The following is a 144,179-nucleotide window of genomic DNA, read 5'->3' as shown; positions in this document are numbered from 1 at the left end:
ATCATTGCCTTCTTCAGTGGGTAAAAACTGTCTGCAGTCTCCACCATTGCATACGGACACTGAGATAGAAGCCACTAGACATCTATTGAGCCCCATAAAGGCAATGAGATTCAGGCTCAAATTGCACAACTGTTATTAAGATGAGGAAGGAAAGATGAAGGAGGAAGGTCCCAGGTGTCCTTCCCCGCATTTCCCTGCCCCAGTTCAGGAGATGCATATACTATGAAACACTAGTTCCCATTCCCTCCCCATTCAGCCTGGTTACTTGTCACCTCCAAATATCTGTCATATGAGTCCCAGCTTAAAAGACTTCAGTGTCTCCCTAATAGCTCCCAAAGGAAGTTCAAATCCCAAACATAAAGTGTAGGTCTTCTAGAACTTTCCACTGCTTATCATGACCAGAACTTTTGGTATCATAGAGGTGGAGGGCATTACACTAATAGTCACATGAGCCTTGATAAAGTCACCTTGTATATGCAAACCATTGTAGTAGGTAGTGCATTTGCATTGCATACAGTCAGCCTAGATTCCATCTCTTGCATCCCGTAATGTCCCCAAACCTGGCAGGATTAATTTCTGAGCACAGAGCCAGGAATAACCCTTGAGCACCACTGTGTGTGGTCCAAAAAAACAAACAAACAAAAAAAGGAAGGACAGCTACAGTTTGGGGATGCAGAGAATGACATTTTTATCCCATACTTCCCTCCTTTCCAAGCTATTCCTTCATGCCTAGCCCCCTATAGTATTGAATATCACCTCGTCTAAATTCACCGGAATAGGAGGTGGTGGTATAATGAACAGTTCAAAAGATGTTGAGGCCTACACACACCTCCCAAATCGGGTGTATTCAACATACTTCTCTCTCACCCTCATGCCCCCCACTTCCTCATTTCTTCACAATGAATCCCACTGCTTCATAAACTGTGGGACTCATCATACCAATGTCTAGTCAATGTTTATGTGGGACCAAACACTTTCTTCAGAACCACAAAGTATGGAAGCTGCCAACAGTTCACCACTTCTGCCCTCAGAAGTAATGGCTTCCTGGTCTTCACTGGAAACCATGGGCAAATTTAATTGGCACTTCAGCACCATCTCACAGGTAGACGGTGATGCCAAATTTATAACAATCTAGGGGCCTCAGAGGCATTATGCAAGCTGCTGAAAGCACTGAGGGGTCTTACACTCACTTCTGCTCCTCCTCTTAGTCCCAGTACCCCCTGAGCCTCCGGGACCACTGATAGCCCAGACAGACCGACGCTGACCCAGCCACAGTGTCCCTGCTTAGTGTCCCTTTTGGCTCAGCCCTAGACCTGTGAGCTTGTCCCTCGAGGCTTGGGCCATGTGCGCAAGTTTTCAGAAAGCTTTGTTCCTTGTCAGAAATGAAACTGATGTTTTTCCTGGAATGGCTTTTGGAAGGGAGCATGATTGCTGATTAAATATGAAGTGGTTTGAAACCCAAGTGTCTCTCTCAATAACGTCATGTTTTCTCCTGACCAGGAAGGAGTGCCAAGGGGCTGTCTCATTGGCTTATTTACATGTCCAGACCTCCAACACTCCCTTGGGAAGCTTTAGCAGTGACCCTCTTTGGGTTGAATGTCACTTCCAACTCCCACCCCACTTCAGAATCTGTGTCCTGAAATGGCCGAGAGCTGGGAGGTAGTACCTCTCCTCAGTGCCATCAGCTAACTGACTGACCCCAGACTGCCACGATGCTGGCTGCCTGCTTCTGCACGGGAGAGGAGGAAATCAGGTACCAAGACCATGGACAATGCTCTGTGTCTTCAGGGGCCAATAACTGGGTGGGTGGAGGAATAAAAGAAATTCCCATGAATTCTTCAAGACCCTTGCATACAGTTATTTATGTTGTCATTTTATAACTAAAAAATTAAAAAAAAAATCCCCAAAGGTAAGATGACTGTCCCAGAGAGCTCAGTATTTGATCCCTTGAGTTTCTGATTCCTAAGTCTCAGTTTATTTTGAAGAGGAAAGTGGAGGCAAGCAGGAACAGGGTCTTATTTTATGGCAAAGCTCCATACAGGTGTTCATGATTTTCCTCATGATTTTCTTGATTTCTTCTCCCATTTCTTGGGGGAAGGAAGTGATCAGGCCCATTTTACAGGTAAGGAGACTAAGGTTCAGGCTATCAGCATGTTTGCCCAAGGTCCTGAGGCAGTTCAGTGTAGAACCAGGCTACAGTCAAGTTGATTCGTACCTCCTCTTCCAGATCTTTTTTCTGATGGTGTCTCTAATAAGTATATAATGTGGGACCACAGGGTGACTTCCATGTATCATGATAAGGCTTTCGGTGACTCCCAGGTTTACCTAATAGAACACATCAGAATCCAATCAGAATTGTCTCTACCTGTTTGGCAGATAACCTGACTCCTGGCTGGATTACAGATAAATATTGGTTAAGTCGCTGGCCCTTGAGCTGTCTGTGGAGGAAAATATTTCAGAACACAGAGCCACTAGAAAGAGGTTGAAGACAGAACTGTGGAAGATTTGAGAGAACCCAGATGCTTTAAGAAGCCCTTGGGAATTCCCTGAAATTGCTTGCTCAGTCATCTCTTGCATTTAAGCAGACAAAGGGTGGGGGTGACCTTGGGGATTACTGAAGTGATTTTTTGACCTTGCTCAGAAATAGTCATCGTTCCTGCCCACCTGTCCTGGCACATATGCCCAATTTTTCTCACTGCTTCAACACTGGCCACCTAACCCCCAGGGCCCACCCCACCTCCCCAGCCAAAAATAGAAGCTGAAGAGTGTTGAGCCTCAGGAAGGAGTGAAATTTATGTATTGAGTCCCCCTATGTACCAAGCACACTGGCAATGGGACAAATGGCTAATGCTGCAGGAAATTTGTTAATATTGCAATAAGAAATAAAAAAATAAATAAAAAGTCAAGAGGACAATAAAACAGTGACAATTGTACCCCAATTCAAGATTGACTATTTGGCCTAGAGTTCCAGTGCCTTTGCAAGTACTTCTAAAATTATTCCTCATAACTATAAGAACATGTCTCACCAGCACAGGTCTTTGGGGCTCACAGAGGTTGAACAATTTATTAATCACACAGCAGTTGACAGGGAGTTGGAACACCTTGGTTTGTTAGTTGGTTTGGGGTTTTGGAAATACTCAGGGCTTCCTCCTGGCTCTGTGCTTAGGGATAACTCCTGGCTCTGTGTCAGGGATCACACCTTGTGGTACTCAAAGGACTATAAGAAGTGCTGGGGAGCAAACCTAGAATGACAACATGCAAGGCAAATGCTGTACTTGCTATACCAATTCTCAGGCTTCAAGGCATTTCAAAATTTGGCATTTCAAAATTCTGCTCTTCAGTTGCTTTATCTTAAATGGGAGTTTTATGGGGATCTGGAGGACCAAGACATTCACATATGCAGCTGGCCAGGCCCCTGAGGGTTGGGAAGGTAAGAGCTGGATTCTGAGGTTTAGGATCTGACTGAGTTTCTGTACAGGCAAAAACAACAGACCAGAAGCCATTATACACAAGCTGGGTTGGTGCTGGGCATCCGCAGAAAATGGCACTTGCACTTAGAAGCTCTTAAAAGGCCTTCCGGTGAGTATGGTGACTCTTTGCTCAAACTGGCTTGGCATTTCTCTTCTCCCTTCAGGTTTCTCCTTTTAGAGAAGAAAACTTTCAGGTTTCTCCCTTGTTCCTCAGACAATGCCTGGACCAGCAGGACTTATCTGCTGCCAGTTGCAGAACTTGCGACACAGTGGACTTTTTTTTAAACTGTCCTGGAGTTCATAGGAAAATCCCAGAGGTGACTCAGAGATTTTCAGGAAAAGTGGCCTGAGTAGCAGCCTCAGCAGCCCCTGAATCTTCACAGCTGTGGTCAGGCTTGCACCAAAGGGGCACAGGCTGGAACTCATTTGCTCACTTAGGGGTAGGGAGGATGTAGGGAGTGGGGGGAGGCAGTGGAAGATCAGAGCATTCATTCACCCAGGGGGTTCACTTCAGGCTCCAAAAGCCAATTCATGCTATACCCTCTATGGCTGTAGAGCAAGGCCTCCTGGCTCTGTGTCCTCCTCCTCCCACCCTCTCTTACAGAATACACCCTGTACAGAAATCCCATTCTCTCTACATGGAACCCCACCCTCTCTTTATTGAATCCCACCCTCTCTACATGAAATCTAGAGCTCTCTACATAAAATCCCATCCTCTTCATATGGAATCCCACCCACTCTACATGGAATCTCATGCTCTCTACATGGAATTCCACTCTCTCTACATGAAATCTCGTGATCTCTCTACATGGAATCACACCCTCTCTTTATGGAATCACACTCTCTCAACATGAAAACCAAAGCTCTCTACATAGAATTCCACCCTAGCTACATGGAATCCCATTCTCTCTACATGGAATCCTATATAGGAATCTCATCCTCTTTACACCCTTTCTAAATGGAATCTTACCCTCTATATGAATCCCACTTTCTCTATATGGAATCTCACCCTCTTTACACAAAACCCATCCTCTCTATGTGAAATCTTTCCCTGTCTACATGAATTCCACCCCCTCTGTTAAAAGCCCTCCTCTACATGGAATCCCACTCTCTTATACATGGAATCTCACTCTCTCTACATGGGCTCTTACCCTCTCTACATGGGATACCACCCTCTCTACATGGAACCCCATCTTCTCTACATGGAATCCCATCCTCTCTACATGGAATCCCACCCTCTACGTGGAATCCCACCATCTCTACAGAGAATTCCACCTCTCTACATGAATCTCACCCTCTCTACATGGAACTCACACTCTATATGGAATCCCACCCTCTCTAAATAAAACCCACCCTTCTCTATGTAGAATCCTACCTCTCTACATGAATCCCACCTCCTCTACATGAATTCCACACTCTTTGATAGAATTACATGAAATTCAACTCAGTCTGATGAAATTCTACCTTCTCTGCCTCCCTAGATCATATGCAGGTGGCTTGGGTCAGTGTGGTCTCCCTGGAAGATGACTTCTGCCTCAAAGCAAAAGCTGTTCCATCTCTTCTTGTGGAGAATCCCTTTGAGTTACTAACACCTGACCACAGCTCCTAACTTTGACTGGATACTCAATTCATGTGTTACATTTATTGAATAATACTCTGAAGTTAGTCTATCAAAGCCCTTCCTTTGGCATTGACTAATAAATTTAAGCCCCACAACCACCCTGCCAGTTGATGGTTTATTGGGTTCCAAAGGGGGGAACTGCCATTCAATAGAGAGAAAGGGAATTGCTTCCAGCTGAGCAGACTCAGCTGATATGTGAAGAGCTGGAATATGAACCCATACAGTTTAGCTCGATTTATGTCCTTAACCTCTCACCATATCCCCACTGTCCAAACTGTCCAAAGACAAGATGCAGGTCCTATCTTCAGGAAAGAAGAGAAATGAACAGATGGAGTAAAAGTGGACTCATGCTGAGATATAGCCTGTACAAAGATGCCTGGAACCAGAGAAAGGGCTTGACCAAGGCCGATTAGCCAAGAAGGCTTCCTGGGTGAAGGGAAAACTGAGTAAATCAGTAGTCTTGGCCATAACAGCAAAGCTTTAGAATGAGAGAGGAGGTGGCACTAGGGAAGAGGATGGGAATATAGGGTCCCAGAAGAGGGAAGAGCTGGGCAGAAGGTACAGGCCCTTGACCGCTGCATTAAACAGGGAGGGCAGAGAGGTGGAACACACAACACACACACACACATCCTATGAGATTTTAGATATATTTAAGACTGAAACATCACATCTTATGTGGGACAAGTACAGGAAGAGTTATGAGAGATGTTCACAGGCTGGAGGGCAGAAGGCAGACTGGGATAACCAAGCCCTCCAGAGACCAACTGTGAGGAGGAAGGAAGGAAGCCTTTGCCACTGCCTCCCATTTCCACTTCCTTGCTGGGCTTCATTGGCCTGTCCTGCTGAACCTTCTATCACATTGATCTCAGATCAGGGACTAGAGACCGGGCCAGTGGAAAGGGAGGGATGGCATTTTCAGCAAGACCTGCAAAAGCCCAGGGTGAAAGCCCACGGTGATATCCAGCTCCATGAGAAAATGTGGTGCTGGGTAGAGTGTGATGAGAAGTCATAGAGGCAGGGACCTGGAGCAGGAAGTAGCAGGAGGTAGCCTGGGGCCAATACCATGGATGATGATGTCTGGCTCTATCAGGCTTTGCTTAGTGAAAGATTTGCTTCCCAGGGGCATGAAAAGCTCTTCCCTCTGACTCTGGGGTTTCAGAGTGTATCTGCCACCCCTGTTGTGAATGCTGGGCTCCTGCTCTCCTAACCCCAACCTAAACAGAAGATGCTGTCTTCTGAGAAGTGAGTTAGCAGCCCACTCACTCATGGGCCCCATTTGTGCTTTGCCACTTGAAGTGATTTTCTTTGGGGGGGGGCACACCTGGGGGCACTCAGGGATTACTCCTGGCTCTGCACTAAGAAATTACTCCTGGCAGGCTCAGGGGATCATATAGAATGCCCGGGATCAAACTTGTGTCGGTTCCAGGTCAGCCATGTGCAAAGCAAACATCCTACCCGCTGTGCTCTCACTCTGGCCCTTGAAGTGCTTTCTCAGTCATGGCAACCCCCACAGTGTATCCTGAGAGTGTTCCCGTTTCATAAATACAAGACAATAAAGACAATACAAGACAATAAAGCAGGATTTAGGAAGAGTTCTGGTCTGTTTGCTTCACCGACTCGAATGCTTCCTAATTGCACTGGAAAGCACCTTAGGACACCTACCAATATCCATAACTTGAAAAATTAAGAGGCGATTCAGTGACCCAGGCTTCATCCTGACTCTTCATCCTTATCACACCCCCTGTAGCCTCATATACTTTCCTGACTCCCTCCAGACTCTGTGTGCCCCAAGCTGGGGGAGTTGAGTTTCTCCCCTCCAGGAAGCCCCTTTGCAGGACACTAAAGCCTTTTTATTAATGGCCTATATTCCTCACATCCAGACTGGAACCTGGCCAGGTGCCTCAAGTCAATCCTTGCTGGGGTCACTGAAGCTTTGAGCCAGGGACTAGCCAAAGCCAAGTTTGTGCAGAGGCAGGAAAGTCCCTAGGGTCCCATTTCTCAGCGTCTCCTCAGCCCACAGAAGTTTGCTCGGCAGCCAACAGAATATATTTCCTTTTCTTCCTGAGACTCACAGGGTTGACACCTGGTTAGCTTGAGGTTACCACCACCTCCTAATCATCCTCACCCCATAATTATTCAATGGGTGAAAACTCTAGGATGGGAGATGTCTTTATTCGAAACCTGACGTGAACCAATGAAGAAACTGAGGCTAGCAGTGAAACCAGGTCAGCTCTAAGTCACCTGGCAGAACCAGCCAGGATTAGAGACAATTTTGGAATCCCAGCCTGGCTATCCTAAAACCTTCACTCCTCCACACCTTATTGGCTCCTCCAGCACTTGGTCAGCCCTAAGTAAATATTGTTCAAAATGTTTTATATTATTCTTAAAATCCTAAACAGCTGTGCATGTCCTTTGGAAATCATTATTTGTCAAAATGAAGAAAAATAGTGGAGGGAGTAGTCTTTCCCCCCTCAGCCCTTACTTCATCTGTTTACCTCAGGATTGCTGAGCCAATGAACAAACTGTCCCCTTCCCTCCCAGAGGGGCTCAGAGGAGGGACAGATAAAACATAGAGATGGGTTCAGTGAACTCATATTTGCAGAGGGCTTCCGTTTACACAGAGTTTTCATGTTACATGGACTACAGCCCTGAGAAGTAAACATAGGCCTGTTGTGTGAGAGGCAGTGAAGCCTGGATATATCTCCCCTGATCACTGAGGGAGGTAAATCCATGGTCAGAACCTAGTTCGGTCTTCCCTAAGTTTCTATCTTCCTCAGATATACAATAGGCCTCAATCCTACCTTGCAGATGGCTTGGAGAGACTGAAGAGGTCAGAGGTCAAAGGCCAGAGGCCTACCCAACCTATTACAACTCTCAGTAAATGGTCATCTTGGTACTTCAGGAAACCACTTTATCTAGTCCTACCACAGGACATTTGAGGGGGCATGGAGACCACTCTTAGAGGTGATCAGAGAAGTTGTTTGGTGGTAGGGAGTAGAACCGGAGCCCTCCTACATGTGAGGTTTGTGCTCTGTCATATCTCTAACTCAGGATATGTAAACTTTATGAGTCAATATATTGTTTTCTCAGGCTGGGAGAGTGTTAACACTTGCAAGTGAAATAGATGTGCAGATTCACCCACTGACCTCAAAGGTTCACTAACCTCAAAGGCTCAGCATGTGAGGTCCAGAGACACTCACCTGCTGGCTGAGGAGGGCAGGAAAATATCACAGGAATGAGATGCACAGGGAACTCCAGGAAATCATGAGAATGTTCTATATCTTAACCTGGATGGTGGTTAATACAAATGTTTCATAGGTTATTCTTTTTTTTTCCTTTCTTGCATGTATGAAATATATAGAAAAAGTATAGCCTTTTTACTATAGCTTTTTTTTTTTTTATAAAATGTTCCATCTATTCAAGAGATAGTTTAACAGGGCATATCAGGGCCAGAGAGATAGTACAGAAGTAGGGTGTTTGCCTTGCAAGCAGTGGATTCAGGACAGACGGTGGTTCAAATCCCAGCATTCCCTATGGTCCTTCAAGCCTGCCAGGAGCAATTTCTGAGCGCAGAGCCAGGAGTAACTCCTGAGCGCTGCTGGGTGTGACCCAAAAACAAAAAACAAAAGCAAACAAAAAATAACCAGTGCAAATCAATTACTATGACAAGTTTGTGATAAATTTATTAGTATAATGACTTGATTCTCCATTACTATTACTACTAAAATGCACCAATCTTCTGGCCCCCTTTCACTTCTTATTCTATGAAACTATTAACAAGTGCACAGAGGGGCCGGAGAGATAGCATGGAGGTAAGACATTTGCCTTGTATGCAGAAGGACGGTGTTTCTAATCCTGGCATCCCATATGCTCCCCTGAGCCTGCCAGGAGTGATTTCTGAGCGTGGGGCCAGGAATAACCCCTGAGCGCTGCCGGATGTGACCCAAAAACAAAAACTAAAAAACAACAAAAAACAAAAAAAAAACCAACCAGAAAAAACCAAAACACATGTGCACAGAGATATATGCTTATAAACTTAAAACATAAAAGTACTTACAAGTTTTGGGCCTGAGAGGTAGCACAGTAGTAAGACATTTGCCCTTGCATGCGGCCAACCCAGGACGGACCCAGGTTCATTCCCTGGCATCCCATATGGTCTCCCAAGCCTGCCCAGAGCAATTTCTGAGCTCAGAGCCAGGAATAAATCCTGGGCACAGCTGGGGGGTGGCCCAAAAAACAAACACAAACAAACAGACATAAAAAGTACTTATAAGTTTAATCAACAAGAAATTGAGGGACCGGCGAGATGGCGCTAGAGGTAAGGTGTTTGCCTTGCAAGCGCTAGCCAAGGAAGGACAGCGGTTTGATCCCCCGGCATCCCATATGGTTCCCCCAAGCCAGGGGCAATTTCTGGGCGCTTAGCCAGGAGTAACCCCTGAGCATCAAACGGGTGTGGCCCGAAAAATCAAAAAAAAAAAAAAAAGAAAAGAAAAAAGAAATTGAATAAACTCTTTTAAATTGGTAAATATTTATGGTGGAATGCTAATGTCGCCATTAAAAGAGAATCTAGAGGAGCTGAAGTAATAGTACAGTGGGTAGGGCATTTATCTTGCAAATTTACCTGGGTTCAGTCCCCAGCACTCCACATGGTTTATGCAGCACTGCCATGAGTAACTCTTGAGTGCAGAGTCAGGAGTGAAGAACTTCTCTGAGGAATGAAGCCCAAAATCAATAACAAAAGAGAACCTAGTAGACATTTTAATGCATTGACCAGTAGAATTATCTTTAATTTAAAATTAAGTGGAAGGAATAAGTAAGAGCTATGTACTATTTAGAAATTGTATTCAAGTACCCAAAACAGAAAACCTCATTATAAAGTCTTCAAATCACCAGGAAATAACTCTCCAGCATCAAGAAATGTGGATTGGTGGATCTGTCCCTTTAAACCATCCATAACTGAGAAACTTTTCTTGTGTTTCTAACATGAGACTTCCATCCTCATAGAGTCCTTTATAGCCATTCCTGACTACAGAAGCAATAGTTTTACATCTGCTTTTTAGGCAAAAATGAAGACAGAAAAAGGGTTATAAAAGATAAACCTTCCTTCCTCTAAATTAGCCTTTCATAAGCCACGTTCCTGGTATCCTACAATCTGCCTGTTCACATATTATTCAGAACTTGGCCACATGCATATACATGCTTGGGAAATGCAGTCTGGGAAATGTGTAGTCTGCTTTCCAGGTGACACTGTGCTGAGCTGCAAATCAAGTTTCCACTCTAAATTATACATTTATGTCTACCAGCATCTGTGGAATGCAACATAGATGTGCATAGATTCATAGAATAAAGCTTGGAAGCATACCGTTATACTTAAATAGCTACATCAACCACAGTTTAGGTAGTGCTGCATTTAGATAGTGCTCGGGGGATCTGGAGACACTCCCTGAGATTGTCAGCCAATGAGGTCAAGTGGTTTAGTTCTGAGGTCTGAGGACATGGTGATACTTGTGCCCTGCAGTGCTAGGAACCAAGAGGACTGCACCAAGCATAGATCAGAGGACTTCAGAGTTGCACCTGGGGATGTTGGAGAGGGACATGTGGTGGTCCCAGGGCACCACCAATCTGGGTCAAACATATGCAGGGTATGACCCCTTACCCCATACCATCTTCCAAGAATTGAAAACTTCTTCTGATCTAAAGAAAATAGAATCTACTGATAATTGCTTATCATTATTCAGTGGATTCTTTTTCCAGACAGTTTATTCTCTCGTGAAATTCATTTAGTGAATGCCTAAATTCATTTAGAGTGTCTACCATATACCAGGCAATAAATAGAACCTTCCCATATCTTTCAATGAATCCTTAACCATAACAGCATAGCCTATCACCCCTATCATGTTAAGCCATGAGGAAATGAAGGGTTGGAGGGAATGAAAGGAGCAACTTGAGCAGGTGTAGCTTAACATGAGATCTCTCGGACTTCAAAATTCATTCTTGACCTCCTTTTCCAGGGGTGCCTCCAGACTGACTCATCCCCGCTCATCTCCCATGAAGGATGATAAATGGCAAATAATCCTTGCTCAAGTTCTCTGTCTCATACCTCAGGAGCCTCTGAGTCTGAGGCTTTCTAAAATTAGGCTGAAAGCTTCCTTCCTTACCTCCAGCCAATTTTAAACATAGACTCTCCTATCCATCTTCTATGCAGGCCAACGTTTCCTCTGTACTTCACGGACCATCAAACCCTGCAGTATTTTTCCTATTGCCCTTTCAACTTACTCTTATGCATGTGGGCCTAGTGTCTGGCCAACTTGTTATTGGTCCTCCTTCCCTAATCACGAAGGAGAAGCCCCTGGGTTAGTCAGTCTCTAGAGCAGGTCCCCAGACCTAGAAATTCTGGTGCCCCTTCAAGTAAACTTAGGTGAAGTTGTGGGTAGTTGCATGGAGTAGAGAGCTTGGGTTTTGTACCCACATAAGCCTGATTTAAATCTCGTCTGAACAATATTTCCCAAACAGATTTCTTTATTCTAAAATTTGGTTGAGGTTTCCTAGACTGCATGTGAAAGCTCACTTGGATATTGCAAGGTACTTGGGAATGATTGGATAACATTTATTATTTAATCTTTCTTTCCATTTTCTTGATTTTAAAAGCCCCAGGACTGGAGAGATAGTATAGCAGGTAGGTTATTTGCTTTGCATACAGTCAATAGGGGTTTAGTTCTCAGCAACACCCTGAGCATCTCCAGGTGTAATCCTGAGTGCATAGCCAGGAATAAGAGGAGAAGGAAGGAAAGAAGGAAGGAAGGGAAGGAAAACGGGAAGGAGGGAGGGAGGGAGGAAGGGAGAGAGGGAGGAAAAGAGGGAGAGATTAAAGGAGGGAGGGAAGAAAGAAATAGGGAGGGAGGGGGAGGGAGGGAGGAAAAGAGGAAGGAAGAGAGGGAGGAAGGAGGGAGGAAGAAGGGAGGAAAGAAGGAGGGAGGGAGGAGAGGGAGGGAAGAGAGGAAAGGAGAGAGGAAGGGAAGGAGGGAAGAAGGGTAGGAGGGAGAAAAGAAAGAAGGGAGGGAAAAGGAAGGAAAGAAGCTAGGAAGGGAAGGAAGGAAGGGAAGAAGGAAGGAAGGAGGAAGGAAGGAAGGAAGGAGGAAGGAAGAAAGGAAGGAAGGAAAAAAGGAAGGAAGGAAGGAGCTTCAAACTCTGGCTAAAGAATACCAATGCCAATTGCTATATAATTATACTTAGGCCAACAATTCTATAGTGTCATAGTTGAGAGCGCAAAATCTAGGATATTGTGCCTGTGTTAGAACTCAGCTTTGCAACCCAATTATAAGACCTTGTATTTTATGAACCTCTATTTCCTTGGTTAAAGAAAACCAGGTTAGATCTCTTAGATCTTAGACAAATTACTCATCTTTTTGCAATACTTGCTGTGTGTCACCTATTATCACTATTACCACACACTGAGTTCTGAGTTAAAGGCCCAAATCTATTCGACTAGTGATGCCTTCTCATTTATTTTCTCAGCAACCTGGATCAGACTATGCCCACCGTTATACAGGAGAAACCAAAATGAATGAGTTTTGGGGGTGAAGAGTGATACACATCAGATCGCACAGCCTAATAGGTGGCAGACTGGATTCATGTCAGGTGGTCGGTCAGCACTCAAGTCCCTTTTTCTTTAGTCTAACCCAACTGTTAGATTATCTAGCTCTAATTTCCAGCTCATTCTCCAAGGAGGCCCTTTGGCGCCATTGCAATTTCCTCTCCTGATAGCTCAGAGATGTTTTCCCATAAATCTTGGTGTTCCTTGCTATTTATATTCTGTTACCTTGCACATGTGGTATCAGAGGGTGGACTCGTCAGAAATTGTGTCTCAGTGGTCATGACCCTGAAGGAAATGCTCCAGAACCCCCACCAAATCATCTCTAGCCCCAGCTTATGACTAATGGTCTATAGATCAGAGGGCAAAAGGCAGCTTTCATTGGAAGATAAAGAAACGATGAGCAGATTAGAAGGTCTCCTACAATAAGTGCATCTCTGTGTCCTGCTGTGTAAGTGGGTGCACGTGTGTCCTTGGTAAACAGGATGATGCACCCAAACCTTGACTCTCATCTGCTCTGTGCTGTGAGCAGAGGCCCTAAGGAGCAGGGACAGATCACGAGAGAGAAAATATCATGAGTGTATCTGACAACAAGTGAAACTCAGATTACAACGTCTGAATCTCAACCACAGTACTTCCTGCTGAACTCAGGCTTCCCAGAGGCTGAGAAGGTAGTGAACACATTCTGCTGAGTCAATTCATAGCATTCCCTGTCCTGTTCTCAAAACTCAAAGAACCCCAATCTACCCAGAGGTCCCCAAGGCACTATGTTGATTCTTGTCTCATCCATTCATTCCTTTATTCAACAACTACTTTTTGACCACTACGATGTGTCAGAGGTCCCCCCACTCCAATTGTTAGATTTTTTTTTCAATTGTTAGATTTCTAAACCCACGTATCTCAGAATGTGACTTTATGGGAATTTAGATCATTGCAGATGTAGTTGATTAAGATAAGCTCATACTGGAGTAAGATGACTCTCTAATCCTCTATAAATTGTGTCTTTTAAAGGGGAAAATTTAGGCATGAACATACTTAATTATGTACATGCATGCGCACACACACAAACCCTACAGAATAATCTTATGAAGATAAAGGCAGAGAATAGGGGAACTATGAAGATAACATCAGAGATAGCCACCCAACCATGAGAAGCAAGAAGCAAACACAAAACTGATTCTCATTCACAGTCCTCAGAAGGAATCAACTCTATTGAAAGATTTACTTTAGACTTCTAGTTTCCAGAAACAGAAGAAAATTAATTCCAGTTGTTTCAGTCATTGAGTCTAGAATTCCTTGTTTTGTCAACCCTAGCAAAATAAGATGAAACCCAATCCTAAATAACAGGGATACCTCCTTGAACAAGATAGTTTTTCATCCTAGTAAGCCCCTATTCCAATAGGAAAGACAGACTGTGTGTGCATAAATATATATGATTTTAGGTGACAAGTGAAATAAGGGTATTAAAACAAGGTGAAGGAACAGGTGACCAAGACACTCTAGGAACACGCCAGAGATGAAAGAGTAGTTTGGGCAGAGCTATTTCCCCTTCCTCAAAAAAAGAGGATGCAAACTAGGTGAAGTTAAAGAGAAAGAATATTCCACAGCAGCGCCTTTGTCAAAATGATCTACTCAAGGTCTACCTCCTCCTGTCTCTCTTTATGCCCTGCCAGCTAATGGTTCATTCTTCAAGCATTGGTTCAGGATGACATCTCTCCCAAAGAGACTCAACTGCCCTCTGGGATCAGCTAAATGCCACTTTCCTCTGGGTTTTCAGATGCCTTGAGTAGAGGGTCTGCCCTGAATTTCCCCATGTTTTATCATTTCTGGCCCTAGTTTGTACTTCTATAGAAGACAGAAGCAACATGTCTTATTCACTTCTGCATCCCTAGCCACATAGAAACTGGTAAATGGTATGCAATAAAAGTTGGTTGTCTAGAGGAAGGTGGATAAATGGATGGATTGATGAATGGGTGGATGGTTGGAAGAAAAAAGGAAAGTGATTTTATTATTGAATAGTCATCAAACTCTTATCAAATGGTTAGTGCTATATTCACAGATAAGGAAACAAGGTGGGTCTCTATGGAGGAATCCGTGCTACTCACACAGACCATGTTTTAAGTTACAATTCACATGACCCAAATTGTTGCAATAACCAAATACTTCATTAGCTTCAAATATTGAAGTATGGTCTAATTCCCTGAAAGTACACAGCTTTGAACACTAGAGAAGAATGTGTATACCAGCAAGACTGATCCATGGTAGGAAGCTTGCCAAAAAGAGTAGGGGAATGGAATTAAGGCAGAAAAGATTGACTATGAAAATAATAGTTAGAAATGACTACTCTGAACAAGGACTGGGTACTGAAAGGACATAAAGTGATATATGTGGAACCTCTTCACTAACAATATTGCAAACTACAGAGTCTAACAGGGAAAAAAAGGAAGAGATAAAAGAAAAACTTCCATAGAGGCAGGCAGGGGGGACAGCAGAGGAAAGGATGGGCAATGGCAGGAGGAAAACTAGGGACATTGGTGGTGGAAATGTGTGCTCATGAAGGTGTTGGACATTGTATGACTGATACTCAATCAAGAGCAATTTTGTAGCTGTATTTTACAGTGATTCAATAAAGTTTTATTTTTAAAAGGGTAAGATTACCTTCTATATAGTTGTTTCTTAATAACTAAAAATTAGGGCATAGTTTTTGAGATGCTTTCATTGGACCCTCCCTAAGAGCTTTCAGAGCAAGTGATCAGGTCAAGGATCTTCATCTGACATTGAGGAAAATCTTGATTCCAAGAGGTAAATCTAATTCCAGGCAGATGATGGTGGCAAGTTGAGCAAAAGATTTTTTGCCTCCCCGTGTTCTGCCTTTCCATCCTCAGCACACTTTCCACAACCAATTGACTCCTTGGAACACACCTCAGACTCAACTTTTGAGGTTCTTCAGCTTCATCTAGTTCAACCTCCTGCAAAGAAGGCAAGCATGACTCAGGGGTACCAGCCCCACCCCCTGCCAGCCCCAATGTACTTGCTCTCTCACTCTAAACAAATGCCAGAGAGATGCCCTCAGTCCAAAGACAACAGGAAGCACCTGCCTTTCAAACAAACTAAACAAAAAGCTGCACAAAGAAAGATAAAAAAGAAACCATTATCTACTTATAGCTCTAAAATTCATTGCTCCCTGCATGTGGCATTTTTTCTTCAAAACTCCTTTCTTTCCCTTTAAAAGTATGTGCCTTTCTTGGAAGCTTAGTTGGAGGAGGACCAAGTGGTGACAAAGTCACCAATCATAGCACCTTCACTGATTTTTAATGGCCAAAACGTGGAAGTGGAGGGGGTTGGAGGAGATTGAGTTCAAGGATTTCTCCCCCTTCTGCAAAGTGGGGGTGGGTGTGTGGATCTCAAATGGTCAAGCATTCCTGGAGTCATAGCAGAGGACAAAAGTCCTATAAGAATGATTGGCTGGGATAACAAAAATGACACCCTCTTCTTGGATTTCTCTCAATGGGAAGGCAGACATGACTTAAGTCCTATCTGTTCACTTTGCATAAGAACCTGCTCTTCTGTCTGGGCACAAAACACAATTTCAGGATATGAACTGGATCCAGAGAGGACCAAGGTCAGATCTCAGAGCAACTGTCAATCCCAGTCCTCTGGTAAAAAAAAAAAATTATTCACACTTACAAAGCATTTGAAATCTATCTCAAACTGGTCTAAAATTGAAGGCTCTTACTCATCCTTTTTAGGCTTACTTCTTTCTATTTCTATTGTTTTCCATAAACAATGATATTCACCTACCAATTAGCTAGGAAAAAACCTTCAGTATCTTTCTTCTATCTCCTATCATCCCCAAATCCAAGGGATGAGCAAAGGCTGCTGAGTGAGCTTGAGAAATGAGTTTCCATTAATCATTACTCCTGTCTTGGACTACAATCCTATATCAGGTCTCTTTCCTGTCACATGACCTTCTCTCCACCTATGAGCAGCATTTTCCCCATCCACTGCAATTATCCCAATCAAGTCAGTCCTTTGCTCCAACTCTTGGTTTCCTATTTTCCTCGAGATAGATCCAACCACATCTCTCCCACCATCTTCTGCCCACCATTTTCCTTCACAACCATTCTAAACTGGCAGTTAAAACTCTCTTTCATCACCTGTCACATATATTTATTTTCTCATATTATTTTTCCCTGGAACACTTTTCTCTCCATACCATCTCCTACCTCCTGTGAAGTACCCATTCCTTCTCTGAAATACAGAATAGATATCATCTGCTTGAGGCAGCTCCTCAGACTCCCTTCAGCACACCCTGGCTGAAGGAACTGTTTTGTCCATGATACAGTAAGGGATCTTGAGGTCACTCCTATCCTCCCAAACATACACACAACCTGTCCTATGCCTTGCACACCCAGAGTTAGAGTCAACACTTGCCTTTCTCATCTGACCATTAGTTCCTGCAAGGCTACAGCACTGGTCTACTCATCTCTGCTTGACAAGTTGCTTAGTAAAAATCAATAAATGTCTAATGAATGAAAGGTTGATGGATAGGATGTGGCTGATGAGGAAAAGGATAGAATCTCGGACTACTCCATAGTTTAGTAGTTGAGAGTCATACCCCTAAGCTCAGAAAAGAAAGAATTAATGAAAGTTTATGAAGCGAATGACAGCCCCAGGAGGGAAAGAACTCACTGAAGCTCTCTCTCTCTCTCTCTCTCTCTCACACACACACACACACACACACACACACACACACACAACAACCTAATTTGCACAGGAGACATTATTTGGGGAATCACTACATTGAGAAAATCCACCGTGCTCATTTCAGCACACAAATACTAAAATTGGAATGATAAAGAGATTAGCATGGCCCCTGCACAAGGATGGAAAGAAAATTTGTGAATCATTCTATGTTAAAAAAAAAAAAAGGAAGAAAGAAGAAAATTCCTCAGGGAGGAGATACTATGAGAAATGTTGGAGAACAAGGCATTAACAAGTGAGCAGAGAATCATTTGTGCTAGTGAATGATGGGCAGAGAGCAGGACAGAGGAAGATTCTCCATCAATGTGACTTATGTGAACCAAGAGCATAATTTCCTCTGAGAAGAGACCAGGCTTTCCTAATGCAGCAGTCAGACCCACTCCTTTCAAACAATAAGCCAGGCCCTTTAGAATCAATCTGAACCTGCCACATCATTCCCACACTCTATAGATGACCATCTATCTGTCTTCTTACCTGAATTCCCTGAAGATATTATACCTTTCACCTCACAATACTTCTGTACAGTCATTCTCTCTAGCCCCCTGAAAGAGCTACAGCAGACAGATCTAGATAGATTTTCTCCTATAAAATCTTCCTAACCTGTGGCTCATGGAATCATCTACTTCCTTCTCGAGGCCTCTATTCTTGATGAGCTTTACTCTTAGCCATAACCTATAATACTGAGTTTATATTTCTATGTATATTTTCTTCACAAAGTTGAATTGCCACAGAGTAGAGTCTATCTGATTTATCTTTATTACACCCTAGGGGTCTGTCATCACAGGGTCTGTTATGAAATCAGAAGTTTATGTATTTTATTGAATGAATGAGAGAGAATTAAGCAATATATCTGCACAGCAACAGTGTTAAGCAAAACCTCAATAAAAGTACAAGTAGAAAAATTTCAATAACATTGAAACAGTAATTTAAGAGGGGTGGAGCAATAGCACAGCAGGTAGATCATTTGTCTTCATGCAGCCAACTTGGGTTTGAATCTCAGGTATCCAAGCCTGCCAGACATGATTTCTGAACACAGCCAGGAGTAATCCCTGAGCACAATCATGTGTGGTTCAAAACACACACACACACACACACACAAAGAAGAAACACTAATTTGAAATTATAAGTGTACTCCTATGTTCATTGTTGTACCATCACAATAGCCTAGATCTAGGAAACAACTAAGTGTCCAAAACAAGATAAGTGGGTTAAATATATGACATGTGTCCACAATGGAATACTGCCCAGATATAGGAAAAGATGGTTAAAAAAAATATGAAAGAGGAGCCAAAGCGCTATCATAGTGAGTTTGGTGTTTGCCTTGCACTCAGCCAGCCCAAATTTGATCCCTGGCATCCCATATGATCTTCCAAGCCTGCCAGGAGTGATTTCTGAGATCAGAGCAAGTTGTAACCCCTGAACGCCACCAGGTGTGGCCCAGAAACTAAAAAGAAAAAGAAAGAAAAGAAAGAAAGAAAGGAAGGAAGGAAGGAAGGAAGGAAGGAAGGAAGGAAGGAAGGAGGAAGGAGGAAGGAAGGAAGGAAGGAAGGAAGGAAGGAAGGAAGGAAGGAAGGAAGGAAGGAAGAAGGAAGGAAGGAAGGAAGGAAGGAAGGAAGAAGGAAGGAAGGAAGGAAGGAAGGAAGGAAGGAAGGAAGGAAGGAAGGAAGGAAGGAAGGAAGAAAGAGAGAGAGAAAGGAAGAAAGAAATAGAGAGAGAAAGGAAGAAAGAAAGAGAGAAAGAGAGAGAGAAAGAGAGAAAGAAAGAGAGAGAAAGAAAGAGAGAGAGAGAAAGAAAGAAAGAAAGAAAGAAAGAAAGAAGAAAGAAAGAAGAAAGAAAGAGAGAAAGAAAGAAAAAAGAGAGAGAAAGAAAGAAAAAAGAAAGAGAGAGAAAGAAAGAAAGAAAGAAAGAAAGAAAGAAGAAAGAAAGAAAGAAAGAAAGAAAGAAAGAAAGAAAGAAAGAAAGAAAGAGAGAAAGAGAGAGAAAGAAAGAAAAAGAAAGGAATCATGGGGAGTGGATCAATAGTATAGAAAGTAAGACACTTGCCTTACACATGACTAACAATGGTTCAATATCGCACCCCCATGTAATGTCTTGAGCCTGCCAGAAGTGATTTTGAGCACAGAGCCAGGAGTAAGCCCTGAGCAGCTGGGTATGGCAGGAAAAAAAAAAGCAAAATCTTGAATTTTGCTACAACATAATAGAACTGGATGGGTTGAGGGGTCTTGTTAAGCAAAGTCTGAAGGAGAAAGACAGATGCTGGAGGCTCTTGTGTGCATGTAGTAAACCCAGTGGCCAGTGAAAACAAAACTTTAAAATTTACAAAGGAATGGAGCAATAGCACAGCATGTAAGGCATTTGCCTTGCACATGGTCAATCTGGGTCTGATCCCTGGCATCCTATATGGTCCCCTGAGCCTTCCAGGAGAGATTTCTGAGCATAGAGCTAAAAGTAACCCCTGAGCACCACTGGATGTGGCCCCAAAATGAAAAACCAAACAAACAAACAAAACACTGTGAGGTCTCAACATATTACAAGGGAGTCACACATGAAAATAAAATCACAAATGGAGAGGCCATCTCATAAGAGAAGGAGGCCAATCAGTAGGGCAGGAGAGCCACAGACAAAAAAAATGTTAAGAAGCACTGCCTTGTGGCTGGAGAGATAGCATGGAGGTAAGGCATTTGCCTTTCATGCAGAAGGTCATTGGTTCGAATCCCAGTATCCCATATGGTCCCCTGAGCCTGCCAGGAGTGATTTCTGAGTGTGGAGCCAGGAGTAACCCCTGAGCTGCTGGATGTGAACCCCCCCCCCCAAAAAAAAAAAGAAGCACTGCCTTGTAAAAGAGAAACCAAGATTTTTAAGTGGGAAGTAGGAGGAGAAATATGGTAGGAAGGGAGGTAGAAGGTGAAAATGGACCTAGGAACGGTGATAGAAAGATATAGGGGCACTTTGGTGTGGGGTGGTAGAGAGACATTGTATGCATCAAGGATAATACACTACTATAAAATAAATATCATTTGAATATCAAAATCAAAAATCTTAACTGCAGATTTTCCTTTGGTGGCTTTTGGGCGGGGAGATTCTCCTGGAAATGCCTGGGTTAATATGACACAAGAAACATTTAGGAGAGTTTTGCCCTGACCTGGTAGTAGAAGCTCCTGGATATAGTTGCAAATGAACTCATATGGGTGGGCGGAACTTAGTAGGATTATATAGAAACATCCATCTGTGTTGATGCTGCCAAATTGCCTTTTGCTTGCCCCCACTGCACTGAGGGTGTCCCATAAATGTTAAATAATCATAATGACCAGGCTCAAGGGGGTGTCAGTGGTCATAAAAACTAACTTTTATGGATGCTTCCCTGCATCTCCTGGTGGGTGGTTAGAAGCTGAGCAGACCTCATGGCCAGAGGCCCACATACAGGCAACATCTAAGAGACCTGTATGTTTTGGAGGCCGGAAGGGGATCCAACCCCAAGCTGAGACACCCAGTCAGTGATTGATTGAAGAAGGCCACCCACACTGAGCCTTCTGGAATCCATTGGTGAGTCACGGGCCAAAGGATTATGTCTTCAATATGGGCCATCGGGTTTGATACTAAAGCATTTCCTGCTTACAGCTTAGTGGAGCCATCCTTAATGAGGGTGATGACCTATAGGTCTATGAAACGACCAGATGAGAGAGGAAACACTCTACTCCCATTTGCATCTCATGGGACATGGTTTCCTAAAGCCTTTCGTCTTTGATTCTGTATTCTTCAGCAGACCTCAGATCATACTCATTCCATCATCTCTGTTGTATCTATTCTGCCAATTGATGTAATTGAGCACCTGGTCTAGATGTTAAAATTAAGTGTGTGTGTGTGTGTGTGTATTTAACATTTATTAAGTTTTTTGCCACACCCATTGGCACTCAGGGGTTACTCCTGACTCTGTGCTCAGAAATTGCTCTTAGCAGGCTGAGGGGGACCATGTGAGATGCAGGCAATCACTGTATTGGCTCAACTATAGAGCAAGAAGAAACTATTTTCTATGTATTTTGTTAAGTATATGGTGATGAGTACAAAGGGAAGAGAGGGGACTATGGAGATGACAATTATATTGAGCTTTGAAAGACTACTAGAAATCTGGCATGCAAGTGAAAGGGAAGAAGAAAGCACACGCAGAAGAGTGGAAAAAGCCTTTTCCACCATGAGATACATTGAGTGAATGGAGTGCTAACACAGAGTCAAGGGAAAACTCCTTCTTGCCTTATTCTAGAGACCATTGACTGACATCAGAGCCTATCGACACATACGGTGTATCACCTAGCAGAGGTCTTAGTTGGGACAGTTGGTTCCAATCCTGGGTCTATCCTGGAACTAGCTGCATGCCCCTTAGTAATGTTCTTCCTCTTTCTCAATCTCGTCCAGAGTAGAGTGAAAAGGCAGACTTTACTGGTTTCCAAATATCCCCTCCTCTCTAAACTTTTTTTTTTTTTTTTTTTGGTTTTTGGGCCACACCCGGTAACGCTCAGGGGTTACTCCTGGCTATGTGCTGAGAAGTTGCTCCTGGCTTGGGGGACCATATGGGACACCGGGGGATCGAACCGAGGTCCGTCCAAGGCTAGCGCAGGCAAGGCAGGCACCTTACCTTTAGCGCCACCACCCGGCCCCTAAACTTAATGACCCAGACTAAGATGAAATTATTTGGAAATTAAAAAGCATCATGGCTTAGGTATTGTCTTTGGCAATGAGACTTTAATCTTCCCTGCCTCTTGGTTTCTTTTTCTTTTTGCTTAGGTTGATGGATAGCTAAACAGTGATATATAATATATGACTGCAAGAAAGAAAACTAAAGATCATTTAATGAGGAAGTTCATTTCTGAGAGGAGTCTGATCATCCGTATGATAGTAGATGATTCAAAGAATTGGGTCAGAATTCTTTGTTACAAACCAACTGGTTAATATGTATGATGATGGCTCCTTTCGAAATATTGTGAATATATGCCTTGATTCTTCCTCTCTCCCTCTGTATCTTTTTCAACACCACTATGATAAAAAATAATGCTACTAAGGAAGCCTGCCTTGCCGCTCAGGCACCTTCTTCTCTGTTGTCCCTAAAATCTCAAAGCAGGCCGTTAATAAGACCTGTAGCTCTAGGACTATAGGCCATCACATTCTAATATTACTGATCAAATATTAAAGTTTAAAAACTATTTCATCATAGATAAATTAAAGTTGTGAACATGTTTCAGTCATTTTAAAGAGGTGGTCAGACTCTCCTAAGTACCATCCAGCCAGTGGGCTAAACAAATGGAAAGCTTTGATTAAATTCCTCTCTTTAGATCTCTCTCTCCACCTTTCTCTCATTATTATCTCATTCCACATTCTAAACATGTCCCTTTCTCCAGCCCACTGACCTACTTCCAAGCCACACCCATTCTGAGCTGAGTGGTTGCACTAATTGTCTAACTAGTCCCCTCCCTCCCATCCCTCTTTCTCTACACTGCCAACATGATGGTTTTGTCTCTCCCTGCTCAAAGGCATGCCAAGGGCCCTCCCACAGTCATCAGATAAAACTCAGCTCTCCAGTATGGCTGGTGTACCCCACCATTGCTGATTTCCTCCACCCACCTGTAATTGCTTATCTCTGTCTTCTTCCACAGCACTGCAAGATGATCATTTAAGGTTCTACAAATAAGCCTTCACTTGGGCAATTTCCTGTGTGTGGAATACTCCCTCCATTTTCAAATCCATCAGTCTCATGGACTGTTCCATGTACCAAGCACAAGATGCCATAATCTCACACCACAGATTGGGTGGTGCAAGCAGCCACCATGTATTTTTCTCACACTTCTGGATGCCAGGTGTCCAAGGTGTGGCAGATTCAGTTTCTAGTGAAAGCTCCCTTCCTGGCTTGTACTCATCATTGGGTTGTCTTATAGCTTCTCTTTCTCTCCATGACACCTTAAGTGGCCTTCCTGTGCATGCTCAGTTAAGAAGCTCTGATACATTCCCATTATAAAGATGGCAAAAATCCTTTTGGGTAAGTGTCTCACCCATCAGACCTGTTTAACCCAAATGCCCCCTCTCCAAGCACAGTCCCATGGAGTACTGGAGATTCAACAACATGGAAGAAACAAAATCCATTTTATTTCTCAGGACTCCATTAGAGCTTTCATCTCTCCATTTTATCATGGTTTTCATGTTGAAAACTATGGCTTCTGAGTTTCCTTTGGTTTCTGAATTTTTAATTTTTTTTATTTTTGATCATACCCAGTGACACTCAGAGGTTACTCCTGGCTCTGTGCTCAGTAATAACTCCTGGCAAGCTCGAGGGACCATATAGGATGCAGGGGATAAACATGAGCTGGCCCAAATGCAAGGCAAATGCCCTATTTGCTATGCTATCATTCCAGCTCTGAATTACCTTTTTCATTTTAGGTCTCCCAAATAGTGCTCTGGGGAGTCTAAAGGGCACTTCCTACTACAATTAGTCAATAAGGCTTGATGGTTTAGTACCCACAATCCCAGTGATGTGACCATGCTCAAGCAGCAATGGTGACATGAGTGTGAGACATGCAGATGTTTGCTCACTAACCACATGTCAGGTCCATGAAGAAAGGGTATTTCTTGTGTCACTACTGAATCCCGAGTTTTCCACAATAATACACAGAAATGGTTAACACTCAATAAATATTTCTTGATTGAGAGAATGCAGTATATTAAAGTAGGCGTTCGTATGCTCTCCCAACTAGAACTCTTACTAATAGAAATTAATTTAGTTAAAGAAAAGGGAAAATCTGAAAATGTTCATCATCAGAACCTGTAATATCCTCTGTTATCTAGCTTCAAGAAAAACTTCTGGAAAGGCCCAGAAGTTTAATAACATTGTTCTGGAAATGCAGATAGTGTGTTTATTCATCTTTTGTTTTTGTTTTTTTTTTTGTTGTTGTTGTTGTTTTGGTTTTTGGGCCACACCCGGTGGTGCTCAGGGGTTACTCCTGGCTGTCTGCTCAGAAATAGCTCCTGGCAGGCACGGGGGACCATATGGGATCACCAAATGGTCACAACTACAGAACCTGAGAACTGAGCTTACCAAGTGCAGAGGAAAGGAATAGATGAGATAATGGTAGAGGTAAACAGATGCTTTGGCAAAGGATGAGGTGTTGAAACATTGTAGGTATGAAATCCTTGCATCAATTATATTGTCCATCTCAGTGCCTCAATATACATACATACATATACATATATATATATATATATATATTATAATATATTCTTAAAAACTAAAACTCTGGAGCCAGAGAAACAGCACCGCTATATGGTGTTTGCCTTGTACAAGGCTGACCCAGGACAAACCTGGGTTTGATTCCTGGCATCCCATATGGTCCCTAGAGCTTGCCAGGAGTGCTTTTCAAGTGCAGAGCCAGAAATAACCCCTGAACATCACCAAATGTGACACACACACACACACTCACACTCACAAATCCCATAATAATAATAATAATAATAATAATAATAATAACCCTAAAGAAGTTTGCTTGGCCTGGCCTTAACAGAGCTAATCAAAGAGGTATGATTACTCCTGTGAAGGGTCCATCTAGTATAAGTGGCTGCCCAGTGGATTTGGGACTTCAGGAAGAGAGAGACTGAATAGAGCACTAAAAATTGTAGGGAAATCAATCTTTACATAGGAGTTGGCTCACAGACAAGTGATGACATGAGTGTGAGACACTGATCAGGTCAACCTGTTCCCAACACCCAGTCACTTTTCACACTAGCTGTGTCAGTCATGCTGTCATGTGTTTAGTTAAGAGAGTCTGGATGCAGCTCCACAGGCCTGAACTTAGTTGTTTCTCCTTCTGGGTTTTTTTTTTTTTTTTTGGAAGGGGGGGGGTGTACATCTCTCCAGGCCTCCATCATATCCTCCACAGAAGGGGATAAGTATGCTTATCTTGGAGACCAAGGAGATTTTACAGAGGTGAAGACACTTTCCTTACAATGGCTGACCTGGTTTTGATTCCCTGAACAGAATATCGTCTCCTGATCACTACCAAGAACCATCCCTGAGCAGAGCCAGGAGTAAGCCTTGGGAATAGATTGAGTGTGGTCCCATAAACAAACAAAAACACAACAAAAAATATCTGCATGTAATTAATGAGTAAGATTGCTGCCTCTGAATCGGGGATAAATTCTTGATAACCTATTTTCTCCTCCCTCCCTCCCTCTCTTAATCTATCCTTCCTACCTTCCTTCCTACCTTCCTACCTTCCTTCTTTCCTTCCTTCCTTCCTTCCTTCCTTCCTTCCTTCCTTCCTTCCTTCCTTCCTTCCTTCCTTCCTACCTTCCTTCTTTCTTTTCTTCCTTCTTTTTCTCTCTTCTGTACTCCATTTCTTTCTTCCTTGGCTTTATTAGCTTTAAGATACATGTAGGCAAGAATAACACAGGAGCCCTGCTGAAAAGAGGTGTCATTGGTGGTGGGAAATGAGCAATGGTGAAGGTTGTTGTACACTGTATAACTGCAACTCAATAATGAACAACTTTATCTGTGGAGAAAAAAAATTGTATTATGAACAACCTTGTAATCACAGTGTTTAAATAAAAAAGAATTTTTAAAAAGAGGTGACAAATACGGGCTGGTTTCTCCCATTCCCTGGGGAAGGGGAAAGAGTGATTTTTTTTTTCCTGACCCATGTCCCCTGATTCAGATTTCCATTAAGAAATCTGGGCCGAAGGCCTGAGAGAAATACCCACAGCTAACCTGAGATTTATAAAGTAATTGCAAAAGTTGAGATGTCATGTTGAAGAAGGGTCACAAAAATTATATCACAGTCCAGCAATGAGTCTGAGGGGAAACCCAAGCAGGAGTATAGTTCTTGTCTGAGTCAAAATCAAGCAGAAAAAATAAATTAAAAGGAAGTTGAAGTTCATTGCTCAAAGTACACTACATTAGGGCACCAAATTTTCTTTTTTTAAACTAAATTCTTTATTTAAACACCATGATTAGAAACATAATTGTAGTTGGGTTTCAGTCATAACAAGAACACCCCCCTTCACCCATGTAACCTTCCCATCACCAATGCCCCCATCTTTTCCCTCTCCCAACCCCCGCCTGTATTTGAGACAGGCTTTCTACATCCCTCACTTACTGACATTGTTTTTTTTTTTTTTTTTTGGTTTTTGGGCCACACCCGTTTGACGCTCAGGGGTTACTCCTGGCTATGTGCTCAGAAATCGTCCCTGGCTTGGGGGGACCATATGGGACGCCGGGGGATCGAACCGCGGTCTGTTCCTTGGTAGAGCTTACAAGGCAGACACCTTATCTCTAGCGCCACCTTCCCGGCCCCAACATTGTTATGATAGTTCTCAGCATAGTTATTTCTCTAACTGCACTCACCACTTTTGTGGTGAACTTCATATCTTGAGCTGGTCCTTCGGCCCTCAACTCTGGGAATTATTTCAATGTCTTTAATTTTTCTTAAAACCCATAGACGAGTGAGACTATTCTGTGTCTCTCTCTCCCTTGGACTAATTTTACTCAGCATAATAGATTCTATGTATATCCATGTATAGAAAAATTTCATGGCATCATCTCTCCTGATGGCTGCATAATATTCCATTGTTTATATGTACCACGTTTCTTTAGCCACTCTTCTATTGAAGAGCATCTTGGTTGTTTCCATAGTCTGGCTATTGTAAATAGTGCTGCAATGAATGTAGGTATGAGGAAGAGATTTTGTATTGGAGTTTTGTGTTCCTAGGGTATATTCCTAGGAGTGGTGTAGCTGGATCGTATGGGAACTCAATTTCCAGTTTTTGGAGGAATCTCCATATTGTTTTCCATAAGGGCTGGACTAGGCAACATTCCCACCAGCAATGAATGAGAGTTTCTTTCTCTCCACATCCCCACCAGCACTGATTGTTCTTGTTCTTTGTGATATGTGCCAGTCTCTGTGGTGCTAAATGGTACCTCATTGTTGTTTTTATTTGCATCTCCCTAATGATTAGGGATGTGGAACATTTTTTCATGAGGGCACCAAATTTTCTGAAGAGAATATCATAAATACACTGACTCAGGGTGCTAGGTTGAAGATTAAACTTGGTGGGAAACACACACACACACACACACACACACACACACACACACACATATATATATATATATATATACACATTTATATATGTGAAATTATAGAACAGGGATGAAGGCTCTGTGGTAGAGCACTTGCCTTGCATGTAGGGACCTCTGGGTTCCATCCCTATAACCTTCTGGTTTGAGAGCACCTTTGGGGGGGGACACATAGCTGGGAATAGCCTCTGAGCACAGTATAATGTGAGCTTTTCCAAAAACAAATTACAGAATACTAAAGGGGAAAAAAAGGAAAGAAGGGTTGAAGAGAGAATACAGAGGGTAAGGCAATTACTTTTTATGAGACTGATGTGGATTTGAAGCACAGCATCTGGGCCCGGGGCATCACTAAGAGTTATCTCTGAGAACAGAGATGAAAAGAAGCCCTGAGCACTACTGGATTCTCAATAAATAAGGGAGGGAAAAAATGAAATAAAGAAGAGGAAAGGAAAGGAGAGGAGAAGAGAGGGGAAAGAAAAGGAAAGGAAAGGAAAGAAAAGGGAAGGAAGGAAGGAAGGAAGGAAGGAAGGAAGGAAGGAAGGAAGGAAGGAAGGAAGGAAGGAAGGAAGGAAGGAAGGAAGGAAGGAAGGAAGGAAGGAAGGAAGGAAGGAAGGAAGAAGGGAGGAAGGGAGAGAGGGAGGGAGGGAACAAGGAAAGAACTATGGATGAAAAAATATGACAAGTGGTTCATATTTCTCTCTACTAAATGCCATGGCTGCAGCCCTTTATACACTCACTTCAAGACTGGAGAAAAGAATGGATAGGGCATTTGCCTTGCATGCAGCCAACCTGGGTTCATTACCTGATATCCCATATGGTCCCCTGAACCTGCCAGGACTTCTGAGTACAGAGCATTGCCTTATGTGGCCCAGAAACAAACAAACAAACAAAGAATGGAGAAAAGTATCAGAAGAGAGGAGAGCTCTAAGAAGGAAAAGTAAGGCAAAGGAGCGAAGGGAGGGCAGGATGAAGGGAAAAATGAAACCTGTGGAAAGGATAGTAGTATCTTCTTTTTATTTCATTTAATTTTATTTATTTTATTTTTTTGTTTGTTTTTTGGGGGGGGATTTTTTTGGGGGGGCCATACCTGGCGACTCTCAGGGGCTACTCCTGGATACGCACTCAAAAATCACTCCTGGGGATGCCGAGGGATTGAACCTCAGTAAATTCTAGGCTAGCTCAGTCATGGCAGAAGCCTTACCACTTATGCCACCACCCTGACCCCAGTATCTTCTTTTTAGACAATATAATATGAGTTGGAGACAGCAATGCCTGGCCTAAAGGCTCAGTCAGAAGTCACAGAGATGGATTGAAAGTCAGCTGGGCTTCCTGGGACCAAGGGTTCGAAGGACTGCTGCTCAAGCATGAAGAAGTTCCACCTCCTACTTAATAGAGGAAGGAACTGCTACTCAGAAAGGGGAAGTGATTGACCCACAGTCCCTCTGAGTAAGGGACCATGTTCCCAGCCCCAGACCTAGCTCCCTGTCCTGCACCATTCATACCCATCAGGTCTGGCTCAGCTTCTAACCAGGCCCATCTGACAGGGCTCCAGAATTCTCTCAGCCTGCCCTATCCTGACCTCACCAGAGAGAATATCCCTCTTCTTCTGGGTCATGGGTGAGACTCACTTCTTCAGTGTTCTACCGGTCAGTAGAGAAAGAGCCTTGATCTCAGTAGACCCATTAGTTGAGCCTGTGAATTCCTGACCAGGTTCCAAGAAGCCACAGGCCTTCTCAATAACCCAGAGAACTGGTTTTTCTCCTGGGCAGGAAGTACCCAAAGAATTAAAGCAGCAAGGAGAAGTATGGTGATTTCTCTGACCATGGCCACATGGTTTTTGGGCCACACCCGGCGGTGCTCAGGGGTTACTCCTGGCTGTCTGCTCAGAAATAGCTCTTGGCAGGCACGGGGGACCATATGGGACACCGGGATTCGAACCAACCACCTTTGGTCCTGGATCGGCTGCTTGCAAGGCAAACGCCGCTGTGCTATCTCTCCAGGCCTCCAAATAGATCTTCTTCCCAGAAGTAGATCAGTAAACCTGGAGTCAGGAAAAAGCCCCCAAAATCCAGGGCACTAGATTAAAGTTAAAAGTTATTGATTATTTATGGGGCCAGAGTAGTGGCACAAGCGATAAGGTGTCTGCCTTGCCTGCGCTAACCTAGGATGGACTGCGGTTTGATCCCCCTGCATCCTATATGGTCCCCCAAGCAGGGAGCGATTTCTGAGCACATATCCAGGAGTAACCCCTGAATGTCACCGGGTGTGGCCCAAAAAACAAACAAACAAATAAAAAGTGATTATTCATAAACATGATCCAGAAGTTCCAGTTCTCCTAGGACTTTTGTACACATTGGGGTGCACATGATGCCAGAGGGGAGGTAAAGAGGACATTGGAATGCCCTGTAGACACAAACTGAGAAACCCAGCAGGACTTTACTAGAACATAAATGCCACAGATGCAAGAGACTGTGTCGGAAGTCGTTGAACTCTACTTCTCCAGAGTTCATAAACGCTCACCTTGGATAAGACCCACCCCATTCTTGCTTAATGAATGTAAACCAAGCCACCTTAGCCCACTTTTATTTGCAGCCTCCTCTCCCCTTGCTTTCTCCCAAATTCTGCACACATTCAACATACCAGAGACTTGTTTCTCACTCCCCTTTGCCTAGTTGGAGTCAGGGCTACTGCTGTGTTCAGATATGCAGATCATTCACCAGATAAGAGTCACTACACCCCCACATCACTGCAAAGGGTCACTGGGCACACACATCTGTTCATTTGCCTGGAAAATAGGTGCTTTCTTTCACTTTGCACAAAAGTTTCTTAGGGCTAACCCTAGACCTGAAGGCGTGAGTTCTTCCAGGGGTCTTTGCCAGACCCCCAAATCCTTTACAATCTCTCACCATCTCTGCCCTTGTCTAGTTCCCCCTTGGGCTGCATTTCCATGGCTGGGCCTGTCTTGTCTCATCCTTTAGAATTGTGCCAGGCCTCCGTAAGGGTTCAAGAAAGGTTTAGTAAAAGGCAGGGTGAGTGAATGAAAATTACCTCAGGCATCTAGAGGTGAAAGGACTTTTTCAGGGAGCAAATAACCACTCATCGCAGCATGGCTGACGCCAGACACCAACCAGACCAGGAATCTAGTCCAGACCCCTGTCTCTGACAGTGGTCCTTCTCTTTTCAAACATTCCTTCTGGAATCCAAGCCCTCAGAGACACCCCAGTTAGCCTGAAGACTAGCCAGATGAACTGAATTATTTTTGAGCACACTCATGCATCTTATTTACTCAGAGGTACAGGGTTACTGGTGAACAGAACTATTGAGGAAGACTTATTTTTCTGCCCCAATTCATAATTCTGTCTTCTCATCACTCTACACCCAGATTTAAGAGGTGCTAAGTAAGTCCAAGCAGGCCCTGGGATTCCCAGACCAACTCTCCTGATCAGGCCCTGGCCCTTTGATGGTTATCCTGAAAACCTAAATCATAGTTTCTTAACCAAGTGGCTTTCTGCCAGGGTCCCAGCAGCATTTCACATTGTAGCTTTGGCGATGATAATGGAGTGCTCTGATGACTGGCATCTTGCAGAAAATTACCCCCAGAGCATCCAGGAGACCCCATTTGTGATCCTTGCTCTTCTACTCACCCATGAGGTGCTTGGACAGGTAATTTTTTTGGATTATTAGGTGGGGTGCGGTGCCACACCTGGTGATGCTCAGGGGTTACTCCTGGCTCACCACTCAGAAATTGCTCCTGGCAGGCTTGGAGGACCATATGGGATGTGGGAATCAAACCCAGGTTTGTCCTAGGTCAGCCATATATTAGTGATATATAATATATTAGTGCAAGAAGGATCAAGAAATTAGCAGATATGCTCCCAATCAACATAGGTTCTGTCAATTCATCCCCCAGCCTCACTCAGCTGGTCCACCACCTATGATGACAGAAGCTACTCAGGTGAGACCAAAGCAGGCAATGAAGGGGATAGAGTTGAAGGCTCTTCCTGCACCTGGGTTACTCCAAAAATCTGACTTTCTCCTATTTGATCCTATTTTCATTAGGTTACTATATTGCTGTTTAAATTTTTTTTTTATCTGAATGAATCTTATTGTTTTGTTCTAAGCCCCATTGAAACAGAAAATTTTGTATCTAACTTTAGTGCTTTAATATTTGTTTGCACAGTTCTGGGGAAATGCATGTTAGAGTTTTGAAAGTTCTCAGCTATCCTAGTGATGGTTTCTCAATTGATGTGCTTTATTGTATATTTTATGTAGCAGCTTGTTTTCGAACTGTATTATCTGCAGAAATGTTCTTTTGATCTTGTTTAGAGAAGCTTATAAAAAGAAACTTGGACGTTCTAGACTTATCAATAATGCTTCTGTAATAATACAAATGGTGGAGAATGTGGGTATCCCCTCCCCCAAACTTCTTATTTATCATCTCACCTGAATGATCAGAACTGCCCACACCTGGGTGGGTAGAGGAGGCTGACTGTGGGGGGAGAGAGGAGATAAGAAGGAGAGGTAGGGGCCGGAGAGATAGCATGGAGGTAAGACATTTATTTGCCTTGCATGCAGAAGGATGGTGGTTCAAATCCCAGCATCCCATATGGTCCCCTGAGCCTGCCAGGAGCGATTTCTGAGCATAAAGCCAGGAGTAACCGCTGAGCACTGCTGGGTGTGACCCAAAAACCAAAAAAAAAAAAAAAAAAGGAGAGGTAGATTTAGTATCAGCAAAGAAGCAGCAGAAGCAGCAGCAGTATCATCACCATGGGAGTTAGTCAGCAAGGAAGCCTGGAGAAACAGCTGAAAGGGAGACAGAGGCAGAGAGAGCCAGAAATGGTACAGAGAAGTGGCTGCTTGGAAAAGGCTTAGCATAGAGGCCATGTGAGGAGGTGTACATGGCAGTAGGGACCGTGAAATAAAGCTGGCTGACTCCTGGGATTTCATCGATTGCTTTGTGAGTTTCTCTGCCATTACCCTGAAGCTTTCAGACCTTTGGGCTTAAAGGGCAGCAGGAGCCAGGCCGAGCTGAAAAAGGCCTCATCATCCTCCTACCAACACTATGAGGGTGTTCTGTTTATAACTGAAACCCAACTACAAACATGCTTGTAATCATGGTGCTTAAATAAAGATTTACATATATATATGTAAATATATATATATATATATATATATATATATATATATATATATATATATATAAAACAAAACAACAGAAGGCCTTCTTTGTAGTCTTCTGTTTGGATACCCTTTTTGTTGTTTGTTTTTGGGCCACATCCGCCAGTGCTCAGTGGTTACTCCCAACTCCGCACTCAGAAATTGTTCCTGGCAGGCATGGGGACCATATGGGATGCCGAGGGTCGAACTTGGGTCAGTCTCCAGTCATCAGCATGCAGGGCAAACGTCCTTCCCACTGTACTACCACTCTAACCCCCTGTTTGGAGATATTAACTAGTCACTGAGCATTTGAGCACCCATTTATGTCCTCAAAAGGGCCAGAGTTTCCTATGGGCCTCCCTTGCCTTCAGAGTTTTTGGGCACCAGGATTTTGTCCTTGTGAACTTCCCCTCACTAGATCTGAAATGTGTCTACCTGGGCCTCTCCTTTCACTGTTCTTTATCAGATGAAATGGAAAGTTCTCTGGTGGGATATCCCTGAATCACACAAAAGCAAACAATCCAGTTGGGTTGTTTCCTTGGCAGTGGCATTTACCTGGCTGCTGCATTTACTGCTCTTCTTATCAGGAGTTCCACCTATTCTCTCCACACACAATAAACCGGCTCCCCTTGAGGGCATGGAGTCAGGTGAAATCATAGAAAGTGCTTGGGTTTTATTTTTTGCTTGTTTGTTTGGGGTGACCACCCCAGAAATGCTGGGCATTACTAGGGCTAGTCCCAGCCCTGTTTGTGAGGCCTTGAAGGGCAGGGGTCAACAGCATGCTAAGGGATGTGCTCTAGCCTGTTGAGTCATCTCCCCAAACCAGTGTCTGGACTATGAAGGCAGATCACGGACCAAACTGTATCCTGTTCTGGCTGCTGTTCCTGCAGGCTCCCTGCAATGTCTTTGCTAATGTAGGATGTCCCTCCCTCTTTCCAGAACATGTGAGTCACATACATTCTCTGAATTGCCATTGTCTGATCTGAAAGAGGGAAGTCAGTAATAACCACCTGACAGGATTCATTGCCCACAGAATCATGCTTGGGGATGGGAGAATCAATCAAAGATGGGTCAAAGAATAACCTGAAAGGCTTGGAAAGTTCTAGAAAGTTCTGATGAATTCCTAGTTAAACATAGAGCCACTCACAAATCCACATCTGACTGTCAGGCCTCCCCTCACATACCTTCCCCACCCCCATCCCCAGCTAGAACCCCCATATCTAAAGAGTTCATGTGCAACAGCCTCTGAATTTGCTCTTTCCTAAATTGGACCTGGTTAGGCTGTGGCAAATCCCATTGGGTCCTGGTTTGTCTGGACACCTGAGACAGTCTTGATGAAGAGACCCCAACCAAAATTCTTGTTGTGGCTGGAGCAATAGTACAGCAGGTAGAGCATTTGCCTTTATGCGACTGGCCTAGGTTTGATCCCTGACATTCCATATGTTCCTTTAAGCCTGCCAGGAGTGATTTCTGAGTACAGAGCCAAGATCAATCTCTGAGAGCTACCAAATGTGTCCCCAAAACAAAGCAAAGCGAAAAGCTCTTCATAGTAATCTCATGCAAACACTCACAGAAACACAGCTATCAACCAATGCTGCACTGCCTTGGGAAACATGGGTGTTGGACTAATTAGCAAGGGACTTAGTTAGGTCCAAGATGGCTAGTAGAATGATGAGTCCCTCACACAGCACCAGCAGGGACAGAGAGAGATGGGAGGAACCCCATCCCTAAGCCCAGGGAAACACTGAGGTCCAGCCCTGCCCACCTGGCCCACAGATAAAAGCCTTGGCCTGCATATGTAGCTGAAGGTATATATTGCCTTCTAACTCCTGCCTCTCCATGGAAGACTCTGGGCAGCAAGAGGGAAGTGGCACCCAGGAAAGCAGGTCCTAGGAAGAGGGTCTGGAGCCATGCGGGCAGCTGCTGCAGCAGTGAAAGCAGCATCTCTGTCTCCTCTGAAGAAGACAGAGAAAACTCAAGAATGGTGGAGATTCAAAGAGAAGAAAGAGAAGGCTTCAGGGTGGCTTTGTGATAGGACACATGCCTTGCAGGTGTGAGGGCCTGAGTTCTATCCAATCCTGAAATTCTTAAGAAGGAAGGGTATACGAAAAGAAATTGAGAATTTGGGGACTGGAGCAATAGCACAGCAAGTAGGGTATTTGCCTCACATGAGATTGACCCTGGTTTGATCCCAGGCATCCCCATATGATCCCAGGAGCCTATCAGGAGTGATCTCTGAGTACAGAAACAGGAGTAACTCTTGAGTGTGGCTGGTTGTGGCCTAAAATACAACAAAAATATAGAATGGGAAAGTTTGAACATATACTTGCAAACATATACATATACGTAAACATATACTTATGTGTATCTATATGAAGACTGACATTTTAAGGAGAAAAGTTTTTTTATTTTTGGTTTTTGGGCCACACCCGGTGATGCTCAGGGGTTACTCCTGGCTATGCGCTCAGAAGTTGCTCCTGGCTTGGGGGACCATATGGGACACTGGGGGATCGAACCGTGGTCCGTCCTAGGCTAGCGCTGGAAAGGCAGGCTCCTTACCTCTAGCACCACCGCCCGGCCCCAGGAGAAAAGTTTTTACTCCAAATGTAATTAAAACTCAAGAGAGGAGTTTTAAGGTGACCATACTTGCTTGATATATGATTGACCTTGGTTCTTTATTTGATAGGGGAGAGGTGGCAGGAATACTCCTGGTAGTGCTCAGAGCTTAATCCTGGCTCTGAGCTGAGGAATAACTCCTGGTGGGTTTACAGAACCTTTGGGGGTATTGAGGATTAAACTTAGATTAGCTGTATGCAAAGAAAGCACCTTACTCATTATTCTATTACCCTGTGCCCTGATCCTATTTCTATCTGTTGCACCACATATGGACCATGAGCCCTACAAGAGTGATCCCTGAGCACAGAACCAGTAGTTTCTGATCATTACCCAGTATGATCTGAAAACTAAAATTCAGTCAACTAGATAAAACTTAGGATCTCAGTGAAATAGCACTTGCTTTGCATGTGAGGCCCTGGTTTGACCCCCTAACACTGCCCCATCCACTAAACTAAGACACACCAAGCCAAAAAGATCCTGAACTACTGAGTTTCATTACTGAAACTACTGAGTTTCTTCACCACACACTCCTATCTGTGTAGTTGCTAAAGGTCCATGCGGGTTATCTATAGCTCTCCTGTCTACCCTCAACTGGTCATCACTACCTATCTGCCCTTGCTGTCCACTGGAACAGGGCAGAGTATATCTCCATCCTGACACGTGGATCAAGCCAGACCTGAGCCCTCTGTTCCCCGGTGCCTTCTGACCTCTAAGCCTTTCTTACATCTTCTCTCTTGGCAGTACCAACCTCACCACCCCAATGTTTCCAGCTGTGAATCCATTTTACTGAGCAAATCATTGCACCCACCCAGAACCAACACCCTAAGCTAGGCCTTGCCTCACCGTGTCCAGAAGCAGACAGTGTGGCTTTGTCTTCCCTGCCTTAGCCTCAGTTACACAGCTGAGCACTCTGTGCTCACTCCCTCACTGTCCCATAAACTGTCTTCTCCTGGCCTGCACCAATCACTTTGCTCTTCTCTAAAGCTCCCATCTTTAAAAGAATCCTAGGTCCAGAGAGAGATCTCCAAAGACTGAAGTGACTTTAGAGCCCCTAGGCACCAGATTCTGGACAATTGAGCATCACAGGGTGTCCCAGCTATCCCCCAAAACCTAAGGAGAGAAACAGCACCACACAGACTGACCCAGGTATGGGCCTTCAGGTCTACATAACTAGGCTAAAAAATCACAGAGCATTCTGGGCTCCACCCTCCCTAAGCACCATTTAGGAGGCCCCCAAAATAAATTTTAAAAATCACCAATAAAGGGGCTGGCGAGGTGGCGCTAGAGGTAAGGTGTCTGCCTTGCAAGTGATAGCTAAGGAAAGGACCACGGTTCGATCCCCCAGCGTCCCATATGGTCCCCCCAAGCCAGGGGCAATTTCTGAGAGCGTAGTCAGGAGTAACCCCTGAGCATTAAACGGGTGTGGCCCAAAAATCCAAAAAAAAAAAAATATATCACCAATAAAAAACAAAACAAGCACCTCTGTTTTTTTTTTTTGTTTTTTTTTTTTTTTGGTTTTTTTTTTGGTTTTTGGGTCACACCCGGCACTGCTCAGGGGTTACTCCTGGCTGGCTGCTCAGAAGTAGCTCCTGGCAGCCACAGGGGACCATATGGGACACTGGGATTCAAACCAACCACCTTAGGTCCTGGATCGGCTGCTTGCAAGGCAAACGCCGCTGTGCTATCTCTCCAGGCCCACAAGCACCCCTTTTGGTCCTAGGTCTTCCTATCCCTTGGTGGTCCTTCAGACTGTGATTCATCTTCTTTGTCCTAAATATCTTAATGCGAATCTCCGTATATGCTTTAGTGAAAAAACAACAACAACACAACTCACTTCCTTTTTCCTTGATTATAATAATCATGTAATTATCTCATTTCTCATCCCATTCTCTTCTTATTTAACCTTAGTTCTGCATATCTAAAGTAGTAACATTTTTAATTATAAAAGATAATGATTTTCTTTGCTTGTTTTCCCCCTGTGCTTTGATTCGTCTTTATTTCAGGACCGTGGTTAATGTTTGGTTGTTGTCTTTATTGCTGTGGTGCTTTTCAGGTTTTTTGTTTGTTTTTGTTTTATTTTGTTGGAGGTTTGATTTTTCTTGTATTATTTTTATGTTTTCCTTCCTTTTCCCCTTTCTTTTCTTAAACTGATATTTATAGTCCCTAGAAGGACTTCTCCTGTTTTCACTTGTTTGAATTTTTACACCCCCCCTTTTGTTCTTTCTTTTTTTTTTTTCTTACTTTCAAACAAAACCACATCTTGTTCTGCCTCACAAATTGAGGGGGAAATAATGGAGGGCACCAAGACCAAACAGTTGTATGAACATTGAGTAACAATAAAAAAATGACCGGAATTAAACACCAAATCCAAAGCCATCTACAACAGAATCAATACCCAATCTACAACAGACTAGACACAGAAGCTGGGGGTGGGAGTCGCAAAGGAGGGGCGATATGGGATGCATGCTGGGAACAGGGGTGGAGGAGAGGGAGGACAACATTGGTGGTGGGAATGCCCCTGATTCAATGTCACTCTGTACCTGAAATACTACTGTGAATGATTTGTAATCCACTTTGGTCAAAATAAAAATTATTAATTAAAAAAATGGGGGAAATACAAAAACAACTTGGGGGAATCATACCGTATTTTCCAGCATATAAGACGACTGGGCGTATAAGACGACTCCCTAATTCTGCAGTTAAAGCATAGGTTTAGGCCTATATTCGCTGTATCAGACAGAACGTTCCTGTGCTGCAACTGTATGTACCACAGTGAGCCAATCACAACAAGCAAAGGTTCAAAGGCTATACTGTCATAGACTTCCTCTCTGACTCTGGCCAATCTGAGCAGGCTTTTGACAGTGTAGATTAGGGTCCAGAACATTGTCTAATTTGCATGCATAAAAAGCCTGCTTGGATTGGCTGAGTTAGAGAGGCGGTCCGAGCAGCCTTGCAGTGATGGTTGCAGGATCGAGTTGGAAAATTCGTTTTGTGACAATATTCAGACAATTTTCGTTTAACTTTAGCGGCATATTGAAACATTTCTCGGGATATACTAGGCGTATAAGACGACCCCCGATTTTCGGTTGACTTTTTTTTTTGTTTCAAGTCATTTTATACGCTGGAAACGGTATATTAAATAATTTCTTTATGCAAAGATAGCAATAACTATTTGGTAGTACCGCTCAGATTTCCCTACTAGGTCTGCAAACCTACTTTCAGCTTCCACCATCCACAAGCCCTTTATTTCAGCTATTTCCCATCAAATGTATGAATTGGTGAAAAAAGTCTAGACAATTGCATATGTCTATATTGTCTGCCCAGAATGCCATGCTCACTCTTCTTCATTTAACCAACTCTATCCATTAGCTGCTTAAAAATTTAGCATGGCATGAGATCAATAGAGATACAATGAATTATCTTTCATCTATGTGCTTGTTGTGAGTCAGGTTCCAGGCTAAGAGCTCAGTACACTTACTCATCAAGACCATTTTGCATAGGTTTGTTATCTCTAATGTTCATGTGAAGAAAAGGGCAATTAATGAATGACTTGTATAATTAAGTGGAAAAGAGGATCTTAAGACTCAGATCAATCTGACCTGAAGCCCACGTATTTATCAGTGTGGGTGTATGCGCTTCCTCTCTTGACTTCCTGTCATTAGGATCCTCTTGTCTTGGTTTTCATAGTATTCTGGGTGGATAATTGTTTTTTGTTTGTTTGTTTGTTTGTCTGTCTTTTGTTTGTTTTTTTTTTTTTGGTGGTGGATCTATTGATTTCCCTCTTACTGTAAATCCCTTGAAAGTAGGACCTGTATCTGATTCACAGAATAGGAACCATTGAATAGTCATTGAATGTAAGAAGAATGAATAAACAAGCAAGCCCTAGTTGAACTCATTCATTTAACCTTGATTTTCCTTATTTTTTTTTTTTTTGCTGACATTGATCATGACTATGAGTTTGTCTCCCTGGGGAAATCATTCATTTCTTCTGAAGTCTTTTTTTTTTTTTTTTTTTTTTGGTTTTTGGGCCACACCCTGTGACGCTCAGGGGTTACTCCTGGCTATGCGCTCAGAAGTTGCTCCTGGCTTCTTGGGGGACCATATGGGACGCTGGGGGATCGAACCGCGGTTCGTCCTAGGCTAGCGCAGGCAAGGCAGGCACCTTACCTCCAGCGCCACCACCCGGCCCCTCTTCTGAAGTCTTGATTTGTGCTGGGGTTCTCTAACTAAGCAGAAAATATATCATGTTTCTGGAACTCTGATGACAACAAAGGCCATCACCTCCCTTCCTCCAGACATCATTCTGTGAATTAAGCAATACAATGTCAAGGGAGAACACTCTAGAAAGCTTCTATCTGCCCAAGTAATCCAGAGTAACAAGAGTAAGGCAACAGGGTAGAGGATGGCAGAGGATGAATAAATGGTGTGGAAAGATACCCCTCTATGAGGCAGGGTCTGGCCTCATGGGATTAAAACGAAAAGGAAAAGTGAAAAGTTGGCACATAACTTTAATTGGAACTAAAGAGATCACACCCACAGAAACCAATGTCTATCCAAACTGACCCAAGAATGTCAAAATTCACCTCTTCTTCTGACCCTGAGCCCAAGGGCAGTGTGCTGTTCACTTAGGTACAATGGAAGCTCTCTGAGATGGGCACCTTCCTTTAAGGAGATTGGACTGAGGGCTGCTGGGACCACATATTCCATGGTTTGGTCACCAAAGTAGCAATTATCCATTATTTCTCCTCTCCATGATCACCACAAATATTACAGCATCTCTAAACATGCCACCTAGAGTTTGTGGTGCCACCCATAAGAAAAAGTGAGGGTTGGAGAAATAAAACAGCATTTGCCTTGTATGTGGCTGACCTTGGGTTCTATTCTCAATGCCCTGGATCCTGCCAGAAGTGATCTTTGAGTGCAAAGTCTGAAGTAATCCCTCAACACTGTGCCATGTGTGGTCAAAAAATAAACAAAAAGAAGCAGATAGACGTGTACATATTTGCATCTTCTTGAACATACACAACACACAAACTTGCATGGAAATTCAGTGACACCAGATAATGTATTCACAAATACTTATTATGCAAATGTCCAAATACACACACACTTGCACATATATAAATTAAAGGAGGGACTCTAGCTATCTACTTATGTGAAAGATACTTATCAAAGATTTACTCTATGCTAATCATAGGAACAAAAGGGGGAATAACTTTCAGGATCATAGGACATGGGTGAAATGCATATATGATCCAATACAGAGCAAGGGGGCAATGAAGTCATTCAATGCAACCTGCCTGTACTGAGTCCAGTGCAGGTAGAGGCAGGCCTGATCCTGAAGTATAACCAACAAGAAATAGCAACAGAGAGAAAAGTGACAGGACTTTCTGAGAGCTCCAAGCACTTTGGTATGGCTAAATTTTAGGGAGTAAAGAAGAAAGGAAGGTGCTTTTAAAGAAATAATAGGGAACTCGTTAAGTCCCAAGCCATGAAAGGAATCCCATGCTGACATGACAAAGTTAGCACTCATCATGCCAAATACACTACTGTAGAGCTTTTCCCCCCAGGAAAAGGATAGAAAAATACCAAGTAAACTACAAGATCTCTGCCCTGCATTTATCTCTGAACTAGATCAACAGAAGTTGTATATGTCACAAACTGAAAACCAAGGTTGCCATCAGGTTGAGGCTGCAATTGGAAAAGCACATGGAGGCCACACCAGTCTTTACTATCTAAGATGTCTGAGTTATTTTCTGAAGTTTTCTTTTAAAAGTTTTAGAAGAGAATAACATGACCAGATTTGCATAGCCCAAGACCTATGAGACCCCGGGGACTCCTTACTGGCAGGAGCAAACAAAACTGCTTTTTAGAGACGCAGACACATGGGACTGAGACTGAAAATGCAGGCCCTGCTATGGGCAAGCTCACAATATAAACTTAGAAACCACACAATCTTGGTCTATTCAGTATCCAAGATGAACAGTGAAACCCAAAGGGATTTTTCCTTCTTCACACTTACCAGATGTCTAAAATTAAAATTTCCAGCAGTGCCCATTGCTGAGGATGGAAAATTAATTGGAAAACTCAAATGCCATAATTAAGACTATAACTGTGATATTGCTTTGTTTGGGAACTTGAAATTATTGAAAAAATATATAATTTAGACACTATGGTGACAGTAGTGGTTATGTTCACAATCCTGAAGTACAAACTCCCTTCATACCACCATCATCAAAATGCCCAGGATTCTCCAATACTGTCCTATGTCCCTAGTGGTCTGATCTTCATTCCCACCTACTCATTCCACTTGGTAATCAGAATTTTTTCTCCCAAGGCCAAGGGTTTGTCATTATTCACACTATCTACTCCCTTGTTTTATCTTTATACCACAGATGAGTGAGATCATCCAATACTTGTCCTTTCTCTAAATTACTTTACTTAACTTGATGCCCTCTAGTTTTATTCATGTTGCACTACACAACAAAATTTTACTATTTTAATTTTTATTATTTTATATGATTTTCAGTTTGGGAGCCACATCTTTCAGGGATCACTCCTGGCAGGGTTCAAGAGACTCAGAAATCTAGGGATCAGACCCAGGTTGGAGACATGCAAGGCAAGCTCCTTTCCATGTACTATTTTTCCAAATGCAATATTTCACTGCCGAGTATGACCCAAAAACCAAACCAAAATAAAATAAAATAAATAGAATAATTCTTGTGTGAAGGATGCTAATTCCTAAGCAGCTGTGTCAAGTAGCTACATTTGTGCTTTAAAAAGAGTCCTCTGAGCCCAGTAGGGAAAAGTTCTAGTAAGAAAGTGATGGAAGACTTGATAAAATCTATTGCAGTGGACAAAGCAGGAGTCAACGAGGCCTGGCATAGGTTAGTTGTCTGGGAATAAACAGAGAAATGAGTTTATAAGTGAATTATAAAGGTAAAGACAGGGGCTGGTGAGGTGGCACTAGAGGTAAGATGTCTGCCTTGCAAGCGCTAGCCAAGGAAGGACCGCGGTTCGATCCTCCCGGCGTCCCATATGGTCCCCCCCAAGCCAGGGGCAATTTCTGAGCGCTTAGCCAGTAGTAACCCCTGAGCATCAAATGGGTGTGGCCCGAAAAAAACAAAAAAAGAAAAAAAAAACTGCCTAAAAAAAAAAATCCATTGGGCCCAGAGAGATAGCACAGCGGTGTTTGCCTGCAATCAGCGATCCAGGACCAATGGTGGTTGGTTCGAATCCCGGTGTCCCAAATGGTCCCCCGTGCCTGCCAGGAGCTATTTCTGAGCAGACAGCCAGGAGCAACCCCTGAGCAACGCTGGGTGTTGCCCAAAAACCAAAAAAAAAAAAAAAAAAAAAAAAAAAGGTAAAGACACACCACTACTGTCAGTCTTTTTCTTTCATTATTTTTTTCCTTAAAAAACTTTTTTTACATACAACCTTTGCTTTTTTTAGTTGAAAATTGACATACAATTAGAAAAGTACCTCCTAAATATGCTGCTTAATAAAATTTCACAAAGGTGGGGCCGGGTAGGTGGCGCTGGAGGTAAGGTGTCTGCCTTGCAAGCGCTAGCCAAGGAAGGACCTCGGTTCGATCCCCCGGCGTCCCATATGGTCCACCCAAGCCAGGGGTGATTTCTGAGCACATAGCCAGGAGTAACCCCTGAGCGTCAAACGGGTGTGGCCCAAAAACCAAAAAAAAAATAAAATAAAAAAAAAATAAAATTTCACAAAGGAACCCAACAAGTTTTTCCTGGTCAGTATGCACCCTCCCTCCCTGAGCCATTTTGCTCCCACCCCAAGTGCCACTGGCAACAGCCAAAGCTACCTTCTAAATTTACAGTTTTGAAGTTTACTAAAATAAAAAAATGGGTGCACAGGGGCTGGGAGATATTATTGTGAGTAAAGGTGCTTGCCTCGCCTGAAGCTACCTAGATTCAATCCTTGGCAACTATTGGTGATTCTTCTATTCTCTTCAGAAGTGACCCTTCAGCAGAAAGTCAAGAATAAGATGCATACAGTAGATATTCTGTTGTGTCCAACTTCCTTCACTCAATATTTGTGTGTGAGTTCACTCATATTATGCTGAACATAACATGTGCATTGCTAAATTTTTTGCCTCTTGTGAATATTTCATGTCACCATTTCATCAGCCATGTAAGTTGTTGTGTTTCTAGATTTGATTAGTCCTGCCATGAGCATTCTTCCCCCAACACCCTCAACTGTTTGGGTTCACACAGGCAGTGCTTCTGGGCTACCATCAGAGTCATGTACTGACTCTTATGAGAGGTGAGAGGGATAGAGAAATGGAACATATACTAGTAATTGAACCCAGAACTTCTCACATTCCAGGCATGTGCTCTACCACTGAGCTCCATCTCAACTCACAAAAAATGGTATGTATGCTTTCGGTGAGCAGATATACATATATCTTCTGTTAGAAGACTTGGAATTAGGAATTCCAGGACATAAAAGATGATCACTATTGGCTTTAGTAAATTCTACCAATTTTTGTTTTGTTTTGTTTGGGCCACACCTGGTGATGCTCAGGGGTCACTCTTGGCTATGCACTCAGAAATTGCTCCTGACTTATATGGGGGGACCATATGGGATGTCAGGGATTGAACCGAGGTACATCCTGGGTCAGTCACATGCAAGGCAAATGCCCTACCTCTGTGTTATCGGTTCAGCCCCTCTACCATCATTTTCAAATTGAGACAAGAATGAATATTTTCTACTTGAAATTAAGGATGTCTCTGACGTGTAATACTATCAAATTGTGATTTTTAGCTTATCTATTCACATGACTAATAATGTTGAGTATGATTTTATACATTTATTTTGCACGTGTATAACCTTTGTTATGAAGGTAAAAATGGGGTACCCCTCTTATTAATATTTCCAAATCTTTTTGATATTAAAAGAAACTAACAAGCATCTATGAGACTTAACACCCAAGGCCATTTGCCCCACAACCTCTTTCCATAGGAGGAACACATCCACGCCTATCTGTGTCACTCACATATTGTTTGTAGAGTTGTAGGCATAATTAGCCTTCTTACAAGGGTATGTGCAGAAGTGGACTGTTTCATTCCCAGACTGTATGTTCTATAAAGGATACTTACATGATTTGGGCAAAAGAACCACATAGGAGATATCAGAATCCTTCAAGTCTCTCTTTTATGCTCCTACCACACTTCATAAAAGTCCTCCCTACCTTGCTTCACTACTATAATTGTTGATTTGTTCAGTTATCGCTTTTCCTGGACCTCCATGTGGCAGCACTCTTTGTATTCATTGCTGTAAAGAAGTAGTGTAAGATGACTTTGGTTACAGAAAGCTCTTAGAGAAAACCATTTTTAGACAGGACAGGACCCTCCTGAAGAGTTTTTTTTTTTTTCCTTGTCTTTTCTTTTTTGGCATTTTATTGAATCTAAAAGTTCCTTGAATTTCACATCCCTTTTATCCACTAATCTAGTGTCTGGAATATCAGAAGTAATTCTTACCCATCAATAGAACATAAAATAAATGGATCTGAATTCCAGACCTAGCCCAAACTTTCACATAATTCTCTTTCCTAAAATAATCTTCATGAAATAGAAATATTTCATCCTGAAATGACTTTAGTTTGCCAAGGGCTATTGGAAAGGTACAATAGGGAAATATTGGGGTCTAGTAGGCAGGTATTTGAGTGGTCTCCTCAGTTTCTCATTAATATTCCACGTGCTTCTGGTGGTAAGAATACCCCTGATTCAATGTCTCTATGTGCCTAAAATATTACTGTGAAAGATTTGTAATTCATTTTGGTCACAATAAAAATTATCTAAAAAATATTTTGTCCTTGCACCAAATTATTTTGAGTGTCCTCTAGATTTGAATTTAGACTCTGACCTCAAGAATTTCCTTAGGCACATCCCAGATCTCAAAGTTGTATTTTCAATTACGGGAACATGCTAAAAACATGCTGAGCTGGTTTATAGCTCGAAGGGAATTTGCCTTGTGTCTACAGCAAAGGGCAGGTTGAACTTGATGAAAAGAAAGGAAGCTTCAAATATACAAATATCTTCCCAGGACCTAGAATGCAATTAGTCTGGGTTTCAGAGCTGCGTAGGGATTATGATGCCTTTTTTCTTTTTATTTATTATGAATGGGAATGTTAACCTCTCCCCTCCCTGAATTTGAAGCGCAGATACCTTGTTATCTAGTTCCATGGGTTCACCCATGGACAACTTGTGGCTAGGGTGGATTGAACTCAAATCTGTATCCTTACCTGTTTGGGATAGAATTAATATGATACTCAGGACTAAGGGGTTGGTAAGATTTAAAGAATTTTTGGATTTCAAGTTGACTCTGAAAGATGCTGAGCATGTGGGGCAGATAGGGTGGGGTGAGTAATATTGTTTGTTGGATGAATATGGATCTTGGGTCCAGGAGAGAGAAGTGTACAGGCAGAATTAAAAGTCCATATCCTAGTTTTTAGAAATCTAAATACATTATATGACATGGCAAGGCAAATTAAGGGAATAGGTGGAATTTAGGTTGCTAAGATGCTAAACCTTCCTAGGTAGATTATTCAAGTTGATCCAAGGGGTCCCAATGTATTGGCCAGGGTCTTCAGTGTGAAAGGGGTGACAAAGAAAAGAGGCAAGAGAGCTGGTAGAGTCAGAGGTTGTGCCCAGTGGCATTGACTTTTAAGACTGAAGAAAAGGAATATAAACCAAGGAAGGAGATGGCCTGCAGAGTCTGGGGAAGGTCAGGAAACAGCTTCTCCCCTTGCACCTCCTGTACTGTCAGATAATAACTTTGTGCTGTTTTAAGCTGTGGAGTTTGTGGTCATTTGTTACAGCAGCCATAGGAAATGAATTTAAGTTCATGTGTTCTTCTGGGATTTTGAACAGTTGTTTCATGTTTATATTCTTTCTTCTTTACAAAATAGGAACTGCTGCAAAAATGAAAAAGAATACGCGGGCAGAAATGCTTAGCTACAGGTGTTCAGTGAGTAGGAATTTCTATTCCTCCCCCAGGAGCTAAATACCATTCCCAGCATGCACCCTGTTCCTTTGATGTGAACTGGGTAAAGTGTCTTTGGGGGGGGGGGACTCCTGCACCACACCTTATCTAAAGCACTACCCATTATCTGTCTTTTGGGGGACCTACCGCTCCTTTCTTCCCCTGCTCCCCCATGAAAAGCTCCTTTGGGAAACAAAAGCTCTTTAGAAGACCCTGAGCTGGCTGAAGAGCCTGGGCTTCTCTCTGCAAATAGGCTTTAGGAGATGAAAGCACAACTCAGACATCCTATCTGTATATAAGATGGGCACCTTCCTCTCAACCCTCCCCCCACACCCCAATGTCTGGAGGGGGTGCCCTAACATGAGGTCAGCCCATTTAGAGAGGACCAGCCCTGAAACACTCAGCAGTCCTCTTACCTACGTAGATACCACGCAACACACCCCTCCCACATTCCAGCCTTCTGACGCCTTCATTAGTTGTGTTATGAGCTTTTATTTAAAAAGCACATTTAATACAAGTATAGTTTCGCAGATACAAGTTTTCACTTTGTACTCTACAAAAGTCTTTGCATATTATTCTCTTTACAAAATGGAACCTTACAAAAATACTGACAATTTAATGTTTTTATACAGTCTTCTCTAGTTGCGGTTATTTTTCCTCCATTGTAAAACAACGTCTACCACAGAACTACGATATTTTAGTTGATATTAAAAAAAAATTAAGTCGATGCTTTTTTAAGCAGCTAATGTAAATAACACAGGTCGAGACACAGTTTATAATTATAGTGGATATAGCTAAAATTGTTTCAGAAATAATATTTTACATAGTTAACTTTTAATGTTTTATACATTATTTATATAATATTTATATATAAAAATCATAGCTTGCTATAAATTGAAATGGAAAGGACGGCTTCTGTCGTTAGGATGTGCCCATGGTTGATCCATGTGGTTATGTTTAGCCCTTTGAAAGGTTTGTATCCAGATCTGAAAGCATTTCTCCCTTCTTTCTCTCCTCCAATTTTCAGTCCTGGGTCCATCTCCTGCCCAGAGTGTCTACTGCCTGCTGTCCTTACTCAGGACACTCCCCACAGCAGGTGAGGAAAATTCTCCACGGAGATTTAACCCAAAAGTTCTGCCCAGCAGAACCTACCCAGCACGGCCCTAGAGATCAACCCCAAGACATTAGTGCTTTCTTCCGCTTAGCAAGAGCAACTCCCACCAACAGCGGCATCCACTCCGTCCCTTCTCTGGAAGGGCAGTGGCCGGACAATAGACAGTCTGCTACTCTGGCTCTTCAGACTTGGTGTCTCCTGGGATGGGTCCACTTTTCATTCTTGCCCCTTTGCTTCCCTATTTCTGGCTCTCCATCAGCGGGTGGCAGGCCATGCCATGGCTCATTTCCACACCCTCCCAGGAAATCTCGAGGATGGGATGAGGAGTGGGGGGTACACCACAAGGATGGCAAGGGAGACAATGCGAGCTGAAGCCAGCCATTTCTAAGAGTGTGCAAGTGCTAGGGGTTTGTGGTACAGGTCAGCTTTCCTGCATTTCCACAGCTCAGGATGGTGCATCCAGAGTAGATGGTAAGGGACCTCTCTGTTCCAAAATTGTGCTATTTGTGAAATTCACTCATCCACAAAGAGTCTCCTAATCACTACAGGGAGGATGTGAGAAACAAGAGTCCAGGACTGGGTATTTAGATTCAGGATCTGATCACTAGACACAGTCAACTTGCTCTTCTTGTTTACATCGAAAAACCAAACCAAACCCAAAACAATCCCAAACATCCTGAACCCAAAGTCAGTAAGAATAGAGTGGTGTGGAACTGAGGGACACAAGAGGGGTGTTTCCCTCTTGCCCCAATAGCTATTTTCTTGATCAGTGCTATGTCTGGCATTGTGTGCTACAAGGGAAACTGGAACTTTCCTCACAGGCCTGGGATTCCCCTGGTCACATGGTAACCAGCAGACTGGACTCAGATTATTTTAGTGTTTGTTCCAGAAGAAGCTCAAGTTCACTAGAACATGAACACTTAAACCAATTGCACATCCAGGGTTCCGGCACTTGGTGTTAGTTTGTTGTTGTTTCCATATAGGTGTGTGCTACCTATGCTGGAAGGCCACAAGGTAAGTGGTGGGGCTTTTTTCTTCATTTTTTTAAGACCAGGTGGGCAAAAAAGTTTTTCCCTACATTCTACTGTCTGATGAGATTGGCGAGCAGCAAGAACTTGCTGTCAGTAGTCACTTTACAAGCGCAGCTTGGAAGGCGGGTGGCACCTACACCATGTTGTGGTGATTGTTCCTGTCAATAATGTCCACCGGGGAAAGGATTTCCTTCCGGATGGCAGGAGGAGGCAGCGAGAGTGTTGACTTGGTCTTGAAGAGGTCAGACACGAAGAAAACCTAGAAACACAAGTCAGAGATTCAAATCAGTCAAGTGACATCTGTGACCTTGGCAGAAAGAAGCATTGCAGACAGGAGCATGAACTGTAGGAAAAGGGAGCTCCAAAATCAATGACTGTTTAATAAGGAAGGACCAGGGAGCTCAATTTGAATTCTTATTGTATGAAGAAGGACAGTGACGCTCAGAGAAGGGCAGTGAGATGCCCAGGTTCTATGGCCTTGGAAGAAGTCAGATCTGTACACCCTCAAGCCAGTGGCCCAGACCAACCCACCCCCATTTCCTCACTTCTCAAGGCAAATGAATAGCAGTGAAAGATAAGTGCCTAAACAAAGCACACAAGTCATAATTAGTCACAGCCATAATCCACGATACTTTCCCTTCCTTTCCGCACATAGGAATCCAGGGTGTAACCCAAAGATCAGCTAGTATGAATTCCTATCTGTAGGAGTTGGAGTAAGGAAGCAGTTATGACCTCTTTTTCCTGAAAGAAAAAAAAAAAAGCCCAGTGCTATCAACAATTTCTTAGGGGTCAAGAAGCCAGGGTCTCCTTGTCGAGGGAGTCAGTCACTCAGCAGGAGGAAAGGCCAATGAACACTTTACTATCGCTGATTCCCAAGGTCCTTCCTCCCACTGAGCTGAGTGCCTCTTAGAATCTGACCGAACACCCACACATAAGAGACTAAGGACAGCTCCACTCTGCCAAGGAGGAAAGATTCAAGCACTAGATGGGTTGCTGGTGGGTTATGAGAAGTTTGTGTGATCACACAACATGAACATCACACAAACACATGAGCATCCATCATAGCTCTTTAGCAATATGTATTTATTAAAACATCACAAGTGGCAGCTCTCAGTCATGTTATTTAATAGGGAATGTGTTCCAGGGCTTCCAAGAGGGGAAGAAAACATGTTCAAAATTCTTAAGTTTAAGAGCTAGAGGGCCAGAGCTCAGTGGTAGGGAGTTTGCCTTGCATGAGGCTGACCCAGGACAGACCCTGGTTCAATCCCCAGCATCCTATATGGTCCCTTGAGCCTGCCAGGAATGAATCCTGAGCACAGAGCCAGAAGTAATCCCTGAGCATTGCCAGGTATGGCTCAAAACAAACAAACAAACAAACAAACAAAAAAGTTTAAGAACTTTCTAGAGCCAAAGCAAAGGTCTTGTCCTTGGAAGATAGAAGGATCTTTAATGATAGTACTGATGCTACATCACACTGCTGATAAACTGACCCAAAAAACTGAAGGTCTTAGTAAAGCTTCCCTACCTTCCATGTTGTAGCAAACAGCATCTGATGTGGATCATCTGTTGAACCCATCAATACAGTCACTTCCTCAGTAATACTACAATCAAACTAAGCACCACAAAAGTGGCGATGCTAGTTTCATTGGGAGACCCAGTTACTTCAGACTTGATAGAATAAAATCCTTTTACTTTCTGAATTATTCATTCATTCCTTATAGAGCTGTTCAGAAGACTGCACTATTACTACACTAACAGAAGAAAGTAAAATATTAGTCATAATACTTCTGTAGCCTGAAGTGCTATTGAATGGTTTGCATAGAGAAAAACAAAACCTTTTGTTTCTTTTCTAAAGAGAATAAGGAAAAGTATAGCAGAAAAATGAGGTGGTTCTCCTAGACAGAGCCCAACTTGAGACAAGATGAGCCGTTCTACCAGGAAACACTAAGATTTCTGGTTTAGAAACCCTTTGCTATGGCAAAGGGGGCTCTAAGTACCCCCATTATATGAAAATACCAACAGATGTGACAACATTTAAATGTAAAGATTATTCCATTTTTTCATGATTCTCTTGGAGCAGAGCCAAGACCTTATTTCTTCCTAGAAATTTTCTCTGTTTCTGAGGAACTAGTTTTGTTCACTCCCTCCAAACCTGCCTATTAATTCCTCTTCGCCCAGCTAGCAGCTAGCTCCATCCAAGAATCAGCAGTGCCTCCTTCTTAGAGATCTTGCTCCTAACCTTCACACTATCTGCTGATTAATATAATAGAGGGCTGCCCCCCACTCCCACACAAACATCCCCCTTCAAGATCCTGACGCCACTTTTATCTACTGGCTTCCTTCCCACTAATTTCCAGGCCTCCTATCGTCTATATATTAGGGTTTCCGCTTCCTAACAGCAAGATGGGAATAACCTGAAGGTCATAAGCAACTCTATGTCCAGAATCTAACTCAATTCTTTCTGTAATACTCTGGGTCCGCAGGTCATGAGAAGGCTTACAGTCAAGTCAACGTTCTCTGATGTTTCCAAAACATAGCTTGTTAGCCTTTCTCTTTTGAAAGAAAAAGATGGAGTTCTGGGTCACTAATGTCAACTTGGATACCCTACAATTAGCTGAAATAAGCACACCCCAGAAATGTTTGTTGTACAATTTCTAAATTCCTCTCTAGAGAAGTGCATTACTGGATTACTACTAGCACACACAGCTCCTAGAGATGTCAAGGGGAACCTCACACACATGCGTACATGAGCACATCTGAGTGACAAGAAGAGTAGTAGAGAAGTATCTTGCAGAAACACTTTAAAGATGCATTTTACATTTAGCATGCCTTGAGGTTATACAAGAACTTCTGGGGGATTGTGAGACTTGATCCTTTCAAGCAGAACTCCTAAAGGACTGTTGAAATGAATATATCTTGATCATGAGCAATTTCACTTACCAAAGATGGTCTCTAGCCAAAAAAGAAAACCCAGGGTGGGGAACATCTACACACATGAAGTAGCTCTCTTGGTCTATAGAATACACTCATTCACAGCCCACAGATCTGGATCGGGGCAGGGGGCAATCAAATAATAAATATAGTCTCTGTAAGCTAGAAATTTATACCCTGAGCATCAAGAAAAGTTCTAAGGTACATACTGCCCTGTGCCTTTGCTTTTCAATTGCATGTCACTGATTTTAAACTGGATAAATGACTTTTTTGGATAAAATTCAATCAGCAAACACATGCCCAACATCTACCCTGTGCCAAGTCCTATGATGGTAATGATAACCAGACATTGGAGTCCTTTGCCTCTGGAGAGCTCACTGGGTAATGGGGAAGCTATGACAAGTAAACAGATAACTACAATCCAGCCTTATGTGCATGATAGTGGAGGGAACCCAGGTGTTAAATTGCAAAGAATGTGGCAGAGGAGTAGGGAGAAGATGGGGATGGCTGCACCCTAAGGAATATATTAGAGCTTAGTTTCAAAGAATAAGTAAGTGGGAGTTAGCCTGCTGGTGAATGCCAGGAATGTTGTTTTAGGCAAAAGGAACAGTTTGAGCAAAGGCACAGGATTCTAAGGAAAGTACAGCACATTCATACACTATAGGAAACCCAGGAAGGGGAGGGCCAACCAATCAGTGATGCTGAAGGAAAAGAATCATCCTTTGACTCATAGAGAAATTCAGATATGATATTCTTGACCTGAGGAACCATTATCAAGGTCAACGTAGCATGAGGAAGAAATTAACAGTAAGATCACAGGCTTGCATTAAGATGAAGGCACTGGAAAGAACAATGTACTAATGTCACAAGACACACCATATTCTCATCCATCTCCAAGTCTTTGGGCTTCACCTTCTATATGAGGATTCTCTGCAGAAAGACTGAAGGTAGGGGTACCAATAGGAAATACATTTTTTTGTTTTGTTGTTTTTTTTGGGCCACACCTAGCGGTGCTCAGGGGTTACTCCTGGCTATCTGCTCAGAAATAGCTCTATACAGGGGACCATATGGGATGCCGGGATTCAAACCAACAAACTTAGGTCCTGGGTCAGCTGCTTGCAAGGCAAATGCCACTGTGCTATCTCTCGGGACCACCAATAGAAATAAATCCTTGCACTTGTTCCCATCAAAGCTCTTTGAATTGAGATGACTACACTAAGAGAAAAATATAACTCTACTTTTCCCTGAATGCTATAATTTTTGGGGCCTGGAGAGTATCTTGGGAAAGAGTTCTCAGAGTGAGAACGGCAAGCTATTCTGTGTTATGGGGCTATAAGATTAACTAGTTTACCCTGGTATTCAGATAATGTAGCCCTGCCAATACACACAAGATATACCCAATCATAGCAGCTCTAGATTGGAAAATTCATTTACTATGATGAGATGATAAGAAAGAAGGATCCTCAGTGCAAGAGGTCAGGATAAGGACTGAACCAGTGTGTTACCTTCTCCAAGTCCCCAACCAATATGTGTAGCCTAGGGGCCAAGTTTTGCTCTTTGAAGTGGGGCCAAGGAGCTTGTCTTCAAAGCCAACTATTTTAGGAAAATACATATGTGACAGATAAACATTTTTGGAAAAGAGTTTTTTGTTTTGTTTTTGTTTTTGGGCCACACACAGTGACACTCAGGGGTTACTCCTGGCTATGCGCTCAGAAATTGCTCCTGGCTTAGGGGGGGCCATATGGGATGCCAGGGATCAAACTGAGATGTGTCTGGGTCAGCCCCATGAAAGGCAAATGCCCTACCGCTGTGTTATTGATCCAGCCCCTGGGAAAGAGTTATTATATAGGCTGGTTGTGGCCTAGATTTATTTATAATATAACAAAAGGCATAAATGTGGTACAGTGTATGCTGGTACAGTGTGTAAATAAGATCTGTTGTGTTCAATTCCCACATACACTCTTCCCCAGACCCTGACGCAGAAGAAGAGAAGGAGCTAGAGGAAAGGAAAGGAAAGGGAAAAAAAAAAAAAAAAAGATGATGCTCAGTACAGAGACTGAAGCAGTCTGGCACAAGCCCCATGGCTAGACACAAACTTTACACAAGACATGCAAGTTCTGTTTCTAAAGTCTAAAAGTTTCTGAAGCCCTTTGGATAAGGGGGTGCAGGGGTGGATGAGTAAGCACAACCACAGAGGAAAATGTTTCAAATGTCTTCTTGTTGGTATTTGCTGGATTTGAGATCCCTCCACCCCCATTCCTGGGCTACACATACCCAGTCCTGGGTTACTGCCTAGAACAGACCAAGAACTGAGCTATCCAGCATGGAGGGAAGACTGGGTCGAAGCCAGGTTTCCACAGTCCTTGTTGCAAATGGCCAAGGATATTCTGAGGGTCCTTTTGTCAAGGGCAGAATCTGACCATAAGATTGTCCTTGATGTGTTGGAGTCCCTGACTGTTTTAACTTCCAAAAATGGTAAATGAATTCCAAAACATAGTGCCTCTTGTAGAAGCAGACTAGTGGGGGGCAAAAGAGGGGTGGAGGGGAGTGGACACTGGTGAAAGGATCAGTATTGAAACTGTGCCTGAAACCCAATCATGAGTAACTGTAATTTCACGGTGATTACATTAAAAATCACATTTTTAGAAATTGGATTCTTACACATCATTTTCCTGTTTGTTTGCTTATTTCCTCTTGAGCTTCCCAAGTAGTGGTTAGGGGGCCAGGGTCCACTCCTGGTGATTCTTGGCAAATACAGCTGGTAAATTGGTGCTGGTAACTGGGCCACCTTGAATCAGGGACCTCTAGGATTATATGCAATAGTGCTTGGAGGAGGAGGAATCTCCAGGGCTATAACCAACAATGCTTGGGAGGTCATGGGGTGCTGGGGATTGAATCCAGGTTATGCGTAAACAAGGTATATGCCTTAACCTCTGCACTATCTCTGGCTCCTACAGTGGAATTTTTATAAGACCCAATTGAGCTCAGACAAATAAAATAAAATAAATAAAAATAAAAGCAGATGATGGGGGAGGGGTGACAGCATACACAGCAGTGCTCAGGGGGTAACTCCTGGTTCTATGGTCAGAAATCATTCCGGTGCTCAAAGGCCTACATCCTATGTTGGAGATTGAACCAGGGTGGGCCACATGCAAGGCAAGTGCCCTTTCGATTGTACTATCTCTCTGGCTCCAAGCAACAGACACTGTTTTAAAAATCCCTAGAGCAGAAGAAAACTGCAAATTGTCTATTCTAGTATTTGTTCAAGTTATAATTCTACGAACAGCTATTTTAGAATTAATCAAGTGCGGGCCCGGAGAGATAGCACAGTGGCGTTTGCCTTGCAAGCAGCTGATCCAGGACCTAAGGTGTTGGTTCAAATCCCGGTGTCCCATATGGTCCCCCATGCCTGCCAGGAGCTATTTCTGAGCAGACAGCCAGGAGTAACCCCTGAGTACCGCCAGGTGTGACCCAAAAAAAAAAAAAAAAAAAAGAATTGATCAGGTGCTTTTTTGAAAAGAGAGGCTTCCTGCAAGTCAAGTGAGGCTTGCAAATCTGTGCTTTGATTCATTGAAAGGGTCTATGTGATGTGGACAGTGGTTAGACATGGCCATAAGATCTCAAATCCTAGGTTTGCCAGTTAAGAGTTGACTTTGAGATGCTTTATAACCTCCCTGAGCAGCTCCTTAATCTGGAGACTGGACATTAAGATATCTTAATGATACCTTGAGATTCTTTAAGATGCCCTTTCTTTTTTATTTTTTTTTTGGTGCCTAACTGAACTTTAAATGACCTCTGCCTTTGCACTAGGCATAGGCTTCAACATTATCTCAGGGCCCCTTCAAACTAAAGGGAAGATTTACTCCTAGCCCAGCTCAGTAATTCTCCACAAATTCAGCCAGCCCCTTTGGAAGTCCAGGGCCACGTGTCACTCATCAGGCTCACACCCTTTGCCCTTGCCTCAGGATTTCCTCACAGCATCCTTTAACCCAGTACTGAACAATCTCAGAGATTAAGGAATCATTTTATCTTCTAGAAAATGTCCACTCATCTTTACAGAAGGACTGGTTCTGGGAATTCTCTCCCACCTTCAAATGCCCTTAAAAACAACTGGGAACATGGGGTTGGAAAGATAGCACAGCAGTAGGGTGTTTGCCTTGCACATGGCCGACCTGGGATAGGCCTGGGTTCAATTCCCAGCATCCCATATGATCCCTTGGGACTGCCAGGAGCGATTCTGAGAACCAGGAGTAACCCCTGAGCACCCGCCAGGTGTGACCCCAAAACAAACAAAAACAAAAACACAACTGGGTTTAATCCCAAGCACCACATTTTGTCCTGGAGCATCACATAAAGTGATGAGTCTGTGAATGCAAAACCAAAAATAAACCCTTGATCACAGCTGGGTGTGGCCCACAAACAAACAAACAAACAAACAACCCCCAAAAGTAAAACCACTGGGTAGCTACTGCTAGCACTTGTAAAGGTTAAATTAAGATGACGCATGAGGATGAATCACACACAGGAGCAGAGCTTCTTTAAAAGAAAAAAAAGGTTTTAGACATGCACAGGTAACTCTACTGGATTATGGATTTTTTTTGTTTTCTTTTTTGTTTTGTTTTTAGGGCCACACTCTGTGACGCTCAGGAGGCTGTGTGGAAGTGGCTTTATAAGAACATCTGAATCTTAGAAAAAAGATTTCACAGTGTGGAGCAAAGATCCCACCACCATCTTTTAAGGACTGGTGTGTCCCTCTGCCTTTGCTTTGCTTCCTCTGGCCCTCATACCCATGCTAAGACTTGGGAACCAAGGTTGGCCTCATGGCCTGCTGGACAAAGACCAGGCTTTGCAGAAGAGAGCTGGTAGGTGAGTTTCTAGGTTGCCTAGTGCACCCTGGCAGTAAGGGGATCAAGCACAGGAAGAGAGGGGGATGTAGCTTGCACAAGGACAAGCCTCCAGCATGCCAAGAGAAGCAAAGTGGAACTTCGCTCCTCCTCCTGATCCAACCCCCTTTCTCTGCATACAAGAGAGGGAAACTGTGCTTGTGGACAATTCATGTGAGCAGCCATGCTTGTCTTTGTGCTGGGGTCAGCAGGCAGCATGCAGAGACAAAGCATCTCCTGGCCTGTCCTACATCCTGGAGGAAGAGAGGGGCATAGAAGAGCCAAAGGCAGGCAGCATCCCACCCCCAGGAGAGGAAGGCTGGGAAAACCAGGCCTTATGTTTATGAACTTCACCAGCAGCTGCTTCCTCCATTCAGGCCACAATCATGGCGGCCTGGCCCTGCCCTGACCCCTCCCAGGGCCCCATAATTTGCCATCTGTTGAAGGGTCAGGGAGGAGGTGAACAGAGAGGCAAATTGTCACCAGGCAGGAAGTGAACTGCTATCTGCCTCTTCATTCCAGACCTTGGTTAACTCCAGGGATTGGGCCTTGAACATCCCCCCAGAGGGTTCATTGCTTAGCTGGGTGACAATGCGTGTGTAGGGGCAGGAGGCAACAGCCGAGGTCAGTCCTTGCTGGTGTTTGTATTGGCCCGTCTGTGTGTGTGTCTGGGGGATGCTGAGAGTTGCTGAGAGTAGTTAGATATCTGGTGTCTGGATATAATGGGGTTTCCCGAGTTATGACAATTATGACAATTTAATTACAACAGAACCAGATGGTAGATCCAAGTGGGCAGCTAGGGTTCCCTTCCTTGCTCTGCTCTGTGTGATGTCTCCAGGTGTGAAGGCTCTCTGGCCCCACTTGCTCATGTTCCTTTTGTTGTGAAGCCCCCTGGATTTTTGTCTACTGGGTTCCTCCTCCTTCCCTCTCAGCAGACACTTCAACTAGTGACCTGTGGGGGAGGACTGAACCCAGTTCTTTTTGGCAAGTGATTTTTGTCTAGACAAGTCGGCTTGCTGTGACAAGACTTACCCTCACAGACCCAGGAGAAGGGGGAGTGCTGGGCTGGCTTGGCCTGCTGCCAGGTCCCTGTGGTGACTCAGCAACATTTAGGGGTGAAGTATTGCACCCCTTGGGGACTGAAAACCAGATCAGAGCCCCCAGAAGAGACCACCTTTGTGAGCCCGCAGGGAGATGGTGCTAACTGAGAAGTCTGAGCTGGCTTGGTGTCTAGTCAGTCTGCCAGAGAGGCCTTCAGAGAGAATCTGAGGGGCAGTGTCTTGCCTGAGGTCACAAGCTAATTCCCCCAAGCATTTCTTCCTCAAAGTTTATCAAGCACCTATTGTGTTTCAGCCACATGTATTTAGCATGCGAATGAACAACCAAAAAGTTAATCCATGGATACTGCTTTTAAGACACTCACAATGGGACTGTGGAGACAGAGCTAAGCAGGCAATTATGACGGAACCAAAAGGGGCAAAGAAAGTGCAATGGGTCAGAGGTGCTTGGAGAAAGTCAGACAACTTTGACTTCAGAGAAGATAGAGAGCATTGATCTTAGATAAAACCAATAACCCCCCCCCCCATCAAAGAGGCCCATACCCTCAGACCAGGAACCACAGAAATACACCTTCAAATGCAAAATGGACTTTGTAGATAAAAGTACTAGTTCTTAAGATTGTCTTGCATTGTCAAGAGGGTGTCCTTTGAGCCCTGAGGTGAAGCATGAGGGTTTTTCAGAGAAGAAAGAACAAAAGCCAGATTGGAAGATTTGTTTGGTAGGGAAGAAGGACTGAACCAAGGGAAACAGGTAACTCTCTAGGTCCCTCAAAAGTGAAGAAAACAGGGCTAGACAGAGTGACAGTATAGTGGGGTTGGGTGCTTGCCTTGGTTGTCTCAACCCTGGCATCCCATATGACCCCTAGTGCACCACCAGGAGTAGTTTATGAGCACAGAGCCAAGAATAACCCCTAAGTATCACTGGGTATGCCCAAAAAGAATAAAAAGGGGGAAGGAAGCAGGTTCTGTCCTGAGCTTGTGGCAGAACTACAACCCAGCCAACATTTTTCTATGTGGGCCCAATGTGTCCCATTAAACATTGTGAACTCCAGAACTGAAAAAAAATGAATGCAATGTTTTAAGCCACAGGGTGGTCAGTTGTTACAAATGACACAGAAATGGATGCAGAACATGCCCTGAGAGCTGAGAGCTGAGGACTCTATCCATGGGCCCTGTGTGAAATGAAAGCTCGGAGGGGAAGTCCCAAACTCAGCTGAGTGCCTTGGGTTCAGCGGAAGAAGAGGACCATTAGAGGAGGGGGATTCACTTCTGTCCACAGCACTCCAGGTTTCTTGGACCTTCGAGAGAGAAGGAAGATGAAGTCAAGTGTTTCAAGGAAAGATTGGGCACACAAAGGGCCTAGTAAATGATGCAATTTTGTTCTGTTGACGGGAGTTCAGAGAAGCTGAATGTGAGAAGCTATGAGGAAGAGTGTAAACAGATTTTAGGTCTCCAGAAATGTGACTTGTTTCTCAAGTGCACTGCCTCTTTTTAGTTATCCTCAACTTTCCAGAACTATTGAGACAAGTGTCCAATGATGGGGCAAGAAATGGGCTTTTCCTGCCTTGTGCTGGGACACACAGCAGCAATTCTGAGGCTCTTCTGCTCCAGTAGAGAAGCAGCCTGGAGGCCCCACTCCTGCCTGCATGATGAAAGCTGAGCTCCTGGGTCTAGGATTGTACACATGAAATCTGCAAAGCAGGAGGGCAGTTACCCCTGGTCTCCTGTTTAGTTCCTTCTCCCAAGCACTAGGTATTGCCAGCCTCATCTCTGCTCCATCCAGGGCCCTGGTGGCAAATTCAATGCCTAGCTAACACCTGTTTCCTGTGCTCTTAAACTGTGATTCCCACTCACTGGGACCCTGAACTTCTCCTGAGTACCAACAGATTCTCAAAATGATAATAAAGAAGAGTCTCTGCTTGCATATGTCCACATTAGCTATTTGGCAAAAGACCAAAATATTATTCCCCTTTTTCCCAGCATGTTGATCAGTAAGACCAGGTTCCAAACCTCAAGCAAGGACTAGGATGGCCATAAATGCTGGGAGGGCACCTACGTGATCACAAAATGATACTCCTTGGGCAGTTGTTTGTACCCCTGATACCCAGCCTCACTCTCTGATGCTAAATCTCCTTGTCAAGTGCAAAGGCTGGACCGTTAGGGTCATAGGTATCTAACTCTCAGCTGGGGATTGTCATTTCTATATTTCCAGGTAGTCAAAGGCTACCTGGGCCTCCCAAGAGACAGAAATTGAGGGTGTCCATAAGGGGAGAAGTGTGAGCAATTCTTGGACCTGCAGCCTACCTATCCTGTGTTCTAACCCACCAAATCCAAACAGGAGCAATTAACTCATTGACCCTTTGAGAAATGCACCCAAGTTCCCAGATTCCACTTAATGCTCTAGGATATCAAGAGAAGACTAGGGGCCAGAGAGATAGCATAGTGGTAGGTATTTGCCTTGCACGTGGCCAACCTGGGGGACCTGGTTTAATTCCTGGCCTCCCATATGGTCCACTAGACTGCCAAGGACAATTTCTGAGTGTAGAGCCAGGAGTAACCTCTGAGCACTGCTGGGTGTGGCCTGAAAGCCAATCAATTATCAATAAATAAAGTTTTTTTTTTTTTTTTTTTAAAGGAAAGGCTACTTATCCATGGATCTTTAACCTTTTCTTGTCAGGGGTATAGAAAGCCCCAATTAAGGCAAAAAGCACAACCACAGAGCCCAGGGACTGATCTCCTGCCCAAAGTAGCACCTACCTAGAAAGGCCTAGAAAGCAAGACTTGTTCCACGTCTTGCCAGTCCCCCCTTCCCTAGTGCCATTTTACATCAAGGGCTGGTGACAGCTACTCTCATTAGTGGTAAGTTTTCCCTATCACCTTCCTACTGGGCCTGACTGAAAAAAAGAAAACCATGAAGAGAAACATCAACACTGTGCTCCCCTCTTAGCTTCTCTTCTTTTCTATGTACACTGCATACTGGGGAAGATTCTTGCTGGTCAGGCCAAGCTTTCTGCCCATGACTCTGATGCAAGTGCCACTTTGCACTGTACCACCAGTGCTTGGTCTGTTGTATGGAGCAATTGAGCAGGGCTTTCCCAAATAGCAAATTCTGAAGTTTTGTTCTTATAAAAAATGCCCTCTATAAGCATGCCAACATCAACTCACTAATTCTTTCCTGGGCACACTGACTTCCTTTGAGCCAGGGCTCCTGAAAGACCACAGGAGTCCAAGAGAACAACTATCCTGGTTGTTATATTGCCCCTGCTTCTTGGAATGCATCTTTATAAGGGAGCCATTCCCCCCCACCCCCAACCAACAATCTCCAAGCAGGAAGATGCCAACCTAGAGGAGAGAAGAGGGATATTAGTGGAGATGTGGGGTTGTTGCCAGGTCTCCCATCAGTAATGAGGAAGGAACTAGTCTGTCTGTCTCTATCTCTGTCTCTGTCTCTGTCTCGTCCATGGTCTGCACACTGTGGACAAAGAACATCCTCATAACCAAGCAAGCAACATGTATGGTACTTAAACAACCATTTCTGGTTTCTGGGGCTCTCGTTGGACTAGGATAAACTTTGGGATAGGAGCCAGGAAGACACCATCTAGGTAAAATTTTTATTATCTTCACCAAATACTCATTTTCCACTTTAAGCAGCAGAACAGGCAGAGATTTGCAAGGAAATGGGGCTCAGGCCAAGGAGAGGCTGTCCCCACCCCACCAATGTCAGGATGAGCTACAAAAAAAGAGGAGCCCACAGAGGATAGGATGCTTGCCTTGCCTACAGCTTGCCTCAGTTCAATCGCGGGTATCCCATCTGGCCTCCCCAAGCTCCACCAGGAGTAATTCCCATGTTCAAAACCAGGCGTAAACCCTGAACATCACACAAGGTATGACTCTAAAACTTATAATTAAAATGGAAGGGAAGTCCATTCATTTGGGAGTAAGTCAAAGGTCTATTCCAAGTCCATTATGCAGCAAGCTCTGTGCCTAGCTGTTTCAGCATCTGAACCTCTAGGGAGGGCAGAAATTCCAACCAAATCTAGTCAAAACATCATTTTAGGCTGAGCAAGTAGCATTAAAGGTCATGATCAGTGTTGCTTTCCCAGAAGTAGGCATCATACTTGTCCACCAAAGTGACATGAGCACCCAATGAGTCAAGAGACTGATTTGGCATGTGACTGGGGAAGTATCTTCCTCTCTTGAACCCTAAAAAGGCTACATGCACACAGTGAGCTGTCAGATAATTCCTAAATCTCTTCTAACGCTGTGGGAGCCCCAACTCCATGTTCATGGAGAAGAGAAGTCCTAGATCCTGCTAAAATTCCAATGCCTAGGCTGCGAGGAAAGCAGAATCTCTGTATTGGAGTCCCAGAGTGATGCTCTTCCTATACTAGGCAGAGGACAGGCCAAAATTCTACCGAAATGCATCTGGAGTGCTGCCTGTATAGGGGACATGATGTGACTTACTATGCAGAAGGCCACCAGGGCTCCTTGTGCGAATCCTGCCAGGACATCGCTGGGGTGGTGCTTGTGGTCAGAGACGCGGGACAATCCTGTGTAAAAGGCCATCATGATCAGGGTGAACTGTAGGAGGGGTCGCAGCAGGCGGGCACCTCGCCAGGTGAAGCGGGCCTGCAGGTACAGCTGGAGGGAGAGAAGAGAAACAGAGATTCAGGACTTGATCACATTCCAACACATAGCTCTTCCACTAGATGGAAAATATCTGGAACCAAATGGAACCACACCAGGGGTGGCATGTTGTAGACAGAACACTCAACTTGGACATGACCTCAAGCTAATCATTTGAAACCTGAACCGTAGTCCCTATAATAACACACACACACACACACACACACACACACACACACACACACACACACACACTTTTACAATTTTTATTTAGTGGAGATTTTCTAGGGAGGTAAATTTGAGACTGAGTCCAGCCTGTTCCATGAGATTGGCCTTAGCACCTAGGGTAGCACTGACTCCTCACACACATTGATTCCCTTTCTTGTCTTTTCTATTGGGACTCATTAAAAAATAACAGCCAGAGTTAGTAAAAATATAGATATATTAATGGATGTTAATTCACCAAACACATTGGTTTTGTTACTTTGCTGTTGCTGTTTGGGTTTTGTGGGCCATACCTATAATGCTCAGTAGTCAGTCCTGACTCTGCACTCAGAAATTACTCTTGGTGGTGCTTAAGGGATCATAGGAGATGCTGATAGTGAACCCAGGTCTCTGTAAATAGTGCCCTACCCATTGTTCTATCACTTTGGCCCAGAACACATTGGTGTTTTGTCTGCTGATTAAGCTTATACTATTTACATCCCACCTGCTTTTCAGGAAAGAAAGTTCATGGAATAAGGGAAATGTGTGCCTGTGACTTCCCTAGATATAAAAGTAGATCCACCAGTGCATAAGTTTCAAAGGCAACACTCAGAACTATAGGTCTTGAATGAGAATCTCAGGAAATACATAAACCTACCAGGCAATGCTAGACAGCCTACAAACAGTGACTGGGAGACCCAGGGCTGGGAGAGACAGAAGAGCAACCTGGAGAAAACTAGAAGGAAACAAACACCTCTAGCAAGCAGAAAAGTTGAAATGACGTCAAATGGGCATTGTCCCCCAGAGTTATCTTCCTGCTGTTTCCGTTCTAACCTCTGGGCACAATCTACTTCCCAGGTTCCTGTGGGAACTTGGGAAATGAGGAGGAAGAGGCAACAGGACAAGAGGAACTTCCTACTACAAATCAAAGCAAAGCTCTGGCAGAGGCCAGAAGATAGGGGAAGAGAGTAAGGAAGGAACTAAAAAAACCTAAAGATAAACCCAAGACTGACACAAAGAGGTCACTTTGTCCTTCCTAAGACAAATAGACTTTCTTTTTGGTGATCAGGAAAGAGCAAGGCAGACAGTGTGGAAGATTCTGGAATCCCTCTTACCGAAGTTGGAAGAATGTTGTATTCAGAATGCTCAATTACCTGGGAAATTATTTCCAAAAACTCAGAGCCAACCTGACAATGATTAAGAAATTATATGAATGTATTGTTGGGAAATCTAAGAATGACAGATAAAAATAGTAAAGAGAATTCATAGTTTGACTGCTAAACAAGTGATAAAAATCAAAGGTATTTCATATGCAAAAACAACCTGTTAAAAGCTACAAAAAAAAAAAAAAAAAAAAAGAAAAAGAAAATTACCATGTCAGAAAAATAATGAAGGAAACATCTCTAGCTAATAGTTAGCACAATAAGAGCAACATAATGTCTTTATGCAGCAGGGGGCGAGAAGGACTGTTTGAATATATAACTACAATTTCCATTTAGAACATTTAACATAAAAACATATTCAGTTGATGTGTGAGCTCAATCTGGCTCCCTCCAACGTCCTAAAAAAAGACTTGGAGGAAAAAAAAAATACCTTGGAAAAAAATATTCTAAAAAGAAATCAAAGGCCAAACCAGCCAAAGGAAACCAAAAGCAAACATGCCAAGAAGTCAGGCAGTAGGATGGGGTGAAGTTCCCAGAAGTGAGATGTGAGGCCTGGGGGGTAGGGAACCTGGAATCATCCCTGGTCTAATTATATAGGAACAACAGAAGGAGGAGTAGGCTGGGTCACTCACTAGAGAAGGAGATATAGAACTTGAACCCTTGAAGATACATAGCAAGAAAGTGAATGGCAGTGGTGGTGTGAAATACCCTGCAGAATAAAGCCTCAGAAGCCAGTAATATTCCAGAGAAACTGGAAGATGTGATATAGCAGCAGAGAGTGTAGGGGCAGGTGATGAGGACCAGGCTGAAGGGCCAAGCAGGGGTAGCCCATCAAAATCTTGACTCCAAAACTAGTTTAGTCTCTCACTAACCACATTCCCTAGAATGCAAAGGTTCTTTGAAGAAAGAGATTGGTCAATGTTCTATGCAACTTTTCTCCAACTTACACTATTTACCCTCCTTTTCACAGAAGAACTAACCTACTGAATTGAAATTGGGAAATGTTGGGAGTCAGCCTTGAGCACCACCAGGTGTGGCCCAAACACAAAACAAACAAACAAGCCACAAAGTTGGGAAATGTTAGTGTAAGCAATGGTGAGAAAAATGAATGGCTTATAAGCCATGCTCTCTGTGCCATAAGTAATAGCAACCATCTCAGACGGTTCTCACATCTGCCAGAAGATTGCACATTATGGGGTGCGTAATCAGGAAATCAAAAGACCCTTTGCAAATGGGGATGGCCTGGAGGTGGCATAGCCCTAACTCAACCCCAACTTTTTGGACAATGACTATCTTTTTTTTTTTTTTTTTTTTTTTTTTTTTGGTTTTTGGGCCACACCCTGTGATGCTCAGGGGTTACTCCTGGCTATGCGCTCAGAAGTTGCTCCTGGCTTCTTGGGGGACCATATGGGATGCCGGGGGATCGAACCGCGGTCCATCCTAGGCTAGCGCAGGCAAGGCAGGCACCTTACCTCCAGCGCCACCGCCCGGCCCCGACAATGACTATCTTGAGGAGCAAGGAGTAGTCCATTTACTTGCACCTACTCTGGGGCAACCACTCCTATAGCTACTCTTGACAGTGGGCAGAAAGAACTGGGTAACAAAAAAAGTTCCCATTTTCATCAGCAGATTTCTAGAACATAAAGCATGACAATGTCTCTGCCAAGTGCAATAGGCTAGGTGGGTATCTTAGAAGGAGTTCAGTGTACCAGGTGCAGCTTGAGAACAAATGATTTAGCCACCTTTCTCCATTTTGACCTTGTAGTCCTGACATTTTCCCATTTCTCCTTAATTGAAAACTCCGCAGATTCTCAGAAAAATGCTAGTTCAAAAGCCTCCAGCATTTCCACCCACCCTTCCTTGTGGGCTTGAGGTCAAGGGGCCTTAGAAATCAGGGCGGGGGTAGAGGAAGGGTGGGCTCCCCTACCGGATAAGGCCTACATCTCCCCTTCCACTGACTCAGACACTCAGGGCTGGAGCTTAAGAAAAGAAATAAATACATGAGAGGAACTTGAAGGAGAGAGGAAGAGACTTCAGAATAGCTGCAGGAAGGGAGTACTCAGGAATGAGGGAGGCGTAGGGGGCTCTGGGAAAGGAACCCCATGGGTGGAAGTGGCCAGATATGAAATCACAGCGGGCAGATGGCAGCTTGTCTCTCAGATCCATCAATAACTCACACCTATAGTGAGAAAAATCCCAGGAGCTCAGGATGAAACCCGGGGCCTTCGGCTATGGCATCTGAGCAAAGCAGAGCTATGGGAAAGTGCAGTTGAGCCTGACTTCACAAAGCATGTATCACTACACTTTGAGCCTCAGATTTCTGATCTGTGAAATTGTGCGGATATTTTCCACTTGTCTTGGGGATCTAGCATCGAATGAGACCTCACAGCTCCCCAACTATTAAGGAAGACGGTGCCCAGTGTGAATTCTGAGATGTGACACCGTTGGCCTTGTAAGAGGCCACGAATGCACAGATTGCACCAAAAATCAAGCGAGTTGCTAAAGAAAGCAATTGCACAATGACCTTCCACCCAGCGGTGACATCTGATTTCAAAAATAAGCTGTGGCAACAGGTTTTGAGGTCAATCAAAGGACCTGATAAGGCTGTCCATTGTATGCCTATCTAACTGTGAAATGGGTTAGATATTGCCAGACTATAACACAGGTCTCACTAGCCACTCCTAAAAGAGGCTCAGACCAAGATTAGAGAGGATATGCTGGGCCAGTCTGTTCCCTTGGACTTGAGGTGGGCTATTGAGGTCACCAGGATGCCCCACAGAGAAAGGTCCTCCTTGTTCAGTAGATTAAATCCCATCTCTTGAGCTTAGGCCCTAGCCTTGGACAAAGTAGGAGTCTTTCCCAGAATCAGAATTCTTGGAGGAGGTTCCAAGTTTGAGACAACCTAGAAAAAGGGACTAAAATACAGGGAATAGGGAGATAAGTCAGGATGCATGAGTACATGTTTTGCATGTCAGAGTCCCAGTTTGAATCACAGCACAGATCCACAAGCACCCCTGGGATGTGGTAGTTTCCTTCACCAAAAAGTAGAACTTTTTGAGCAGAGAGCAGGACCAAGTCAAAAAGCCTGATCCCCTGCCTTCTCATCATGGACCCCATCACACATGCTCTCACTTCCCCCACTGTGCTGGGAGAACTGTGTCAGCACCCGGGACTGACCCGCATTAGCATGACTCTGCAGAAAGAACTTGAGTCAGAGAAACCAGTCGAAGGTTCCCAGATGATTCACAAGGCCTCTTTGAATTTCTGCTTTCCCATAGATAACACAGAGATTTAGTTATTAGAAAAAACCCAAAATTCAGCATCTAGCTGTTCCAAATTGTGAAAGACTCAGAATAGAAGAAAATGTGTTAAAAGTCGCTTTCATGGGCTAATCGTTTTCTTCTGATGGCTAAAATAAAACTCTAGGGTGTAGATAGGAAGGTTGCCATAAAAAAAAAAAAATAGACTTCACCTCCCTCTCCCCCAAATGGTATCTGAAAAAGTACTTGGCACAGAGAACCCACTCCCTAAATCTCCCTAAATAGAATCCTCTCCTTCCTGATCTTGATTTCAAAGTTGGGGTACCAAGGAATTCCAACAAAGCTTCCTTAGAAAGGGCTGGCTGAATGCTAGCTGGCTTCTGTAGCTACAGTAGCAAAGCCAGAAGTGGGGTGAGTCAGGTTTGGTTCTTGCTAAGTCATTTGTGTCTCATTACACAATTTGCATACTAGGGGAACAGGTTTGGACTGTCTTCTCCCTTCATTTCCATGACTCTGGGGACCCCTCTGCTGAATGTGAAAAGGAGGCTTTTGTCCCTCCCTGCCTCCCTGCCCACTGCTCTCTTCCTGGAAGTGTGTTCTCAGTCCCACACACCCACAGGGAGAGCCATCACCCTCCCTGTCTCCTGTTTGGCTTTGGTTTGTTCACTGATGGCTTCTTTCTTAGGGCACAGAACTAGACTTTCTTCTTGGGAAGCAAGTCATTTGCCTTTATTGGACTTTTCTCCTTTAAAAAAATAAATCAGGGCTGGAGAGATGGTTCCTCTAGGACTAGAGCACTTGCTTTGCATGCAAGAATCTAGGGGCCTGGATTGAATCCTAGAACTGAATGGTCCATGAACACTGCAGATGCTCCCTGTCAAAACAACAGCAGCAAAAACATATATAAAAGGGTATTTGATGTTATTTTTAGTCACAATGAAGGGAAGGAAAAAAGCCACCAAATAGTTTGGTATCTTGCTAGGTGCTTTGTGTGACATTATCCAACATTATCATGAATAATTGGTGTTAGGTGACACCATTGTGTTCATTTTAGAGAGGTAAGCATCAAGGCTCCAAGAGACCATGTCATTTGTTCCAGGACACATAGAACCATAAAATTCATACTGTGTACTATTTACCTTTTTCTTTTCTTTCTTTTGGTTTTGGGCCACACCTACCAGTGCTCTGGTGGTGCTCAGCTTGCTCCTTGCTCTGTGCTCAAGGGTCATTCCTGGTGGTGCTTGGGGGACCATATAGAAAGCCAGGGATTGAATCTGGGTCAGCTGTGTGTAAGGCAAACACTCTGCTTACTGGGTTATTGCTCTGACCCATATTTACCTTTTTTAAAATCTATGCACTAACCACAGAGCCACCTGTCTTCCTTGAGAGATTTGTGCTTTGCAAATAAAATACTGCTCCTTTGCAAAGAATCTGATTTTGCAGGAAAAAAAAAAAGCAATGTGGGGGAGTCCATAGCCATCATGGACTGAAGGACAACCTGCTTGGGACATCAGGGGGTCAGGCTCCTGTAATGCACCATTCTCCCACTTTCTAACCCCATGTCTGAAATACAGAACATGTGTGACTGAGGTGAAAAGAGTGACCAGAACTGAGGTAAAGAGGAGACCAAGAAGGTCAAAATGTAACTCCAGTTGGAGTCTACAGTCTCATCCAATGTGCTCCAGCCACAGAGTAAGCCAACTGTCTAGGACCGAGAGTTAAGCCTTAAATGACTACATGTCTGAACCATGGTTTTCTTGTGAAAAACCATGTGAAAGAACAGCCTGGATAAATACAGCCCTGTACTATAAATGTCTTTTCTCTTCCTTCAGACTTTCTCAATACCACTTCCTTTCCTCTGACTTACTTTATGGTAAGAATAAGGTATAGAATTCACAGGAAGTATGTGAATTCAGCACTGTCTGCTCTAGGTAAGGTTGGGAGTAACAGCAAGCCATTGCTAGCTTGGTTTTATAAAAGCCGAAGTTAACTGAAAGTTTTTGACAGCATGGTGGGCCAGATGCCCAACCCTCCATCCTGTGCAAAGCTCTACCATATTGATTTTTCAGACTTCCCACACAAATTGGGAGCTTTTTGGAACGTATAAAATAAGCATAGCACAGGGACTCAGAAACTGTGGCAGAATAGAAGGGTGGAAAGCACACAGGCTGGAGGGAAGCCTGGGCAAATGGCACAGGGAGGAGGAAGCAAAGCAACATCTGGCTTGGTGGTTTATTCCCCCTGGAAACTGCCATCCTTTTGCTGCAAAGGGTTTCCCCAGGCACTCTAGGGGTCAGTGGGCATGTCCCATGAGGACACCAGACCCCACTCACTGCCTTAAGACTCTAAACATGCTGAACAAAACCTCAATGACTAACAACCACTGGCCAGAGGACAGGGCTATCAGAGTACAGCCACATCCCTGTTTCCTTGGTACCCAGCAAACCAAACCCTCCAACACAGAAGGATTTCTCACAGCCCTGTAGGAAGAAGCCACAGGAAAAAGTTCAGCAAAGAGGCACCACCAGGCTCCTAACCATGTTGGCTACAAGAGTTGTCAGATCAGAAGTGAGGAGATGAAGAAAGTTCTAACTGGAATGGAAAGGCATGTGGCTGGGGAATGTCAAAAAGATTCACTCATTCATTCACTTACTCATCCATTCCCCAAATACTCTTGGCATATTTAATGTCTCTATGTTCTGGAAAGATCTAGAGTCAATCAAGAGATAAAGCCTCTTCTCCATGAAGCTTACAGTGGATCAATGGACAGAAACAAACAGATAAAAAAAAAATCAGTATGCAGCTGTCAGAAATAAGATGGGGATACCTAACACTGCCAAAGAGCTGAGGAAATCTCAGAGGAAGGCTGGCATTTAAAACAGGGACCTTCTGAGATAAGGACAGTTTCTCTGATGAAGTGACCTGAAGAAGGTAAGAGGATGATGTAAAACTTCAATAGTCAGAGAAGTCTTATTTTCTTTTGGCTGGATGTTAGGGAAGGTTGGTTTGGGGCTCAGGGCTTAACTTCTGGCTCCTAGTGAAGCTTGAGGGACCATATGGGGTCCTAGAAATTCTCAGGTCAGCTGCATGCAAAGCAAGTACTCTCCCAGCTGTCCTATATCTTGTGCTTTAGATTACAAAATCCTTTAACTCCCATATGCTTTCTGCACTCTGCTTTCTTCCTGCAACCTGTACTGCCTCTCTCTCTAGCTCCTGCACTCAAGTAGTTCTTCCAATCCTCCCATTTCAATGTGGCTCCTCCAACCCCAGGAGGCTGGGATAGTTTCTGCCACCTACCTCTTCTGGTCAGTTGGGAGCCTCATTGAGGGTTTCTGCTCTAGTCTGTACACCCACCCCTTGTCCTTCATGCACAGTGCATCAGGCCCTATTACTGTCTCTTTCCTTCTCTAGATTGAATCTCCCAAGGTCAGTGAGCAAGCTTAATTTCTATACTCCCTCTGAAGCATGGCATCCAAGTTAATCACATGTTCCTATAGGGCACAGTGCCCTATGACTGGCAGTCACTCACTAAATGCATGCAGAGATGCATGAATGCTGAATGCATGTTGAGACAAATGCAGGCCCAAGTCCATCTCACAGGCCCCAGATAGGAACAGAGTAGCTGAGAAAACACCAGGAATGCTGCTTAAATGAGTGTCTACTCTGTATGGGGGATTAGTTTTATAGCCAGACAACTTGGTCTTCAATATTGCCTGTCCATGAAGGTGCACACCCAATGCAGTTTAGTGCTCTGGGGTTTAGGCCAGGATTCAGAACTATAGGGAGCATGGTCCATGCATCTTTAGGCTGTGGATTTTCCTTATTAGAATTTGCATTAATCTTTAACAAGCCGTAACCTCATCCTTAAGCTTCTGTGCCCAGAGATAATTTGGTGTTTGGGGCAAGGTTAAGGTTTTTCCGAGCTACCATTTTACAAATCCTAACCTCACACAGAGGCTCTGGAAAGCCATAGAAGAACCACACAGGGGGCTGTTGCTAAAAGACCTAAAAAGAAGGGATGCGGCTAGGGAACCCTATGGCAGCATCTTTTGTGGAACTTGAGTAGCATGGGTTTGTTTGTCCTTGATGACTTCCCCACCTTCCTTTCTATACTTAGACTTTAAACTCTTTTCAAAGAGAACCAAACCGTTGGAGGGGTCAAAGGGCACCATGAGATTCCACCCTCCCTTTGGCAGATGGTGAGAGGCCAAGGGGCACAGTTATAGGACAAAGTAGGCATATTGCTATCTTCCCTTTGTAGGAGTGTGTGAAGGCCCAAAAGTAAGAATTGATCTAACTGGATTCATATCTGATGCTAATAAAAACTCTCTCCCATGGCTCCCTGAAGTGGTGATGGCAAGCATGGAACAAAAGCACACAGTGGCCCAAAGAAGTTGAACAGGAAGGACCTAGAGTGAAGCCTGAGAGCTTTCTATCAACTCTAATAGACAGTCATGCATTCTTCAAATTTTCTCCAGAGGGCTTTGCACATCCAATACCCAAAGGGCCTGTAAACAAGCTCTGACTCTTAAGAGCACTGTTCTAAATTGGGGTCCTCAACTACAGAGGTTTTTTTTAGGGTAATATAACGTTCATGCAAAACTAGAGCCTGTGTCAGGCCAGAGCAATAGCACAGTGGGTAGGGTGTTTGACTTGCGTGCTGCCATTTCAGGTTTGATCCCAATATCCCTTGTGGTCCCTCAAGCCTGCCAGGAGCTACAATCAGTTTTAGAATGATATCTATGTGGGAGACTGCAGTTCTGAATGTTTAAGTAAGTGTTAGATTTGGGGCACAATGCTTAGTTAGGGCTTACTCCTGGCTCTACACTCAGGAATTACTCCTGGCAGTTCTTGGGACAACATCCCATATGAGATATTGGGGATCAAATCCAGGTCAGGCAGATGCAAGGTAAGTACCCTAACCACTGACTATCTCTTCACCAGAGCTCTCAAAAAAGTGAGTTATATGTAAAAACAACCTGCTTAAGAGGCAAAGGACAAAGGTAGCTCTTCATTTGCCCTCCTTTCCCTTTTTTCCCATCTTCCTTCCCTCTCTTCAGTCTTTCTACCATATAAAGGTTTGTTCCATCCTTTGAAAGTTGCAAATATTCTATCAAGTCTTCTCAGCACCCTCTTTCCCTTACCCCTGCAAGGCTCTCTAGCTAGGAGAGCTGATACAGAGAAGTGGGTGGGGACAGGGCATCTCCCTCAGTAAAACAGAACAGAAACTGGTTCCCTTCAGATGAATTGCAATTAGCACCAGAAACTTAGGTTCTTTCCCTTACCCAGGAGAGACAGTTTCTGTGTCCTCAGCTATGAGACAAAGATCATGATTCAAGTTTGCAGGAGTTCTTTAGAACTGTTTTCACTTAACTTTTGTGCCTCTTACTGGATGTTAAATTTCTATTATTTAATAACTTCTTTTTCTTTCCCTTCAGATGTGATTGTTATATTTGTATTTTTAAGTTTTTGTTGCAGTTTAGGGAACATGATTACAATCATGTTAACATTGATGTTTTGATGTACAAAGTTACTGCCACTTCACTGACATTAAAGTATCCAGACCTTCCACCACTGCCATTAAGTCACTTGCCATCCAGCTCTTCCATTTTCCCCTTCTTCCCCCATTGTTTAATAAATTAAGTTTTGTTTGATTTTTGGCTTTGTTTAATGTTTACTTTTAATCATATATTATTGGTTAAAAAGAAAAGCCAGTGGTAGTGGGGTATGGGCATTTGGTGGTGATGGAATAACTTTGTACAAAACTATTTAACTTTTTGGATTCATGTTTGTTTGTTTTAAACTAGAAACAGGGTCACCACAATGCATCTCAGTGGGTTATTCAAAGAATCAGACATTCTAGATGTGCACAGTCCAACATCTGTCACACAGAACGTACTAGAAGGTGCTAGAAACATCCCTCTGCATACCTTCTGGAATACACAACACAAGGAGTTGGTTTCAAAATTATTCAGTGTTTTTTTCTTGGAAGAAAATGAAGGAGCTTTTTAAAAAAAAATCATCCCTTCTTTAAGCACCTTTACCAAATTCACTGAAATTACATTTGTAAAATTGCTTCCAGGCCTGGGTAACGTATAAATAAAATGAAACAGGAAACTAAATATCTGTGCTAAATTATCCTTTCTCAGAGCAAGGCAAAAACAAAAACAACTTTAAAAAAATATAAAAGTGAAGGAAAGTGCTATTCAGGAATAAATAAATCCACGTGGAACATTTTTCTAGCTGGGCCCACCTTTTAAGCTCTGCCTCCTTGGTTACAGGAAGACCAGATGCCTGAGAACTTGAAAAGGATGGGGGGAAAACAAAACAAAGCAACCTCTTTGCTATTTTTTCCAATTCCTAATTACATTTTTAAACATCAGTCAGAATCAAAACATTTCTTTCTAAATAGCGTTTGATCCTCCAAGCATCATCCCAGTGCGTACTCTGAGCTCCCTCACAGCAGCTGAAAGCAACAGGGTCTTTGGATAGGGACCTCCTTCAAGGAGGGCAAAGACAGGAATTACCCGACAAAGAAAGTGAGCAGAGCCCACCTGTAGCACGGCCCTCACCTGCACTAGCCCAGGGTCTCCAAGAAGTCACAGTGGATAAGGCTATGAAGGCAACTCAAGGGAACTCAGAGCTTGGCCCCATCTCCAGTGGAGGAGCCCGTGGAAGGTCTTTAGCACAGCTAGCTCTTAGCTTCTCTGGCCTATGTTTCTGGACTGAAAGCTGGTGCTCAGGATGATTGGCTTTAGTGACAATCTAAGGCCTCATGCTGTGTGGAGAGAGTAATGACTTTGAGTTAACAGACAGACAGACAGACAGACAGAAGAATGACTGGCTTTAATGATATTTTGAGGCACCTGCTCAGCTCAGCCTCACCCTGTGTGGAGTGATGACTTTTTGAGTCAAGAGAAAGACAGACAGACAGACAGACAGACAGTGAGTGAGTGAGTGAGAAATGAAAGAGAGCATGGAAATAACCTGACAGATTCAAACTTGCAAGAATTTGATCAGCAGGATTGGAGCTGAATGATAGTTCTGGTATTCAGGTAAATTCTGACAGTCAGCTGCAACTTTTAGACTAGTGCCTCACTTAAGTAATCTTTTTCCCAGAGTAAAGATAATAATAACAAACCCTATGGAAGCTGAAAGAAAGAACTGAATCAGGGATAGTCAGAAAGCATTGTTTGAGAGACTAAAAATTAGAAAGTGACAAAGATAAATATAACATTTTAAGTTATTTTTTAAGGTTAAGTAATCCTGAGAGACACAGTAAAATATTTTTGGTGTGGGCACACTGAGCAGTGCTTACTACTGGTGGAGCTCAGGAGACCATATGCAGTGCCAACAATTGACCTAGGTTGGCTGTGTGCAAGGCAAGTGTCTACCACTGTACTATTATATCTGTCCTGACATAATAAATATTTTTTTTACTTTTCTTTTTGTTTTTTTAGGCCACACCCAGTGATGTTCAGGGGTTACTCCTGGCTATGTGCTCAGAAATTGCACCTGGCTTGGGGGACCATATGGGATGCCACAGATTGAACTGTGGTCCATCCTGGGCTAGAGTGGGCAAGGCAGATGCCTTATCACTTAGGACACTGCTCAGACCCCATAATAAATACCTTTAATTGAAAAATGGGAAAAGTCGGGCCTGGAGAGATGGCACAACGGTGTTTGCCTTGCAGCAGCCAATCCAGGACCAAAGGTGGCTGGTTCGAATCCCGGTATCCTAAATGGTCCCCCGTGCCTGCCAGGAGCTATTTCTGAGCAGACAGCCAGGAGTAACCCCTGAGCACTGCCAGGTGTGACCCAAAAACTAAAAAAAAAAAAAAAGAAAAGAAAGAAAAGAAAAATGGGAAAAGTCTAGAAAATGACTGGAGAGTCAGCAACAGGACATAATTTTTCAAGCAATTTCTTTATCAAGGATGCCACAGTGAAGTATGACCTAGGACTCCTGCTACAGATGAGATTTAAGCTATCTCTGAACCCTGGAGTTCACCAGAGTCAAAGGTAAGGTACTTACCACCAAATACAGCATGGTGTACATGGAGAAGGAAGCGTGGCCAGAGAAGAAGGACTTCCTGTAAAAGCAAGAAAGGACCATGAAGGCCCAGAGTCACATCCCACGTACATATCTCTGTCTTCTCTCCCAAGATCTTGCTTGTACTTTGAATACATTGCCTGGGTCAAGGAACATGGCAAGCACCATAAATGCATGAATGAATAAAAAAAAATGGCCTTAATGTTCTTTCATAATCATTTTATTGTTTTATATTTTATGGGCCAGATCCAGGAATGCTCAAGGCTTATTTATGGCTCTTCACTCAGGCATTACTCCTAGTAGGCTTGGAGGACTATTTGGGATGCAGAGGATCAAATCTAGGTTAGTTGCATGCAAGACAAGCACTTACCAACTGTGCTATTGCTCTAGTACCATCATCATTTCTTTATATTTTGTGTCTCAAGGTTTACACAGCAGAGTCCTCAGGAAGGACTACATCCAATTTACCCACTCATACTCCCAGAGCTTAGTCTCTAGTACCTACTGTGTGCTGAAGAACTGCTCACTAAATTCCCTACATCAAAGGGGACCAATGAGGGGCATCTCACCTGGCTTCTTGGACTTTGCTGTCATCACCTCTGCAGGTGTACGTCTGAATGTAGCCCTCAGAGCAGTTGATGTGGCGGAAATCAGGATTGCAGACACTCAAGAAGTGAGGACGCAGGCGCCCTATGGAGACTTTGGCAATGTCTGTGAATGACTGACTGATGGCACAGCCGAAGAGGAAGCATCCCACTTGCTTATAGAGGGCCGCCACATATGGATTCTGAATGGTCGAGCGGGACTTCTCCTTTAGGTAATAGATCCTGTAGAATTCCCCGGTGATAATCTAAAAGGAAACCAAGAGGGACTTAGGAAACATCAAGACCCATCTTCAGAAATGATGCTATAATGGATAGGAATTGACTTAAGTCAGTTGTAAAACTGTGCACCCAGCCAATCTGTGTGTAATCCCTGGCATCCCATATGGTCTCCTGAGCATCACCAGGAGCAATTTCAGAGTATAAAGCCAGGAATCACCCCTAAGCATCACTGGGTGTGGCCCCAAAACAAGACAACAAAACTGCAGGTTAGCATCTAAATAGTTAGACACTAAGATGCAAAGGGTATTTATGCATTAAAATGGCCACAATTTCCTTTCATTTTGTATTTTTCCAAAAATGTTCTGCCCAATCATAAATAAACTATGAAACAAGAAAAATATATAACCGAATATAATATATGTGGAGGGCATGTATATGAGTTTTTTAAATTCAGAGACAAATAAGGACTTGATGGCTTCTCCATGAAGCTAGGCTGCTCCGCTTTGCAGGGCTGCGGGGTAAACAGCAATGAAGGGGACAGAAGGGAGGGACGGGTGTCTCAGAAAGTATTTCTTTCATCTGACCTTGTAGAAGGATGGTAGGGAAAAATCAACATTGGTTTAGAAACTGCAGCACTTCATTTTTGAAACCCAGGGGATTCTTTTCACAACTCTTTGCTCAAGGACCACCCATTCTTGGTGGAGTTAAGAGATTATATTTGGTTCAGGGGATCAATTCAGGCTTGGCCACAGCAAGGCTTTAACCCTAGTAGTATCTCTCCTGCTCCAAACAAGGCAGATTTTTCAGTTTGGTTTGATTTTGACACCCACAGCCAATGCTGCTAAGAATTTGTTCCTGACTCTGCATTTAGAAATCATTTCTGGCTCAGGAGGACCAGAGAGGCTACAGGGATTAACCTAGATTAGGTACACGCAGAGCAAACATTTTATCCACTGTACTATAATCTCTAGCCCCCAAACCAAGGCACTTTTAATACAATGGCCTGAAAATTCATGACAACAAGAAAATTTTAAAAAGATTCTTAAAGGTTACTACCTATCACTAATTATCTGAATATCTGCAGACCAGACTCTGTAATATCCTTCATCCTTCGTTTCATAAAAGCTTCACAATCACAAGAGATACACGAAGGGTCCAGGACAGGAATGGCCTCAACTGAAACTGCCTGCATTTTCATTCAGAATGGTAGGCACGGGTAAGGGAAAACTGTCCCTGTAAGGTCAGTGCCAGTGATGTGCAGGCAGCTGAAATGAAGGCGAAGGCCATCCCACCTTGGCCATGTCCACAGCACTGCTGGCTGCCCTCAACACCACAGCATGGCCTAGCCACTTCCTGGTTGCAACCACATCCAGGAATGGTACAGTCACCTCATCACTCACCACAATGTCCCTTTCACACTTCCTCCCTTGAATGATGAGCCACACTTGCCCTTTCAGGGAGCAAAGAGCAAATTCTAACCACAGGGGAAGCCATAGATGAGCATCCAGCACTCCTCTGGAGACTATCCTGGTATTCAACTGCAGAGGGAAGGTGCTAAGGGCTGGAGACTGATCCAAGCCCCACAGGGTCTCTAGATGGGATGGCTGTGTAGAGTGGGAGGAGCCCATTCTGGGTAGAATGCCCAGGAGCCTAGTGGAAAATAGCCCCTGCCAACTGTGAGCATGTCCACAAAGTCTCTGCAATGACCAACTGCTGGCTCACTTGCATGATTTAATCATTTGCCATTTTATCAGACCATATGAAGGGGAATTTTCTATTGGAGAAATGGCCAAAGGCCAGTCCAACCCAGCACCTTAGCTTAAATATTCCTTCTGAAAATCGGACAAATGCCTGACTCCCACTCATGCTCAGATACAAATGGCTGAATGAATGAAAGGGAGGACAGTAGTGACAAAATTGGAAATATCCTCTACACATTAGCAAGAGTCCTTTGATAACAGTTTGCCAAGATTAAAATCTCAGCAGCACAGCATGTCAGAAATGAAAGGGGCTATTATATAGGGAAGAAACTGAGGTCCTAATTAAGTCACAGCTAAAGATTAGACCCAGGTGTCCTGACTCCCCACCCAGAATTCTTTCCTACCATTCTTGGTCTAACTCCCCTTTTGAACCTGTTTATACTTTTACCCTATGTAACCTTACAGGCTAACAAGTTCCAGATGCTTCTTACCACAATCATGTTGATCAGGTTCTCTTTCTTAGTTTTCATTTCTAAATCTCATCCACATGACTTCAGATGAGAGGAGGAGGAACCCAAAACAAGAGGTAGGGACCTGAGGCTCCACAACTCAATGAATGAATGTGGGATGTCAGTTTCTCCATATGCAATAACAAGGGTGCTAGACATGGCGACTTATTACTTCATGATTGCCAGGACATTTATCCTCAATGCTTGGTGCTACTTCCATCTTGGCCTCCTGACCAAATAAATGGAAAATGCAGGAGCTGTAATGACCCCACAATTCCCAGGCATGATTCCCTGCCATGGATATTTCTTGAATATCATCCCACTGCCATCGAGGCAGAATGATTTCTAAACTGCCTTGTCTTGAATATGATGGCCTGTATGAAGTTACCAGAACACTGCATTGAGGGAAGGCTATAAAACATATCTCACCCATGCATTCACTGATTAATCTCAGATGGTTCACCAGCTTCCTTCAGTCTGGAGGGAGAGTTTGATTTCAACTCTTTGCAGCTCTATCAGCCCTTTCTTCTGAAACATTGATTCTCAGTCTTAACACAGTCTTATAGGAACCTGCTAGTTTAAATACTTCTCCAAAGACAGGAGGAAAAGAAACTGTCTTGTGGCATCTCCAATTCTTAATAACAGTGTTCATCAGAGCAGCAATCTTTTAGAATATTTTTTTTTTTTGGCTTTTTGGGTCACACCTGGTGATGCTCAGGGGTTACTCCTGTCTATGTGCTCGGAAATTCCTCCTGGCTTGGGGGACCATATGGGACGCTGGAGGATCGAACTGTGGTCTGTCCTAGGTTAGCGCAAGCAAGGCAAATGCCCTACCACCTGCACTAATGCTCCGGCCCCTTTAGAATTCTTTAGCCCTGTACCCATTCCACAGATGGGCATGCTACAGCTTTCAAACTTGATGAATGAGCTGAAAGAGGTGAGGCTAGTGAGCAACAGAGCTAAATGCGGAGTCCAGCTATTTTGACTCCCATGCACAAAGTCCCACAGCAGACTGTGTGAAGATAATTTGACTATTTCTGTTGTTCTGACAAAATTTCCCCTGTCGATTTGCAGTGACATATTTTAAGAGCCAGGTTGAAGCCATTTAGCAGACATATGACTCCACAGAGCTTCTGGGGCAACCCTGACAGATCTGGGAGTTAATGAGCAACAAATTATGTATTTTCTCTATCCCCTTGTACAGAAGGGTCGGAGAGTCGCCAACACAGCCATAAATCATCCTTAGGAACCAGCCGGACTTGGCTTCTTGTAATCCTAACCCTTAAAAGACCATTTAATGAAATTCGGGTTGTGAAAGGCAGTCCAAATACCTCTTGCCTCCAGAAGAGGTAAAGGCTTAAAACTGTTCCCCAACACGCTATACACCTAGCTCTAGATTCCCAGATTTACTGCTTTCGGACTTTATTCATTACACACAATGTTTTTATTCCTGGGTAATAAAATAAGCTCTGCCCTCCTCATCGCCTCTCTCCCCCTACAAAGACTCTGTCCCCACCCCGGACTCCTGCCCCTGGAGCCAGCATTTCTGCTTCCGTCAGCAGGTTGTGATACATACATTTCACTGGGGGGGAAATGCCTTCAACGTGGATCCCTTTTTGCATGAGCAAGCCACAGATTGTGGGGGTGCTGGCAGGCTGCCAGGCACATACAGGAGAAAATCTCCCCTACCTGCTTTTTAAAACACTTGGCCCAGAATCTGGAAACTAATAAAGTGGAAAAGCATTGCAATTAAGCTGCGAAGGGACAGAAAAGAATTGGTCTTTGCCTGAGAACAGCTATGGGTTTGAGGCAATGTTGTCTCCAACTCTAAAACAGTTCTCTCTCCTGTCTTTACTGGTGAACAAACACACACAAATTAAAACAGCTGAACTGCCTTTATATTTACAAATATCAAACTGCTTCAGGGGAAAATAATTCAAGAAATATTAGAATGGACTTTTAGGAAAGGAAAGAGCAAAAGATGGAGAAAGAAGTACTGACTTCTAGTCAGCAAAATCTCTCTGAATGCCTTCTCTTACCTTTGGCCTGTGCTGTCAGCTCTGGGCTCTGGGCTCTTGGGTCCTGCTCTATAAAATAAGCTCAATAATATCTCCCTGCCAGGGATTCAATAAAGTGACATATCAAATACCTAGCACCTGGAATAAGAGCCCACCAAGGAATATGTTTACAGTTCTTCCATTGAGGAGAAACAAAAAAATTAGCACCTATAGAAATGTTTTTTTCAAGAAACTTCCAAGAATTCCTTACTAAAGTAATTTCCAAACTTAAGTATTCAAAGTACCATCCCCTCCAAAGTAGGACATACTGTGTGTGTGTGTGTGTGTGAGGGAGAGAGGGGGGGGGGTATGTTGGCTTTGATCACTGAATCCCAAATATCTTTTTTAAGAGAATTTCAAAGAGATCTAAATTCAAAACAGCACAGGCAACCTTTTGTATCATTTGTGTCATTTTATTTTTGTTCTATGACCAATTGCCTCAAAAAAAGTAAGAAAAATAATGGCACCCGGTACTCCAGCAACCCCTCTTTTAGGGATTGAGTTGAAAGGACAAGCCCACCTCTAGTCTTATCTGCTTTAATACTAATATTTGCACCACACTTCCCAGATTACAACAGACTTTATACGTATACCATGTGTATTTTCACATTAGTAGCAATAGTTTTTGAAGGTCAGAAGAGCCAGCAGAATGTTCTGGACAATGGGGAAGTTGCAAAGCAGGACCCCTTATTCTAACGCTTGTCATGACCTGCTTGTTTTGATGTTCATTTTCAGTCACGAGAGCATGAGATTTTTCTTTCTCATAAAAAAGTCTGAGCAGACAGCAAGGTCTGTTCTCCAGAAGGCATATTCACAGAGCAGTTGATTTGTAAAGGTAAGGTAGGTAATCTTACAAGGAACTTCCGTATCTGGGTCCTTGCCAGTCACAGAATATAAAGTCATTCTTTCTATTTCGATTATGAAGAGACTGACTCAGCATACTTTTGAGGAGTGAGAATAAATAAGGTGGACACATTTCTTTCATTGTCCCAAGGGAAAAAAAGGAAAGACATGCACCATTCCGGGATGGAAAGAATGAAGATCCAGGTTTATTTCACAACAAACCCCCCCCCCCAAGAAGAGTTCCAGAATTCTTTGTGCAATTTTCACCTTTAACCCCCTTGAAACATTAAGGGCACCCACAGGGAGTGACATGATTCTGCTTGACTAACATCCCCACCCCAATGTCTATTATGAGAAGTACCCAAGTGCAGGTCATTCGCTTTCCTCCAATCACTTCATCAAATATCCCATCACACACTGTGGGTCTAAGGTAGTTCATTCCCTGGTGGTCTGGACACTCGATCTCCTTCACACACTGAGTCCTCCAAGCCTCAAATTAAAAGCGTTTCTAACAAAACTCACTAAAAAAATACTCCAGATGGCACAGAGGGGGTCTTCAATAAATGTCAGCTCAAGTGCTTTGAAGTTAGACTGACCCTGGTTTTCATGCCTGCTCCCCTATTTCTCATTCACTAAGTAGAGTCAACACACACTAGTCCCCTCAGCCTTGCAATGGGGTGAATAATGCCTACTTCTTCCATTGTTGAAGGTGATGGAAGAAATGGCATATTGGGTTTCACCTCTAAGAGAGCTCAGGAATGTTACCCAGCTCCTAGAATGCTCCTAGAATGCTCACCCAGAAATGGGTTTCTCTTCCTTGGCACTGTCCCTACAATGGACACCATAGTCAGCTTCATTGGACATGCCCTTCTCAGGGTCCTGGACTTCTAAGAGATCAAAGATAGTAGGCAGTGGGAATTAGCTAAATCCTTCATTTGTAATGTGATTTCCATGCCTGGACTTGTGAAATCGCAAATAGGTGCCCCTCTGTTGTGTCCAGATCTCCCGGGAAAAGAGGTCTCAGAACTCTGTAGCCAGATGATCTGGAGACAGCACAGTTGAAGGGTAATGTGGCTGCTCTCTGTTGGTGGTCTTGGTAATTTCACAGATGTAGTTGATTGTAAACTGGGGTAGGGAGTTGGATTTCTCACTAAGACACCGTGTGGACAGCAGGACTTCACTTTCTTTTTATTTTTCAGAGCTGAAAACTCGACTAACTTTTAATGAAGAGGCAATCTGGGGGAACCTTGTTATTTTGGCAGTGCTCGTGCAGATAAAGGGAGGAGTAGGGGAGGGTGGGAAGAAATAATGAAGTCCAGATGTGGGCAGACCAGGGTCTAATCCTGAATAAACAAGTTTCGGAGGCATGAAGCTCTTCTTCTTGTCTCTTTGGCAAGAACTAGGACTGTGGTATAGGGCTGTGTATACACGTGTACCTCTTCACCATGGCATTAAGACTGCAGGGAAGCAAACATTCTATTTTTTTTTTTCCTTGCTCCTCTGATATCTTTTGGCTTGATGCTTCTGATTTTTCTGCTCCAAATGTATGGCCTTCCATTTCTTTTGTTACAAATTTTAAGCTTCCAAGTTAGTACCTTCTACCAGAAATAAACAATTACATTAGACAGGTCTGCTGCAGCTGACAGGGAAACTGGGAAATAAAGAAAGACAGAACAATACAGCAGTGATTGCAATGACAGAGGTGAGAGGTTCTCTGTAGCCTGGGGAAGCTTCTGGGAAACCACAGGAGAAGAGGACACATGGAAGAATGTGTTGTCCCAACCACGTGCAGAAGGCAGGCTTGGTTGGCCTCAACCTTCCTGGAACCTAGCCAAGGAAATGAGGCCTTCCCACAAAGTGTGTTACAAGACAACAGGGATTGAAGGTGCTGCTTCCACCTGGGGTGGGGCAGCTCTGACAGATACTATGCAGCTAAGCAGGAAAGGATGCACCATCAACTCACTGCAGAGTTAGGAAGGCATTGGGGTTACATCATTATTGTAGACTCGGAAGACTCTTGGTTCTGGGCTCGCCACTACAAGGCAATGAGAAGACCATTTGACATGTTGAGACCAGCACATACCACCATTGGTTCAAAGTAGTTTAATAGCAATGCTACTAGTGTTAAATGTGTTTATAGCCATGCATCTTACTGGCATGGCAGTAACCATTGACAAACTCAAACGCCAATAGCAAATGAGAAAGAGTGCATCAGAGAGCCGTTCTGCAGATGGTAGGGCCAAATGGAAATGCCTTTCCCTGATGATATACTGTGCTTCTTGGAACAAGAACACTGAACCAATTACCTGCTGGTATCCATATACAGACAAGTGTAGCTATTCTCTAAGGGAACAATAGCTGCTAGATGGACCAAATAGTAACTAAATACAGAAATCAAAATGTGTGGCCCTGTTCAATGATGACCAAGTCTAAATTTTGCTTCAGTTACAAATTTTATAATCAGAGAAATCTAAGATTCAAGGGCCAGAGAGACAGTACAATAAACAGGGCATTTGCTTTCGCATGATTGATCCAGATTTGATCCCCAGCATCTCATTAGCTCACCCAAGCCCACCAGAAGTGATTCCTAAGTGCAGAGCCAGGAATAACTCCTGAGCACTGTGAGGCATGCCCCTCCCCAAGTCAAATTTAGCAGGATCATTTCTGTGAAAAGTGATTCACTTATAACTCTCAGTGCAGCAAATTGCAGCTATTAAGCTCCTGTATTACATCCTTCCAGAGTCTTACCAATGTATGCACCGAATCCATGTTTATTTTAAATAAGAATACTGTTGTTATTTTTTCCATATTAAAAACTTTGCCCGCAATACTCTTCACAGCCCAGTACCAGCCAGCAGAGAAGAGGCTAGCTAGGAGATAATATTCTATTATTTGCTCTTAATCTCACTGCTGCTAGAGTCATTAAGGCTTTACAAGGCAGGGTTGAAACCATCACTGTGTGGATTTGGAAGGAATTCCTATTATGTTATAATTCCAGTACTTGAGATACATCTGAAAAAGAGGTCAAAGTGACTAGCTTTTTCCATATCTCTTGCCATAGAAAGGTGTCTGCTTTCTCTATCGCCTCTGAGGATGTGCGTTTCTGAACCCCAAGCTGAACCCCACCAGTATTCCGTTGCCTTGTTGTGGGGACAACGACAATTCAAACAGAAGGAGCATCCACATCTGGCAAGGCTTCCCTAGTTTTGGATGGCCCTGACATCCTAACACCCTGACATTCAAGCCTGACACTCACAGATGGCTGATTCAATTTCCAAATCCAATTGCCCTTCCTCCTGGCCTCCCGCCCTGATTGCCACTAGCGCCCAGTGATGAGAAGCAGATTCGGGAGGGAGCCAGCTGTAGCCAAATGATCAAAGGGAAAACGTGGTGCTAGTGGCAGTGATGTTCCACCAAAGCTGGACAGCTTCTCCCGAGCTGAATGTACCAAAGTGGAATATTTATTATCTCTTCAACATCAGGGGGCTTTGAGGTTCTACTTTTTCCATGAGTTCTTGGCAGTTTGTGGGAGGGAAGTGGCAAGCAGCTTCTGTATCACATGCATCCCTTCAGCTAAAACAGAAAAAAGAGCAGCTGGATTGGAAGGTAAAAGTCCTCAAAAAAAAATAAATAAATAAAAAAAGAGCACTGGAGGGAGAGAGTGCCTGAATTTTAAATAATTAGTGATGTGAAAGGAGCAGGACAGGGGAGAAGGTCAAAGGTTGGGGTTCCCTTCTGATTCTATTTTTACCAGATAAAAGGTCTTGGTTATTTGGGTTGGTAAAGAGAAAACTGGGGAAATTGTTGCTGAGAAATATACATCAGTGAAGGGGTGACAGTTGGAAAATTGTATAATTGACTAAAACAATTATGAACAAGTTTGCAATTGTATTTCATGGTGAATTCAATTAAAATTTTCCTAATTGCGGGGCCGGGCGGTGGCGCTAAAGGTAAGGTGCCTGCCTTGACTGCGCTAGCCTCGGATGGACCGCGGTTCGATCCCCCGGCATCCCATATGGTCCCCCAAGCCAGGAGCGACTTCTGAGCGCATAGCCAGGAGTAACCCCTGAGCGTCACCGGGTGTGGCCCAAAAACCAAAAAAAAAAAAAAAAAATTTTTCCTAATTGCTAAAAAGGTCTTTTTTTTTTTGTCCCCCATTCACAATACAGACCAGGCAAAGGGCCTGGTCTGAGGTGTATATAGGGAGCATTTACTGTACCTCCTCTTTCTATACAGTCGCTAAAAAGGTCTTGGTGAAGAAATTTCTCTTTTTTGACTCAGTTTAGTGACTTAAAAGAAACATCATTAACAGTTTTTAAGTGAACTGTATTATGTTAGATATAAAGTTACTTTAGTTCATTTGCTTCTGAAAACCTTCACAAGTAGGTGTTATATTCATTTTAAAATTGAGCATACAGAGGCTCCCTGAAGTTAATTAACTTGTTAGGCACTGGAAGCAAGGATCTTAGATAGAAAACAGAGCATGGTGCTGGAGCAACAGCACAATGGGTAGGACGTTTTCCTTGCACATGTTGGCTTGGGTACTATTCCCAGCATCCCATATGCCCCCACCCCCAAGCCTGCCAGGAGTGATTTCTGAGCACAGAACCATAATTAACCCCTGAGTGTCACTAGGGGTAGCCTAAAAACAAAATGAAAGAAAAAAAGAGAAAAAAGAAAAGAAAAGAAAAAATAAGCAGAGTATATGCTAAGCAGAACAGGAGAGGTTTGAGCTGTTAGGCTTATGCAAAGGTGAAATACTTGAATATGGTCCAGGTACTTCTGGGGCACACAGGAGCATGTGACCTTCACTGCTGTGATCCTGGCATTTGCACACCCAGTCCTTCTTGGAACTATAGGAAAGCAAGATCCAAACCTAACTTGCTGACATTGTATGGCATGGCTGATCCTTTAGCCAAGGTCATAGCATATGTTTGCTTCAAGAACACCTGGGAGATCAGGGAGCATTTTAATTAAACCATCAACATGGCATATGGCAGGAGACAAGTCACTATTGAGCTCTACCAGGCAGATTTTTCTGAACAATGCTAGCATCTCAAGAGGAAGCAAGGAAAGAGAGGCAGAATCCTTTAAGAAGCCACTGAGCACTTCGCTTTGCCTCTCTTGGGCACAAGGTGGAAAACCAGAACCAACTTAATCCTCCAAACTGTGAACCAAATGCCTTAACTTGAAAGACAATGTCTGATCCTTAAAAGCAACCCCTCACTCTAGGCAAACATCATTTTCATTTTATAAATGAGAAAGCAGATATTTGTCTAATCCACAGAGCCTGAACATGACATGGCCTCCCACAAAAGCCTTATCCTACTAAGCTGAATATGAGACCAGCTCACCAGGCAAGCTGAGAAAAAAAATTCATGGTGGTGAGAGCCAAGAGCACAGGACTGTCCCTGTGCCACCCTAATTTCGACACCCTAATCTCCAGAGCATGCGAAAAGCCAGTCCTCCAATCGTCAGAAAGCACCTGTCCAAATCTGACCACAAAATATTGCATAATCGTTTGCCTGGCCCCATAGGTTGCTACTGAAAGCCATTCTTCTGGCCCATTCCAAGCCACACTACTCATTTAGAGCAAAAAGCTCAAATCAAAATTTCTCTTTCTCAGTTTAGTCCACCTATAAGAGAAGACTACAGTTGCACAAAGCCCTTTAGTCCACTTTTAAGAAAGGACCACAGTTGCCAAACGAACTGTTTTTCTTTTAAAGCTTGGAAAGTATTCTACTAGCCTCTCTCCTCAGTTTGAAATTGTGGATTGTGTGCCTGGTTTACGATGTTATTAAAAAACAAGGAGGGGATCTCAAGTTTACAACCCACCCCCAGAGTGGGGAAGTCAAGAGAAAAACTTCATGAAATGTGGTTCCTGTCCTATACATCTCCTGCATGTGACACAGCCCAGACATGACTAGTTCACTGTCTATACCCCTGAGTTGTTTGTGAGGATGGGAGAGCCAACCTCAGCTATGAACTCAAGTCTGGGAGATAGTAGGTCAGCTCTGAAACCAAAGGTAGAGGCTTTGATTCTTTTATTTTACTCTTAACATTAAACATTGAACCTCACTAAGCTTCTGCTTTTTTGTATGTACAATAGGGCTAAGAGTCCTCATTCATTTCCCATGAATGGTTCTTTGGCAAATGCAAAGGCATCTCAAGGATCTGTGTGAAAGAATTGATGAGCTTGGTGGTGAAGCTGTCCATCACTTTCACCTATCTGGCTGGGCAAAAAACACAATGGACAGCTGTGAAAATGCACACATATATGAAGGATCACCTTCACATGTCTCCGTCCCTAGCCCTAGTAGACATATCAACATGCTGGCCAAGCTCCTCCCAAATACCAAAATTATTCTAGCCCGTGTCAAAGATCTGCAGCACACTTTGCATCCTAAGTGGAGCTCTGCCCCATAATGAAAGACAAGGCTATAAATCTAAATTTACACCTGCATGTAAGTAAGCTTCTTAGCAATTAGCAGTTTGTGAAGTGGTCCATAGAGAGTACAAGTGGCTGAAATGCTTGCTTGCTTGCCTGTATTCCAAACCTGTATTCCGCTGCAAACCTGCAAACCTGTATTCCACTGCCAGCACCACACATGAAACCCTGAGCAGATAGGTATAAGCCCTGCACATAGCCACATGTGGCCCCCAACTTCCCCCCAGATGAATAAAAAAAGTTCATGAAGTAATAAAAGTACATGATCAGTTTTCATGAACTCGTTTTCCTCCCTGCAGTTCTATAAAGCAAGATGATCACGTTCGGTTTCAAAGATGCCCAGCATGTCATTGGAAGGCCCAGTCTATGCCCTAGACCCCTCAGGTCTGAAGTACATGCTTTGTATGTATAACCCTGCGTTTAATTCTGGGACTGCATGATCCTATGTTTTTTCATCCAAAAACAAAAATCTAGATCTTTGTATTCGAGGTTTCATTTTATTTTCACACAGACACTACTCTACTGGAGATAAGAAGAGAACAATATGCTAGAGACCACCAGTAGAGTTATCACCATTACAGCATGGTACTAATTGCAGAGGTGATTCAGGAAGTAGCCACAATTTTGAACAAAGCATCCTCACAGGGGCCAAGATGTCTCAGATGCATTGGTGATATTAAGAAAGGACAGAATTGGGCCCGGAGAGATAGCACAGCGGTGTTTGCCTTGCAAGCAGCCGATCCAGGACCAAAGGTGGTTGGTTCAAATCCTGGTGTCCCATATGGTCCCCTGTGCCTGCCAGGAGCAATTTCTGAGCAGACAGCCAGGAGTAACCCCTGAGCATTGCCAGATGTGGCCCAAAATCCAAAAAAAAAAAAGAAAGGACAGAATTAAATCTCCAAGTCAGAGTCAACAACAATAAATCACTAGACTCAAACTTTAATGATCTAAACTTAAAATGGGCTTGTTATGCTGGCAGGTTGGGAGACAAGAATGGTGGCATGAGATACGTTCTGGGAATTTTGAGTGGGAGATCGACACTGGTGGTGAAACTGGCCCTGAAACACTGAATATTTGAAACCCAACTCTGAATACCTTTGTAAATCAAAATAGCTTCAATACATTTTTTTAAACTGGGGCTTTCCTTACTGGCACAATGGCTCATAATAGAGACTCTGCCTAAATGGGGCATGTAGGTTCAAATCCCACTTATTCGAAAATGGACCTAGAGCTAGCTAGCACATTTTATTTTGTGGCCCTGTTTATTTTCTAGAAAATAGGATAGTCCATAGATTTCATTTGATTACGATAAACAGAATGTTTTTGGATGGTACTAAGCATACTTGGCTAATACATAAAAAGTGAACATTCAGCTAATAATAGTTTTGACTTTCATAATAATAAATAACGATGATTATGAAAGGAAAAGGTGCTGGATTTCCAAGCTTGTGGGGGAGCAGATGATCTAGCACTTTTTCATTCTCCAGCAGAGTATGAGGAGGGAAGCCTGTGTGTCTGGTTCTTACCGCTAGGATGGCAATGACGATCCCCACTGCACAGAGCACTGCATCATTGATGGTCTCCCCAGTTTTCAGTGGATACTTGATGCTCTCATCGTTGCAATAGAAGCCTCGCTGGTAAGGCTTGATGGTGCTGGTTTCAATGATGATGAAGGGCAGGCCAGCTGGAGAAGATGGAACATAACAAAAGAGAGAAATGAGAGAAAGAAGACACATCAATATAAGAAGGAAAAAGAATGACCCATTGTCAGCAAAGTCTACCCCAAATCTCAACACTGATGGTGACACAGATTCCCTGCATTTGCAGCCATCGGCAGCCTACAGAGATTCCACAATTTGTGACTTCTTCCATCAATTATTAAAAGAGAATAGCATCAACTTCTTGTCTTGCCCAAGAGCACAGAAAAGGAGTAGAGAAGATCTGACCATGTTACCCAAGAATATAGGGATGGGGAAAGCCAATGGAAGAACCAACCATAATCCCAACACATGACTGAAAATTAAAGCTAAGAGGCCAAGCAGATTCTCAAAGGGCTAAAGCTGAGTCTTTGAGAGCTGAAGCCCTGGGTTCCACCCCTAGTACCTCAACTTTAAGCATTGCTGAGTGTGACAAAAATGAAAGCCTATTTTGTAATATTTTCTAACAGGTCCCCAAACTGATGGTCTCTGAGGGCATTTTTCTTGAAAGTTTAAACTTGGTTTCCTTTAAGTTCACCCAAGGCCATGCCACTATAAAGGTGGTGAGAGAACTGGAAAACCAATCCCAGAGCCACTAAATTCTAGCTGTGGGGCCATTAGTTCTCACTCTATCTTCTAGGACCTCAGTTTTCCCATGGCAAAATGGGTTTTGTGATGTCAAAGGAGAGCACAACTACCTCTGGTAGCACATAGAAGTTGGTTACTGAATGCAATTGTTGCCTTTGCTTTCACTGCTCAGAGTGATTAAGACTGAGCAGCCGATGACAGGGCCCCACTCCTAGAGACCTGGAGTCAAGCCCAAGGGCATCTGAGAGCACTGAGTGCAGCTGCTGGCTTATCAGAGGCCCACTCAGATGCCATTCCCTTAAAGGTCATGGCCAAGGGATTCCATCACCTGCTCAGAAAAGGGCCTTGTATCCCAGGAGCCTGGAGCAAAAAAGTAAAGGCTCACACTATCTCTTGCCTATAAACTCTACCATCAGTCTTTGTTTCTTCAGTGCCTCAGACCCACATGCCCACCCACTTACTTCCAAGCAAGGAACAAGTTCCCTTCCTTGCAAAAGCTCTGCCAAGTCTCCCAAGCTGACCGTGGGAGACCTCATCTCCTCTGAAAACTTATGGTCTGATGCTACCCTTACTTAACATCCTTATAAGAAAACAGGTCATTCTGACTGTCTTGGTTCAATTTCTTGTCTGCAAGAAGCCCTCTTCTTACCACCCAACTTCAATACAAGTTTGGATGTCATCTCACAAGAAAAAAGAGAACCACTGATCGACAGTACAGGGACATGCCCCTTTCTACGCCCCCCCCCCCCAAATATCTTATTCATGACATCAGCCCTCATTGAAGTACATCAACAATGTGTCAGGATTCTGATCACCAGTTTTGTCCCAAATATTCCAAGGACACTGAGAGGTCATTTTAAAGTATTGCTTAAACACTGCTCTTATTACTCTTCTTTTAGAAGGAAACACTCAGACTGTATAGCTCATTTGAAATCTCAAAGTACAGTACACCTTCCCAAATGTCTGCATCCCTCATTTAACTTTGCAAATTGGTTTCATCCAAAGATGAATTTCATTAGCTGGACAAAGCAAAAAATAATCCCAAGATCAGTGGTAATTGAAAAGATAAAATTCCACTTCTATGTTTTTCAAAAAGAATTAAATTCATGTCTTGTAGCTTAAATTCCCAGACCACCTCCTTAAAAAAAAAAAAGCACCAGGAACTCCAGAATTTTTCAATTACTTGGGTCCAGACCGGCAGTGATAAAAATGTTCACTTTCTAAAAAGTGTATTTATGTATCACTGTGCATATACACACATGGATTTATTTGGTTTTATTCTTGGGATTTATTTGAATTCTACGGCTATTTATTTTGTGACCCCTAACTGCTTCCTGCTAGAACAACAATTTACTTTATCAAATTCATACTGGTGCTTTGAAAAGAAAGAACAGCAACACATCACAGTATTGTACCCAACCTTCTCAAAGCAAACACAGAGGGGCCTTGGAAAGCAATAACCATGAGCTCTTGAAATTCTGTCTCTACTGGGGCATAAAGGGGGTACAAGGAGGTAGGGGGTACATTGGAAATGATGAGAACACTTAACTGATCTTCTTAGGTCAAGGGCTGGGAGAGAAAAACTATCATATGGCCTCGAACCATCTTCGTTGCACTGCCGCAACATTTTGAAATGCTGCCAAGTTGGCCATGAAAAGGCGCCAAGCAGCCAGCAGTCTGATATTAATAGTCCACTTTTAAAGTTCCACACATCTCTGTGATGAAAATGTTGAGTTTTGTGTCTGAGCACAGATGCAGCCTCTAAGGTGCCTGTGAGCCAAAGAATTGCTAATAAACTCCGGAAAGGAACAGACCTGAGTTCCTGATATTTGTGTTCCACTCGGAAGCCCCAGCTCTCCCTTTTAATAATGTTCACATGATCAGCCTATAAAACATATGTTTCCAAGGACAATAAAAACACATATAAAAAAGCCAGGGCGTTAGATGGAACTGGGTTAATGATCTCAACTCTGCTTCCTGCTACCTGAATGAGTGAGGTCACCTCTCCCAAATCCCCTTCTCATCTGCTCAAGAAGAGGAGAATCTAGCTTTAGGGATGGCTAGGATGTATATGTAGGACAAGGAAAACCAAGATGACACAGTACCAGATTAGCAGGGAGCTGGCAGTCTGGTCAGGAAGGGCACAAATAACTGAATAAAATGTGCAAAATGTTGCTTCCGTCCAAAGAAATCAGGCCACAGCATTGGATGACATCAGCACCAAGTTTAACTAGAGGTTCAATAAATGGAGTGTGTCCCACTGAGAAAGCAAGAAAAGAAATTTCTTTGCCTCCAAGTCAACCCCTTTGCCCTCTTCTAACCTGGTAGCAATCCAAAGGATTTTTCTTCCTTCCTCGCCTAAGGCTAAGGGAGTTTTCCGGTTTTGATTATGTGAATGATGACCACAAAGAGACCAGCAGTTGAATCTGAATATGTTCTGTTTATTTTCTTGAAAGGCATGGAGATAGCATTTAGAAAACCCAATGGTTTTTTTCTGTCTCCCCTACAAACTTGTGGTGTGATGCCAGTCAAAACTTGACTCTGCTCCAGGAAGAGAGGGTAGCCTCAGATTCCCTGCAGTTGATGGGAAAAACAGAAACATTTCTCCCAATGGGACAATGAGTCCTCAGAAGACCAAACAGCGGGCTTCACCTCTCCAGGACAGTGGAAAAAGGCTGCTCTTTACCAGAGCAGCAGTTCCTTCCCCAATTTTGGCATCATCTTTACTACTAACCACTCTAGTTCCTGGTCACTTCAAGAAAACCCCAGAACTCGCTACTTAAATTAGAGATGAAAACATCAGAGTACTAGCCTTCAAAAGTTGAAGAATTCACAAAAACAAGTGCACTCAAATATTCCTAGTATGATAACTGACCAGGTATTTAGCCTACAAGACCACAAAACACTATTCACAGGACACTTCTTAAGTCCCACAAAAAATGGGAAGCTTGGCCAATCTGGGTTCGATCCCCAGCATCTCATATAGTGTCCCAAGCCTACCAGGAGTAATTTCTGAGTGCAGAGTCATGAGTGATCCCTGAGCACTTCTGGGTGTGGTCCTAAAAACAAACAAAAAGGGAGGCTTAAACATGAGTTCATGAGTAGAGGTTTCTGGATAGAAAAGGCTATACACATTCAATATAATTTAGAGATTCCAGTAAGTAAGCTTTCTTTATGAAAACACATAAATACTGCTACAGAATTGGAAGAGAACTACTAGTAGACAATGAAGGGAAGAGAAAAAGCAGGATAGGGAATAACTGACATCACTAACTTTTACTAAACAACTAGTATGTGTCCAGACTGCTGAGGGCTGCCATATAAACCATGGTGTCTGGCAAACCTAGGATGTTCTGGTCACTGAGATGAAGGAAATTAAATCAAGGCAAATGGAAAAAACAGGCAAATGGAAGAAACTCACAGGTTATGTCACCTTGGGTGATCTTAATCCCTTGAGTTCAAAGGGATTAAAATGAATTGAACCAGGGTCATCTACATGTAAATAAATGAGTTAGAAAGGTTTAAACAACCTTTTTGTTTATTTATTTTAATTCAGAGCCACACCCAGCTGTGCTCAGTGCTTAATTCTGTAGTATTCAAGAAACCATAAAGTGTGCCTAGGCTCATACAAGAGCCAAGTGCAAGGCAAGCAACCTACCCACTGTATTTTCTCTCTGGCCTCTCAAATGATCTGACTCTGAAGCCAGATCTTGGAATTTATCTTTATCATTATGAGAGGTATATTACAAGTTATTTTTGCAAAGCAGAAACACACACACACACACACACACACACACACACACACACACACACACACACGGTGATTCTATCCAGACTCACGCATTTCTCCTTCTTTTAATCAAAGATCAATTAACTTTCTATACCTCCAGGGACCTCTTGAGATGTATAGGCTACAGAGGAGGCGAAATCCGAACTCACTGACAAACAACTTAATGGGCAGCAAAAATCAAAGCACGAAGAAAGGCCCCTCTGTTGGGTTCAGGCCTTTGAAACTCCTTGGATTTTGAAAAACTAACACTTGGGTAGGTTGGGCAGTTGGGGGGTGGGGTGTACAAAAACACAGGCTAAGTTTTCGCAGCCCACCCATTGATAAAGTCATGTGGGAAGTGTTATGGAATGACCCAGCCTTAGAGCCCTGCTCGTTCTAGCCACAATTTCACGTTTGCTCAAAATTAAACACAGCCTTCTGCTCTCAGACCACTTTTGAGAAACCCCTTGGTGCAGGGAGGGTCAGGATGCTAGTAGGAGACAAAATGAGAATAAGCAGTACATCAGGATGATGTACTTGACTGCTGGATATCAAGTCCCCCTACTACCTTGTCTAGACCTTTCCATTTCACATTTCACCTAGTCCACCTTTTCATTCCAGACAGTGCTGTTATTTTAAAATAAGTCAAGTCCAGGATCTCTGAGGATAACTAACAGTCAAACCAATATCTGCAGAAAGCTTTTATGCTGACCCACAAAACAATATTGCATGTAGAATCCATGTATCAAGTATCAAGCTCTGCACAGTTGCTGGTTTCAGGCAGCCATAGGACTCATAGAAACTTAGATACCTTCTGATAGTTTTAGTCACCTTGCACATGAAAACTCAGGGGCTCACTGAGGTTCCACAATTTATCTGAAGTGCAAAGCTACAAAGGCCATCGACTGAGAGCAGATGTGAGAAAAGCAAGGGAAAGATAGCAAGCTCCTGATCCAAAGAGTTTCCATTCGAAGTGAAAATTCACATCTTTAAACTCTACAATAGCTATAAAAATATGGTTTTTCTTTCCTTTGCGAGGCCATAGCAGATGGTGCTCAGGGGTTACTCCTGTTCTGCACTCAGAAAGTACTTCTGGTGAAGCACAGGTAGCCATAGGGGATGCCCAAGATAGAAACCAAGTCAGCTCTGTCCCCCCTGAGGATTATTTTATTTTCACTTGTGCCAAATAAAAATTGAGGCCAGAAGTGTTTCCGAGCAAGTAAATCGGTCACTGGGATTTGAACCCAGGTCTGTCCTTTGGGCTCATGTTTTCTTACTCTATGGCCTGACCTTTTATTTCTTTATAAATGCATTCGCTGTTAAAATAGGGCCAAGTGTTTTTTTTAATCACTTAAGGTCAGCTTGGTCAACCCAACTACTACTTAGAGGTTCCAACTACAAATATTTATGTTGCTTGTAAGTGACGGGGTTTCTATTTAAAGTAATTAATTGCTACTGGTCTTAGAAGTGTGCAAACTTTCCTGGGTTTATGATATTTGTCCAGATTTTGAGACTGGACACAATCCAGATGAGACAAAACTAAGTTTATTAGGAAGGCATTTCCCCACCTTTGAAAGAGACAGCCATAAAAAACACTTGCTATTGGCTGTTGTGAAGAGGCAGTATTCTGGGTCTAAAGGCTTGCGGACAAGTGCTTATTCTTCAGTCCTGTAAAGTTGAGGCCTGCACCCAAAGCAATTACATGGAAGAAATAAACTTATGGCAAATCTAGACCTGGTGGCGAGGTATCCTGACCCCAACTTCAGACCATTGATTTCATTCTGCAAACATGGATGACTAGTTTCTGAATACAGGGTGCTGTGTTAAGAGCTGATGACTGGGTACTATGCCCAGCACTCAAGATTCTGGGAACAAAAACTGGGTATCTTTCACACTGTCTTTGAGTTCTCCACCTTGAGAAAATCTGAGATTCCACAGCAAATAAATCTCTTTTGTCTTATTGTGGGGCTGTGAAAAACATGACTTTTTGCTAAAAGGGGAATATTTTATTTTTTAGAGTAATTCTATTTGATTGTGTGAAAAGCCCAACTCTATTTATTGGAGGCTTAACAGGTTGCTCAATTACCAAACTTAAAAAAACAGTCTAGGATCCACCTTGAGAGGTCTTCAGATTTCTTGAGTCATCATTGTGAATATTTCACAAGTAAGAGGTATTATTCTAGTAACACAAACTTGCCAGAGCCAATAGAAGTCACATCTGCTCCAGGTAAAACTTGGTCACTTCTAGGCCAGAGCAATAGTACAGCAGATAGGGTGCTTGACTTGCATGCACCCAACCTGGATTCAATCCCTGACATCCCATATGGTCTCTCAAAACCACTAGGAGTAATTTCTGAGTCAGGAGTAACCCCTGAGCATCATGGGCTGTGGCCCCCAAAATAAAAAATAAATAAAATATAAACTGGGTCACGTCCCCAGACCTCCCTCCTCTTGTTTGATCTCTTTTTGAAATAGGGTGAGAGCAAATTGTCATTCACTGGGCACCTATTATGTGTCTGGGGCTTTAGCTGCATCAACTGATTTAAGTCTCAAAACAATCCTCTACATTAATTATTAGTCTATAGTTAAAGAACCGGGGATCAAAGAGATTATAATTGGGCTGTGTCTACACTGCTGATAAGAGGCATACCCAGGCAGGTGTGCCTTTCTTGCTAAGTACATAGGCACCAGGCCTATGCAGATATTAGCAAAAACGACAACATTCTGGAAAGCAACCATCCTTGAGCAAGGATGAAAGACAAGCTCTTCCTTAGATGTTGAGATGGTTTATCCAGCTCCAGCCACACTCCTCCCTCAGTCTCCCATAAAACCTAAATGTGCTCATTTGAAATATGCCTGCCCAGGGCTAACATAGCCTATGCTAGACTCACACGGGTGCCAAGATCTACAGAGCTGGCATAAAAAATATCACAGAAAATCTTCCTAACATCTCTGTGTTGTCAGGATCTTAACCTCTGGATCAGAGTGCCACAGATAAGCTCTGCTTCGTCCTTCAAGATTTAACGACCACTTCTACAAAGGGGTATGAATTGAACCATGGAACTCTTTCTGGCAGAATTACTATTTTCCATTGAAACCATAAATTCTAGAGTCTGGCTAACAAGATTTCATTTTCCACTTCTATCAACTGTCACACTCAACAGATGATCTTGAACTAGTCACTTTCCCTGGGAAAACTCTACTTATATCAACATACAGTAGTTTCCACTGTACAGAGCTGCCAGTGAGAACCAATAGAGATCCCATGTAGGAAAGAGCCAGTAATTGTTTCTGTAAATGTAAATGTTAATGCCTGCTTCTGTGTATGACAGGAAGCCCCTAAAAGCTTTTAAATGGGGATAACGTATGATCAGACTTCTGTCAAAGCTTACTCTGGCAGCCATGGGACCACCAATCACGTCCTCCATGCAATCTGATCCCGAGAGAAAAGCATGCTCTTATAATCCTCTAGCCGGAGACTTTCTTGGGATTGTGTAAACAGGTGGACTCAAGAAGGGCAAACAGGCCCTGATACCCTGAAGCAGAGACGAAATAACATCGCAGGAATCCTGCTGGGTACTAGGCAGAGAAAGGGAGGTAAGTCTGGGGTGGGGGCAGACATATGATTTTCCTTTTATTTTTTTAACAGTTAAACATACACTCATCAGCACACATGCTCCCACTCGTGTCCTGCTGCCCAGGTGTACACAGAAGGGCAGGTTCACGTGGCAGCAAGATAAACACCATGTGTACTGGCAGGACATCAGACACCTGGAAGAGCCAAAGGTCCAGAGAGTCCAAAGGCAGGGCTGGAGCCAGGCACAGCCCCCCACCCCCCAGGGAAGATGAAGGAAGGCCTGGGAGGCTTCAAACCATCAGGCATTCACACCTCTCTGAGGCAGCCAGGAGCTCCTCATAGCTGCATGCTGGGCCAAGGTCACAAATCTGGCCCTACAAGTTGTGCACAGCCCACCCTGCATTTCAGGGTTCTTTTTACTTTTAATTAGTTCTTAGCATTTAATAAAAGGTCTCACCTAACACCCAGGTTTCCAGCTTCTTCAAGCAGCTCCAATGCCACTGGCCACACAGGCTACATCCACAAACTTTTGCCAGGATGCCACTACCTCTGTGTCCCCTCTAACCCTCACCAGGGCCCGAGTGTCACTGGCTTTCTCATTAAGCAAAGAATGGCAGTTTTCCTAGACTTGCGAGACTTGGGTCACTTAAACATCTGCCCTTTTTCCTATGGCTCTAGAATACAGAAGCCCTGGGATAAAGCCATCAAAGCAGAAACTGCCTCTTGGCTCAAAGATGACCTCCTTGGAATGCATGCCTGGCATTGGTGGGGCCCTAGATTTGATCCCTGGTACTTCTCTTGAGCACTTCTAGTCCTTAGCGAACCCCTAGCATCAGGGGGGAGTTCCTCTCCCTCTCTCTGAGCCCCCTCCCAAAGCAACCAAGCAAACAAAAATAACCACTGACTTCCAAGGTAATAGCCACATTAGACATGTGTGTGTGTGTGTGTGTCTGTGTTTATAGACATGTCTTAATTTTAACCCCAGATGGACTCTTGTCTGTGTTTTCTTAATTATAAATTCAAGGACTGGGTCAAGTCACCACTGCAAGGCAGTTTATGGGAAAACTGAAAACAAGAAGCTAAGTGACCTGCCCAAGGGTGTGTAGTAAAAGGAATGAGGACTGAAAGCCAAAGCTTGAACTACAAGTCCACTAACAAGTTCCTTCTATGAGGCTGGCAGTGGGGTCAGAATCAATCTACTTTACTAGCCAGTAAAACATAAGTATTAATAAATACATGATCTGCTTAAGAGGAAAGAGCTACACCAATTTACATATCTTTCTGTGATACTGGAGATTACCCAAGAGTTCTACATTTTTTTTTTTTGGGTCACACCTGGCAGCACTCAGGGTTACATATGAGATGGCAGGAATCGACCGAGGTCCATCTTGGGTTGGTCGGGTACAAGGCAAATGCCCTACTGCTGTGCTATAGCTCCAGCAATAGAGTTCTATTTTTAAAAGTAATCCTTATCCAAACAAAGGCAAAATATATCCTTCTGGTGGCAGCTCATTGATTCTAATCTCATTAACCATCATCTTCCTAATCTCTTAACCTAATCTTTCAGATTCCAAATCCTGATTCTCAAATGCAATCTGCAAAGCTAGTTATTTTTTTTGGGGGGGTGATCATACTCAGCAGTGCTCAGGGCTTATACCTGGAATGGCTCAGGGGGCCATATGTGGTGCAAGAAATCCAATTCAGGCTAGCCACGTGCAAGACAAGTACCCTATCCACTGTACTATTACTCCAGACCCAATACCTACCTTAATAAAACATGCCCAGTGCTCACTTCAGCAGCACATATACTAAAATTGGAATGATACAGAGAAGATTAGCATGGTCCCTGCACAAGGATGACACGCAAATTCATGAAGCGCTCCATATTTTTTGAAAAAAAGAAAAAAAAAAAAAAAAACAAATGCCCAATACCAGTAGGAATCCCTTATGGCAATCCTAACCAGCCCCAGTCTTTGGTGGGTATTTGGACAAGAGGATCTTTAAAAAATGTCAATTTCAGTTTTCTTTCTTTCTTTTTTTTTTTTTTTTTTGGTTTTTGGGCCACACCCGGTGATGCTCAGGGGTTACTCCTGGCTATGCGCTCAGAAGTCGCTCCTGGCTTGGGGGACCATATGGGACGCCGGGGGATCAAACCGCGGTCCGTCTCCTAGGCTAGCGCAGGTAAGGCAGGCACCTTACCTTTAGCGCCACCGCCCGGCCCCCAATTTCAGTTTTCTGACCTTTTTTTTTTTTTACATAGAAAAACTATCAGAAAAGCCTTTGATGGCACTCCCGGTAAAAAGGAGAAGTTCACTTCTTGGAAATTCAATAGCCATGATTGACCCTGCCTAACTGTCCTGAAAGCTGACAGATCAGTTAGAGCCATAGACCACACCCCACTTCTAGCTTATTTGCCAAAATCTGTAGGGAAAAGAGCTCCATGTACAAGATTGAAAACACACCTTAAGAACCAAAAGAACCTGGAGCTGGAGAGATAGTACAGCGGGTAAGGCACTTGCCTTGCAAATAGCCAACCTTGGTCGAATCTCTGGCATCCCATGTCATCCCCTGAGCACTGCCATGAGTGATTCCTGAGTGCAGAGCAGGAGTAACCACTTTACTGAGTAACCACTAACCACTGGGTGTGTCCCCCCAAAAAAGGGAAAAAAAAAAAAAAGAATCAAACCAACTCTGACCTAGGTTTGAAAACCAGTTTTGCCACTTACAATCTATGCCTTCGTCAGCAAGCTGCTAAATTTCTTGGTGTTCTAATTGTACAAAAAGGGTGCCAATACCTCTGAGAGAGCTGGGAGAAGATACCGTATGGTAGAGATCCAAAAAAGTTTAGTTTTCTTCCTTTCCTAGTCTTGGAAACCTATTACCCGACTGTTTACATGATGCCCATCAGCTGCCTTGACTGGTTTCCTCAAGAAGGCGGCTGGGCTAACCTGGAAAGGGCTGTGTGGGCTCAAGGAGGGAATGTCCCTGAAGTTGAGCAAGCCTGGCCCCATTCCAGGGCACTGGGAGAAGACAGCCCTCGCCCTGCAGCACTCTCCCCATCCCTGGGCTGTCAATGTTCCTTTTGTACAACACAGAAACTGTCTTCAAATCTGACAGCTGCCACCTGCACAAATAATCCAGGGATGTAATTTTGTAACTGAATCCAAGCCCTGAAAGCTGAAAAGTTTGAAGTCCAAAATAATTCCTTTGACCTCCTGCCTAAACGCTCACTAATCACTTTTTAATTCAGAGTTTATTTCCTCTCTCTGGGCTGTCCTGAGAGGCTACATTTTCCTTTGCAGAAGCATCCAGGGAGTGCGTGGTATTACAAAGCTCCTGACTCAAGTGTAAGTCAAACATCTTTCCCAGACATCTGAGGCCTGCTCCAGGCTCCACCAAGGAGTTTTCCGAACTACACTGGGTGGGCAAGAGAAGCTAAAAACAAAGAGGTACCTGGGAAAAGGAAATGCCTCACGGGAGAGGATTTTAGCCTATCGAAATTAATAAGTTGTATCCCCCACCTTCTAAGAAGATGCTTAAAGTAAGAACCACTACTCATGCTGTAACATGAGAGGACCTCCCAGAGGGCCATTCCCCCAAAGTCTAAAGAGCACCGGACCCCTTTAGCACCAGACTTGCCAGCATGAAAATGTGGAACATCAGCTTCCTAACTAACCCACAAAATGCACTGCAGAGACTTGCAGCTATCACTGGAACTGGAATGCAACAATATAGGTAAGGCTATACCTAAAAATAAAAAAAAATAAAAAAAGAAATCCAGAACAGAAAAGCTTTCACCCAAAAAAGTTAAGGATAAGTGCAGTATTCTACTTACAAGCCCTATTCACAGTGATCCAAATATTAAAAAATTAAAATAAGAAAAGTACCTCGATTCCTTAAACATAGATACTACAAAGATGTTAAAGGAGTGATTCAATTCCAAAAACTATCTCACTTGGAGAGACAGTACTTCTAATTTAATCATCACTAGGAGGGTGAAGCTGAGAGTTTGAATCATTCTTTTTTTGATCTGTCACCTGTAAGTAATGAAAATTCATAGTCTGATCTGTATAACCACAGAATCCTGAAGAGTAACATAATTTGAAGATGGGCTTTAGCTTTAGTGAAAAACCGCTTTCATCCAATAAGAAGGAAATACAAGCATTTTGGGAACATAAGTCAAATTTCTTTTGCCAACATGCCCTTAAGACTTAATTATTAGCTAACAATAATGGATGAGTAACTTGTGGAGCTGGAGAGTTAGTTCAACAAGCTAGAGTTCATGCTTTGGTTCCATTCCTGCACCATATGTCCCCAAACAAAGACAAGAAAGAACTGAGCACAGCAAGTCGAAAGTAATTCGTAAGTACCATCAAGTCTGATGCAAAAAGTTAAATAGATAAATAAATAAAAATAAAGCAAAAGAGGTTTGAGAGATCATAGAAGTTAAGGCACTTTCTCTTCATGCAGTCAACTCAGATTGGATCAGGGGTACCACATACAATCTTGGTTCTGTCAAGGAAGAGGGTCTCAGGGTATTGGCAAAATGGTGTTATAGATTGAAGGCAAATGAGAATGAACATTCGCTTCCACTGCCAACTGGATAAAATCCTAGTTACTTAGACCTGGGTCTTATATCTTCATCCCAGTCATCCTAGAAAAATAAGCAGGTGACATCCTAGTTTGCAAAGGTCGAGGGAAACAAGATCAGAAATGGAGAAACAGAGAGGGACTGGCAAGTCCTGCATTAAAAGGTACTTCCCATCCTTGGGCTGCTCTCTCAATGCTCTGGCAACCCTGTCCCTTTGTCCACAGACAGGCATTCCCATGAATCAAGGAGAGAGGACTGTTGCTAGTCAGTAGGTGCTGTGTGTTTTGCTCTCCGCAGCACCCTATTGTTCTAAAGAGAAGCTCTTTGGCCAGAAGACTCCAGGAAGGCTCCACTGCTCTTGGGATGAATTTTCCAGCTGTTGGAAGAAAAAGGCAGTTCCCAGGATATGTCCTCAATGGATCTAAAAACCCTTCTTCCTTGCAAAGCAACCAGGAGCCAACTTCTCTGGGGAATGGAATTTTAGAGTTCTTTCAAGTAAAATCATGAAAAAAACAAAACAAAACAAAACCTCCCCACTTGCCCTTTCCAGTCCTTCCAAATGTGTGAATCAGAGAATAGGATTAGGAGAGAGTGCTGAAGAGGTGTGTGTGTGTGTGGGGGAGAGAGAGAGAGAGAGAGAGAGAGAGAGAGAGAGAGAGAGAGAGAGAGAGAGAGAGAGAGAGAGAGAGAGAGAGAGAGTGTGTGTGTGTGTGTGGTTAGGTCTTCTAGCAGCCCACTGCCCTCTTGTGACCTTGCCAGGCTGACCTCTCCTCAGCAGGAAGTTACAAAGCCAGGTCTGCTCCCACTGCTGGGTTGCATATCCTCACCACCCCCTCCAATCTCACATACACACACTTGTAGAAAGGGCTAAATGCCAGCTAACATTATTCTCTTCACCATGGCATTGCCACAAGAGCTGCCTGGTATGTTTGCCTGAAAAAGGAAGGTTTTCATGGCAAGCCTACCCTTTGTGAAAATGAGGTTGGAAAGAAATGGAAGGATTTCATTTTCAAAGTACAGCTAATGGGGCGGACAAAGAGATGTTCAAAGGCGGTATTCAGAGACTAAAGAATGCACACATGGCAGCCCCAGCAACACAGGCTTCTGCATCCTCTTCTGAAGCCACCATGTCCAGCACCTATCTCTCTGCAGTGTGTCTCTGTAACTTCTGAGCAGAGATCCTCAGTGCCCTTGAAGAAAAGAAGCACACTGGCAACTTGTATAATCCAGGATGAAGCAGGTGTCAGAATGAAGCATTGACAGAAGCAGCTTTTCAGCCCATATCCATCCAAGAAGCAGGACAAAGGCAAGAGAGTTTGGGGGCTTTGAGTTTTGAATTTTGGATTTTGCTCAGGTTCTATACTCAGGAATCACTCCTGGTAGTGCTTGGGGGATTTGGAATAGCAGGGATTGAACCTGGTTTGGGTGTGTGCAAAGCCAACTTCATACCTGTTATGCTACCTCTCTAGACTTAAATGCAAAATAGTTTTGCAATTGAAGTGAGGTGAACATTTAAGTGCCCAGCCCCTAAGAAGAATGTCTGTCCTCTCTGTGGGTGTGGCTCTGTGACCAGGCTCAGCCATTCTTAGGACCTCAGCATCCCCATTGACCAAATACTTCATGGGGTAGATAGAAGACAGCCTTCGGCATAGAGGGTTTCTCAAAATGCTGGGTTTGATGGGCTCAAACACAGACAGCCCTTCAAATATTTCTTCCTCCCCACAACAGTACACAGGGAAGGACTGCAGGTGCCTAAGACTTGGATGATTTCCCTGAAAAACCATGGGTCCTATCCTGCTACCACGCTCCAATGGGAACAAAACCTGCTACGTGGTCTCCTGTGTGTCGGTCAAGCCAACAGAATAGATCTCAGGGAATTAATTATTCAATACACTCGCCCTTCACAAATCCCATCCAAAGGAATGGTTTGATGCCTTTCAGTACACTGACTATTCAAAATACTGAAAGACAGGGGGCACTTCAAAAGCCTCACAAAAAAACCCAGGCCTGGGCTTGGCAGGAGTTCCGCAGCCACTGGGTCTTTCTGTGTGTGGTTTATAATAACATGCAAACCTGATGCCAAGTCCTAATCTATTAAGGGACTGCCAATTAGCAGGAGGCTTAGAGCTGCAGGTTTGAGAACTGGGGAGCAGGTCTAATTAGGCTTGCGAATCATTTCTTTCCTTGGTCCCTCTCAATCTGACACCACGTATATGAGCCAACTGTTCCCCCAGTTGCTATATTTCTGTGCACACTATTGCTAAGTGTTTGTTCAAAGATTCCAGGCCTGACAGTTGGTGCTTATGTTATGTTTCTTTCTCTAAGTGGGATACAGAGACCTGAACAACATTATCTCTGAATAGTGATTTTCAGATTTTCCCCTTCAAAGTCATCAGGAGAAATTATTTTTTTTAATTGAGTGGTGGTTTAAATGGTGGTGGTGTTGGTGGTGGTGGTATGGTGGTGGATGGTGGCGGGTTATCATCAGGAGAATTTATTTAAATATTTTCCAGTCAAGAAAGCACAAGGCACCGGCTGCTGCTGAGGACACCACTGGAGTGTTACCCTTAGAAGAGAAAATGATGCTTCTATGTGGAGTACATGAATACAGCCACCCCATTCCCATTTGATATCCTCTGCTCTGTTACCCTTCCTGTGGAAGCTGGACATGATATCTAATAAATAAGCAATGGGTTAGAGCCCAGGAAAATACACATTCCAGGAACTTCCCATCCGGGTGAAATTCACAAGGTTAACAAGTCCTTCTAGTGATTTTAGGCTTAGGTAAATTTGGAATCATTGCTCTAAATAGATAGATAGTTCTCTCCCTTCCTCCCTCCCTTCCTTCCTTCTTGCTACAGATCAAACTCAGGACCTCACATATGCAAAGCAAGTATTTTACTGCTAAGCTATAGACCCTGGGCCTAACAATTTCACTTTTGAATGCAAGAATGTTTTAAGAAACGGACACCTAATATACTTAAGATGACATTTACAGGTACCAAAGAGATTTTTAATCTGCAGCCATTATCAAAAGTATCAAAAGGTATTCAGAGTACCTATCAGATGCTACGGATGGGGAAGCCAAAATTCCTGCCTGTATAGTGGGAGGCATTCAGCAAAGTTAAAAAGAAAGCTAGCATCTCATCTCCTCTGTGGCATGACTCACACCTTCAGGCTTAGTTTCTATTGGACAGCTGACTGTCCAATCACCTAATCTTGCCTGGGCCACATCAAAACAGAGTCCGAATACTTTCAGATGGAAAAGGCCAGAGGCTTCTCCTTACAAAAGATGAAAGCCTAAGAAACATTTCAAGAAACAAATAGACAAAAGCACTGCAGACAAAAGCAAGGTAAGAACTTCAAATAAGGAGACTGTCCATTTTTGCTTCAGAAGAACCTTAATCTGGGAAAGTCCAGTCTCTCTCCTCACACAATACCACCCCCTAATCCTAAAGAGAACTTTGGGCTTTTCTGCTAGCTAGATCTTCCATGAAGCATCTTTGCATCTAATTTTTCTAATTTTTTTTCTTCATCCCCAGAAAGAATATATGACATAATCCTATCTCTTATCCTAAGAAGGGTAGCCCTCTTCCAGCTACTTAGACCTTGTTGTTTTCCTGAAGTGTGCATGGATTCTGAGGACCTGAGGGCATCTGATGGGGAGACCACAAAAACAATCCATGTTAGAGGTGTTTTCAGCTGTGGGAAACCGCCCAGACACTCCTGGAGGGCCGGCAGTGTTTATTTGCGTTGCGCTGTCCAGGACTGGTTGCGGCGTCACTCCTGTGGGAGGTCTTAGCACATCTCGGAGGGCTTCTCCTTAGGGCCTGTCACCCCTCAATGAGCAGGGGCCTTTGGTGACAAATCCCATCTTCATCTTCTCTGTGGTCACAGAGAGACCTTCCTGCAGCACAGCTCAGCACAGCTGCAGACTCCTGGGGTCTCTGTTCCTTTTACACCATGTGGTGACTAAAGAAAACCAGTCTTTGCTGACTCAGAAGTCAGTCTTGTTTGAAAGCCACATACATCTGTCACCATGGTTAGCTCCTTGGAGCCAGTATTCCAGAATTTTCTAAGGTAGATTCTTCTAGGACTTGCACCCATGAAACTCAGCATGGGATGAAGTGGAGCTACTATCCTCCAGGGAAGGTCTGTGATGCTCAAACCCCAGAGAGATCGTATAGTGGGTATAGAGCAGGCCTTGGAAGCTAGCTCAGGTTCAGTCCCTGGCATTCCATATTGTCCCCCAAACACGATCAGAATGATTCCTGAGCACAATGCCAGGAGTAAGCCTTGAGCACCTCTGGTGTGACTCCCCCAAAGAAACAAGAAGAATGAGACCACTTGAGCCATTGAATTGAGAATGGTTTAGATCTTCAGGAAATTGAAAATATTCTGATTGTTTTTAAAACAGTAAAACAGTTCTGATAAAGCATCTTGTGCTGTCCTTAACCTTATAATCATGCTTAAGGAACATGGTCACACACATTTCAATGGTCAAACTCAGTTAAATTTAGCAGATCATAACCGTCAAACATTGTTTCATACTAATCAAAATCAGATCAAGGAAGAATTTTTTTTTCTAGAAGGTATTTTCTATTCAAGGGTCAAAAACAGGATGCGATGGAAACATTCTTTCAGAGTCACCCTAAGCCTAAATGCAAACCTTTAGCCACTTGGCTTGGACCTCAATTTCCTGACATATAAATGGCAGGGTGGGGGTACAGGTTGACTTGTATTCCCCCTTCACATGTTGACACTCTTACTTCATAGGCCCTATGGGAGGGAGGATCTTCACCAACATGGGAGAAAATTAAGTTATCTGTTGGACCCTTTTTATATGACAGGTGGCCTCCTTCATGAAAAGTCCTTGGTAAAAGGGCTGGGATCAGCCAAGTTGGTAGAACACATGTGCATATGTGAGAGACACTGATTTGATCCTCAGCACCTCATATAAGAGGAGGGAAGGACTGCATTCACACAGAGAATGCACACAAACCCTACCAGAGGAAGTCCAGCATGGAAAAAGAGGCAGTGAAAGAAGCACCTTGCACTATTGATCCCTACTGCTCCAGAGCCACGAGAAAATTCCATTGTCACCTGCTGTGTCTCTGGTCCTTTGTGACAGCAATATGAGTAAGCAGGGAGCAATGGTACCTACCCCCAAGAGTTTGAATTTGGGGCTGCAGAGCAAAGGAGAGAGAAAGGGAAAGAGAAGTCTGGCTGCCCATGAGTAACTATAACTCAAAAAAATACAACATGGATAAAATAATGATAAAATAAGTTTAATTACAAAAACTAGACAATTATATGTCTGTGTGTATCTAAATACAAAAGAAAATCAAATAGACATAACTAAAATAAAACATATCCTTGGGGGCCAGACTGATAGCACAGTACATTTGCCTTGCACATAGCCAACCCGGACTTGATCTCCAATATCCTATATGGACCTCTGAGCCTGCCAGGAGCAACTTTTAAGCACAGAGCCAGGAGTAACCCTTGAGTGCTGCTGGGTGTGGCCACAAAACAAACAAAATTAAAAATAAATCTATGAAGATAAAACAAGTTTACCCTTTAGAACAGAAAGGCTAAAACCATCGAAAGGACTTGGGAGATTTCCTGTTTTGTTCATTTTTACTGAACAGCTTCTGTGTATCAGGCACTGAGTGAAAGATGAGGAACATAGACTCAGCCTAGGTTTTATTTTTTATACCTCTCAAAATTTACATAGAGTTACAGCAATATTTTCTCTCCAAGCTTTAATCTACCATATAAGCCTTCAAAGGGGGAAATAAAACTTGGTGAGATTGGTCCCAAACACCTAGAAATAAACAATTTTTTTTCTAAGTGCTACTGTTCAATAAACCAAGCAACCCAAACCCAAGCAACTCCAGTGATTAGACATAGCTGTTCAAATCTCCATTTGCCCGCTCCAAAGAGGGGAAAATCAGGCTGGAGAGATAGCACAAATAGGGCATTTGCCTTGCAAGCAGCAGATCCAGGATGGACTGTGGTTTGAATCCCAGCATCCCATGTGGTCCCTCGTGCCTGCCAGAAGGAATTTCTGAGCATAGAGGTAGGAGTGACGTGCTGCTGGGTGTGGCCCAAAAACAAACAAACAAACAAAAAACCAAAGGGGAAAATCATGCCTCCAGATGTTAGAGCAACCCACTGGCATTTTCAAAGTCCTGAGTCTTGTTTGCATTTGCTGAACAAGTACATGTGTCAAAGGACTGCAAAGCAACAATGCACTGCCCCTGAGATCTAATACTCTGAGATTTTGACTCTCCTAAGACACAGCATGAACAGTGCTGAGGACATCCAGGACGGACACGGTACATATACTTAACATCATTGATTTATAGAAAGGCCCCAGGTGGCCTCCCATTTATGGGCCCTGTCTGTTCCAGAATTGACTCAAGACATGATGGGTTCACAAGGGTAAATTCTATTGATCATGGAAGTTTTGCCAATAGTTGAACTTCAGGTACCAAAAAATAAGAGCAAGGAAGATGATGAGCAAGGAATGCATCAACATTTAAATTATTTTTTTCTCCTTGTAGTCTCCTCCCATGTGGAAAACCTTTATTAAACTGACCCTGCTGGATGCCTTCTGTGCACCCATCTGTTGTGGCTTAGATTACCCCTGAAAATGAGAAAGAAGTTTCCCTGTAGGGAAGGTTGTATCTAAATTTTGCTTTGGCAGATTTACATGTCTATTTGATTGCATGGGAAAAGAATAGTAAGAAAGTTTTCTTTATTTCTTTATAATGTTTTTAATTTTTTACATTTTGATCACCTAGATTCTGAGCTCCTTGAATAGGAAACTTTGTTAAAAAAAAAAAATTTCTAGGGGGCCCGGAGTGATAGTGCAGTGGTAAGGTAATTGTTTGCCTTGCATGCAGCCAACACAGGATAGACCCTGGTTCAAATCCTGGCATTCCATATGGTCTCCTGAGCCTGCCAGAAGTGACTTCTGAGCAAAGAGCCAGGAGTAACCCCTGAGCAGCACTGGGGTTTTTTGACTCAAAAATTAAAACAAAACAAAACAAAATCCTAGTTACATCAACCTAGCCTATAACAGGTACTCAATATATGCCACATGTTTATGTGGGTGAATGGAAAATGACTTCCTTTGGTTCTTGAAAAAAATTTACTGGTCTTGGGCCAGGAGATAGATAGTTCAAATGGTTGAAACATGTGCTTTGCATGTGGTAGCCCTGGGTTTGATTCCTGGCACCACATGGTCCCTTGAGCACTGTTGGGTGTGACCAAAAAAAAAAAAAAAAAAACAATAAAAACTAACACAGCAAACCAATTTCAAATTAAACAGCCTTGCTAGAATGTATTGTCTATTCGGAGATTCATAGACTGCTTCCTTTCCCACCCAAAGACATATCATGTCGTTAAGTCCACAGTTTGGAGCTGTGCTGATTAAGTTGACAGAGGAAAGATAGCCTCTGAAACCAACTTTCGAGGGTTTGGAAATAAACTCTCACTGTATGGAGAAACTTTATACTTCCTCCATCCATCTCCCAGGCCCTCCTCTCCCCGGCAAGTCCCAGGGCGCTTTTCCAAGCCCACATAGCTCTGTGCTGAAGCCAGAGCCCAGTTTCCTGCCTCAAAAGACCCTTTGTTTGGGTTCTCTTTCCAAATCAGCGTATCCTGAGCTTGAACCCTCTTGCTTTTGAGAACTCTGATGCCTTGGCAGCAGAAGGCTTTGCCAGCAGGTTTGTGGTCCTAACAACTTTCAAAAACCTCAATGTGAGGGCATGTCTTTAGCTAAGAAACTCTTTGCATGGGAGGGGGGAGAAGGAGTATTATTTTAAGAGTTGCAAAAACAACTCCAAATTGACTCTTTAGTCTTTAATTGCTACCAGAAGACTGAGAACTTCTTGTTCTCGTGTATTTAATTAAGATGATAGTTTTAATCAGCTTTAAATGATATTGGTTAATATGCTCTGCTCAATCTCGCAGGCGAATTGGGCTTGGGAACACTGCAATGCATTAAGGACAAATTTCCAGCGAGTTCTCTCCCAATGGGAAAACACCTTTCTGCAAAGCACGGGAGAAGGTGGGTGCACGTACCAGCTGCCACCTGCATCTCTGGAAAGACTCCAGGGCTCCTTCCCCAACATCACATCAATGACACCCCCTTCCTACTGCGTGCATATGTGTTCTCTAAACCCAGGAACACTCTCACACATTCAGAAGTTTGCTCTCTTTCTAGGAGAGATACTAGTTTCTCAATTTCACAAATGTTTTGGGAGAAAGAATAGATGAATGTGGCTGTGTGGACTTTCTGCCAAGCATCTTCTATCCTCAGGGCAACCTGAATTATTATTAAGAATTATTGTCTCCATTTTTATAGATGTGGAAACTGAAGTTGTGGGCCTATCACCCCTGTCTCACTGGCAAACTAGCAATTAGATAGTTCTGGGCTGGCTCAAGGCGAGCCACACACCTTGAGCCCAGAATTATCTAATCCCCAAACATCTCTTCTTTCTGTTCTTCCACTTTAGGTCTTGAACTTTACGACCCTGAATTAAACTGGAGGGGCCTTGGTGGTGAACCTCTTCATTTTCTCCTCTTATGTTGAAACCCTGTGGCGCGATTCAGCAATTCCACACAGTCAAGGCCTTTAATTATAAAGCATTGTCCCAAGGGTGGAGTTTTCTTATATTTGATGACCTCAACAAATATCCAAGAGCATCTCCCTCAACTGTTCCATTATTTGGGTAAGGAAAGGTCAATGATGTGTTTAAATCTCTTGACTAGTGTCAGAGCTGAAATGAAGATGAAAGCACAAGTTGGACTATGAAAGAGATGATGGGGTTAGCAGAAACCTGTCTGCAGAACAGACACTCTCCCAGAAGCAGAGCAGGCTGAGTATATCATAGGGGAAGATATGTGATCAAAGGCCAGAGACACCAATATGAAAAGTGGATGGATGTCCATAAGAATACCTTTGAGCTCAATATAAAAGGCAGAAGCTACAAACTAGTCTTAGCAGATAGCTTCAGGCAAAGCAATTTGAGGACAGTAAGAGGGGATTGTTCCTTTGAACACTTTCATATTCTTAAAATTTTTCCCCCACATTTGAATCTAACAATGTATTACTTATGCTCTGGTTTAATCTATTAAGGAATAACATGCTTTCAGCAGTCCTAATACCCGGGGTCATATATGATTTGCAGAATAACCAAATTCAAAACAGAAAGGGATGCCTTAACAGGTGGTATTGATTGGCTGGACTTGTACTTGCCCAAGGTAAGGATTCCATTTTCCCTGAATCTCACCCATTTCCTAATAAAGCTTCTCTGAGCCTTATTTTCCCATCTACAAATTGGGCAAAACTTTTTTTTATGTCTTTCTGGGCAAAACTTTTGAGGCCCTCTCCAGCTCTGGGACTCTGAGGTTATTCTGGATGTTGGCTCTGCTCCAACCTACAGTTTGAGGAACTATTGGGAAGCAGTACTTTTTGGAAGGAAATAGCATTGTTTTAACTTACTAGTCCTAAATACTTTGACCTGTAGGACCCCCAGTTCAAATTTTTCCCCCCTGTTGCATCTCTAGAATTCTGCCTGCCCAACATCTGTTTCAGAAGACTCATAAGCAGGAATCACATCTGACTTATGCCAAATCTCCAGCACCAAGCACAGTACCTGGTATATTTGAGATGCCCAATAAATGCAGGTTGGAATGACTCATCATCACTGTTTATTCAGGAGCTTTAATTATAAAACTGATTATATTATTATCATTAATGCCAATAATTACTAGCACCGTGCCAAATACAGCTGGTGCTGAGTTAAAATTATAGGAAGGTAGATCTTAGATTAATGTAACCTTCTGAACAATTAGAACTGCCTCCAAGGAAGAAACGCACCATGGCTGAAAGGATGAAGCAGAGGCCAAATACTAAGGAACTAAGAAAAAAGATTTTGATCATCTGGAAGGGGATGGGAGGGAGGAGATTGAAGAAGTGGTCTTGAATTCTCCAGTTGGTCATAAGATACATAGGCCACTTAACGCCCCCATACCTCCACTTTATCATCTGTAATATGGGAGTAATTAATATACCCATTCCCTGAGGATACCATAAGGACAGAGCAAGGCAAGGGAACATCAGAAACATCACAGGAGTTTTTATCGGTAGTTCTGTCTCTTAGGAATCAGGCCTTTTTGTATTACACCCCCAACCCCAATATTGCAAAGCAAGATGAACCCGGATAAATATCTTTGGAGGCAATACCTACATGCCACAAATCCAGATTGGTGTTTTCCCAAAAGAAGAGAACAATGGCCAAATCATTTCACAATTCAGTGATAAAAGTGACACGCATAGCAGCCAATCCCAGAAAAAAGGACGAAGGGGAAAAATCCTTTCCACCTCAGCAGTGTGAGCTACAGGAAGGGCAGATTTCAAAGGATGTGTCCCCACTGCACTACAGGCTTGAGAATCCATCCTAGGAGATGTCACTGCTGTTTCATTTCACACAGGTGGCAACAGTCACAAAGAATTGTTCACAGACCATGTGATCTAGTGAGTTAGCTAGTAATAAAGTTAAAATATGAGCCCAGATTCCTCTACTCCTCACTTAGGAAACTTTCCAAAGAAGAGTCTATTCTCCTGACTTAAAGCTCTGCAGGTGAAGATGAGAACAATCATGTCTTCTAAATGTATTCCTAGATCTCAGAAAAGTTTCATTTTGGGACCATACCCAGGATCCTTCAGGGGTTATTCCTAGATTTGACTCAGGAATCACTCCTGGCAGGCTCATATGGGATGCCAGGGATGGAACCTGGGTGTGTGGCAAAGGCTCTCCCTACTCTGCTATAGCTCTGGCCCCAAACTACATCTTTTCTTAATCAAAGCTATCCTGGAGCTGGGACAATGGCTCAAAAGGCTGGCGTAAATGCTTTGCCTATAGCACAATCCTAGAAGTAGGTCCTGGGCCATCAGGTCTGACCCCCAAACAAAACAAAAAGATTAAAATAGATGCACTCAAACTTGGCACAAATGCAAGTGATTAATAAATTTTAAAATATTCAATGAAACATTGACTTAAAATGCCTAGCAGCTCTTTGAGTCAGTGATGTTCTCACCACTTCTCTTGGGTTAGTTCATACTTTATTATGAACTGCTACAAACTCCAGCATGCAAAAGATTTTTTTCCATTTCGTCACACTGACTTGCAGACAGTATTAATAAGCACTCAGTGTATAGCTTGATAATTATGCTTAATAATAATTTTGCTATTTATGGAAAGAGATATGGTACCTTCAGGAGGCTAAGTGCATTGGCACCAAGAGTACTATTTTTCTCGGTCTTTCTAGTATTTTCTTTTGTTTTATTTGTTTGGTTTTGGGGTCACACTCAGTGGCACTCAGGGGATACTCATGGCTGTATGCTCAGAAATCACTTTTGGCAGGCTCTGGGGACCATATAGAATGGCTGGGAATCGAACCACCATCTGTCCTGGGTTGGATGCATGCAAGGCAAAAGCCCTACCGCTGTGCTATCTATCAGATCCCCCTTTCTAGTATTTTCTTTTTGTTTGTTTGTTTTTGGTTTTTGGGCCACACCTGGTAACGCTCAGGGGTTACTCCTGGCTATGTGCTCAGAAGTTGCTCCTGGCTTGGGGGACCATATGGGACACCGGGGGGATCGAACTGCGGTCCGTCCAAGGCTAGCGCAGGCAAGGCAGGCAAGGCAGGCACCTTACCTTTAGCGCCACCACCCGGCCCCCCTTTCTAGTATTTTCTAAAATAACTTTTTATTGACATTTCCATAACAACTACATATTAGTCATCAACTGTTCAAGTGGAAAATACAAATCTGTAAAACACACCAAAGTCTTTGCCCAGAGGTCAGCACAAAGGGCAATGGGGCCCAAAAAATCATTAATTCTTCCCAAAAGAAATCAAAAAAGGCTTCAAGGAGGATGTGGCACTTGAAGGAAGTTCCAAGTGATAAGTAGCACATACTAAGCAAAAAGAAGGAATGACGTTATAAGGAAGAGCCTGACATCCTCACCTAATAGAGATGGAATGCAAAAGCACATGGAGCAATAAAGGGGTGTGTGGGAGCCCAATCTGAAGGGTCTTTACATGGCTAAGAAATGTATTTAGTAGCCAATGAGGGTCCACAAAAACCCTGCTCACAAGACCCACAGAAGAGACACACAGAAGCAAAATTGTCATCTTGAGAAATATTCCAGTGTTCCTCTTGTATAAAAGAAATACTGGAGGAGAGGTTATTCTGTTGAAATAAAACCTAGGGGCCAAAAAACAAACAAACAAAAAAAATCTAGGGGTCAGAGTGACAGCATGGCGGTAGAGCATTTGCCTTGCACACAACCAACGTAGGACAGACCCAGGTTGAATCCCTGGAATCCCATATGGTCCCCTGAGCCTGCCGGAAGGGATTTCTGAGTGCAGAGCCAGGGGTAACTCCTGAGTGCCACCGGGTGCTGCCTCCTCCAGAAAACAAACAAACAAGCAAACAAAAACTAGACAGAAATGACCTCAGATCTCAGATCTATAATCCAGGTGCATGTATCTAAAGTGGCACTGACATAGGAGAAAACTGAGTCATCAGACATTATAAATCTCTGTCTTTATGGACACTCATTCTACATCTACGATTTTACAATTCCAAAGCCTTTTCCTCCATACATGGCTCATCAGACCGCTAGGCTCCTCCATAGCTCAATGAGCTAGCTAGCTGGGAATGAATCATCACTCGATTTTATCATTTCTTAAGTGGCAATGATTTGCCTGAGGGTCACCAAGCTAATAGAGCAAAGGGGGGAACAGGTCTCAGATCAGCAGCACCCAGATGCCTCACACACTGCACTTAATGATCAGCTCAAGACACCTGCTCATGTTTTCTCCATGGGCTGATTGGGCATCTATTTTCTCATCTTCTCACCTGGCCCTGGAGGGCAGGATCCATCCATCTCTTTAGTCTCTTACAGAGTGCTTTGTTTTTGTGTTCAATAGGTTAGACAGCTGACTCCCGGCAATGGTGTCATCTCTACTTTCTGAGAACGGAAATGGTCAATAGCCACAGATACAGTTTCACATTGGGCTTAAAGGCATTGTCACTGCCATTCATGGGGGGCTGGGGGATGGATGGGGTGGAGAATCAGCCCATGCATGCTTTGACTCCCAGGATCTGAGGTGTCCTTGCCAGCTAGCTGCTTTGCTACTCTGCATTCAAAGTGGGAAGGATCAGTACAAAATGAGCCTGCTCTAATTCCTCTCGCTTTTCTAGGGGTCTGTGTTTGTCAAAGCTTCTTGCCAGCACTGTCAGAAAAAGAAACGCCACAAAACTTCTTTTAGGAAGGAGGAGAGGGGGGGGGGGGAAAGACCTACTTTATGTCCTGGCTCTCATGCTAATGACTGCCATTCAAATTGCAACTGAATAGAAACCCTACAAAAGCCTGGGAAATACACAGAGCCTTTAGCAAAGCTTCACTCCGAAAGTTGCATTTCCCTGACTTTTTAACTCCTTTGGAGGAGACCGATAAGAAGAATTCACAATATAATCGGAGGTGGCTCTCCCTCGGCAGAAATGTCATTCCATTTCAGCGTGAAATTGGCCGAGAATCCTTCCCTTTTCTCGGGCCTTCAGATTTAGAGAGGCCCCTACAAACCTAAAGCTGAGATTGCTCTCTGACATATTTTCACTCCAAGCGGATGCCTGGTTCTTGCTCGCATCAGCTTCGTCCCCTGGAAGCTTAGTCAACCATCTCTGCTAGTAATTAACTAGTTGAAGTATTAATCCACTGTGCACCATTCACCAAAGAGTTGAGACGAGCATTCCTGACCAGCTTGCGAGAACAGTGACATGAATTCCAACCTCCTCCTCCTCCTCCTCCTACTAGATGCAGTTGTTGTGAAATTCAAGAAAGTTAATAATGCATCAGAGGCCCCTTACGTGCTGCCTGCCAGAGAAATCTTGAGTCAATTCAGGCTCTTCCCTTTGCAGCCTAGAGGTTTTGATTCTCATCTCACTACTCTCCTGGAATATGCCAAGAAATAGGGAGCACTAAAATAGATAAAAAAAAAAAAAAAAGGCTTTACATCAGAACACATTACAAGGCTTGTAAATTCATCTTAAAACTTGCTGGCTTGGGGCAGGAGTGACAGCACACAGGGTTGGGCATTGATCTTGTAAGCAGCTGGCTCAGGTTTGATCTCCAGCATCCCTTTATTGCTCTGGGCCTCACCAGGAATAATTCCTGATCCTTACCCAGTGTGGCCCCAAAACAAAGCAAAACAAAACAAAAACCTTGCTGGCTTGCAGAGAGTTTTATTGGTAGAACTAGTAGTCAGTGTAAATGTGAATGCTGTTTTCACTGGGAAAGGAAGAGCATGCATGTGTATGTTGCCAGTTATAGGATTCCCCAGTGAGTCACTCACTCACCCATCTGGAAGGTATGAGAGGTATCTTCCTGGATAATCAGTTTGAGAAGTATCTATCTCCCTGGCATGCTTGTAGGATTTCTTGGGGTGCATGAATGTGCCTGTCTAGAGTGTCAGGGATTCAAAAATATTTTTTCCCTGTCCTTTTTTGGTTGACATTTGGAGAATGATATACTGGGTGTGGTGGTTTGGGTTGCATTCTGTTATTTTTGCAGGGCTGAAGAATGAGAGAAATTAATTGAGGCAAGCCCTGGATATTTAAATTCAAGCTCTTTTAGATGCATACATTATCACTGGGTGGAACTCCTCTGTGAAAGGAATGAGTAATAGCAAGCGTTTAAATTTCACAGCTGAGGCCAATATAACCACAGACAAATAATTGAAGGTAAAACATAATTAAAACTCTTGTAGTTTCACCAATGGCCTTAGGAAAATTAAACCTAAAAACCAGACAACTCACTAAGAGACCTGTATTTTTAATGTTTTGGCCCAAGAAAAGCATTTCATTTTCCTAACCAATTTCCTGGGAACTCTCAGACTTTCCAAAGTAATGGGGATTCTAGGGTGAGTCTTACCCACCATTCTTCTTGTCTTGCCTTTAGAACCACTCTCTCTAGACAAACAGATTTACAGAGGAGCCCACTAACAAAAGGCTAGAGTAAGTTAGTCAGAGCCATAGTATAGTAGATACAGTGCTTACCTTGCACGCAGCCAACCTGATTTAATCCCCAGCACCCGATATGTTCTCCCAAACTCACCAGGATTGAACCTGGAGTACAGTCAGGAGTAAGCCCTGAACACTGCTGGGTGTGGCCCCAAACCAAACATGAAACCAAAATGAAATCTACTAGAATTTGTTCCCATGGCCGAGCAGTATTTCTGCCACTTCCTGTCAGCAGTTGCAAACTTTACAATAATGGGGATCATTTGTGGAGAACTTCTGGTGGAAATTCTGGTTACCACACACACTCAAGGAAGGCACCACAACCCTCATCACTGACCACAGCAGCATGACATTATTCAATGTGACCCAAAGGTAACCCAACCACAGCAGTCAGAGTCTATGACACATTATTCACTTTATATATATATATGTGTGTATATATATATATACATATATATGCATATATATAATGTAATTCATTGTTACTGGCTGATGAGTGACAAAGTCAAGTCTCTCTTCCTACCTTTCTCCTTCCCTGTAGGAAGCTTTCCACAGAATTTCAGGACCCATAAGTCTCCTCTCCAGTTCCTTCACAGACTCCAATACATTGCACTGTGTTCAAATTTACCATTACCAAAGAGACTTTCATTTCTTTCTTAAACCACTGTGATACCTGAAAAAGTATAGAGGTCAGTGTTTGGACTAGTCTAGGCAGAAGCTAATATTCTGGATTTCTCTCAGCAAGTCAGTCATGGGTAAAGGTACAGACAAAGTGAGCTAGGAGTGAGTACAAACATAGTAGAAGTAGTCTAATCATTTATTATGGGTCCAGAGAGTCCAGAGTGAGACTTGCAGCTAAAACTCCCATGAATCCTTTCATCTCACTTTGCTAATATGAAGACTAACAAGCAGACATGACAAAGAGCTTGTTGGGTTTCAGAACCCTGGAACAACCAAAGAAATGGAGGCTGAGGCCCAAGAATGGCTTTAGGAACAGACTTCTTAGGTCTGACCTCAACTCTTAAATTCTGCATAACTACATAATGAGTTCCTTCTAACCTCTATGAACCTTGGGTCTATAAAACAGATAACTGAAAATGAATGGGCTCACAAGAAAGATAAAATAGGGAATGCATGCACATGGTTGAACCCAAGACAGAATTTAGTGAGCACATAATCATTATTAGTCACAGGCATTCTTAGATTTGAATTCAAATCCTAGTCACCCCACACAACTCAGCTGTTGAACTTGGGGCAAACCTCTTCTCTTCTCCAAGCTGAAAAACCAGATTATGAATGTCTAACTTTATTCTATTGTAGGAAGGATTAAGTGAGATATGATCTAAAGCTTCTCACATTAAAAGTGAGAACCTTTTCCTCGCCCTTTTTAGTATTGTGGTTAGGTTTTTTCATTTTATTTTTAGGACAATTTATAGCTTAGTGCTCTAATATGGAAAGGTTTTTAGCTTGTGAGTAGCATGTTTTAATATCTCCTAGCTCCCAGCCTGGGAGTCCAAAAGCTATAGAGTAATTTTAATTTACTAAGATGAAAATTACATGCATAGCCAACCCAGGAGAGAAAGGTGTAAGCAATCAACATTTGAACAATAATCTATTTCAAGCTTTTAAAATATATTGCAAAACAAATCCCAGTAATCTAGCACTCTTAACATTTATTTGCATTTTCATTGTTTCAAGGAACTCTAAAGGTTTCTGGTCATTTTACTGAGGCCAGAATGTGCTTGCCACATCTTGGTTTGGAAAAGTCTGTTTGTAGCTCAGTCTCCAAGAAAGTCTAGCAGACCACCAGGCATTAATAGACCTTTCTTGTGCTCCCCTCCATCATCTTAAATCAGTGGCATTACTAATTTGATCTATATAACCTTTATTTCTAAAAAACACACCCTAAGAATAGAAGATAATTTTATGAATATAAGAATTGAAAAGGGGGCCTGGAGAGATAGCACAGCGGCGTTTGCCTTGCAAACAGCCGATCCAGGACCAAAGGTGGTTGGTTCGAATCCCAATGTCCCATATGGTCCCCCGTGCCTGCCAGGAGCTATTTCTGAGCAGACAGCCAGGAGTAACCCCTGAGCAACGCCGGGTGTGGCCCAAAAACCAAAAAAAAAAAAAAAAGAATTGAAAAGAGCTGGAGCAATAGCACACAGCCAACACAGAACCACAGAATGGACCCCGGTTCGAATCCCGGCATCCTATATGGTCTCCTGGACCTACCAGGAATGACTTCTGAGCGCAGAGCCAGGAGTAACTCCTGAGCACTTTCAGGTGTGACCCCCCCAAAAACAAAATTCCAAAAATCTTTGGTCAAAAATTGTGTTATTTCTCAGGGCCAGAGCGATAGCACAGTGGATAGGGTGTTTGCCTTGCACCTGGGTTGGATCCCTGACATCCCATATAGTCCCCTGAACCTACCAGGAGTGATATTTCTGAACACAGAGTCAAAAGTAACCCTTGAGTGCTGTCGGGTGTGAACCCCTTCAAAAAAAAAAAAAAACCATTTTGTATTTTTTCCCATACATATTTTAACTAACTAGAAGGCATTTCTAACATATTGCAGCAACTATGGAGAACAGTTGGACAGTTCCTGGAAAAGTTAATATAAAGGAACTATAAGAACCAACATCCGCACTCCTGGTATCCATATCCCAGAGGATTAAAACTATTGTTCACAAAAATAGCTGATGTGAATTTTCTATAGCTGCACTATTTAAAATAGTCCCAAAGTGGAAATAACTCAAATACTCACCAACAGATCCATGTGTGAACTGAATGCAGTATATCTGCATAACCATATATTACTTGGCAATAACAGAAATAAATTAATGATAAACTACATTCACATGGAAGAATCTTAAGGTGCTCAGGGAAATAAAAAAGCCACATACTGTTTAGATATTATTTATATGAAAATGTCCAAATAGGTAAATCTCTAGAGCTAGGAATTGACTTGTTCTTGCCATGGCTAGGGTGGAGGAGAGTTGGTGGCCAATGGACTTATTTTTGCAGTAATGAAAATCTTCTAAAATTGATTGCAAGGATGGTGGCCCAACATTTTTGTAGATTTAAGAAAATACTAAAATCCAATATACACTCCTGGATAAATCACCTGTCAGGTAAATTCTATCTCAATAAAACTTTTTTAAAATGCTACCATATTCCAAGAAAAAGCATTTTTCTCATCCAGTAAAGAATTTCCCCCTTTTTTTTTTTTTATAGGGCTTTGGTGGAGTAGAAAGATTCTAAATCTCTCCCCTCACCATCAATTTGAAAAGTAACATATATTTTCATTCTAATAAGGTTCTGAACATGAAGGAGCATTTACTAATTCTATAACACAGAGATTTCATAAGTCTCTTACAGATACTATATTTAAAGTGTTTGTGGAGGGAGTGGCCTTCCCAGTTTGGAGATTTCCAAAACAGGAGATCAGGAAGGACCTGTGTCTCCTTCTTACCCATCCTTCCCTTCCAGACCCACTGCCTGGAGCTGGTTTTATCTGTCTTCCAACTAGCTACTTCCTCAGTCTCCAGCTTTCCTCCCTTCAACCTCACAACTCAAACCTAAATCTTTTTTTGTTTGTTTGTTTTTGGTTTGGGGGCCATATCTAGCAGTGTCCAGGAGTTACTCCTGGCTCTACACTCAGGAATTATTCCTGGTAGGTTCAGGAGACTTTTTGGGATGCTGGGGATTGAACACAGGTAGGCTGCACACAAGGTAAATAAGTGCACTAACTGCTGTACTAAAGATCTTGTCCATCTCTTCTTTAAATGTTTCAAGAGGGGCCAGGGAGAGGAGAGTTTGAGTGGTGGAGCATGTGTCATGCATATGCGAGGCCCTGAGTTTGACTTCTTGAACTGCATGATCTTCTCCTCCCACAACACTACCTGCTGTGGTGTGCCCCATATTCCAAACAAAACCCCAACTTATGTTCATTCCACACATCACTTGCCAAAGCAATGGGGGAGTTCCCCTTCTGATCTTTGAATTAACCAACCTCACAATATTTCTACAGTCTGGCAACTCCTCAAAAGGTTTAACACAGAATTGTGATATGACCCAGCAAATCACCCCTATGGAACACTCCTGTGTTTGGTTTCTATATGAATTTTTCCATAGTAAAAAAGAAAAATGAAAACAAAAGTGCAGCTTCATTAGCTCTCTGGGTCCTTCAAAATAAAAGTTCAAGTTCTTAGAGGCTGGATTTTTTCCAGTCACTTTTTTAATGGGCTCTGACTTCTCTCTAGCTTCAGATTCATCATCTTTCCTCCACATAATGGAAATCCACTAAACCTGCACTCCAGACTCTAACAATTCTCTGTTCCCAAATATGGTCCTGTTTCCATCTCCCACTCTTTCTGCAATGATCCACTCCTCCCTTTGTGGCTGATGGACCATTAATTCTTGTAAAAGACCTCAAGCAAACGTCATCACTACAGCAACTCTTAGCTGCTGAAGGTCCTCCTTTTTTTTTTATCTCACCCAAGAACATTTCACTGTGTGTGACCCCTAAATAAATCTGTTCCCCTTTTGTCAGCCTGATGATTCTTATTTAGGCAAGAAATCCCAACCCAATGACTAAGTATCTAGCAGGTGCTCAAGAAACATTCATAGAAAATAAATCTTATGCTTAAAAAACAAGTTCACACATGGATTTAATCAGCAAGTCTCTCTAAAAATTATGCTCCTACTGCAAATTAATTTGGGGGCTAGGTATAAATATCCTATTAATGAGAAAGACTTTATTCATGTCAATGTAATCGTCTGGATTCTATGTCATCAGGATACATAAACAGGAACCAAGGCATACTGCTTATTATGACAAGGCTCTTACTCTGATTTGTATTTCTCTAAAAAACTCTCTAGGCATATAATTTTGTTAATTTGTGACAAACCTCAAAAACGCATTTACCATCAATACCCTGATTGCAATGTATACTTTAAAAGCACATAGAAATCAACAGGTTCCCTTCAAAAGTTTACAGCCGGGTCCTAGATGTCTTGCTGGGTTGGGTTCTGTTGTAAGTGGGGAAGTTTTAAAGCAGATTACAAACTGTAATATAATCAAGACTCAGGGAAGAAGAGTTTCACAAGCATGTTTAAGAACCTAGCAACCCAGCTATACCACTCCTAGGAATATACCCTAGGAACACAAAAATACAATATAAAAATCCCTTCCTTACACCTATATTCATTGCAGCACTACTTACCATAGCAAGACTCTGGAAACAGCCAAGATACCCTTCAACAGATGAATGGCTAAAGAACCTATGGTACATATACACAATGGAATATTATGCAGCTCTCAGAGAGATGAAGTCATGAAATTTTCCTATACATGGATGTACATGTACATGCTGAGTGAAATAAGTCAGAGAGAGAGAAAGACACAGAATGGTCTCACTCATCTATGTGTTTTAAGAAAAATGAAAGACATTCTTGCAATAATAACTTTCAGACACAAAAGAGAAAAGAGCTGGAAGTTACAGCTCACCTCATGAAGCTCACCACAAACAGGGATGAGTTTAGTTAGAGAAATAACTACGTTTTGACTATCCTAATAATGAGAATGTAAGAGGGAAATAGAAAGCCTGTCTAGAGTACAGGTGGGGGGGGGGGTGGATGGGGAGGAGGGAGATTTGGGACATTGGTGATGGGAATGTTGCACTGGTGATGGGTGGTGTTCTTTACATGACTGAAACCCAAACACAATCATGTATGTAATAAAGTTGTTTAAATAAAAATAAATTAAAAAAAAAGAACTTAAACAAAAAAAAAGAAAAGAAAAGAAAAGAAAGAAGAAAAAAAAAAGAACCTAGCACAGGGGCCAGAGAGATAGAATGAAGGTAAGACGTTTGCCTTTCATGCAGAAGGTCACTGATTCGAATCCCAGCATCCCATATGGTCCCCTGAGCCTGCCAGGAGCGATTTCTGAGCATAGAGCCAGGAGTAACCCCTGAGCACTGCCGGGTGTGACCCCCCCCCAAATAATAAATAAAAATAAAAATAAAGAACCTAGCACAGCCTTTTAAATATGGGGATGGTCAATGAATGCTTGAGATGATTTAATCTGGTCTCAGTTTTCTCCTTAGTCAAAGGAATTATTTCTCCTCATGAGGAGGAAGGACTTAAAAAAAATGTTTAAAAACTGTAGTTTCTTTTTCTCCTCTCCTGGGAGATATATATATATATCTTTGAAAGAGATAGCCATCTATTCTATTCAAATCAGGAGGCAGGGATCTGTGATAATAAGCACCCCCCCCCCAACAAGTACCAGTTAGAAGTGATATATCAACAAAAAAAAAATTGCTTCTTCCATCATATTTGCTCCACATATCTGACCTTGCTTAAGGAACCTTCACTGATCTGAATTAAGAGTTGAACCTGTTTGTCTTGTTCCTCTCAATTGATAGAGACAAGAAAAAGAAGAGTTTAGAACTCTCTGGAGAACTACCTCTGAAAGGATATCAAATTTCAAACTGACAAGTCAACAACAGGAGGAAAGGAAAAATGGCAGAAGTCCAGGCGGGTTCCAGGGCCTATTCTTTTACAGGACACATATTCCTGTCCAGCACACATGACAATAATAACCGCCAATGAATGTCTATGTGTCACACACCACATGGCCCATAGCCTCACAGGTTCACAGAGTATTCATTGCTCTAGCGAACAAAGGAATAGACAGAGGCCTCAAAGACATTCAGTAAATCACCTCCGCATATGTGTCTAGTAATAGTGAGCAAAATCCCATAAAGCCTTTGTGCTGCTTTTCAGATCTTCCCATCTTTCCCAGCTCAAAGAGGCCAATTTCCTGACTAAGAATAGTTTTTCCTTTAATGACTTTGCTCTTGTTGCTAATAAATGGAATTTCCGAGGTGTGTTGAAATTCTAAAGATCCCATAGATTTTGCAATAAACTACTGTCAGAAATTGTCTTCATTATGTCCACAGTGAGGCCCATTGTTCTAAGCTCTTTTTTCAATAACTAATGCAGAACTGTCTCTCCCATGGGTCCAATAGTCGTCCAGTTAAGACTCATATTTATAGGCCAGAAAGAAAGTAGAGTATGCAAAGAGTTTCCCTTGTACATGGACACCCAGGCTTGATCCCCCAGCACCCAATATTGTTTTCTAAAGCCTATCATGAGTAAGCCCTGAACACAGAAGCAGAATAAACCCTAAAGTCAGCCAGATGTGGGAAAGAAAAGGGAGGGAAGGAAGGAAGGAAGGAAGGAAGGAAGGAAGGAAGGAAGGAAGGAAGGAAGGAAGGAAGGAAGGAAGGAAGGAAGGAAGGAAGGAAGGAAGGAAGGAAGGAAGGAAGGAAGGAAGGAAAAACGTTGGCTTCCTTCAAATTTTCAACAACACTTCAAGTGTTTGTCTTCAAAATATCATAGATTTCAAAGAATCAATAAGGAGCAAGGACACCAGGACAGATAAGAGAGCATGGTAGTTCATCAGTCAACTGCCTACAACCCAGTGCTTTTTAGCTCATCACTTGATTTCAGGCTCATAAACATACTGGAGCACCCCCGGACACAGTTTCCCTCCATTTGTCACTATTTTATGCATGAGGAAACTGAAATCTATAATAATTACATTTGCCCCAGTCATAAATATGGGCATTTCAAGCCCACCAGGCAGAGACAATATAGTGGTTAAGGTACTTGCCTTGTATGCATCTGGCCCAGGTTTGATCCCCAATGCCACATGGTCTCAAAGCACCCCACCAGAACTGATCCCTGAATATAGAACTTGAAATAAACCCTGAGTATCTCTGGATATGGACCAGTACCCATCTCCCTCACATCTCAGGGTGAACCCTGAAGGTGTACTCAGGGTGTACTATCTCTACAATTCTTTAACACACCAGACTAACTTTGATACAGAGGTAGGGAACATTCACCCTTGGCCATAAGCCTAAAAGTTCTATGTTCTGGCCATGGTGCATGACAGGTCAGACATGGATGCTTCTTGTCTGCTGTCTGAGGTCCCATCTGCCTTCTGTAGTAAGGCCAGGGATGATGTTACAAATATCCAAACAATTCTTGGCAGGACAAAAGTTCCCCACCCGTACTTAAAGAGCTCTACTGGGGAAACAAACATATTCCTTTCATTCTTTACTCATACAGACATTTCAACCTCTCAAAGAAAATTCATATGGTCAGAGCTATAGAGTAGTGGGTAGTTGCTTGCCTTGCATATAGTCAACTAAGTCTGATCTCCAGCACCAGCATATGGTCTCTGAGCCCTGCCAGAGTGAACCCAGAGCACAGATTCAAGAGTAACCCTTGAGTACTGCTCTGTGTGCTCCCTGCTCTCCTCTCACCACCACCACCAGCACCACCACCACCCCAAAAAAACAGAAAAAAGAAAAAAAAATGAAATTTTACATAGAAAAACACCTTATTTATCCAAAGAGGTCACTTGCCTGTCTACTTCAACTATACAAAACTTGATTTAGAACCTGGAAACAAATACAAATCCTAGTCACTCTCAACAATAAGATACAGCAAATTGCTAGATCAAAAAATCACAGGAGACCTTGAAACTAGCTCCCAGAAGGAAGATTTTCTTTCCAAATTATTGTATGTAATAAGCTTGATGTTCTTTACTAAAAAATAAGTCAGGTGATTGGTGGGGAAAAAAGACCCAAAGGATGAGACTGCAAAAGTTTTTTATGCTGGGGCTCCACATTTAATCTCTGGAACCACATGGTCCCCAGAACACCATCACAAGTGATATCTGAACAGTCAGGAATAGCTCTTGAGTAACTCCCAGTGTGGTTCCAAAACTCATGAATACATAGTAAAAAAATTTGCAAAGACAGATTCACCAACCACACAAAGATATAAATAATAATGCATAAGTGCCAGAGCATTAGCCTAGGGTCAAAAATGACCTTACATAGTTCTACAACTTCAGTTCTATATCCCATTAAAAAACACAGTGACTCTCAAGTTGGTCAGAAAGAAGAAATCACCTGAACCTCTTTATAAAATGCAAAATCAAGGAAAAATGACTAAAATATATGCTTTGCATGCAGGGAACCTGGATCTGATCCTCAACACCCCATGGTCCTGCAAGTACCAGGAGTAATTCCCTCAAACGGAGCCCAGAATAGGTAATGAACACCACTGGGTGGGACTCAAAAAGTCCCTCAATAAAAGCAAAATAATCCATGGCCCAAATTCAGTCTAGGGACTCTCTAGCCCCAAGAAGAAGCCCCAAAATAGGACTTTCATATCTGGATGGGTTCCTTGTTAAGAGAATTGGTGAAATATTGACATAATGGGCATCCCCAAAATAAATTATTAGTCCTCAAAGACTGAATCAACACGACACCCAGGGTTGGGTTCCTTCATAAATATAACTGCCCACTCAGGAAGATGCCCTTGAGGCCACCCTCATTAGCCCCTTGCTGTGACCATCTGGGCTAGCCAGCTCAAACAACTGCTCAGGAAGAGGCCAAGAATCCCAAAGAGACAGGAAATTCAAAGAGCTAAAAGTGGAAAAAAGCCCCCACTTGGCTTTAGCTGTCACCCACAAAGGCAGCTGGACCCATGGTATAGCTTTTAGAGCAAGTTAGAAAAGGAAGAGTGAAGAGCCAAGAACAGAAAGCAACTTGTCATTCTGGGCCATGAGAAGAGAGTTAAAAAAATGTCACTTTCACAGAATTTACTATACTGAGGTTCTCTTTCTTTATTTCAATAATCATCCACTGATTATTGAAAATCTGGTCTCCATTCTGTAGTTCAGTTGACAGAGTTAGTTCTCAAAGCCAACAGTTATTAAAAACACATACATAGTGAATAATAACTGAGCCACAGAAAGAAGGAAAATGTCACCTATGGTTCTACTTGTCTGTGGGTGATTACTATAAATTTCAGGAAGCAGGTGAAAGGACATATCCAGGCCAAGCAAATTGTCAGTCTCAGCATTTTAGATAAAAGTATGGAAACAGACTGTTTGTACTTTCTCCAGAATGAAGTAATCTCAGCTAAATGTCAGCATTACTTCTTTGATAAATGTCACAATAACTTCATGGACAGTGAGTGGTCCAAAAGAATTCATGACTGTTTCTGTACCCCAATACTTCCCAGATTCTAGTTATGCCTGAGAAATGGTCTTGATTTTTCCATTTGTGGCCTTGATAAAGAAACCAACCCGGAAGAGACTAGTGAATCTTCTCAAAGTCATCCAGGACATGGTGACTACAAAGCAGACCCATGTCTGATGGTTTGGTCAGTGTGTTGAGCACTTCCTGAGACAAGCAGGAGGCAGCCAGCAAATGAGGCAATCACTACTCTCCCCCTAGAAATCAGTCACAGAACATTGCACCCTAGTTTAGACAAAACCATAATCCCTCCCAACAAAAGGCATAGATACAAGGAATTCGTGGCCAACCAAGTTGTCCACCACCTACTACTTGAAGCTTTGAGCTCCAAGTCTCCTGTTTTCATCACCATCTACCTCATTGCCTTCCTCTCTCTCCCTATTAAGAGTGAATCGTTTTATCATAACATATGACACACATTGATGTATGTCATCTCTACAATCAGTTCAAGATTTTATCTCAGCTGTAAGTACAAATAAAGTGATTCTGGATGCTGTTGTCCAGATGTTTTAGAGTCACAAATGATAGTGCAGGTTTGCAGGCCATCCAAATTCGAGTTTTACTTGTTTGAGTTTCTTTCTCTTTGCCTCATGAGACGCCACCTACTTCACCAACTCAATTATTTTCTGGTTAGGGAATGAAGCAGACAGACATTAGGCTAAAAAGATCCTTAGTCACCTTCCATCTACTACAGGTTCTGAGAATCTCCTTCCCATCAGCAAAATATGGGATTAATCTTTATGAAAAGAAGAGCCCTCTAAGAAAGATTCAGTGCATGCTGTGGGGATCCAATACCTCAAACTCCACTGCCTTCTCACCTAGATGAGATCAGATCAACATTGAACAAAAACTTTCTTGCCTCTGACTTTAGTCTAATTGTGAGATATTTTCCTATTTGGAATAAAAGATTTGAAGTCTACACAAATCATCAGTTCTGAGTCTGAATGTCATAGCTTCAACCACTTATTTGATTTTAAGACACAATAAATGAAGATAATCAGCAAACCTTTATCCAAGGCTCTGGGTTATAAATCCCTTGCATTTGTCCAAGTCTTGAGAAATGATGGATAGCTTTCATATCCAGTATTCCTTCTCTGATCCTCCCAGTGATGCCGTGAAGTGGACATTTTCAATACCACTAAGAACAAAGGGCCTTGACAGGGTCCTCAGGACAAAAAAATCTTGGCTTTTTTCTAAATTTCTATTCATTCAAGTACAAGAGCAGAAGTGGGTTTGGAATAAAAATAACTAAAGTGATTTGAATTTACTCTGCATCTGTGCTCCAGCTATGCACTGCTTGGCATCTTCTCTGGGGAACCCCTATCTCCAGGGGTCAAAAGGCACCCAAACCCTGAGAATTACTCTGTGCTAAAAGAAAATGCAAATGCCAAGGAACAATGAAAATTCATCTCTGACCCAAAACAGAAGCTAGAAGGCCTAGCTTCTAGAAGGCCAGTTTTGGTGCAAATAGGTAACCAGAAAATGTAGAGGCACAGAGCTGTTTGCAAACTCAGTTTCAGGAGCTTCTGTGGAAATCTGAGTTTTAGAATCCCTCAGACAGGAAAGCAAAGAGGGGAGAAATCCACTGGGATTCAGTTTTCAATCCAAATAAATTTAGTGTGAATCTTGAGCCTTCCTTCTCTGCCAGTGATACTCTTATCTGTGAAATGGTGAGATCTTGCCATCATAATAAGGTATTTGCCTTGCATGCAGAAGGTTTGGTGGTTCGAATCCCGGCATCCCATCTGGTCTCCCAAGCCTGCCAGTAGTGATTTCTGAGCACAGAGCCAGGAGTAACACCTGAGCACTGCCGGGTGTGACCCAAAAACCAAAAATAAATAAATAAAAATAAAATAAAATAAATAAATAAGACAAAGAAATCATAAACTAACTTGTACCCCCCAAAAATGAGACTGATACTATATATATATATATATATATACATCGCAGTTTGATAGGGGCCAGGATTTATACAATAGATCATTTCCTAAAGTAGAATAATTTCTTAATATGGATAATTTATTGCCTTATAAATCAACATAAACGAAGCCGGTGAGGTGGCGCTAGAGGTAAGGTGTCTGCCTTGCAAGCGCTAGCCAAGGAAGGACCGAGGTTCGATCTCCTGGCGTACCATATGGTCCCCCCAACCAAGGGCAATTTCTGAGCGCTTAGCCAGGAGTAACCCCTGAGCATCAAACGGGAGTGGTCCAAAAAAACAAAAAAAAAAAAAAAAAGAAAGAAAGAAAAGAAAAAAGAAATCAACATAAGGGCCTGGAGAGATACCACAGCTGCTGCGTTTGCCTTGCAAGCAGCCGATCCAGGACCAAAGGTGGTTGGTTCGAATCTAGGTGTCCCATATGTTCCCCCGTGCCTGCCAGGAGCTATTTCTGAGCAGACAGCCAGGAGTAACCTCTGAGCACCGCCGGGTGTGGCCCAAAAACCAAAATCAATCAATCAATCAATCAATCAATCAATCAACATAAACTACGTATCTGTAATATTAATCTTAAAAACAAAAAGAGAGGGACTAAAGAAATAGTACAGTAGTACAGTAAGGTGCATGCCTTACTTGAGCCCAATCTGAGTCTCATCACTAGCATCCCCTAGAGTCCCAGAGAGCAGAGCCAGGAGTAATTTTAGGGTGAAGTCAGGAGCAACCCCTGAGCATTGCTGTGTAAGAGCCCAAAACTAAAGCAAACAAACAAACAAACAAACAAACAAACAAACAAAAAAAAGAGTGAAAACTAGTTAGCTTGAAAAAGCAGAAACCCCACCCCTTTTGCCTGGAGGTAGAGTCTTTGCCCCTTTCAGTGACATCAGACTGAGGCACCCAAGACAGGAGCACAAACATTTCTTAATTGAAAGAAAAACAAAATCAATTTCAGAAGAAAAAAAAAACTGCTGTGCAAAGATCCAAATGGTATTTATAAAAGCAATCTGTCAACAAAGATAGCTTCCCTCCAACTTCTATGGGCCTTCCAATAAGAGTGGACTTTTGTTTTTTCACCGAGTTTTTAATATTCCCCAAAGGTATGTGAAACAAGTTAAACTGCTTGCATATTTCCACTTACATAGCACTTATACAGTACATCAGTTTTTACTTTTTCCAGATACAAGAAGACATATTCCTAAGAGGGAATAAACACACACACACACAGTTTTTTTTTTTGGAAATACACAAACCCCCTTTAATTCAGGCCATATAATCAATAAGCTAGATTTAAAATATTAAATCCAACTGACAGTCTTAGCAAAAAAAGCAAACCAAGCAGAAATAACTTTTAGGACTGGAGTGTAGGTATGGAATATTAAAATGCCATGCTCTGTTACTATTTGATTTCAGAAGTTGAATAGAGTTCTGCAGAAATTTCTCCCATCTGTTTCTACCTGACACTCTTTCCTCGTAAATGTGGTAGGGATTAAATTTGTGGTGCACAGAAAAGGCACTTTGAAAAGGACACTGAAAACGAACAAGTCAGCCACTTAGGGATACAGTTTTTCTACAAGATTCATACACTTCAAATAGTTAATGATGTGCCTCTTTCAATAATATCCTGGCTAATTTATTCTTTGAAGTCCTCAAAGTCATTTGCTCAAGCAGACCAAATGTGAATAAACCAAATAAGCACTTAGATTATTTTTTTTGTTTGTGGTGTCAAGAGAGTTCAAAGAGAGATGAGACAGGTAAGAAAACTAAGAGGTGTAAATGCACACCTTTTGCCACACCTAGCAATCATAGGGGCCAGAGGGCTAGCACAGTGGGTAGGGTGTAGGCCTTTGCATGTAGCCCACCAGGGTTTGATCCCTGGCTTCCCATATGGTCCCCTGAACCTGCGAGGAGTGATTTCTGAGCACAGAACCCGGAGTAACCCCTGAGCCTGAGTACCCCTGGGAGTGGCCCAGAAACCAAAACAAACAAAACAACAACAACAAAAGAAAACAAACAAAAAAAACTGCAATCAGAGGTTGCTTAGGGTTCTGTTTCCCTAGGTTAAACTACAGCTGATAGGTGTGTCTTTTTGCAAATTCCTCCGCACTAGTCTCTCTGGCTTAGGAAGACCTTATCTCTTAGGACTGCCTACTGGAATCCTAAGCGTGGAAGGGAGGAAGAGAACAATGAAACTGTGTAAAGACTGTCAAGCTGGCTCTGCATTCCTAATCACCTACTAGGAGGTAGGAGGGGACCTCTTACAGGTCCCCAGAAAGAGCTGGCTCATCCTCCAGCCCTACACAGAAGAGGGCACTGGGAAGCCCTAAGCAAGTCTACAGCTTGCAGCTTCAATGCAGCTACTGTTTCCCAATTCTCCCTCAGGACCAGGAGGGGCTTTCACAAACGCCAAGGGCTGAAGTACTAATCTTCCCACTGTGCATGATAATAAACCAGCCCAGTGCTTGAGGGAAAGGTGAGCCCCCAGGCCTAAATCCTACAGCAATCAGATGCTAGATTTCCTGTAAAGAGTTAAGAGTGGGAACAGACACCTGAATAAGTCTCCCCTCTTTCTGTGACCTCCCATATTGCCAAAAAGAAAAGAAAAAGAAAAAAAAAGGAGAGAGAGGGAAAAAGGTGCCCTTCTATGCTCTTATTTCTTTTTCGTTTTTGGCTTTTGGGCCACACCCGGTGGCTCTCAGGGGTTACTCCTGGCAGGCTAAGGGAGACCATACGGGATGCCCGGGTATGTTCCTGGTTGGCTGTAATAAATGCAAGGCAAATGCCTTACCACTACCACTGTGCTATCACTCGAGCCTCACGTGGTTTTTTTGTTTTTGTTTTTTGTTTGTTTCTTTGTTTTGTTTTTGGGTCACACCCGGCAGTGCTCAGGGTTACTCCTTGCTCTATGTTCAGAAATCGCCTCTGGCAGGCAGTGGACCATATGGGATGCCGGGATTCGAACCACCATCCTTGTGCATGCAAGGCAAAAGTTTTACCTCCATGCTATCTCTCCGGCTTATTTCTAAGCTCTTCACACATCCCTCTCCAGATCTCTCAGGACTGACCAGTGAAGTTATGAACAGAGGAGTTTGGTGAAGATGCAGCCACGAAAATAAACTTTCTGAAAGCAAAGGAGCTTCGAGAAGCTTTGGCCAAGCAAGACGAGCTTGGTGTGGCTGGGTTGCAGGAACCGTGTGGACAAGTCCATTTCAGGGGGGCTTGCAGCCTCCTCCAGAGCGGGTGTTCTATTTTAAGGGAACTGAATCGGGAACACAGATGTTTCTGCAGTTAGCAGAGTTGGCAGCGCCGCGCCTGGCCCCAATCCGAGTTGCTAATGCAGGAAGGGGGGCTCGGAGCGCGCATCTAGCTCAGACCCACGCAAATCCCCTCCCCAGGAAACTGAGGCCCAGGTGGGCGCTCACCCACCAGCAGAAGGGCAGCAGTGTCCTGGGCAAAGGGCCGGGTACGCTTCTTCCCACCCCACCGCACACCCCGGGACTCCCTGACCTGGACTGGACTGGACTTGACTGGACTGGGCACTCCTTGGTCCAATCCCCGCCTCTGCTGCTCCCAATCCCCTCCCACTGTGCCCCCCCTTTGTCCCCCCAGCTCTGGCTTCTAAACCGGGTGGGGAACCCCAAGTGGAACGAACGTGTGTCCCTGTTGCATGGGGCTTCTTAAAAAAAAAAAAAATCAGACCTGTGCGAGGTGTTAGCAGTGCCTCAGTTTCCTTGTCTTGTGAAAGGGAGGCTCAGGGCTCCTAAGGCACCAACAACTCAGACTTTGAGAGTTTGGAGAAAACCATCACTCGGGACACAGTAGGCTCCAGAAAGAGAAATGCAAAAATAAATAAATAAATAAATAAATAAAAATCATAAAAAAAAATCATAGGATAGACTGCGGTTCGATCCCCTGGCGTCCCATATAGTTCTCCAAACCAGGAACGATTTCTGAGCGCATAGTCAGGAGTAACCCCTGAGCATCACCGGGTGTGTCCCCAAAACCAAAAATAATAATAATAATAATAACAATAATAATATATATATATATAAGCAACTTGCATAGAGCAACTTCCATCCATGCACTTCTGGAGTTTCAGGCTGCGAGGGCGGAAGGGCTGGATGATGTTTACACACAGCCCAGGGGGAAGGCGGCTGGACTCCAGTGGGAGATCCATTTTTTTTAACTTGAATTCAGCCAGCAACCCAGGGACACCCGGGCATTGATTGCCACCTAGGTCCGGGTGCCAGCCAGCCAGCCAGCAAGCAACCTCCCTTATTTTGAAGATCTGAGCCCCCTCGCCTGGTTGCAGGAGTCTCTGCCCAGCTGAGTTTCCAAGAGCCCGTTTCAGAGTTGCCCGCGAAAAGTCTCCCCCAAAAAGCACACCCCACATTGCAAATGTACAGGCCGGGACGTGGCCGGGAACCAGGGGCGGTCTGGGGGGGAACCACAGGAGTAAGCCCCGGGAGAAGTCTGGAGGGGAGAAACTGACAGCGTGGGGCCCCGGGGGACCCGGCGAGGCAATGCTCACCCATGAAAAGGCAGAAGAGATCGAGGCAGATGAGGAGCACCCGCTTGCTGCCGCTCCTCCTGGGGCTGTTGTTGAGCGCCGGGCTGCCTCCGTTCTTGCTCTCGGGAGCGATGGCCTTGTCGTACTTGTAGTTTTGCATGGCGCTGGCTGCCTCCTGCGCCCCAAGGACGCCCCGCGACTGCAAAGCCCGTCGGTCTGGGCTCACTCCTCCCGGCCGAGGCAGTGGCTATGGTTCTTGTAGCTATTGCAGCAGCTGCTGCTGCTGTTGCAGATTCCCAGGACTTGCAAGCTTGCAGCCCGAGCGTGCGTGCGTCTGTGTGTCTGTGTGTGTGTGTTGGTCTGTGTGTGCTCGGCTCTTTGCTCTCCAACTCAGATCGTTCCAAAGTCCCGTAGTGGGGTGGAGGGAGATGCCGAGAGCCAAATTTCGGAGCCGAAACTTGTGCAAGAGAGCCGGAGCTGGGCTGCAAAGTGGTGTCGGGGCGAGGGAGCTAGGCAAAGCCACCTTCCTCACCCGGCTGCTCGGTCCCTTAATGAATGGGAGCAGAGCCGAGCTCAGCCACTCTGGGGCGCCTGAAACTTTTCCTCCTCCTCCTTCTTCTCCCTTTCCCTCCTCCTCCTCCTCTTTCTCTCCTCCTCCTCCTCCTACTGCTGCTGCCGCCGCCGCCGCTGTGATCGCCGCGGTTTGTTTGCTGCACTTTTTATTTCACGAGGTCCTTTAAAAAAAAAGAGAGAGAGAGAGCGAGTAGAGAGAGAGGAACCTCCTTCCTTGGCTCCGAAGGGATCCCGAAAGCACAGCCCCTTCCTTAAGCTGTCTAAGACGTAGGATAATTAAGGCCACATTTCCCCCCACCCCCTTCCCCCCCAAATAAAAAAATAAATAAATAAAAGTCCTAAAAGGAAAAGTTACTCTCAAACCAGAGAACCCGGCAGCCCCTAGCGTTCAGAAACACCAACTTTGTCTGTCACAGAAACCAAAACCTAGATATAAAAATAAAAAGAAACATTATTTTTCTTTTTGCTGTCCTTGGGTCAGCTGGAGAGTGAGTGAGTTGTGCCTGTGTCGCTCAGAATCTTTCTCCTTTCGGACGAATCTGGGCTCATCCAAGTCTTTGGTTTTTATTTCAATCGTATTAGCCTTGAAAAGACTCAAAAAGAAGCGTTGTTGGATTTTTCCAGTGGCTCCAAATTTGAGGGTCTAAATACACCCGGTTCTGAGGATCCCAACTTGGAAAAGGCTACAGGACTCTGAAGTGACATGGAAAGTCAGTCTGTGCCTCAGTTTCCCCCTCTGCAAAAAGTTTCTCCCAAACAGGTCTTTGTGGAGATTGAGTTAAATCTCTAAGAACCTTACAAGGTGGCTGGTACTTAGGGAGTTGGTGCCATAAGGGAAAATCTTGGTCTTAAATCCTATTTGAAGATAGTTCTTCAAAGGCAATGAGGGATTGGGGTCTCTGGCCCTCGGGGTCTTCTTTATTATGTTTGGGGAGGGGGGAGATGACAGACATATTCAGTGTTTTGCCTTCAGGCTAATCTTACCGTGATTCATTTTCTGTGAGTTCATCTTTCTTCCAAATGGAGTTGCCGCATTTCCAGGGGAAATGTCCCCTTTCTCCTACATGCAGAAAGTCATGTATACAAAGGACAGTCAAGTGACGCTTCTCAGGTGCCTTTTTGTGACCCTAGAAATAGGAAATCCTTATATCTCACATTTATTTTGGTTAGGAGCCCACATTTGGCAGTGCTCAGAGGATACTTCCAGCTAAGGGGAAGAGGTGCCACCTCTATTCTGCACTGGGGGGTCCTGGGGTGCTGGATATAGAACTAAAAGCATGTGCCCCAGCCCTTTGGGCTATCACCCACAGCTGGCTGTAGCTTTTAGACACATTCTATTGATCAGAATCTCTTTTTCACTCTGACCTGGTATGGGGCTTGGTAACCTTATATTCAACCTCCATTGACCATCCATCACTAGTCCTTTCTCCAACATCCTTTATTCCCATCCATTTGTTCCATGCTCTGCTTAGGATGCAGAATTCCTTCTCTAACTTGCGAAAGGCTTCTCTTTGCTTTCTGATTTTTCTAAAATGCGACCCTTTCTCTGACCCCTTTTCTTTCTGCTCCCCAGAGAGAATCAACTTCCTCATCAATACTTTGTTGATAACACAGGTGTAGCACATACCATGGTCTAATGTGGGTTACATTTAGTAAAGACGTAACAGTTCGATCTCATTAGCTCCACAGCCTCTCCCAAAGGTTGAGTGCTACTGGCTGAAGGGCAAGTCCAGACTAAAGCATAAGCAGGACTGGCAAAGAAAGGCCAAGTTGCCTTCTTTCCCAGGTAAGAGCAACCAAACCCCCAGCAGATGATTAGGCCTTGCTTTCAGTGGCTCTAAAAATGCCAAACTGGGATAACTAAGATAGCAGGATTTTTTTCAGAATCTTTTGGAAACACCTTACCTTGAAAAGTTCAAATAACAGAAACTGTATCAGGCAGACTTTGAGAGTACTAATGTCCTAAAAGGAATTCAGGAATTCCCTTGTCACCCCCACTTCCCATTCTTTGTAATTATAATCATTTTCCATCACTAACCTTATCTTTGACTTTCTTTTTTTGTTGTTGTTTATTGGTGGGGCACACCCGGTGACGCTCAGGGGTTACTCCTGGTGAGGCGCTCCTGGTTTGGGTGGCCATATGGGATGCCAGGGGATCAAACCATGGTTCATCCTAGGCTAGCGCTGGCAAGGCAGAAGCCTTACCGCTTGTGCCACTGCCCCGGCCCCTTATCTTTGACTTTCTGAGCAGCCAGGGCAAGTCCTGTTAAAACCATAGCACTGCTTTTCCTCCATTAGACTCCAAAGTCCTGAGCTATTTGTGCTGCTGGGAGGGTCACTTGCATTTCTTCCATTATTTGTACTTCATCTACCTTTACAATCCCTCTTCTTTTCCTTCCCTGTGAAATGACTTATATTAATTAAAGAAAAAAAATTCTTTTCTGTGGGGTGAGTTAGAACCATACTTGGTGGTGCCCTGGCCTTAGGCCTGGATCTGTGCTCAGAGATCACTTCTGGCAGGATTCTAGGGACCATCAAGGTGCCCAGGATCTAAATTCGGTTGGCCACATGCAAAATAAACTCAATACCCACTGAACTATCTCTCCAGCCTGAAGAAAGAATAATTCTTCAAGCAGATTTTCATCATCATAAATCACATTGTTGGTGGCTTTCAGTTACTGGATTAGAGAGATAAAACAGCAGATTGCCTTGCTCACAGCTGACAGAGGTTCAAATCTTTTTCTTTTTTTGGTTTTGGGCCACACCCAGTGGTGCTCAGGGGTTACTCCTGGCTATCTGTTCAGAAATCGCTCCTGGCAGGCATGGGGGACCATATGGGACGCTGGGATTAGAACCAACCACCTTAGGTCCTGGGTCAACTGCTTACAAGGCAAATGCCTCTGTGCTATCTCTCCAGCCCCAGAGGTTCAAATCTTAACATTCCATATGATCACCTGATGCTCCCGGAGTGATCCCTGAGCACAGAAATTAAGTAAAATCGAAACATCTCTGGATGTGGGCCCAAAATAAAACAAAAAACACAAAATTGTTTTTAAAAAGTTACTGGGTAAGATTGCTCCCTTGAGCTAGCTGTACAATAAACACTGAGAATCTTCTTTGCATTAAGTGTTTCTGGATTAAAGTCGGCTACTAAATTATTAGGAAGGATAAAAGTTTCCCTTCTACAGGTATCCCAGTAGGGGAGTCAAGGGGAAATAGTGGATGTTTAAATAAGAGCTCTATTTCTATTAACTAGGTTCTCTGGGGCTTTTTCTATTTCTGTAAAAATTATTGTTTTAAAAACACTGATATATGGGAGTCTTATGCAAACAAAGTATATATTCAGACCACTCTTCTAAAGAGTACTGTTGAACACTGTTGATACTCATTCAAATTTCCAATATTAATATTGTTCTTTTAATAATAGGAACTAAAACAGCCTAAATAGATAGACTTGAAGACCTTTTGGCTTTAAACCTTAAAATGGAGGAGTTTTCTGTTGGAGTTGTGGATTGTGCTGGTTTCTTTGCTTGGCAGACACTTGGGGGCCTCCCCAGGCATCCCCTGACGGCTTGCCTCGGCTGAGGCGTGTCTCGCTGGGGCTGTGAGTTTTCTGTTGGAGTTGTGGATTGTGCTGGTTTCTTTGCTTGGCAGACACTTGGGGGCCTCCCCAGGCATCCCCTGACGGCTTGCCTCGGCTGAGGCGTGTCTCGCTGGGGCTGTGAGTTTTCTGTTGGAGTTGTGGATTGTGCTGGTTTCTTTGCTTGGCAGACACTTGGGGGCCTCCCCAGGCATCCCCTGACGGCTTGCCTCGGCTGAGACACTTGGGGGCCTCCCCAGGCATCCCCTGACGGCTTGCCTCGGCTGAGGCGTGTCTCGCTGGGGCTGTGAGTTTTCTGTTGGAGTTGTGGATTGTGCTGGTTTCTTTGCTTGGCAGACACTTGGGGGCCTCCCCAGGCATCCCCTGACGGCTTGCCTCGGCTGAGGCGTGTCTCGCTGGGGCTGAGTTTTCTGTTGGAGTTGTGGATTGTGCTGGTTTCTTTGCTTGGCAGACACTTGGGGGCCTCCCCAGGCATCCCCTGACGGCTTGCCTCGGCTGAGGCGTGTCTCGCTGGGGCTGTGAGTTTTCTGTTGGAGTTGTGGATTGTGCTGGTTTCTTTGCTTGGCAGACACTTGGGGGCCTCCCCAGGCATCCCCTGACGGCTTGCCTCGGCTGAGACACTTGGGGGCCTCCCCAGGCATCCCCTGACGGCTTGCCTCGGCTGAGGCGTGTCTCGCTGGGGCTGTGAGTTTTCTGTTGGAGTTGTGGATTGTGCTGGTTTCTTTGCTTGGCAGACACTTGGGGGCCTCCCCAGGCATCCCCTGACGGCTTGCCTCGGCTGAGGCGTGTCTCGCTGGGGCTGTGAGTTTTCTGTTGGAGTTGTGGATTGTGCTGGTTTCTTTGCTTGGCAGACACTTGGGGGCCTCCCCAGGCATCCCCTGACGGCTTGCCTCGGCTGAGGCGTGTCTCGCTGGGGCTGTGAGTTTTCTGTTGGAGTTGTGGATTGTGCTGGTTTCTTTGCTTGGCAGACACTTGGGGGCCTCCCCAGGCATCCCCTGACGGCTTGCCTCGGCTGAGGCGTGTCTCGCTGGGGCTGTGAGTTTTCTGTTGGAGTTGTGGATTGTGCTGGTTTCTTTGCTTGGCAGACACTTGGGGGCCTCCCCAGGCATCCCCTGACGGCTTGCCTCGGCTGAGGTGAGTGTTTGGGGGCCGGAGTTGCAGATCAGGCTGACTGCTGGACCCCTAGGCCCGGCAGACATTTTGGGACCTCCCCCAGCCTGCATCAACCTGGGAACTTTGACCTGATTCAGCATTAATCTCTTCAAGGCGTGTCTCGCTGGGGCTGTGAGTTTTCTGTTGGAGTTGTGGATTGTGCTGGTTTCTTTGCTTGGCAGACACTTGGGGGCCTCCCCAGGCATCCCCTGACGGCTTGCCTCGGCTGAGGTGAGTGTTTGGGGGCCGGAGTTGCAGATCAGGCTGACTGCTGGACCCCTAGGCCCGGCAGACATTTTGGGACCTCCCCCAGCCTGCATCAACCTGGGAACTTTGACCTGATTCAGCATTAATCTCTTCAAGGCGTGTCTCGCTGGGGCTGTGAGTTTTCTGTTGGAGTTGTGGATTGTGCTGGTTTCTTTGCTTGGCAGACACTTGGGGGCCTCCCCAGGCATCCCCTGACGGCTTGCCTCGGCTGAGGTGAGTGTTTGGGGGCCGGAGCGCGGCCGCTCCGCTGCGCTTCGCGGCCGCGCACTCCACCTCGCCAATGAGTACCACCACAACACGTAGAAAAACCCACAGCGTAAGCGAGACAATGGGGAGACTACGCAGACCAACTTCAACCATAGAGAATGAAGATGGAAACTCTGATGACCCAACAACGACCAACTACCTAAGCAGTCTTTCAGAAATGGAGTTTAGAGACGAAATATGGAGGTTGCTATCAGATATCAAAGAAAGTATAAATCAGAGCACTAATAAAAATCAAGAGAATATGAAGACAGAAATCAGAAAACTCCAAACTGAAATATCAGATCAGATAACAGGTCTGAAAAACTCAATAGACGAATTGAAGAACATAATGGATGAGTTTTCCAACAGGTTAACAGCAGCTGAGGATAGAATTAGTGCTTTAGAAGATGAGATGCATAACAACTTTACACAGCAGAAGAGATTAGAAAAAAACCTCAAATCAAATGATCAGACAATGGAAAATTTACTCAAAGAATATGAGAAGATGAAAATAGAAGTCTTTGATAAGCTCAACAGAAACAACTTCAGAATCATTGGAGTTCCAGAGACCCAAGAAGAAAATCTTCAGGAAGAATCAATGGTTAAGAACATCATCACAGAGAAACTACCAGAGCTAAAGAAAACATGTGACCAAATCCTGCATGCCCGAAGAGTACCAGCTAAAAAAGACCCCAGTAGAAACACACCAAGACACATCCTAGTCACCATGATGAAACCCACCGATAGAGATAGAATACTGCAAGCAGCAAGATCGAAAAGGGAAATTACATTCCACGGAGCATCCTTGAAATTTACAGCAGACCTGTCACCAGAAACACTCAAGGCCAGAAGGCAGTGGTGGGACGTAGTGGCAAAACTCAATGAAATAAATGCTTCGCCAAGAATATTGCACCCAGCAAAACTAAGTTTCAGGTTTGACGGATGTATACACGGCTTCACAGATAAACAACAGCTCAAAATCTTTGCAGACTCAAAACCAGCCTTAAAAGAAAAACTGAAAGATCTACTCTAAAAACAAGACAGAACAAAAAACACACCAAACTTCTACACAAAGATGGCAATAAATCCCATGACAATTATTTCTCTCAATGTCAATGGACTAAATGCACCAGTTAAGAGGCACAGAGTGGCGAAATGGATCAAAAAACTGAAGCCAACCTTCTGCTGTCTACAAGAAACACACCTGAATAGTCAGAATAAACATAGACTCAAAATCAAAGGCTGGAGGAAAATCATTCAAGCAAACAACACCCTTAAAAAAGCGGGGGTGGCCATACTAATATCAGATGACACAAACTTTATACTCAGAAAAATTGTAAGGGACAAAGATGGATATTATGTACTAATCAAGGGATTTGTACAGCAAGAAGAAATCACTCTCCTAAACATATACGCACCGAATGAGGGTCCAGCAAAGTATTTAATACAATTGTTGACAAATCTGAAGAAGGATATCAATAATAACACAATAATTGTGGGAGACCTCAACACAGGCTTGTCAACACTTGATAGGTCAACCAAATGGAAACCCAACAAAAATATACTAGACCTGCAAAAAGAAATGGATGAAAGAGGCCTAGTAGATATATATAGGGCACTCTATCCTCAGAAACCTGGATACACATTCTTTTCCAATGTACATGGATCATTCTCCAGGATAGATCATGTGCTGGCACATAAAACATACCTCCATAAAATAAAAAAGATAGACATTTTGCAGGCTGCCTTTGCTGACCACAAGGCTCTGAAGTTAGATGTGAACTGCAAAGGGACACAGAAGAAAAAATTTAACACCTGGAAGTTAAACAGCCTCATACTCAATAACCAGTGGGTCCGAGATGAAATCAAGGAGGAAATCAAAAGGTTCCTGGAAACAAATGACAATAAAGACACAAACTATCAGAACTTATGGGACACAGCAAAAGCAGTACTGAGAGGAAAATTTATAGCTTTGCAAGCACACATCAGGAAGGAAGAAGGAGCTTACCTGAGTAGCTTAATGACACAGCTAATAGAACTAGAAAGTGCTCAACAAAAGGACCCAAAAATAGGGAGACAGAAGGAAATAACAAAGCTGAGAGCAGAAATCAACGAAGTGGAAACCCAAAAAAACAATCCGAAAGATCAACGAAAGCAGAAGTTGGTTCTTTGAAAAAATAAACAAGATTGATAGACCATTGGCAAAACTCACAAAGCAAAAGAAAGAGAGAAACTTGATAACGCGTATTAGAAATGAGAAGGGGGAGATCACTACAGATACTGCAGAGATTCAAAGGGTATTCAGAGAATACTTTGAGAAACTCTATGCCACTAAATATGAGAACCTGGAAGAAATGGATAAATTTCTGAACTCATATAACCTTCCACGGTTGAATAAAGAAGAGGTAGCATATCTAAACACCCCCATCACTATTGAGGAAATTAAAACTGTAATCAAAAATTTACCCAAAAACAAAAGCCCAGGCCCTGATGGATTCACGAATGAATTCTTTCAAACCTTTCAAGAGGAACTACTACCAATTCTGGCCAGGCTCTTTTATGAAATCGAAAAAACAGGAATACTTCCAAATAGCTTTTATGAAGCCAACATCACCTTAATACCAAAACCTGATAGAGATGCTGCCAAAAAAGAAAATTACAGACCAATATCCCTGATGAACACAGATGCAAAGATCCTCAACAAAATCCTGGCGAACAGGATCCAGTGCCTCATCAAGAAGATCATTCACTTTGATCAAGTAGGTTTCATCCCAGGAATGCAAGGATGGTTTAACATCCGTAAATCTATTAATATAATACACAACATAAACAACAACAAAAATAAAAATCACATGGTCATATCAATAGATGCAGAAAAAGCATTTGATAAGGTTCAACACCCATTCTTGATTAAAACTCTCAGCAAGATAGGAATAAAAGGAACCTTTCTCAATATAGTCAAAGCCATCTACCAGAAGCCAGTGGCAAATATTATCCTCAATGGAGAAAAAACTAAAATCCTTTCCTCTAAATTCTGGTACAAGACAAGGATGTCCTCTCTCACCACTCCTATTCAACATAGCACTGGAAGTACTTGCTATAGCGATTAGGCAAGAAAAAGATATCAAGGGAATTCAGATAGGAAAGGAAGAAGTCAAGCTCTCACTGTTTGCAGATGACATGATACTCTACTTAGAAAACCCTAAAGACTCTACCAAAAAGCTTCTAGAAATAATAGATTTGTATAGCAAAGTGGCAGGATACAAAATTAACACACACAAAATCAATGGCCTTTTTATACACGAATAATGATAGGGAAGAAATGGACATTAAGAGAACAATCCCATTCACATTAGTTCCACACAAACTCAAATATCTTGGAGTCAACCTGACTAAAGATGTGAAGGATCTATACAAAGAAAACTACAAAACACTGCTCCAAGAAATAAGAGAGGACACGCGGAAATGGAAACACATACCATGCTCATGGATTGGCAGGATCAACATCATTAAAATGGCAATACTTCCAAAAGCATTGTACAGATTTAACGCGATTCCTCTAAAGATACCCATGACATTTTTCAAAGAAGTGGATCAAATACTTCTGAAATTCATCTGGAACAACAAACAACCTCGAATAGCTAAAGCACTCCTTGGGAAAAGGAATATGGGAGGCATTACTTTCCCCAATTTTAAGTTGTATTACAAAGCAACAGTTATAAAAACAGCATGGTATTGGAATAAAAACAGACCCTCAGATCAGTGGAATAGGCTTGAGTACTCAGAGAAGGTTCCTCAGACATATAACCACCTTGTTTTTGATAAAGGAGCAAAAAATCCTAAATGGAGCAGGGAAAGCCTATTCAACAAGTGGTGTTGGCACAACTGGTTAACCACTTGCAAAAAAGCGAACTCAGACCCCCAGCTAACACCATATACAAAGGTAAAATCCAAATGGATTAAAGACCTTGATATCAGAACTGAAACTATAAGGTATATAGAACAACATGTAGGTGAAACACTCCAGGACATTGAGACTAAAGGCATCTTTAAGGAGGAGACAGCACTTTCCAAGCAAGTGGAAGCAGAGATAAACAGATGGGACTATATTAAGCTGAAAAGCTTCTGCATCTCAAAGGAAATAGCGCCCAGAATACAAAGGCCACCCACTGAGTGGGAGAAATTATTCACCCAATACACATCAGATAAAGGGCTAATATCCAAAATTTACAAGGTACTGACAGAACTATACAAGAAAAAAACAACTAACCCCATCAAAAAATGGGGAGAAGAAATGAACAGACACTTTGAAAAAGAAGAAAGGCAAATGGCCAAAAGGCACATGAAAAGATGTTCAACATCACTAATCGTCAGGGAGATGCAAATCAAAACTACTATGAGGTACCACCTCACGCCACTGAGATTGGCACACATCACAAGAAAGGAAAACAAGCAGTGCTGGCGGGGATGTGGAGAGAAAGGAACTCTTTTTCACTGCTGGTGGGAATGCCGTCTAGTACAACCTTTATGGAAAGCGATATGGAGATTCCTTCACAAACTGGAAATTGAGCTTCCATACGATCCAGCTATACCACTCCTAGGAATATACCCAAGAAACACAAAAATACAATACAAAAAACCCTTCCTTACTCCTATATTCATTGCAGCGCTATTTACAATAGCCAGACTCTGGAAACAACCAAGATGCCCTTCAACAGATGAGTGGCTGAAGAAACTGTGGTACATATACACAATGGAATACTATGCAGCCATCAGGAGAGATGAAGTCATGAAATTTTCCAATACATGGATGTACATGGAATCTATTATGCTGAGTGAAGTAAGTCAGAGGGAGAGAGAAAGACGCAGAATGGTTTCACTCATCTATGGGCTTTAAGAAAAATGAAGGACATTTTTAACAATATCTCAGAGACAAGAGAGATGAGGGCTGGTAGGTGCAGCTCAGGACATGCAGCTCATCACATAGAGTGATGAGTGCAGTTGCAGAGATGACTACACTGAAAACTATCATAAAATGTGAATGAATGAGGGAAGTAGAAAGCCTGTCTCGAGTACAGGTGTAGGGGGGTGGGGAGGAGGGAGATCTGGGAAATTGGTGGTGGGAATGTTACACCGGTGAAGGGGGGGTGCTCTTTACATGACTGTAATCATACAACTATAATCATGTTTGTAATCACGGTGTTTAAATAAAGATAAAAAAAAAAAAAAAAAAAAAAAAAAAAAAAAAAAGAACAATGTGTTCTGGATATCTGGGGGTGGATGTGGGATGTTTTTCTGCAATGCAGAAAGGCAGGAGGAAAAAGAAATATCTTGGAAGTCTCTATTTTCTGGTGAGAATTTTCATCTTAATGTTCATTTAATGTGAACAAATGAGGGAAGCAGA

The 144,179-nt window shown here is 43.3% G+C and overlaps 1 protein-coding gene, 2 non-coding genes and 1 pseudogene across 3 annotated transcripts; 2 read left to right on the top strand and 2 right to left on the bottom strand.

The window, feature by feature from the left end:
* The first annotated feature begins 17,500 nt into the window (after positions 1–17,500).
* LOC126012364 (U6 spliceosomal RNA) lies at positions 17,501–17,603 on the top strand. Its single transcript, XR_007496869.1, has one exon. It is a non-coding gene; the product is annotated as a U6 spliceosomal RNA (small nuclear RNA).
* Positions 17,604–48,022: 30,419 nt separating this feature from the next.
* Positions 48,023–133,158, bottom strand: PLPP3 (phospholipid phosphatase 3). The gene is made up of 6 exons (XM_049774601.1): positions 132,958–133,158; positions 88,565–88,722; positions 75,227–75,507; positions 74,640–74,697; positions 61,819–61,995; positions 48,023–48,741 (listed from the first exon to the last, which is right to left on the bottom strand). The coding sequence occupies exons 1-6, from the start codon at positions 133,094–133,096 to the stop codon at positions 48,616–48,618; spliced, it is 939 nt and encodes a 312-aa protein (XP_049630558.1). The 5' UTR covers positions 133,097–133,158; the 3' UTR covers positions 48,023–48,615.
* On the bottom strand, positions 84,736–84,854 carry LOC126012646 (uncharacterized; annotated as a pseudogene).
* LOC126012894 (U6 spliceosomal RNA) lies at positions 98,454–98,560 on the top strand. The gene has a single exon (XR_007497240.1). It is a non-coding gene; the product is annotated as a U6 spliceosomal RNA (small nuclear RNA).
* Positions 133,159–144,179: the final 11,021 nt, after the last annotated feature.

This window comes from Suncus etruscus, chromosome 6, assembly GCF_024139225.1.
Source record: "Suncus etruscus isolate mSunEtr1 chromosome 6, mSunEtr1.pri.cur, whole genome shotgun sequence".
NCBI classification, from domain to species: Eukaryota; Metazoa; Chordata; class Mammalia; order Eulipotyphla; family Soricidae; genus Suncus; species Suncus etruscus.
Note: the sequence above shows the minus strand (reverse complement) of the source record. Positions and strands in the feature narration are given on the sequence as shown.

Bases quoted from the DNA above. Each gene is read 5' to 3' on its own strand.
- PLPP3 (XM_049774601.1), bottom strand. From the start codon at position 133,096: ATGCAAAACTACAAGTACGACAAGGCCATCGCTCCCGAGAGCAAGAAC. The intron at 61,996-74,639 runs GTAAGTACCTTA...CTCTCCCTCCAG, and splicing joins ACACCATGCTGTATTTGGTG to CTGTACCTGCAGGCCCGCTT. The intron at 48,742-61,818 runs GTAAGTCACATC...TTGTGTTTCTAG, and splicing joins CCCTGGTGGCCTTCTGCATA to GTTTTCTTCGTGTCTGACCT.